We start from the raw sequence: 141,193 nt of genomic DNA, 5'->3' as shown, positions 1-141,193 counted from the left end.
ATCTTCTGTGCACAAGCGTTGTTTCCAAGCAACTGTTATTGCTATGCAGTTGTTATCTATTTTAAAAGAAATTTGGAGCTATCATTTATATGTCTGCCAGTTTAGCGCACGCGTATAGAGAACGAACAGAAATTACTATACCTTTCTCTCTCGCACAATCTTGGGGATACTTTTGTTTACCGGAAAGTATATACTATTCTCCCTCCATGTCTATATGCTCTAAGGTTCGAGCATTCATTGCAAGACAGCGTTGATGTCGCTTCATGAATGATGTCATTAGGTTATTAGTTTTGACACATAGATTCAGTTTTAATGTAGGTTAATTTATTATATTTGATTAATTCATTAATTAATTGATTAAAAGAAAGTAAAAGAAACTTGTAATTGTGTATAAAAAAAATAATTGTGTATAACACAAAAGTTAAACGTGAATAAAAATTAATACTAAAAAAATAACATGAAAAAAGGTCAGTAAGAATTTGATAACTCATAGTACAATTACAAATGCTATGAGTTATTCTCTTTATATTATTTATTATATTATTAGCTTTCATTCATTTTCTTATTTTATATCAACAATTATATATGTACTTATAAATAAATAATAGAGTGATAGTTATAAAAGAAATATAAATTGCTTTCTTGTCATGCTACCATCCTACTATTTCTTCACAAGTATATAATTGTTGATATAAAATAAGGAATTGAATAAAAGCTAATAATATAATAAATAACGTAAGGAGGAAAGTTAAATAATATGCATTTTTGATAAAGATTCAAGTTTTTATTTTATATCAACAATAATATATTTATGAAGAAGAATTAGGAAGATAGTAACGCAATAAGAAAGTAATTATTATAGTAGGATGGTACGTAACAGAAAAGTTATTATTATAAAAGAAATATAATTTATCACATATAATATGTAGTATTGCATATTACATGTATGTAATATATAGTATTGTAAAATCCTGTTATTTCTTTTAAAAATTTACAGTATGCAATACTATACTATATACATGCGATAACATATATGTATATGCGTGATTTTCTTTTATAACAACCTTTCTTGTTATGCTTCTATCATACTATTTCTTCATAAGTTTATAATTATTGATATAAAATAAGGAACTGAATAAAAGCTAATAATATATAATAAATAAAATGTAAAGAAAAAAATTATAAATAATATATACATTTTTGATAACTCAAAGCACTTATAATAGTGCTATAAGTTATCAAATTTTCAATACTTTTTTGCTTCTTTATTTTAAAATGTGTAAATAAATATATACTACAAAAAAGAATGATATCCATAAAAAAACTTATCTTTTTTTAAAAAAAAGGTAAAAAAATAGCGCTAAGTTTACGCGCCATGTGAAAAAGTACTATAAACTTGTGTTGTAAAATTAATATTTCTAAAAAAAATAATGATATCAAAAAGTTGCGCCAAATAAATAAAAATTTATATAAAAAAATTGAAAACTGAAAACTTACGCGAAAATTAAAAATTAATACAAATTATAAAAAAATAAAAAAATTTTAGATAAAAAAACTTGGCGGTGCTAAATTTCAAAATTACTGTAATGTAAAGTAACAAACAATTAATTTACTGCAATATATCTTAACATCACAAATAATTAATTTACTGCAATGTATTTATATATCTTAAAATAATTAATTTAATTTTAAAAATGCAGAAACATTTGCAATGTAAATGCACGGAGTTTGACATTAGCATAGTGTTTAATTAATTATTGCAATGTATCTTAAAGTTAAAACAAATAATTAATTCTAGATAAACCTTATACTTTAGTAACAAATAATTAATTTACTTTAAACATTACATCATAATAACTGAAATATTAATGGAACAATTAACTGGAACATAAATGTACAGAGTACGTTAACATTATTAGCATATTGTTCAATTTAGCAGCGCCAAGTTTTTTTAACTAAAATTTTTTTATTTTTTTATAATTTGTATTAATTTTTAATTTTCGTATAAGTTTCTTATTTTCAATTTTTATGTATAAATTTTTATTTATTTGGCGCAATTTTTTGATATAATTATTTTCTTTAGAAATATTAATTTTACAACACAAGTTTACAGTACTTTAAAACACAGTTTTTTTTTTAACACACTTTTTCACATGGCGCGTAAACTTGGCGCTGTTTTTATACCTTTTTTTAAAAAAGTAAGTTTTTTTATGTATAACATGCATAATGGTTTCCACATAAAAAAGTTGCAGCGCATCCGATCCCATTAAAAGCGCTGAAGGGTGGCTCGACGTGAGAGGTAGCAGGAGAGTAATCAATTTTTCCTTTATATAACGATTCTACAACGATATAATGAGTGTACCGTATTTAACTCCTACTCGAAAGATCATAAGTTTTTTTGTATGTAATGATCCTATTATCGTTTACATCTAATGCATTCTTCACTTTTCTGTTAATATAGAATTTTATTTTTTTCTCTTTTTTTCTTTTTATTATAGAGTATGTAACTGAGGATAACCTGAATTGGGTCAAAACGTTTTGCAATTTTTACGAATAAACAACATATTACAAACAACATGGACTGTAAGGAATAATTTTTTTTTATCTTGGTGAACGAGGACCGGCTCATATTAGCCATTTATTGTTATTATTAATTGTCCCCCTACAATATTTTATGAGCGTATTGTAGAGGTAAAATTAAAGTAAAACCAAAAATTCTAATACAAAAATGTTGTCTCGAAACGTTTCTTGTTTCTATGTTCCTTATTCTCGATCAATCTGTTCAAACGGTTCAAAATGAGCGGTATGCTAAAGCTTTCTAAAAATTTATATCAGTATCATTGGATATGTTTCAGTTTTTTGTATGAATCTGCGGTGAATTTAAGTTTGATGAAATATTCGTGTTCACGCGCGAGCTGTCCGTTTTTTGTTCGTCGCGGCGAATTGAGAAGAGAGAGTTTGCTGATCGCGAGAGAGAATCGAAGTCGGAAAGAGGGAATGTGATTCCGCTAAGACTGAGGAGTGAGAAGGATAGCGAATGCTATTGTGTATCAGCTTGACGGTTGAGGTTTAAAGATAACAGCGAAGCGTGATAGAGTGAGAGAGTGAGAGAGAAAGAGTGAGAGCGAAAGAGGAGATTGAGAGTTTAAGAGAAGTGCGATAATACAGGCGATCCGTTATTAGAAAAGAATGTCTTTATTTTAGTAATGTCGAAAATGCGGACGCGGTTAATACATAGATTAAATTAACTCTTGAAGTGTCTGAGCACCATTAAAGTCACGTCTCTTATAAAGAGTTCGTCTTTTTCGCACTCGCAGTCACTGAAAAATTTGCGATCGCAGTACAGAAAGTTAATCTATCGCCGTGTTCGCACTTAACTCAGATTTGTATTAGCGTATGTTTATTACTCGATTATATTTTCGATAAGAGACCCGAGACAGTCGTATCCTCGGTATTTAAACTCTTCGGGGAAACGTCTAGAAATTTCGAAGAACGGAGAAAGGGAATCCCAAGCTCCGGGTAATCGTCGAATATTTCCATGAAACGTGGAAACGGTTGTCTGTTGATTACATATGAGATATAAATACGAAGACGAGAAAACACATTGAGAACAAAGACGTTTGTTATTGAACGCGTATTTGCGGATTATCCGCTTTGTAAAGGCAGCACGGCGATAAGATTTTATTATGTTCGAGTTTTATATATAAATTTATTATTCTCGAATTTAACAGGTGTAAATTTATTATTCGCGATTTTAACATATATGAATTTATTCTTTCCGACTTTAACAATTCGTATTGGACCTTTTGTGAGCGAGCGATTGACGGAGATATAAATAGTCATAAAAACAATGTAAATAATTGATGTTGTCAGTTATACAGGATGTCTCACAATTCCCCCTCCAATATTTTATGAGTCTATTCTAGAGATGAAAAAGAGTCAAAAATTCTAATATAAAAATGTTAAGGTAAAATAATAATTTTAGAGTTAGAAGCGATGAAAGTTTGCCAATGACATCACGTAGAACTTGCGCGCTTAGGCCCGTAATTAATTACATATACACGCGTACCGATTTATAATCTGTTGATTATTTAAAGTCAGGTGATATTGAATTTTCCAGCACAGCAGATTTTATTTTTGTATTTTATGTACGTATGTATGACGCATACATCGTAGGTATATTATAGCGATAAGCTAATATTAACAAATTTTCAATCTTACGGAAACATTTAATTAAAAAAAAGTTGTGCAATAAAAATCAATATTTGCGGACTCCGCGAAGGTACGAATCATCGTTTCGCGCGATATAAACGCAGCGGTTATTGCCAGCGACGCGCGCCTGCCGAAAACGACAAATTAAAATCAGCTGTGCAATAAAAATCAATATCCGCGTATTACGCAAAGATATGAATTACCGTTCCGCGCGATTCAAACGCAGCGCTTATCAGTGATGCGCCGAAAACGGCTCTCTCTCTCTCTCTCTCTCTCTCTCTCTCTCTCTCTCTCTCTCTCTCTCTCTCTCTCTCTCTCTCTCTCTCTCTCTCTCTCTCTCTCTCTCTCTCTCTCTCTCTCTCTCTCTCTCTCTCTCTCTCTCTCTCTCTCTCTCTCTCTCTCTCTCTCTCTCTCTCTCTCTCTCTCTCTCTCTCTCTCTCTCTCTCTCTCTCTCTCTCTCTCTCTCTCTCTCTCTCTCTCTCTCTCTCTCTCTCTCTCTCTCTCTCTCTCTCTCTCTCTCTCTCTCTCTCTCTCTCTCTCTCTCTCTCTCCTCTTTCCCCTCTCCTCCCCCGCCCCTCTTTCTCGTCACATGTCACATGTCACAAGTCACAACATGTCACAAATGTGCAGGAAATCATAAAGTGAGTGAATGTACATCGACAAAGAAGAGATATGTAAATTGTATTTTTAAAATTCAAACATACAACCTGAAAATAAATGATGAACATGACGCACTTGATCATCTGCAATGTCCTACATTTAGGAGGGCGATTAGAAAAGAAAAAGAGAGTCGGCTGCTAATATTATATATAAATGCGCAAAGCTTGATAGCGCACAGAGATGAGATAAAACATTAGATTATGAAGAAAATAAATCCAGCAGTTATAGCATTATTGGAGACTAAATTGACGACTGATATTGAAGATAGTGAAGTGAACGTACAAGGTTATAGTATGGTTAGATGTGATGCTGAAAATAGAAGTGCAGGAGGGGTTATTTTATATATAAGAGACGATATTAAATATGAGACAGTTTTGATAAAAAAAATAGTGTCAAACTGCTAGTGTGCAGCAATAGAAATAAAAGATAAATTGTATAAAGGTGTGATAATGGTAATATATCACTCACCGAGTGCATCACACGATTTTGTGATATTTCTAGAAGACACATAATAGAAGAGGTAATAATTAAAGGAGACTGTATATGGTAATGGGCGACTTTTTAATATAGATTTTATGATAAATTCATTCTATACAAAGAAGTTGCAAACGATAATGCATAGCTTAGATATGAAACAATATGTTGGTAGTCCGACGAGAATTACGAGGACGATCAATCAATTATAGATTTACTTTTTGCTAACTATAAAGTACATGTATCAGTGATTCATAAGCCTAAAATAACAGACCATGCGTGGTTAAGAATTGATTTGAATGTAAGTAAATCAGAAAATAAGTATAGAGAATTTAGTGCTAGAGATTATAGTAATTTTAATATAGACGATTTTAATAAATTGTTAGAAAATAAAATAGGTCAAATACAAGGTATGGATATCAATGCAAAAGCAAATAAATTCGTCGATAATATAGTAGGCGCGCTGGATCCTACAGCACCTAGGAAAAAGTTTAGAATTCCAAAAGTATGGGAGGGGAAAAAGTGGTTTTCAGACGAAATAAGAAAAGCAGCGAATAGAAGGGCCGAAGCGTACAGTAAAGCGTTGTATAAAGACCAGATCAAAATTGGTTGCAATTTAAGAGTGAAAGAAATGCAGTGGTTAAATTAATCAGAACAAAGAAAAAAGAATATTATGAAAATATAATAGATCATAATAAAGGAAATCCTACTAAATCTATGTGGAAAGCTTTAAAAGAAATATTAAAAGGCGAGCAGATGGGTACAAAGAAAACAGAGAATATAGATTTCGAAATATTAAATAATATTGAAGAGTGCAATATAGCAAATAAATTTAATTTATATTATGTACAGAGTATTGATAACATAGTAAAATCTATAAATAGATATAAATCAGGATGTATAGGTAAGAGAGTTATTTATGTTATTGAAAGTAGTGAGATTATGGAAAATTTTGAGATGATTAAAATAGAGGATCTTGTGGAAGTTGTGATGAGTCTGCCAAAAAAGAGAGGCACAGAAGAGGGTATAACTAGTGACATACTTAAAGCAATGTTTTATGTAATAAAGGAGGATTTGTTGATGTAATAAATAGCTCATTAAGGGAGGGGTGTTGTCCGGATAGTTGGAAAATATCCACGATAATACCGATCCCAAGTAGAAAAAGCGAAAAAAACGAGTGACTATAGGCCTATTAATATGCTACCAATATTTGAAAAAATATTAGAATTAATAGTAAAAAAGCAAATTGAAATGTACTTAGAAAATAATGATATTATAACAGAACATCAGTCAGGCTTTAGGAAACAGTATTCGTGTAAAACGGCGATTCAAACAGTCATCGACGAATGGAAATTAATAGTCAGTGAAAGGGAAATGGTAGGGGTAATTTTCATGGATCTTAAACGAGCTTTTGAAACAATAGATAGAGACAGATTAATAGAGAAATTATATCAGTATGGAATTAGAGGAATGGTTTTAGAATGGTTAAAATTGTATTTAAACAATAGAACACAGCAGGTTCGATTCAAACTAATAAACTGACAAAAACTTTCTTGCTTGAGCGATGCATCTTTATCTTCGCTGATGCGAACTAATACTTCTAATATTCCCGTATATATTTCGTCTCTTGTCAATTCATGTAAACGATTTAGAAAATCAAATTAATATTTCTACAAATATTCTATCTTTGTAACATTGTATTACTTTTTTTATTAGTTTCTATACTTTGTTATTAATTTCTATAAAATTTATCTTTTCACACGAATCATTTTTGTTGTTGTCTTTTTTAGTGGAATAGGCCTACTGGGGAAATCACTTTTTAAAAAATGCATCAACAATAGTACCCCCTGGGTGATGTGGAAATCTATTGTCTCCTAATATTATATTATATGACTATATAGTTTTTTATATATAATTTTTAATATAGAGTTTTTATATAGAATTATACAGCAGACGTGTCGTCTTACAATCAATATTTATATTCATATTTCAATATATATTGCAAAAATAAATAACATATGATTTTACGTAAATTGATATATGTAATAGCACGTTAAGAACTTTAAACACAAATATTTTTAATTGTTATAGAACGTTACGTCATTAATAATAGAGTAATAATTATTTTTGTTATTAATACAAAATAAAATATTGAATACAAAATTTGAATGAAAATTTTTGCTATTAGAATTACGCTATTATATTTTTTATACGTATGTACTTACATTCCTGAGAGTAAGTATCGCGCTTCTTGGTTACGAGCGTCCGGCGACCCGTTGCTAAGGCGCGAGCAATAAGAGGGGAGCAGTAAACCCCTAGTTTCCATGCATGCGTTGCCACGCGTTATAGCGCGCATCGTTTTCGCTAGAATTATCAGTTATTATTTATTGACATTATAGCTGTCATATAATGACATGCCGAATTCAACTGAAATTAGTTGAATTCAACAAAACACAACGCGTTATCATAATGCGCGTCTAAAAGGATTAAAATTTTTAATTTTTAACGCGCTATAATGTGCCATCGCGCGCGTCAAAGAAGTACGTTTGTAATTGGTAAAACGCGTGGAAACGCGGGCTATAACGCGTGGCAACGCGTGCATGGAAACTAGGGGTTAAGCGTGAATAAAGAAATTCGGCCGAAAGTTGCAAATAAATTCCAGCACTTGTAAATGATGTCAAAGTCGGATTTATATGTCGGATTTATAAATTAAATAAGCAACTTAGAATATCATACGCATAGAGTTATCTGTATACATTCTTATGAGAAATAAAAAAAATTGTTTATATTTATAAATAATTTATCTTAAATTCAAATATTTTTGTTTATTTTAAAAATTTATTTTTTAATATCTTTTTATTTTTCTTAATATCCTAATCTTAATTATTATTTGTTTTAATATTTTTCGACATTCTAATATCAAGCAAAGTTATTAAAACTTCACTAGAATAAATCATAAAATACACTTTAAAATTTGACATGCAATAAACTATATAAAGCTGAGGCAATGAGAGCCGGGACGTTAGTTGGAGAAAGCGTCCGAATAAACTTCAAGATTTTGGTGAACTCTTTTATTGTAGACGTTTCGTTTTATTTCCTTATTTGGAACCATCTTCAGTAAACTATAGAACAATTACATTATTAGATTTATCTAAGAGTGATGTGAAATAAATACAAAGAAAAACGGATATTCACTGCGCAAATTTCGATAATCGCTGAGTGTGTCGTGTTTACCGAGGAACTTTTGTACAAATTTTTTTAAGACACAAAATGAGGCTTTTTTTTCATTTTGAGAGAGAACATAATAGACTATCAAAAAAATTCGATTGGATACTAAAAGAACAAACGGTAGTACGAAACAAGGATATTTGTTCGATTCATTATTTTTATAAGTCTAATAACTCACAACCACAAAAAACTCTACAGAGAATCCTACACACAGAAAAATACGCAAGTAAATATACTTTATGCAAGTAAATATTATTTGTTTCAAGTATTTCATAAGTTTATATATTATATATGAACTTATGAAATACTTGAAACAGTAATATTTACTTGCATAAAGTATATTTACTTGCGTATTTTTCTGTGTGTACGCTTCTCTTCTTCACAACCAGGTCCATCAAACAATTTCCCCCCATGCCATCTCCTTTAACGGCAATGATATCTCCCATTCATCCTCTATGGAGATTCCCTTTCTCTTTTTAATCGCTCCCCTTCCCGCTTTCAAAATAAATAACAAATGGTTTATTAATCTGTCCTCTTCCCCTATCTCGCAGGAGGTACTTTTATTTACCCGCTGAAAACAAAGAAAAACCCATAATAGAATAATTCAAAAATGTTGAATACAACACAGATAAGCTTCAATCCCAGTTGTATGTATGTAGGTACGTATATATAACGCGTATGTATGTACATAGGCAAAACCGTTAACAAGTTAGAAAGTTTTCTTTTTATGTACTTGTGGAGCGTCGCGACGCTCCCGTGTTGCTCGATATAGTAAGTAATTTTACTAAGATTTATTTTTATTTATTATCAATTTATATAGCGTTTCAAACTCAATCCGATATTTCGTGGCACTTCACTTAAAACGTCATAACTTCAAACTTAATTACTATTTTTGAATTTATAACTGCCACTTTATCATAATGAAATTCTCATGATGAAAAAAAATTCTCATAATTTACATAATGAAATTTCCATAATGAAATCTATAATAATGAGCAATATTAACCTTACAGAACGATATAATATTTCTATTATAGATAATATTATTTTAAAGTCTTGGCAGCGTACCAAGCAAAAATCGTGCCCCGTGCACAAGTATTTAATTCCAACGAAAAATTAAATTTCGTTGGAATCAACGCACCGAAATCCGCGTACGGCTCTTATAGCCAATTTAATTCTTAATTTATATTTAATATAAAAGAGCCTTTAAATTCTCAATATTATTTTCGTCCGCAATTCTTATTTTGTATGTGTACGTAATTTTAATATTTTATTCAAAATATTTTCAACTTTAGTAAAATCTTTCATAGTTATATAATTTGTGATATATATATATATATATATATATATATATATATGTATGTATATATATACAGATATTCTAAATTATCTGAAATAAAAACTTTATTTCAATAGAATGCCTTAAGTCAAAATGTTATAGAAATGTTATAGAATGTCTACTTAACGTGACAAGGTGAATATTATATTTGTAAAGTGTATTTTACAATAAAAAGTGTATGTACAATTTTTTCGGCAAAAGCTTTACTTTATCCGCTCGATTCGGAAAATTCACCGTTTTGGAAAAGCAGAATTGAGTTTCTCAAGAAAACCATACGAAAATTAGCGTCGCTTCTGCTAATCGCCATTCTGCTAAAGCCATTTCACGCCTTCATTGTATTCTAGTTATTATTGCGAAGGATTGAAAACGAAATAGCGTAATTTTTCTGTTTCACGATTTAAAGGAGATATAACTTATTGGGAGACCGATTATGTTATACGCGTTGGCTTGTTTTATTGATCCAGTTTTTTTTTCTTTCAAAACTTCTTTCTTCCTCAGGTTTCCTTTTATCGGTCTGTTGTTGCTATCATTGCTGCTATTGTGACTGTGCGATAGTCTTTATATATACAAAATATTTACTTTACCTTATGCATGTGAAGACACAGCATTTTCCGTCCGAAAAGATGTCCGACGAAATTTAAATTCTACACATTTCATCTCATTTAGTAGTATTGTATTTTACTCTATCCGATTAATTAACGAAACATTCAAATTTATATAATTATTTATTGCGTGATTTGAATCATAATTTTTGCCAATTTACACAAAAATAAAAAATTACTTTGCTTAAAGAGAAAAAAATAGAAATAAGATGTTGTATTAAACACTACTATATTACGCATCTACATATTATTAGTTAATATATAAAATTTACATGTACGCATAGCGCTTTATTTTAAATAAGAGTAAAAAATAAAAATATTTTTTGTACAAAGTGTCCAATAATTAATTTGTGGACCGCCTCTCGTGGGTAGGTAAAGTGAATTGAACCAAAAATGTTACAGTTGCTAAGCGCAATACATAATTAAGTTTCGTCGCATGCCTAATAACCGCGAAATATTGGGCTGTCTCTTCTCGCCGTGTGCATAGTGACCACGTAATACTGGGCTATCTCTTTTAGGCGCGCGAATTGGCCGATATTTTAAAATTAATTTCTTATTAATTATTGCAAAAATTACAAAATGATAGAGAACTTATATTCTATTCAGTTAAACGTGCTCTACATGCACTTATCTTTCAAAGTGCTGATTTTACTTTTGATTCTATTTTCATACAATTCTACTTTCAATATAACATAACATCTCTTTATTCTTCCCCTTGGGGATTAAAGGCGCTTTTTTCTGAGGAGCGCGTTCCCAAACCTCTCCCCTTCTCTCTACCATATCATACATATACAACTTATCCATTACAGTAACAATAACCAATACACATTAACCGTCTTCCGCCTCTTTTTCCTTTCCTCCATAACTCCTTGCATCCTCCTTTCCCTCCTTCTTCATCCTCCTAAGCACCTCTATTCCGATTCCTCTCCTATCATCCCTCGTCATTCGTCCCACCTCCTTTTCTCCTTTTTCCTCCTTTTCTTCTCGCTCTCCCTGTCACCTGTCACCCTTCTTTCCTCCTTCCTCCATCCCTTTAACTCATCCTGCTCACCCTCCTCTCATCGACTCCGTTTTTCCTTTTCTTCCACCAGTTCCAAGCAGGCATATGGGGTGATTAATTCGAACTGGATTCGAACCCGTGACCCACCGCATGTCAGCCAGATACTGAACATGCGGGGCCACTTTTCACCCCTTATACTTTCAATATATAATCAGAAAATTTAATAAATAATTGTATTTAAAAGTATTTATATATATATATATGTATTTAAATACAATTAGTATTTAAATATATGTTAAAACCAAAGTATTTAAATAGTATTTAAATATATATCAAAAAGTATCTTGTATCTTGTATTTAAATATTTTGTTTTGAAGTATCTGCCCAACCCTGCATACATCTAACGTTGAACACCATTCCTGCCGGTGTGTATACACACGTCAATATTACGTTTACTGAACGTATAATATTGGCATGCGAGAGCGAAAAAAAAGCAAAAACAAAATTAAATGCGTCACCGATGGTAATTTAGGAAATGCGCGAACCTTTTGTGAATCGAGGTATCGAATGCGCTGAATTTTATCATACATTGTCAACGGAATTTGATTTAATTACATGTCGTAGCAATAAACGAACAATGACGAACGCGCTGTGAATGAGGAAGGGAGGGAAGAGGTCAAAGGGGGTGAACTGATGTGTTTTGCAATTTTTCGATATCTTTCGCATTTTCAATATTTTATTTTACACATATACAGGGTGTCCTAAAATGTTGGCCGCATCTTGTCGCGCGCTTGCATTTGACAGTAAACCGGGCTAATACGGCAATTTTTAATAATTAATCATTTGTTAACTATTGCAAAAATTGAAAAATGGTAGAGGACTTTGTGACTCAGTTTAGTCCGCTCTATTTGCACACAGTTTAGTCTCAAACATTCTGGGACAACCTGTATAATTCGCGCATATTACAAAAAATTATCGAGAATCAAAAAACAATATAAACAGTTTTTATTAATGACGAAAAATGTTTTTCCCTCAAATGTTTTTCCACTTGTAATCAGGATTGCCACTTTAGTACCTCAGTCAACCCGGAGATCGATTTTTAAAAAAAAGAACGATATTCGATCGCAGTACTATAATTATGTTTCCTTGTTATTATCCTTCAGATTTCGCAACTTACATACATTATTGCCTCCCTCTCAGCGCTCGCGTGTTGACGAATTGTTGGCCGCATAACAGTAGCATAATATGTAATTCATAAAAAATCTTCGGTGTAAAAAAAATTTAGCAAACTCCAATAATCCGGAAATTTTTATCTCCTCATCAGGAGACCCGGAGATTGCTCTTTCGACCGGAGACTCCGATCCAAACCCAAAAGTACAATCTTATTTGTAACTATTCTTTCGTACGAAAAATAAATGAAAGAAAAAAATCGGCTACGTTCCTTTTGATGCTTCAGAACTGTAAGCATTATTCTGTTTACATTTCACATCAAATATCGAACAAAAATAGAGCGATGCTTTCGGTGCTGAAAGCGTCAAAAGGAACACAGCCAGACACACACCCACACACAAAATTTTCTTATTAGTTTTCCCTCTCGCGATATATATTCTTATTGATGTGCCAATGCTTCATTATGTGCGAGAAAAGTTCTCTTATTTTCTGGCTGAATGGAAGCAGTACGATTATATCGTACCTAAAATATCTCTTTAATGAAGACACGCGCGTGTCCTGAAAAAATCCTGTAAACGCGAATGATGGTATTAACTCACCAACAAATGAAACGATATTATAGAATACTGTCTGGTTGTTGGATCAATAATTCCCCCCCCCCTCTCTCTTTCTCAATCTCTTATTAATTATAAATATATATATATGATATTATTATAACAATAATTGAATACATATGTATAAGTCTGTGTATATTTGTATATATTAATATTTTTTTTACATATACTATATTAAACATTATTAAACATTATTAAATATATAGCTTTAAAAAATTTTATTTAAATTAAGGATAATGTAATGTACAATGTGTATTACTGTTATCTTCTTTTCTCTTTCTTTTCATCTCCAATATTCAATGTTTGTTTTGAAATGTTAGTATTATTGCCATAATAAGTGTATTGTTTATAAATTCGGTTTCTGGTTGAGCGATTCATTTTTCTATATTGTGTAATACAGAAAATTTGGCAACTGACGATTAATAAAAATTACCTCTTTCTTTTGTCTCGCTGAATGAAAAGGATCTGCATATAGATCACGTGCCAATACGTTAATGCGCGTTTATTCATTGTAAACGTCTTCTTGTGTTACGCATCGCAGAACCACTCGTATTTGTATTATAAATTGATGAATGAATGAGTGAACGGTTGAATAAACGTCGAGTTATAGTATATAATAATTGTAATAGTAATAGTGAAAAAGATTACATACGAATATATTTTAATTTTAGTTTAATAAGATAAGAGCTTTCACAAATCTCTCTCTCTCTATTTCACATTTAATTTAAATTTTCTTTATAGACTCTTATTAGTAGAAGTAGTAGTACTAGTAGTACTAGTAGTAGTAGTAGTAGTAGTAGTAGTAGTAGTAGTAGTAGTAGTAGTAGTAGTAGTAGTAGTAGTAGTAGTAGTAGTAATAGCAGCATATACTCTTATTATTTTTTCTTTCTTATCAATCAATGTTCTGCTTTCTTTTATTTAGAAGGGTTCTGCATAATATAAAGATGCTAAAAAAACAACTATGTATGTTTTTTTAAAGTGGATAGAAGATTATATGCACAGCAGGGCTACCGATTGAGTTGATTAAATATTTTGATTATAATAGTTTTCCACTAGAAAATTACACACACATACACACATTGTGTGTGTGTGTGTGTGTGTGTGTGTGTGTGTGTGTGTGTGTGTGTGTGTGTGTGTGTGTGTGTGTGTGCGTGCGTGCGTGCGTGCGTGAGTGCGTGCGTGTGTGCGTGCGTGCGTGCATTTGTGTGTGTGTGTGTGTGTGTGTGTGTAATTTATCTCGAAGTGTTCCCATCAAATGGCGAAATACGAAAAAAGAACCTCATGGAAAAGAGATGGCCATATTATGACGATCTAATCATTGAAGCTTTTGGTAAATTAGAAAAAAATAATTGTATAATTATTTCTATGATTATATCTACGAAATTTAAAAATTTCTAAATATATTAAAGTATAACTCTCTTTTCTTTTCAATATACCGCAAGATTGAAAAATTGTGACGCATTAAATTATGATAGATAAATATATTATTATTTATATAAATAAATGTTATGTTTATATTTGTAGGAATTCTGTTTGCCGTGAGTATTGTGTCTTATCGTATATTTGCGTTCCTGTCAGAGTTAGATTTTTTATTATCGCATTTATTATTGTATCTATTATAACGAGACAAGACATTGTATTTATTATCATGCCCTTGTTGTCGCGTGCGACGATTAATCACGTGTTCTTTTTATACATATGACAGTTGTTAAGTGTGTTGTCGGCTGATTGTTCACACATAATATGTATAGAGAATATAATTATCTCTCGAAGGTCCGGCAGACGGGGAGAGAGAGAGAGAGAGAGAGAGAGGGAGAGAGAGAGAGAGGGAGAGAGAGAGAGAGAGAGAGAGAGAGAGAGAGAGAGAGAGAGAGAGAGAGAGAGAGAGAGAGAGAGAGAGAGAGAGAGAGAGAGAGAGAGAATATATTTGCCACCCTCGGTGTCGGAGAGCCTTCGACTCTGCGCGAGCTCTTTCTCCGTCGATTCTAAGCTTTCTCGGTTACGAGACAATTCGGGAAAATCTTATAAATATGACCTTTTGCACACGCGAGACTCTATAACTCTTTAGCACTTCTACCAATTTTTTTGTCAGTCGGAATTGTACTGAGGTGGACGTTGACACAGTGCAGTGACACTAATTGTGAGTGCGATAATACTAATTGTGAATATAAGAACGCTGAGTACGGTAACGCTGAGTGTAACAGAGTTGGATGCAAATTTGGCGTTCTCTGTGAATTGACAAAGAAAGTGAGATGAGTCCTACGAAGAATCCCTCCAACTTCACGCTGCAGGTGCTCAAGACCTTGTTAAATACGGCCGGATAAAAAAATAATCTGATAAGTCGACTGATGGAGGCGGACCCTGCGGGCAATTGGCTTCACAAGTCGGACGCAGTGTTGCCAGATGATTCATCAGAGAATTTCCCCCTAGATTTAGAGTTTTTAAAAAGTTGCATTAGGGGATAAACAGAGAAAAAAATATTTCGGGTATTTATAATTAATAAATAATATTAAAACGTATAAATAATATATTAATATATTAATAACTATATAACATATATTAATTATTTACGATGTTTTTTGATTCACTGGGTAAAATGTCCTGTATTCTAACAATAAGATTGTCGTCATTTATCATGCTGTATGGGTGATTCTACAAAAATAGGAATTCTTTGACATTTTTGTCCACATCCTTTTTAATATATTTAATGGATTATAACTGGCATATGAACCTGGCATGTGAAACTAGGTATGTTATTATAGTTATAAAAGCGGCCAGTCAATAAAATATGTATTTAAAATTTTATGAGCATTTTTCCAAAACATATGGTCAGGAGACTGGGAAGATTTCCAAGGAACTAAGATGTAAATAAAAAAATTAACGAATAAGTATTTAAAAATTTATATTGAAATTAAAAACTGGTATCTTTTTTACAAAAAAAAAAATCTACAGTTGCAATCACAAAATTTCTTTCATAGGAGAATATTGAATAAGTAAGTAAAAAATAATAAAATAACTGCCAATATCTTTCAAGAAACAATACGAAACGCTCTTTAAATACAAAGATACATTCGTTTTAATATACATTTATCAATCTCCCGGTTAGTGCCTAGTCTCCTGTCATATTGTTTTCCAAGGGACTGAGAATATAGGGACTGAAAACCAGGGACAACTGAGAATTTTGAGGTTTATAAATAAAAAAAATCTCATTTGAATTATATAGAGGTTTAAAAAGATGAGGAAAACTTAAAAGTTAAACTTATATATAATTTACATTAAATAGAAGTTAATAAAAACAATAAACTTTTAACATAACACTTACCAGGGGACTGAGAAGTTGACTGACCCAACACGTATTCATTATAACAAATCACGCGAAATAAAATAAATAAAAATAAATAAATGACTGACGTACGTTAACTTTACTTCAAACTCATTCATTCGGTACAAATAGCTATTTCGCTGAGACCGTATATGACTTTACAATGCAAATAATTTTAATGTCAGGGGACTGAGAATTAAATCTTGGGACAAAGTTGAATAACGTTGTTTATCAATAAAATTAAATTAAATAACATAAATAATACAGTTGTTGATATCAGTGATTAATGTAAATTAGTTATCACCCATAAAAATTTTATATAATTCTAAAATTATTTTGTGACAATGTATTATAATTTGCATTCTGGGTTTGTGACACACCAGGGAACTGAGAATTTCTTATTTATAAGATAAGTTTTGAAAATAAAAACATTACTTTACCTCTTTTTTATTATATGTCTATATGTATTCAAGTATTGTCTTCATTTTAATTCAAAGTAAAATCCAATTTAATGTTAATTTAAGTATAAAAATGCAAGAGCCGCAAAAAATTCCTATTTTTGCAGAATCACCCGTATATTGTTTCGGAATTAAATCGTTTTAACATACCTATTGTGGGTTTGAATTCAGAGCATTCGATACCGATGGTGCAACGAACATTTAAAATTGCCTCGAGCATCTTAACTGATATTTTGTTTCATAATTTGTAATTCGTAGTTCGTGTTTCTAACAACGATATTTACGTTTGAAAATGCTCGTTCAACTGCGGCATTTGAAAAATAGGTTGGTTGAGCAGCCCGAGGACAAGCTTCGATCGATATATTTCCGTATCTTTTATTTCCTCTCGCATACGTAAATTCGTTGATCTTGGCCCAAAACGTTACCGTGCGAACAACTTCGGCAATTTCAGCCCTCTGAAGTATGTTCCACTCTTTTACAGTTGAACTAATATCATTATACAGATTGTGCTTGAACTTTGCTGCAATATTTGCGATATCAGCTTTCACCTGTAACAATGCTGATTGAGGCGAAAATGTCGATATTTGATCACGAATTTTTATATTGTCAGGAATTCACTTTTGTAATTCTGATATGCGAACGATCAAAAAATCTTTACAACGTTTTTCAACCTGCGTAACTGATTCTTGATGCATTTTGACAGTTAGGACGTTGAATTCGAATCCAAAATTTATGCACTCCAGGGGCATGCAAAAACATTTAAAATCGAATTTTGTGAGATCATAATGCGATATTTTTTTTAGTTGCGACGGAACGACGAGCATTTGAAAAAGTGAATACACAGCATCGTTCAAATCTTTAAACAATTTGACCGGGTCAACAGAATCAGATTGAAACAATCTGTTTAGTGCTATGATGCTTTGCAGTGTTGTGCTGAGAAAAATCAAATACAACTTGTTTTCGCGCGTAGAGAATATGCTGTGTAGTTGAGAAGCCGTATAGCATCGCTCCTTGTTGCTTTCAGTAATTTTAAAATGTAGCTGAAGTGCGTCCCATTGGTCAAGAATAACATTAACAGCTTGGAGCCTCACCAACCATCGAGTTCGACAGACTCACAATTTTCTTAATAGGTACTTTATCTTCGAGAGTACGATAAACTTTCGTATATTCAATTTGGCGTTTGGTACTGACGGAAAACCATGTGTGTGTTTCACGGACCATAAAATCGAGACGCCTTGGTAAGACTTTGCAAGCCTCTTCGGCTGCGAGATGTAATGAATGGCATATACATTTAATTACAATAAACTCGGGATTGATGTCTCGCAATATTGTCATTACCGAATGATGTATGCCTACGTTCACACTGGCTCCATCAACTCCTATAAGCTTTTCTATTTTTAAATTGTCGTTTTTCAATAGCTGCAAAAATGCTGTGGCAATAGCATCGGAGGTCCCTGCTGTTATCTCAATCAAACGATAAAAAGTCGTCACAATCTTTTTCTTCGATTGACTGAAATAATCGAATCATGAGGCAAAGAAGTTTCTTCGTGTCGATTATCGTAGACTTATCGATAATCAACGAATAATGGGTTTTTTCGAGATCTTCGAGAAGTTCTTGCATGATTTACGGTGATCAAATATTTTTTATCGAAGACGTGCATTTTGTTTGATGTAGCTTTATGTCTTGCAGAACTTGAGAATCTTTGTCAAGAGCCTTAATCACGCAAGCGAAATGTCAACGGCTACAATAGAAAAATGCTGCGCCATATATAAACAGCAATTTTCAACTCTGCTATTTTTTGTTTTTGTAACGGAGTCATTTTCGCAAACTTGTCAATTGTCGGTATCTGTGCAATGATGTTTCTACTTTTCAGGCTTTGCTCATGTTTTTTTGATGCAATATGTTCTATCAATTCTTTTTTGTGCGAGAATCGTGTTGCAGAAAGCACAAAACGCTTTGCAAGAATTTCCATTAGGGGATGGTTTTAACCAATATAAATCGTTAAAATACACAGATATACACTTATCATTCAAAAAACAATATAGTCAAAAATACAGCAAATTCAAAATATTATATTGACTTTAATCTATGTAATAATTATTTATTTAATTAGGTTAGATTTACCTTTGAAAGTTAATTATAACTCCCAACTTTTTACATACTTTTAGAAATATTTTTTCGTATTCTGAGTTTTTGGCATTCTGCACTTTATTGTACCTATAATCACTTAAATACTTGATCAATTAATTATTTTTAAGAAAAACAATATGGGAAACCAGAACTGAACTGTGAATTTTTTATTCGCTATTTTATATACATACTTTCCGACTTCCTAAGGTTGTAAAGATTCAAAATCCACACAACATTTCACACTTCATAGCAATCCACAATAATTGTGCGTTTAACGTGTTGTACGAACAATGGACGAGAGAGAATAGCTCTGAATCGCTTGAGGCTCGAGATAATAGTGGCGATCTGACGATCAATGTAGCGATTGATCGTCACTTATCCTTAAGACATTTGTCGACGCAAAACAATTCCGCGACGTTAAAGCACATGCGTATTGGAATTTTTATGCTACGCTCGTATTTCTTAAACACGGGGAAGATAGAAAAAAGCCGCGCAAAAAATCGCGGAATTTGGCAGCTCTGCGCCAAAACATGCAAATAAAGGAACACAAGTTCCACCAATATGAAAGAAAATAAATATATTACAGAAAGTATTGATATACAGGGTGGAGAAAAAAAGGTCGGAATCCCTAAATAACTCGGAAAATATAAATTTTCTAGAGAGAGAGAGAGAGAAAACTGTTTCAGATAAAAGTTGTAGAGTTTAAAAAGAGCTATTATATTTTATATTATTATATTATATTTTCCGAGTTATTTAGGGATTCCGATCTTTTTCCCCACCCTGTATATGCAGAGTGTAGAAAAACTAAATGCCGCATAAATTTGTGTGATGAAAAAAGGGAGCAATACAAGCATTTTATAGGAACCATAGATCCCCGAGCAGCACATAAACATTGGTCTTATATTGGATATATGTTGATTGCCCAACGTTTATTATGTCGACCCGATGTTCCGAAATAATAATAGACTGATGTTGGCGGCGTCACGCCAACCGATGGCCAATGGTTGGTGAAATGTTGAATTTTGCATTTAGTCAACATTATATTAACAATTGTAAAATGATCCTATCGCACAAAAACATTGGCCCAACATATGTCAACTGTCTAAATTCTTGATATTTGCCCAACGTTTCCAAATGATGGACCAACATTATCTGCATTACAATAAATATATAATAAGTCAACAATGTACGCTCCCTGCATTGATAAATTACAAATTCAGAAGGAGGCTATATGGAGCCACGCGTAGGGTGTAGGTACGCAAATACTAAAAATAAACTTGTTGGAATAACAAATTGATTAAATCGCGGAATCATTAAATCTAAGTAGATTTAATCAATTTGTTATTCCAACAAGTTTGTTTTTAGTATTTGCGTACCTACACCCTACGCGTGGCTCCATATAGCCTCCTTCTGAATTTGTAATTTAATAAATATATAATTTTTAGCTCAAATTAATTTCAATAACTACAGACCCCAAAAATAAAATGGATATCAATAAATTTTTACCTACAGCTATTACAATTACATACATATAAATCATATAGATTTTAATTCACAAGAATTCCTATTATATAAATAACATGTATCATGTATGTAATTACTATACAACAGCTAGAAATAAAAATATATTGACATCCATTTTATTTTTATGATTTCTGGTTACTAAAATAATATCATTTAAACTTATTGATTTGAAATTGTGGATATAATTAAAACGTCTATAATGAAAAGATTATAAGCAACGAATTAAAATAAATTAATTTCTGTAATAGAATTATGACATGTCTAAAATTCGGATATATTAGGTTGTCTTAATTATATATTACGTAACAACAGTAAACAGATGGCATATATAACAGCTGTATAATAAAAATATAACAGCTGTCATTATAATTTTTTACTCCAATGTTATGTAACTGTTATAATATGTGTTTGCTGGGTGGTGAGGTAACAACAACGGAAGTCAAAATATGTAAGGTTCTTGAGGGTTAATTATACTATCGAACATCGTCCCGGAAAAGCGATGACACATATAGACGCGCTAAGTAGAAATCCGTTGCTGGTGTGTATATCGAGTGAGTGCGAAGATAGCATAGCGTCGCGAATTCGAAAAGCTCAGCGTGAGGAGTTTACCATTTACAAGAAATAATTAGACTGGCCGAGGCGAAAAAAGGTGAGTTTTGTAATGAGAACTTTTATTTAAATTAATTAACAACAAAGAGCGAATGGTGGTTCCGCGATCGATACATTCGCAGTTTATTAGACTGGGCAAGATTATTACACGACAAGCATTTATCGGCGATTAAAACCGAACATATAGTCGCAAAAGAGTACCAAATGCAAGATTTAAAAACGAAAGTCGAAACAGTGGTCCGTAAGTAACTGCGTGCCATGCATTCTGGCCGAAAGAAAATATGGCAAGAGAGAGGGATTGTTGTATTCTATTGAGACTCCCTTAGATACGTTTCATCTCGATCACTTGGGACCGCTCTCTTTAATGCATAAAAAATACTGATATATAGTGGTTATAATAGACGCTTTCACCAAATTTGTCTGGCTTTATGCGGTTAAAAGCTAGCACTGCGAAGGTTTTGACTTGCTTAACGAGACAATCGCTTATTTTTAGGAATCCGAGGAGGATTATTTTTAACCGCGGTTCGGCGTTTACGTCCAACGATTGTTATCCACAGTCGTGCAACAATTATTCATCAGGGTAGCGATCATGTAACTTTTCCCTTAGCGTGGAACCGTGAAAAGTGAAAAGTTTCACGTGAACTCTCTGATTCCGCGCGATCATGTAACTTTCCACGAAAATGTGAAACTTTTCACTCTTTAGCCATCAAACTTGATAGAAAAAAGGCGGAAATCTAGAGAAATTAATAAATATACTTCGGAATTAGAGAATAAGTATGGTATATATTCTTGTTAGTACTGTGCATTGAACAGAAGAAAAATAATCTAAGAGTATACATAATGTTTTTCATAATATAATTATTTATAATAGTATTAAAGTTTTAAAATTATTTTAATATATTAAAATAATAAAATAATATTAAATAACATTTATAATAATAAAAATAAACTTATAATAATAACAATAAATAAGTAATATAGTTTATTAATGATATTGATTAATATTATATATATGTATAATAAATTTATTATATAAATATTTAATATAATAAATATCATAAAATATATAAAATCATAAAATAAATCATAAATAAACAATAAAATATTTAATATTATAAATAAATATATTATATCAAATATTAATTAATAAATATTATTAAATAATATTAAAATAAAAAAAATATTACTAATAATAATAATCCCTCTATATCTATAAAGTTTAGAAGCCATATTTAATGATTTCATTGTCCGCGCATCCAAACTACATACATAGCCGCTATACGCGAAAATAAATCTGGATGAACAAAAAATAAAAAGTGAAAAGTTTCACGTGAAATTACATGCTCGACCCCCAGAAGTAGAAGACATTAAACATCTCTACAAAGTAAGAATAAGTTAGTGAGCGCGCGAAAGAGAGAGAGAGAGAGAGAGAGAGAGAGAGAGAGAGAGAGAGAGAGAGAGAGAGAGAGAAATAGAGAGAGAGAGAGAGAGAGAGAGAGAGAGAGAGAGAGAGAGACCGCGTTAACAAGGCCTGCGAACGCCGTGATCACATATCTGGGTTTCGAAGCCTCTCGAAGGCTTCAAAACTCATTGTCAGACAAATAACTTTTTTTATGAAATCTGCGAGTCTCCTTTCGCCCCTGAGTATTGAAAAGTTCAGGGCGAGGGGCGAAAAATGCGAAATTTCTTCACATGGCTTTTATCCAATCTCGATAGCGATAGCAAGCGAGCAAACCCTCGATGTTGAAGGGCCTCCGATTCTGCGAGAGCTCTCTCTCGGTCGATTCTAAGCTCTCTCGGTTACGCGCGCGCGCGCGCACGCACGCACGCGCACACGCACGCGCACACACACACACACACACACACACACACATCGCGTGTAACAAACAGCTGATCGCAGCGAGCACCTCATGTAATCGCCCGCGTCGGATAATGAGTTGCGCCACTCCTGCTACCGCCCGTATTCGCGTGCCGTAATTTGCTAACTATTTCTTTTTATAATATGAAAACTAAGTTTTGGATCAAATTTTGGCAAAGGAAAAATCGTCTTAGAATTCAGTCAGGAATACATTTTAAGCACAAACGATTGTTTTCAATCACCTATATATATAGATGTATATATAGAGAGATGTATATGTAGATGTATATATAGATACTATATATATATATATATATAGATGTATATATACATATAACTGTATATATAGATATATACAATAAGTGGTGCAAAAAACTAACTCAATTTAAAGGCTTTGTGTGGAACGGCTAACAATAAGAGCGAAGCGTTTCTTTCGATATCTAAACAGTCGAGAAGATGACGATAACAATTTAATTTTACCAAAATATACTGCTTTCTCTAACATTCCGCCCGCCCCGTATACCGGGTAGGTTACGAAATACCGTTAATACAAAATAATCGATATGCGGCTTACAATTAGATATCAAAGGGATTCAAAGAGTTCTATGACAAATCATAGCTCAGCATTACATATGAGATTTATACGCTTAATACATTCATACTCAGATTAACTTAATATACATGTTGCATGGATTACAATTTTATAAAAATTTAAATTCCTATAATTCTACATACACTTCACATACAGCGCAGATAGTGAGTCACCTAATTGACAATTTAAATAAATCTAAAAACCAGTATCATCTTTTATCGGTAGTCGACAAATGTACGTGATTAGTCGTCTAAGAGTTATTTTGGCAGTACGGAGAGTGATCACGCGGATATGATTGTATGCTCTCGGATGAACTTCTGACGAGCAAGCTTCCATTTCGATAAAGGAAGGAGATTATTTTTTACTAAAACAAGTTTGTTGACTTTCAGTTCCGATTGCTCTCCCTGCCATTTACGTCGTTGTTGCAATATATGCAAATAGTCTGACGATCAAGATCACCATAAATGCTCGTGTAACGAACGCGTTTATTGCCATCTAAACAACCGATTTATATCGACATTTAACACCGATTCTCTACCGGCAGGCTTATTAACGGTCGCCCAATTAAAAAGTGATCAGGGTTAAAGCAAAAAAATCGTTTAGATCATCGTGTAAGGAGGAAATCGGTCACAAATTTAAACAAGCCTCTATTTGACACAGTAGCGTAGCGAATTCAAGCTGCGACAGCGTGCGAGAACGTGCGCCGATTACTCGTTTGAGATGATGTTAATGTCTTTTTACACCAGCTTCCCAAAGGCCGCCGAAATGCGAAATGGATGAGGGTATAAAATGCCATTTTATGTGATTGTTAAAAATCGCGTTTTGCATAGAAGGATCGGACGTGAGTTTTCGAAAAGCGGTAGATAATTCGCGATCCGCACCTTGGAAATTAGTGCTGTTGTCACTGTAAACGTCGGACGGAAGACCGCGACGACTAGTAAAGCGTTTAAAGGCGGCGAGAAAACCGTGGCATAATCGTCTACATATTTCAAATGTACGGCCTTTGTCGCGAAGCAAATAAAGATCGCGACATAATATTTCTTTGATCGCTGGCATCTGCCTACAAACGGAATTATATTTATCGATTCGGCGTAGTCGATGCCCGTGTGTGTGTGTGTGTGTAAACAGCTGACGGTGTGACGCGCGGATGGGGAAGATTCCCCATCAGTTGTTGCGAAGGGCAAGCGCGCTCGTGGGCGTATTTTACACGGATGTTTTTTCACAGTGGAACGCGCGGAAATTATCCAATAATTTTGCCGTAAAATTTGTAAAGTTAATTGAGTACCGCTGTATAACGCGATCTTGTATGAGCGCTATCAATTAATAATTCCGAAATTCTATGTTTTGGTAGAATAATTGGATGGCCGTTCCGAAAAGCTCAATGGCGAATTTTCAATCCGTCCGCCAAGGCGAATTAATTTATCTTTTCCAAAGAAAGGATGAAACGACAGCAAAGGGCTGGATTTAAGAATAAAATTATTATTATTTAACGCCCGAAGTTCGACCGGGAAATGACATCCTGTACATAACGAAACCAGAATAAAGAGGTTTCCTTCACTTCGTCAACAGACAATGATATTTTAGTCGCTGGCGACCTTGTCGTACGACATTTCAAATTGTTAATAAGACGTCTAATGTACGCGGTGATTCGAATTAAGGGGGGACATATACCCAGAGGCACCAAAAAATAGACTATATTTATGAATTTTTTTCTCAGAAAGTATTAGGATTATCAAAATGAGGTTTTTATCAGTCTGTTATATGTATCTTTAGTAATATAAGGTAAAATTTTTATTGAAAAATATTTTAAAAATTGGCAGATATTGCTACTGACATCAGATACTATTGCGTTTTGCGGTACCCAATATGCAATTTATATATGGTTCATCGGAAACAAAAAACTCGATTGATTCTTAAAATATATAGATAAATGTAGTTTTTGTTGTAACGAATTTTTAAAATTCGCAATATTTGTAAAATGAATTTATCTGAATATAAGAACAAATTTTTTATTTAAAAAAACGATCGTTGTTTGGCTATTAAAAAAACTAAAGCGTATAAAAAAAACCCTACGCCCTACAACAAAGACTAAATTTATCAGTATATTTTAAGAATCAATCAAGTTTTTTTGTTACAAATGAACCATATAGATTGCATATTTGGTACCGTAAAACGCAACAGCATCTGACGTCAGCAGCAATATCTGTCATATTTTTTAATATTTTTCAATAAGAATTTTACCTTATATTATTAAATATACATATAATTGACTGGTAAAAACCCCATTTTGATAATTCTAATATTTTTTGAGAAAAAAATTCATGAATATAGGGCTACTTTTTAGTGTCTCTTTTTAGTGTATGTTCTCCCTTAACTTTCTCCAACTGGAGACTTCGTTCGGCAGTTCCCATTTAGCATGACACACGGTAGAAACTCATAATTCAGATTCGGTAGTCTCGAGTTCGTGTCGGAGCTTGTCATAGACGTATATATATAGACCGAGCGTTTGGCCGAAACTGTGTTGACAGATTAGAAAAGAACAAATGCATATAGTACCGTAGATCTGTCTTTCTTTTGCAACCTATTGTAATCTCAAGAGTGGGGCGGATTAGGGGCGGATCAGGGGACCAATGATCGCAAGTTTTGTTCCCTTCTACTGCGTTTTTAGACAAAGATAGATCTACGGTACTGAGCATCCGTCTCTTTCTAATCTGTCGATATGGTTTCACTACGGGAGAGATAGGCGACGCTCGGTCTATATACATATAATAGCGCGTTGATTGTCATATTCTTCAATAAGCAATTGCCACGCAGTTTCGTAATTAGTGTCTGCTATTTGAATATGATTTATCAACAACGCGGTTTTGCCGGTGACGCTCGTTTTTAGATAGAGCAACTTTTGAATATTTGACAAAGAATCTTTTGAGGCGACTAATAATTCCAAGATTCTCCAAAAGTTCTCCCATTCTACGAAATTACCGGAAAATTTAAAGTAGTCGGCTTTATCTAAAACTACAGTTACATTGCCTTTATCTGCACATGTTACTATGAGATGTAGATGATTTTTTATAAAATTATTAGTGATGTTTTCCATTCTAATTATGCGAAGATCCGTTTTCGAAAGGATATTGAGAGAGGACAAGAATTTATTGATTAGATGGATATTAAAGTTCCTTATCTCCCCTGCGACTTCAAGATGAAGCTTCATAATATTTTTCTCAATGTGCTTAATGAAATCGAAGGAAACCGTGCTCTTATCTTATGACAAATTTGACAAACAAAATTAATATTTCCTAATTGTAAAAGGCCATGGATTTTATCTGGAATCACCAATATGGACAAATTTACGATTCTGGCTTGAGAGAGGAGAGTGGAGTGAGTATAGGAAAAGCAAAACAGACAGGATCGAGATTAATAGAAAAGGAAGAGAGAGAAGGACTGGGAGAAGGAAGAAGGTTTCGAAGGGGAACAGGAAAACTTTTGGTAGGTTCTAAATTCTTTTGTTTATTTTTACCTTTATATATTTCCCAAACACAAGGCCCATATACTTCAGTTAGCAGACTTTTGGATTACTATATGTCATGAGCATATTCGTGACTTGGTCGACTTTTCGATCGAGTTACCGGTTTATGTCCTTCATCCAATAGGAGGTCACACGACGCTCATGGAGATTCTTGACAAAGAATTTTCCATCTCGGTGAGATAGATTGCGTTGAAACTAGAAATTTGTAGCATCCGAATAATATATGATGTCTCCTAATCAGCGTTTTTTGCAGTATACGGATTTATAGCGTTTTCAAGCACATAATGTCTTTCAAGTAGCATTTTCCGAAGATATGTTGTTTCCTAATTTTCGTTCATCATATTGTAATGCGCGCTTGGTAATTTTTTAATTTTTCAATTTTGTAGCATTGAAAAGGACCCGAATTGGATCGAAACGTATGTGTTTTGTTAAATTTCATCAAATATAATTTAATTATACTAACAATTAGTTACGAGCGTCCGGCGACGCGTTGCTAAGACGCGAGCAGTAAGAGGATAGCAGTAGGCGTGAATCGAGAAATTCGGCCGAAAGTTGCAAATAAATTCCAGCGTTGGGTCTAATCTTTACTTGTGATAAGAAGAGAAAACCAAATAAAACAAAAATTTAATTTAATATTATTAATTAAATTTAATTATATTGTATGTAGCAAGTATTTTTGTATCGCCAGTGAAGAATAAAATTAGGAATAACTGTAGACGACCCAACTGGCTTAATTGATTTTTATTAATTCGATGTCATATAAAAATACAGACTACGTTTCGACCTTTGGTTCAGGTCCTTATCAAGTCTAAAATTAAAAGATATAAAAAATAATAATACAAATATATCAAAAAGAAAATCATTTTATGGATGTATAGCGTAAACCAAGTGAAACTAACGATTGGTATAAAGTAAATCATTTAAACATACCTTACGTAACATTTAATAAAATTTCAACAAGTTAAACTTCTCTAAATACATATGATGTGTCAACTAACGTTTCGTAGAGATGGTAAAGAAACGTAGTCTGTGTTTTTATATGACATCGAATTAATAAAAATCAATTAAGCCAGTTGGGTCGTCTACAGTTATTCCTAATTATATTGTATGTGTTCGAGTTTTGATAAATACGAAATATTCTACAGCTCGAGCGTACGAAATTATATTCGTGATTATATCCGTAATTATCGAAACTAAACAATCGATCGTTATAAATAAGATTGTTATTTCGGACGAAATACGAGACTTGACAATAATATCGCAGCGATATATATCTCTCGCAAACAAAATCAAACGGGAATTAAAATCCAAAATATACACCTCAACCGTTTAATCTCGTATTATCTTTATTGGCCACGTTTTCATGGAGAAATGAGCAAATTTCGTGAAAGGGAGATATTAATAAGAGCACAAGCTTGTCTTGCGAGGAGGCGTTATTCCGCAAATCTAGACAAGGGCGAATTAAGTTAGAAATCGCTCTCTCTTCGCATTGATTTTCTCGAAGCTCTCTAATTCTCGCCTGATCGCTCCGCTTTAAGTAGGATAACGGAGTTCGTTCGTACCTACTCGCATTGAAAACATTGTAAAATTCTCACGTGTTCGTGAGACACGAGACAAACTCTTTCCTTCCTTTGTAATTCAGCTCCTATAATTTTTATTGTTATTAATTTTTGGACTAAATACAGTGTTGTTTTTTTTCTTGAAATTTAATGTTGTATTTCTATTTCTCGTTAATATCTCGAATGACCGAATCCTATCGCTCGCGCTTCTCGTGCTCGCTCAAACATTTTGTTGGTCCTTCGAGCCGGATGTAAATTTTTTTCTCGTGTTAGTACAATTAAAGCGAATCGCGAGTGACCGAGTGATAATTCGTAAGAGTTAACACAGACAATACAACATGAGCATGGAAATGGAGAGCCTCATACTCGGGCAGATCGAGTTACAAAATCACGTCTTTCGAAGAGCTAAAGCGGTTCTGGTTTGGTGGCTGCAGACGCTGAAGGTACTGCGTTCCGACGCGAGCTTCCGCAAATTAAGCGACGGATCCCGACGCGCTCCGTCCGCGCTCACTTCATGGAAACAAGAAGCGAAGCGAGGAAGTTGCACCCTCTGTAAAGAAGATCATTTCTTGATGCTATGCGAGCAATACCAGCAGAAATCGGCCGCAGAGAGAAAGGCGCACGTCGAGGGTAATAATCTCTGCCTCAACTACTTCGGGCGATCAGGTTGGTGCTTTTCCAAAAAAAATTGTTCCGTGTGTCAGGGGCGGCATCCTCACTCCACGAGGCATGTCGTGAATGGATATTGTCCGGAGCGGTCGGCGCGTCGAATCCTACCGAGAACGATTTCGTGCGTATTCATAGGCCGATATTCATAGTCTGATCTATTTAAGATCGTCTTAAGTGTGGTCTGAGGTTGACTTAAGATCCCATTCAATTAATCAAATGGCCGCGTAGCATTTCAGGATCGGATGATGAATGAATACATGCGTATGCGACGATACCGTAACGGCGATGGTGAAGCAGCTGTGGAAGCAAAAGAGTTTACCGAACATACAAGCGTCATTGACCGAGAAGGAACAAGTTGCAAGGAGCATTGTCGTAACATCCACGACGCGGACGGCCGCTATATCGTTAAAAGAGGATGCTATCTCCCCTACCACGGGCGATTGAGAGAGACGAGCAGCTCAACGAAACCAAGAATAGTTGTCAACGGGTCATCGCGTCTTCCGGGCGAGACGCTCTACGAAAATTTGCACGCCGCGCCAGTCCGAATTTATTACCCGCATTGCACGTGTTATTGAGATAGCGACGGTACAAGTATGCAACTAGCAACAGATATCGAGAAAATGTATCGCCAAATACTCGTGCACCCCGACGACCAGGATTTGCAGCAAATCTTATGGCGCGGCAGCTCAACAAAAAAAATTCGAATCTACAAATTAAAAACCGTCACCTACGGATTGTCATGCGTTTCTGGCCATTTGCACGTTGCGACAGCTAGCCTCCGACAAGGAAACGCATTATCCATTGGGTGCCGCGGTGTTACAAAATGATATGTACCACGGGACTCTCGATTAACTACCTTGTGGATCGAGGTGTGTCACAAACGCATGCTGCATGAAGGCGTTCAGCTCATCCTCACCTACTGCGACAACGATTCTGGATACTACAAGGACGATCAACAGTCACAGAAGATTATCCATCGCTGTTTGCACTGCCTGCGATGCAGGCCTCGACGCAGCAATTAATGAGCGACCCCGCGTAACACTGTCCAGATTTCTGCACACTGGTCTGGGCTACGCGAGACCGATCATGCTAAGAACCACGAAGGTACGGAGCCATAAAAGTTACAAGAGTTTCATAGCCGTTTTCGTGTGCATGTGAATCAAAGCCGTGCATCTGAAGGCCATGTCTGATTACACGACCGACGCTTTCTTCGGCGCGTTAAGACACTTCATCTTTCGGAGAAGTATGTGATACAATCTATAGCGACTGCGATACATAGATATCGACAAGCAGGATGCAATTCGCCGCCGCTAACCAAGAAGTACGACAAATCGGTGACCTTACCCGCGTGCACATCCGCTGGCGCTTCAACTCTCAGGCTGTCCCGCACTTCGACGGATTGTGGGAGGCAGCCATCAAGACGACCAAAGGACACTTCCGCCGAGTATTGCAGGATGTCACTTTAACCTTTGAGAAGATGTCCACGCTCCTCGCTCAAATCGACGTCTGTCTCAATTCGAGACCGCTTCAGATCTTGTCCGAGGATGCTCTGAGAATGCCAGGCCATTTTTTAGTTGAAACCGCACTCAACGGTTTGGGACCATTTTTGGGACCGTCTAAGAGTACACAGAAAAAAAAAGAAGTTTCAAATCAACATTTATATACTCGTATATACAACAATATTGTTGCGTTCCTGTATTTTATCCGCTGAGCGTTTCCAAGAGATCATCATCCAGGGGGTTGTTTATTAACAACTGCCGCGTCGTTGTTTAACAGCGCCATATTGACGGAGTTGATTGATAACTGTCGAATTGAACGGTCGCGCGGTCTTCTTGTGTATTCTAATATTATTAAAGTTATCAAATTCATTTTTTAAATACACCTAATTATTTCCCGGCGTAAGTGTGATTGTGAGACGTTGCGTTGCGTGTTTCCTATACATATGTATATTTAGCAAAGTCGACCCGCGGACGCAACATTTTGGGGGCTCGTCCGGGATTGAAGCTAGACGACGAGACATTCCTTGGATTTGATCTGGATATACAACGAGTCATCGAAGATCGTCTACGAGAACGACGCTGGAAGCGATGATGCTGCGGGCGGCAGAACGTGAGATTAAGGAGCTTTTGCAAGAAACGTTCACAGCTAAGTCTTTTTAATAATAAATATCGGTTATTAAAATCGGGTATAAATATCGCGAAAATTTTAGTCCGACTATAGTGTTGCGTCCTTGAATTGCATCCCCTAGCGTTTCCGGGAGATCATCGTCAGGAGGGTTGTTTATTAATAACCGGCGCGTTGTTTAACAGCGTCATTTGACAGAGTTGATTGACAGCTGTCGGATTGAACGGTCGTGCGGTCTCACGATATACTATATTTATTAACGTGTTCTTTAATCCTGATATTATTTAAGTTATTAAAGTTTATTTATTAAATATTTTGTTGTTATTTCGCGGCGCGAGTGCGTGTGTGAGTGACGCGACTTCGAAGTCGTTTTGTGGACGTAACAATATATAAAATCTTCTTATAAGAATTTGCTAAATCTTAAATTTCAACAATTTTATAATCTTATTTTAATATTATATATTGTCATCTGAAGAATATAATAAAATATGTTATTTTTATATGAAGATAAATTATTTTCTACTCAACATTTTTCTTTTTCATTTTTCATTCAAGAAAAATTATTCTTAAATAATAAGATTAATATTTTTCTCGGTTTAACAATATAAAATGTTTTCATTCAAGCAAATTTTTGTGTATATACAAATATATAAGTTTTGATTTAATACTTTTTTTGTTGCGTATATACGAGTATATAAAAGTATTGATTTGACACATATTCTTTTTATCTGTGTATCTCCATATTCTCACAATCAGTCAGCGACCCAAGTGATGGAAGAGCAACTCGACGATCTCTGTCGGCCGCCTCTGTCTTCTGCAACAAGAGAGCCTAGATAGCAATATTAAACATTTTAAGCTTTATCCGAACAGCGGTGTCCAAGCTCGTGAGACCCGTAAATCTGCTCATTTTCCTCTCTGTCTCGAATAAGCACGAGAGAGCTATCAAAGTCAGGGAGTCGAGTTGAGCGACCAAGCACAAAAACTTTTTTTTTAATCGCCTTTTTCTTATTTTGTTAAAATTGAAAAGAAAGCGTTAATCTGTGTTCTACAATTTTGTTATAAACCACTGTTAAAAGTTTAAGTAATTCTTTCTTTTATCTTCTTTTTCTTTTTCTTGTTCTTGTTCTACATGAAAATAGTATTGAGGTAATTTCCATATATGTAAATACATGCGGAGGATACAGAATTAAAGATTGAAAAATTGAAAGAGCCGTGCGGCTTTAAATTCTTACGTTTATATTCCTCGTCACGAGTTAAAGCTCCGCGCGATATTATACTACAGCAACTATCGACCTATAACCTATAGTATAGGCTGCGCTATCTCACTTTAAGGTTGATTCACTCTATATGGCACGGACCGTCACGTTCCGGCAACGACATGTATCGACACCAGCGCGACAAAACTTTAAAACATGTGTTTTAATGAGACTGTCTACACTAATCAACACCGACTTGCACGTTCCGTCAACGGAATGTACTGGCATTGACCGACATTATCGTAAAGAATATTTTGACGATTCGTGTCGGTCCGTATCGATATGTGTCGGTGCTGGGTCTACCAATATGAATTAGATCAGGCCTGCGGTTGCATTTCGGCCAATTTTTCTTACTGCCATCTCCACTTTTTTTATTTTATAGCATCACAAAATATATAAAGAATATGAAAATGTAAATTCAATAAAAAATCTTTTTAATATAAAAAAATTCTTTTAATCTTTTTAATATAGGATGTGCAAACATTTTCGATTTTTTTTTCTTTATTTTTTTATTTCGGATTCCTCTTCATCTAAAAGTAACGCTGTAAGAGCCAATTCATCGTCGCTGAATAATTCATTCATTGTAACTGTTATAAAACTGACGGATGCTAGGATTGCCGAAGCAGTCAGAACATATGTAAAATTTGTCGCGCCGGTGCCTATACGTGCTGTTGCCAAAATAAGACGGTCCGTGGTCCGTGTCGTATTTTGTAAATTAACCTTTCGTATATTATATCAATGACATATATATATAGACGAAGCATTCCATCTGTGGAGTGAAGCCAGAAATTGGCAGAATACGACAGAGTGAGATAGTTGTTTTGACACTCTTCTTTCTCACTCTATCGTACAGAAGAGAATATGGCCGCCCTCTAGCTGTCAAAGCTGTCAAAGCTGTCAAGTATACTGTCATGACAGCCAAAAGATAGAGTGAGAAAGAGAAAGAAAATAGAGTGAGAAAGAAGAGTGTCGAAACAACTATCTCAATCTGTCGTATTCTGCCAATTTCCGGCTTTACTCGCTGCTACAGTAAAAGTATAGGAATGCTTCGTCTATATATATATATATATATATATATATATATATGTATATGTCATTGTATTATATGAAACAGGGTCCAAAAAAGAGTGAAAAAAGAAGTGACCGCGATCTCTGTCTACATGTATAACAGATGTTACGGTTCTGACTAGAAAAGGACAGATATTAGCCGCGAGTTGTTGCTGTCCTTTTTCCACATTGAGATTTAATTTCGACTTGCACAGTCCATACTATAGGTCGACGGTCCGGCGCTTCGACCCGAACGAGACGGGCGGAATGTTCGAGTTTTGATAAATACGAAATATTCTACAGCTCAAACGTGCGAAATTATATTCATGATTATCTGTGATTGTCGATGAAACCAAACAATTGATCATTATAAGCAAGGTTGTTAGTCCGGGCGAAATACGAGACCTGAGACAATAATATCCAAGGTTGAGTAGTAACTAGTTAATTAGTTAAAAATTAAATAAAATGTTAATAATTTTTAACTCAGCTTAGTTAATTTAAAATGAGTCAATTTTTAATTTAAACTAATTATTTTTAAACTTAAACTTACTAACTTTTTTCCTAAGTTACAAATTTTTTTCATCTCTGAATACCATTATTTTTTTCTATAAAATCTTAAACATTGGACAATTAAATTTTTAATAACGATTAAATTTTAATAAGAGATAATCATTCTATGATGTATGTCATTCTTACTAGAACTAAATTTGAATTAAAATTGATATAAATAAAGGTACTATTAGTTTTTATTTTTTTTTCATAATTCTAATTACAAAAAAATACATTCCTACATCAAAAAACAAAATTTTTGTTATTTCCTTATTTGTTATTTTAAATAAATTTTAAAAAATTAACAAATAAAATATTAAATTAAAAAATTTTAAAATTACGACATTTTAATTTAATACACCCCACAAACAATATTCTGTCCTTTAGCGATTTCTTCTCGATTCTAAAGGATTTTCCTCTGATATAAGAAGATATTCTACAATCTTGAGAAATATCCTATAACCAAGAGATACTGAACTTAAGATTACAATTCTTTTAATGCCAGAGCATTTCCTCTTTTTGTTAATCTAATATAGCGCAAACAAATAACAATCTTTTTCTAACAAATATATATGTACATGCCGCGAGTATCTTGCATATTCTTCTATTTCAAAAGGCTATTCATGTTACAATAGTGGAATTTCCTATAGAAGAATTTATTTTTGATCATAGCTTACACATCCATTTTTTTTATTTATATGAATATCTATGTGTCAAAGAGGAATATGCTTCCTGTAAGATTTTCTGTTTAGAGGAAATGTATAAAAGAAATTCCCTGCTTACGAATAAAAATATTTTTTTCAGTGTATAAATATTTTTAAAAAATATATATAAATATAAATATTTTAATATAAATATAAATTTAACTTTTGATTTAACTTAAGTTAACATAATCTAACTTAACTTTTAACTGACAATGAGTTAGTTTTTTGTTCATACATGCAACTTTAACATAACTAAAATAATTTTATAAGCCATTAACTTTAACTTAACTTAGTTTTAAAAAATAATTAACTTTCTCAACCTTGAGAATATCGGAGCGATAAATATCTCTCGCAAATAAAGTCAAACGGGAATTAAGTCCAAAATATACACCTCAACCGTTTAATCTCGCATTATCTCTCTCGGCCACATTTTCACGGAGAAATGATCGAATTTCGTGAAAGAGCAATATTGAAGCACAGGCTTGTTTTACGAGGAAGCGTTACTCCAACGCAAATTTAGAAAAGGGCGAGTCGAATCGAAATCGCTCTCTCTTTGCATTGATTTTTTCGAAGCTCTCTAATTCTCGCCTGATCACTCCGCTTTAAGTAAGATAACGGAGTTCGTTTATACCTACTCGCGTTGAGAACAGAGTCACTCGCTCATTGTAAAATTCGCGCGCGATCGTAACGAGACAAGCTCTCTTTCCTTTTTTTGTAATTCAGCTTCTATAAATAATTTTTATTGTAATTTTTGGACTAAATATAATGTTGTTTCTTTTCTTGAAATTTAATGTTGTATTCTTGATTCTCATACCTCGAATGATCGAATCCTATCGCTTGCGCTTTTCGTGCTCGCTCAAACGTATGCTTTCTTACGAGAGAATCCTCTTTATTTCTGTCTGTGAATACCTTAGATCAACGATTCAACACGAACGTCTTATCTCTGCTCCATCCCTGTAGAATTCTCACCAGCGAACATGATCTTTCCTCCTCCACGATTTTCTCCATGAGAACACGCGCGGATTGCCTTGCGTACGTCATTCTTCTGTGCCGACTTTCTCGCTCTCGCGCCCCTTGCGGAGGATTTGGGGAATCGATCCTATAACACTACTGCCCATTTTATATAATATCCTGACAAAATATTAAATATTATAAATTATTATTAAAAATGATCAAAATATGTTGTAATAAATCAGAAAACAATTCATGATTAAGTTTTTAGAAACCTGATAAAAAATGATTTTGGAAAATAGTTATTAAGAAAATACCGAGTAAATGTAATATTGTAATATAAAACAAAAAATAGAGTATATTATGTGATATTAATCAGATAATTCTTCTAATTGTAGTAAAATTATTTCTTAAATTGACGAATATATAAAGCGATAGTTATTCGTAGTTATCAGTCAGTCGCTTTCGAGAAAATCTGTAGCGCACATCTGAAAATTATACGTATGTATATTTATATTGATATATTTTGTGAAAAAAAAATGTTTCTTATATTTGATACATGCATTCCAGCTTTTTAAGCGGAGAATCAATTCCTTTAAAGCTTTACAAAATTGGAAATAAACACAATAACAGTACATTTTTAATTAATTCAAAAAGTTTCAAATAACTTACAAATGTTATTTATTAATAAATCAGTATCTTATATAAAAAACAGTTCGATAATTTCTTTGATGCACAAAAAATATAAATATGATCGTACTTATAACTTTATTGTACATTATTTTTTCGGAGTTTTACAATTATTGTATATAATTAATTATACATAACTTTCTTTTTTTTTACAATTGATTTTTATCACGACTATGTCGCCTTTTAATGTTAGTTTTGTAACAAAACTAATTCCACTTTCGCAAGCGCAGGATATAACTTGGTCGGGATCAAGGCTTGTGAAAAAGGCGAGACAACAGATTGTGTGTGCTTGCGTGCGCGTCCGTGCGTGCGTGTGCGTTGAGTGCAGATATTCGCTTACTAAATGCACGCGGATGTATGTGTGCGTGAGCGCATACACAGATATGTACACATATATACTGACATTCAGCAACAGGTGGAATAATATTAAATTTAATAAGAGAATAAGTAGAGAATCACTCTTTAGGAGATGATTTTACATAATAGAATAAGACAAAAATCAAGAATAATTGCAGTGAAGGCTTCGATTTTTAGTTATACTAGACCAGTGCTGTCATTTAGTTGCACATTTCGGGCTGATTTCGTTGTCGACGCCCACTGTTTCTCTCTTGCCGCGCGTGTCTTAGCACGACCCACTGGATTTTTCACATCCCAGGAACGTCTATGATGGAATTGTAATCCCCCTCCCCCATGGAAAAATATATATTCAAAAATATATTCTAAAATATATTTTATACATATATAAATATTTATTAATACATATATAAAATATATAAGTGCATATAAGAAATTAAATCATTTTTTGCCGCTTATAATATATTTATAATATATGCAAAAGTATATATGAAATATAAGTCTGCATATACAAAATTATATAATTTTTTGTTATTAAAAAATATAAATAGTATATATTTATGTATATATGCAAAAAGATATTTATACATATGCAAAAATATATTTATATATATATGTAAAAATATATTTATAATATATATGAAATATAAGTTTGCATATACAAAATTTAATCATTTTTTGCCGTTTAGGGTTATATAACAAATATAAGTAAAGAATATATATATTTGTAATATATGCAAAAATATATACATAATATAAATATAATATATATATTTGTGTATATATTATATATATAATATATATATATATATATATATATATATATAATGTAAATATAATTCTATTTATAAAGTTAATATATACCATACATATATGCAAGAATCCTATATTAATATATGTATAACTATATAAAGATTATATGTGATATATATATATGATAGAAATATATACACATATATTACACACATACATATATATATATATATATATATATATATATTTCTTTATACAGTTTAAGTGATATCACACATATATGGAAAAATCCAATTATAATAATATATACAAATTATTATTCAAAATATATAGCATATATATATATATATGCATATAATATTTATTTGTTATAGATTATATTCAAATTCAATATAATAAAACTATATTTTTACTTACATATATTTTTTAAATATATATATATAAATTATATTATGCAAATATGTATTTATATTATACATATATTTCAAAATATATAATATATTACATATATTACATATAATATATTACAAAATATATAATATTATAAAATATATAATATATTACATATATTTCTACATATATTTTTACATATATATTTTTCCATGGGGGCTAAGCGTTAAGTAATACCAAATAGTTAATTAGAGCATTCATCTTTTGAATAATTTTAGATTAATAATTTAGAATCCTTTTAATTGTAAATATATATATGTATATATAATTCTCATATTATTAATTATTATTAAGAAAAATCTTTTTTTATCGGCTCTCAGTATTTAATAACTAAAATGTGATTCTTAAAATCGGCCACAGAGCCAAGCCCGAAAATTAATTCTAATTTTTCGGTACGGTTAATAATCCTCGACTTATTACAACGGGAACATAGGCGAGAAAAATATTGGTCCGAAAAGTTGCTGAAGCGGGAATTGAATCAGCGACTTTTCGGACCAATATTTTCCTCGCCTATGTTCCCGTTGTAATAAGTCGAGGATTATTAATTTGATGGAACGTTGTAATCTCAATTCGAGATACCGTGCCGAAAAATTAGAATTAATTTTCGGGCTTGGCTCTGTGGCCGATTTTAAGAATCACATTTTAGTTATTAATTATTATATTATTAATTATGAATTACAATTCCATCATAAACGTGTGACGTTCCTGAGATGTGAAGCGTTATATATTTTGTTTATAACCCAGTGAGCATTATTGAGAGGAAGAGCTCTTTAAGAGAACTTTTTGAAAACTTCATTAATTTTTCTCAAAAATGATATTAGTAAGTTATCTTTTTGTAAGATATCTTTCAGAAGAGCTCTTTAAGAGAACTTTTAAAGACCTTATTAATTTCTCTTAAAAATGATATCTGTAAGTTATCTTTTTGTAAGATATCTTTCAGAAGAGCTGTTTATGTTGTCTATTCATAGATGTCTGTAGAGTCTCTAGCAAGCGTGCTATTTTACAAACGCCGCACATGGGCAAGCCACATATATACGTGTGTGAACTGCGTGCTCTGAGTTGAATTTCAAGGAGATAGCATTTACGTTCTTCGATATTAACGTTTAATCTTTCTTTCTTAAATTATAAATATTATTAAATATGTATTTGAGCATAAAATAGAGATTATATATTTTCATATATATTTTTGTTATTTGTTCTATGTTGCCTCTATATCCAACCAAAGAAGTTGGGTTATGTCTGCAAAAAGCACGTTGCAATCATAAAGTTTTTTTTATTCAAAGTCTATGGGCATTTTGAAACCTGTTTTAATTTTAATAAAATGTTATAAAAGAAATGTATACTAAGATTTATATTTTTTTTAAATATAAAAATATGTAAAAATATAATACTACAAATAGCAATTCTTAACGGTAACCTTTTTTTGATATTTAAAAGAAGTCAGATTGTGGAATTCTTTTAGATGTCGTTTATGTGATGTCTTTCTTTCCTCTAAAATCGACGCATTGGAGGACTTATTGATATCATAATATTATCATTTTAATGAAGTTATCGGAAGTCCGACTCTTAAACTTGAGTACTTTATGAATTTCTTTTGATAACATATTGCTCACTGGGAAGAGTCCAAAACTCGTTGCTAAGACACGCGCGGCAAGAGGGAAACAGTAGGTGTCGACAACGAAATCAGCTCGAAATGTGCAACTAAATGACAGCACTGCACTAGACAACACAAGCGCGCGCCATTGTCCGATTTTATGTAATAATTTTATATAATTTTATTTTGTACAACTGTCAAACTGTTAACCTTCGCGATGACAGCTCAATGCTATACGAATATAACGCACAATGCGAATCGACAACGAAATCAGCTCGAAATGTACAACTAAATGACAGCACTGCACTAGACAACACAAGCGCGCGCCATTGTCCGATTTTATGAAATAATTTTATATAATTTTATTTTGTACAACTGTCAAACTGTTAACCCTCGCGATGACAGCTCAATGCTATACGAATATAACGCACAATGCGAATCGAGATAGCCAATGAGCATCGCGGAAAAACGACAACAATAAACTTCGATATATGCGAGTATCGACTTTACATACCTTTTTTAGAAAAGGAAATGTTTGAAAATTGGTATGAAAGCAATCCGCCAATTTCTGGTGTGCGTATGCGTCTCAGTAGAGTATATATATATATTTATAATATTTTATAGTATATATTCACAGTGTACTTTGACGGCGACTCTATTGACGTATTATTTACGCATGCTGGAGATCAATGGATTGTCGTGTTTCAAACATCTTTTATGTGAATTTTCAAACATTTACTTTACCTCTAAAGAAGGTATGTAAAATCGATACTCGCGCAAATATCGAAGTTTATTGTTGTCGCTTAAGTTTATTGTGTCCTGGTTAACTATATAATCGACAAATTACGGGAGCATATTGTACAAGTAGAAATAAGAAAATAATGTTATATGAACTTTGAATAGAAATGCTTTTTTACAAAGTTATAAACAAATATTGAAACAAAACATGAAATGCAACAACAAATTCGACGTAACACTTGCCCCCCTCTTCGCAAGATGATTGTCGTCCCGACAATCAAATAACGGAAGTGCAAATCCAAAATAATCTTTTCAGGAATCTCTCAAAGAGGACTTCTCAAGCCTCTGCCTCGGCATAGGTCTGTGAAGTTGGCACCCCGAAATACGAATTTTTATAAAATTGATATGGCATTCAATTGTCCACAATTTGTCCACATTTGTCCATAAATAATCGTCTTTTGTCCATCTTGCAAAAAAAGATTTTTAAAAATCTGAAATCAATTTTATCATAAGCATCTCTAACAATAAGTGCATTTGTTTAAAAATTATAAATAGATTCTGTTTGTGCATTATTTGTTCACATTTATCCATAAATAATCGTTTTTATCCACTTAAAAAAAAAAAAAATTTTTTATCTTATTTCTAATAAGTAAATTTTTAATTTTTTTCACAGTGGACAAAAACGATTATCTATGGACAAATGTGGACAAATTGTGGACAATCAAATGCCATATCAATTTTATAAAAATTCGCATTTTGGGGTGCCAACTTCACAGACTTCCTCGGCATTCGCCCAAAGACCCCCGGGAAAACCCACGGATCTAAAATCGCGGAGTGAGGCAGTCTTCGTCCTTTAGATTTAACAATTCCATCTCGTCTTTATTATTTTTCTCTCTTCTTCTTTTCTTTCCCGCAAGCAATTTTATTATCTCTCACTTCATGGGAACACTCGGGGTAAGCAAGTCGCGACAATCTTTTCAAATCCGCGCCTAATGTAGCTAAATCTTCTGAATTTTTCTGTCTTCTGTTGGTAAACTATGTGTAATAAGTTTGGGCCAAATGCCCTTCCCCGAATCGTAATTCTAATTTTGATTTTAAGTCTTCAAATCTCAAATTCTCAACTTCAAATATTCCATCTAAAACTGAACGCGCTTTTCCTCTCAAGCAAGCCGCTTAAACCTATTTAGTTATTCCAACCGTTAGTCCGAGCTATCAGATCGAATTGAGTCAAAAATTCGCGCAGCTTATAACCAAATTCAGTTAAATTTGGATTTTCATTATTTCGCGATCTATTATTGAGGGGACTCAGCTGTAAAAATTGTTGTTGGAATCTCACCTGCATCCTATGAAGCTCGTCATCGCGTTCTCGCAGCTGCGAATCAATATCTCGATATCTCGAAGCGCGCCGCGACACGCAGACACTCACACACTCACTTGCGTCGGGAAATAATAAGGCGTGTATTATAAAGAACATAAATGGAACTTTAATGGAAAATAAGAACGAGAACAAACATAAATATTTAAATAGTAATCAGAATCGCCGGCTGAACATCCGCACACGACGGTTGCGGAATTCGGACTCAGATGACAGCTGCTGTTTACAAACAACTCCTTGACAACGAGATGTTCCTCAATTTCCCAAGCAGACTCAATGGATGATCACGAATTAAACCAGCAGGGGATCGATTGTGCATCTTGGATTAGTTGCTCACGAAGTGAAAATTACAAAAGTGAGGAAATTCACTAGAGTATCTACAATTTTATTTGTCGAAATCTAGTAAATTTGTTCACTTTTGTAATATTCACCTCGTGAGCAACTCACCCAAGATACACAATCGATCCCCAGAGACGTAACACGTGAGTGTCTACGTGTCGCGGCGCGCTTCGAGATATCGCAAAGCCGCTCTGCGGACGTAATAATATATATATTTACATGTTTCGTTCTTACGTTTTCAAACAAGATTAACGATGATTACAGACATAGTTAACTGGTTCTGCTTTTTTTAGCCTAAAGCTTGTCTGGATACATTCTTCCCGGCCTTCTAACCAGAAAGTTGTGTTTCTACCATGATGCAACTATATGTTTATATGAACATTCTTTATCCAGGAACACGCTCATAAATTTTTAAAACATACGTTTGACTTATCTTACACACACACACACACACACGTATTGTTTATTTATTAATTATATTGTTACATATTATTATAATTAAGCTTACTTAACCCTTAGGAACACCGCTTAATTCCGTTCACACACAGCTGGGTCTGAGAGGACCCTGTCCTCAGCATTTTCAATTATTTATACTATTATATTATACAACTTTTTTCCCCTTGACTATACAACTTCCCCCCCCCCTCATCCCGACGTCCTCCTTTGACCTGTACAAAAATGCCACGCCTTCGAAAAATGCACAAAGTCTCACAGACTCAGCGGTATTCCTGAGGGTTAACTTATAAGCTTCATTAATATTTTTTTACAGAAATCAGCTATTTAAGGCGTTTATTTACTAATTTAATTTTCATATTAATATATTTAATAATATGTTACAAAAGTAAAAGTAATATATGTTATATATAATATATGTATAATATGTAGAGATGCAACGAATATTAGGCAACTATTCGGTATTCTGTCTATTCGGCTACATTTTTACTATTCGGCCGAACACCGAATATTTAGTCTATTATTCGGCCGAATACCGAATAGTTTTAACTGTAAAACTGGAAGGTAATAAGAAATAATAAATAATTTACATTCTACTATTTTTGGATCTTCGCATTCGATAAAATATGTCCATATAGGCGATTTCTTCTTATTTATAGAAGCCATCATGTATATTTCACAAAACTAAATGAAAATAATAAAAATTAAATAATGAAAATAATAAAAACTACCTAATAAGAACCAACTAAACTAATTATAATAAGAAATAAGAACCAATACCTTTTACGTCGCGCGGTCTGAGCTAAACTAACAAGCGAATGAACTTGTCATAACATGCGTCTGTACACGGAGGTTCGCGGTCGGGAGTGCCGCGCGCTCACTCCATTGTTTTGCCTAATATTCGCCGAATATTCGGTTATTCGGCCATAATCTTATATAATATTCGGTATTCGGTATTCGGTCAAATATACTATTCGTTGCATCTCTAATAATATGTTATAATGCTTTAAACTGCTTTAATATTGTTATAGTTATCAGCTGCTTTCTGTCAAAGAATATTATTCGCGTCAAAGGTATTATATAACATATTACTATCTTAATATTTTTAATATATTATTATTTCATAATTTAATTAGCAAATTGACGCTTTATTAATATTTCTTGATAGAAATCAGTTGATTAAAGCGTTAATTTGCTAATTAAATTTTATAAAATAATAATATGTTTTAAATAATATATTATAGTTATTTAAACTCGATTAATATTTTTTGACATTTATCAGTTGATTTCTGTCACAAAATATTATTCGTGTTTGAATAACTATAATATATATTATTTAAAACATATTATTATTTTAATTTTTAAAACGTAATATTATTTTAAATTTTAATTTGCAAATTAACGATTTAATCAGTTGATTTCTGACAAAAAAGATTAATGAAGTTTAAATAAACTTTATATTATTTTTTTTTTAATATCAATCTTTTTTATATAAAAATTGAGGAATGACGCGCGCTTGTGTTGTTCTAGTATAATAAATAAATAAAATATATGGTAAATCTATACAAAAGTAGAAATGTTCCAAATAGTGAATTTTCCGGATAACTGTGGACACCGGATAATTCGACACTTTGACATTTGACTTTTTGCTACTGAGGGGGGGGGAGGGGAAGGGGTATAACCGGATAACCGCGGGCGAAGAAACTAAAAAAATGAATTTAACTGTGTTTTTTAATAAAGAAAAGATTATATTTAAAGTTATATGTACATTTGTTACTATTTCGCGCATAATTAACTATTTTATATCGATAATTTAATTAAAAATTTAATAAAAGATTAATATTTATTTAATTATTAATATTGGTGAATCATTTGAACTATACAGGGTGATTCTCATAATGGTCGCCACGTTTCCGACGGTTTAAAAAAAAGTTTTATATAGTAAAAATTAATCTGTTTTACGCTATAACATGCAATAAAAACAAATTTAAAAATAATTTTAAAAAAATCAATGTCACCTTGAATTTTTTTAATGGAACCACCATATTTTCTTTATATAAATCGAATCCTCACAATATTCTGCATAAAAAGTTATAAGGGTAAGATAGTCAAAAAGTGAACGAGAGAAAAAGTTTACGAGATATTTTATACTCTTTAATTTGACATAATCTTATATAAAGTATCTTATATAAATAATCTTATATAAATCAAAGTATAAAATATCTTGTAAACTTTTTGGCTATCCTATATTCTTATATAACTTTTTATGCAAAATATTGTGAAGATCGATTTATATAAAGAAAATATAGTGGTTCCATTAAAAAAATTCAAAGTAATTTTTTGTAAAAAATTTTTTTTTTCTAATTTGTTTTTATTACATGTTATATAGCTTGCGTAAAGCAGATTAATTTTTAGTATATAAACTTGTTTTTATTCTGTCGGAAACGTCTCAAAAATCCTGACGACCGTTACAAGAACCACCCTGTAATTAAATAATTAAATAATAAAAGTATTTATTATAGTTAAATGGCCAAAAGTTTGATAAAATATTTTGATGATCTATATTTCATCAAATGTTTGGTCAATCTAACTAAATAAACTTTTATCAATGTGCGTTTTATACGGTTTTATATGTATACGATTTTATATGTTATAAGTTATTATTCATTATATTTAAAATATTTAAATTTTCACCAGTCGGATTGTGGAATATGGCCGAATAGATTGAATAGCCGGATAGTTAGCGGATAGATTTACTATCTGGCTATCCGACCAGATTGTAAAAAAGTAGCCGGATAGGCCAGATACCGGATATTTATCGGATATTCGGCACATCCTATACAAAAGGTCACGCCTTATCGATTTAATCGCTACTTAGACATGTTGTAGGGGGGAGTGTACAGAGTAATTCCCCGCAAGAATTAATTGGCGGTCTGCATTAGTTTAAAAGGTATAACAAATTAAAGTTTGACAATTTTAAAGCGTTCCCTTAAGTATTATAAACTAATATTAGAAACAGTCATGTTTATGTACATCGTATTCTGTTTATGACCTTCTAAGTAAAAAAGTTTCTATTTACATTATTTGAAAGATAGCTACATGAGTATGGATATTTTGACAACAATCGGATTCTCACCGTTTCCTCGCAATTCGTTAGAAGCTTTCAATATGCAATTACACGAATTTCTGAGCTTTATTGAGGATAATAATAAATAATAGAGTTTTTTGATAGAACAAAAAGTTATTCATACACAAATTAAATGTAAGTAAACGATGTAAAGTAAACGTTAATTTAAATCGTGAGCCTATGCTTTTTCTGTGTTACAATGTAACATATAAACAATGTAAAAAGAAAAAAACGACAGAAAGTATGGTGCAATTTTGCAGTGAGTCCATTTCATAAGTCATGGTTTTCGCATTCACATTTTTGAATATATAAGATATATACAGATTTATAGGATATTTTTTAATGATACGTCCTCCTCGACATGTATTCCTCATGAATGAACTAAATACCGATCGTACTGTTGTCGATTGGTTACATTTCTGTCGCAAGGTATTTTTCATTATATTTTTATATATTTTTATATTTAATTATCTTTTCGTTTGTGTATTAAAAAATTCTTTTTTAGCTTTGTCTTGATAGAGCATAATACTGAAATGTTAGGTGGAGAAGGCATTTGAAATAGATCGAGCGAAAATAGGAAAAAGAAAATTTGAAAAAGGTCGATTAATTACAGGACAGTAGATATTGGCGGTTTTGAGCGGGAAACAAAAAAAATCTTTATTTAAATCTTTGTGTACCAGATCAGTCTGCATAAGTACATTGTTAACGGTTATTAAAAAATGGATCAAGCCTGGTACAACGATTATATCTGACTGTTGGAAAGCGTATAAATGTCTGGAAAATAAAGGATATAAACACTTATTGACTCTGTTAATCATTCGTACAGTTTCGTTGATTCTGGCATTAAAGCTCATACTCAGAACATTGAAAGAACTTGGAGAGATACTTGTGCTAATATTCCACGATAATACTCGGAAACAATATTATGCTGGTTATATATCGCAGAATTTATTTTCAAACGAAAATTTACATTTAAAGAACGAATAGAGGTATTTTTTTACATAATGGCAAAACATTATCCACCTTCTTTATAAAAGAAGATAAAATATATATGTTCTTACATGCAGTATTATTTTTATTTATTTCTCCGATAATAAGTGGAGCCCTCCCGTAGGGAGGGCGAAACCCCCACGTGTCCACGCATGTACTTTGCAAGATTCACTTTTTGTCTAACCCAAACCTATGACTAAGGGGTGAAGTATTACTAATAAAAATTCATTCCGTGGACATTGATTGGGTTAGGTTAGGTTAGACTTTTTTGGAGGATGAGGATGGAAGGGAAGGGCTAGCCTCTCCCCCGCCCATACATAAAGATCATAAAGAGATTTTTTTCGTCAAAAAATAACACATTATTACATCGTATACAAACTTTCGTGTCAAATTTTCATTTATCTCCTAAATCCTAAACCAATGCCGACCTCCACTTGATTCTTGCGGGGAATTACTCAGAATACTTTCCCCTACACATATCTAAGAGCGTTTAAATCGGTGAGACCGATTCAAACACAATTAGATAAATGTGTAACCTTTATACAGATTTATACAGATTTACCAACAAAACTTATAAATTATAACATTTTATACTTCAAAACAATAAAATAATAAAAATTATGATATTCAAAGGCACAAAAAGTATTCATACAGCTTGATTTTTTAATAATAAAAAATAAAATTAATATTTTGTCGAGTATCCTTTAGAGTCGATCATCATTGTCTATAGTCTTCGTGGCATCGAATTAATGAGATTTTTCGTAACAATAGGTGAAATTTCGTCTCAAAATTTTAATAAAATTTGCACGATTCGATGCTTGCCTTTTCCTCATTGCATTTTCGGGAATACTGCACAAATGCGCTCTATGGGATTTAAATCCAGTGATTGTGGAGAAGAATGCAATTGTCGGGGTAGATTATACAACAGCCAATTTTTAGTGTTATAAGCTGTATGCTTCGAATCGTTGTCTTGTTGGAAAATACATTAATTTTCGAGTCCAAGTTTTTCCGCACTGGCGGCTAGATTATTTTTAAAATGGCAATTTATGTTTCATAATTAATTATATCCTCAATAAAATTAAATAGTAACTCCTCCAGCACTCATATAGCCCTATACCTATACCATTACTGAACTACCGCCGAGTTTTATAGTGAATATCAAATTAATCGAAGTCAATTCACAATTCTTTTTCGCCACACTGTGCATCTTCCATCCGATTCAAAAATATATTAAAATTATTATAATATTATAATTATTATTCTTTAAACGTTTTTCATCGAGATCCTGCGTATATAGAAACATTAAGTTTAAATTATCAAGAATATATATTATAGATAGATATTTTAAATATTTTATGCAAAAAAATATATTGACTCAAAATGTAAAGTATATACAAAAAATAATTAAATTGAATTAATTAAATTAATTCATTTTATAAAATATTTATTTTTTATCTTATACTTTTATAGACATTTTACTGAATTAAAAAAATACTGCTTTAATTAATATAATTTTTTTATTTTTATTTATTATATATATGCATATATATATATATATATATATATATATATATATACACACACACACACACAAGAAAATATATATATAATATATACATGTATACATATACATTATATTTATGGCATATAGAGCATCAATTTTTATTTAATATATAATATATAAAAGCTGTAAAAATTCATTCAACGCATATAAAGTGAGCGCGTTGCCTTGATAAGAGAAAGATAGAAAATATATCTGTCCTTGTTTACTGGACGCGCGGCGCGCGGCTGTATCTCCACCCTATCTCCATCTCTACGATTTGGCTTGATGCGCGACTGCGCAACCTGAAATTGGTAGGTATTGACATGCTGATTATATACGGGTTTTTTACACGCGCCGACTGGATTTTTCGTATTATTAGGCGGCCCGGTGGAGGATCGTCTATACAGGAGTACTACTCGGCTTCGGCGCCGGACAACGATCCTAGACATAAGATATAAGAAATTAACCAATTATATTCGATTATTCTTCTTACATTCAACTGTAATTGGTTAATTTCTTGTCTTTCGTCTTAAATTCTTATTGTAGACATTGTCCGCTTAAGGGATTCAATTAATCAGAATCTTTCAGTTGTATCCTGGGAATAGAAATGAAGGACTCTGATTGGTTGAATTCTTTATGCATTATACGTTATGCAAAAATCTGTGCTCCGGTCTTAACGATTACAAAACAATGGGCGCTCGGCGCTTCTGCCAAATGTTCGGTGTTTTCCGGATAGCAGACTTCCGGTATTATAAAATATAAAATTAAAAAATTTTAAATAGATCTTTTTTTAATAAAAGCTGTAATTATATGACAGAGAGATTTACATTGATAATTTTTTCCTATGCATATTTTGGAAGCTTATAGTTTCTAAGGAAATATTCATAAAAGAAGATAATAAAAAAGCGACTAGACTGTAATATATCAATACAAAACTTCAGATAAGAAATGGACTAATAAGAATTATGTGTAAAAAAAAGGCGCGCAACAAACTTATCTTAAAATCTTTTTTATGTGATTTGAACTTTTCGATCTTCCTTTGAATCATTTTCAATAGATGAATTTACAAAACAAATTTATGCAAAACAAGTTGATGTACTTTTTGGCCGAACTCAAAAAAGCAAAAAATTTAATTGAAAAACGTTATCGCTATCGCTATTCGGCGATAGTTTATTTTAATCATATAAGCACTATTTTATTATAAATCATGACGTACGGATTTTTCATTCCTTGTTCCTTATCTCTTTTTCAATCGTTTTAAAGATTTATCGAAAATGTAAGATGGAAATAGAAATCAAGATGCATGAATTTTTGTCAATTAAAGATGATCCAAAAACAAATTTTTTATTAAAAATCAAGTCAAAGAATCAATGTATGTACATAGTGTCATCAGTGCACTGGAAATCAATTTATGTTGATTAAATTTTATTTTCCATTTAAATTAAGCAACTTCTTTTAATTCTTTTCTGGATCAAAATAAAAAATGACAAAATTGCTAATTTTTATTTTTTATTTATTATTTTATTTATTCGTTATTTTCATCCATTTGAATCATGTCTATATGTTATTAAGAAAATGTGGCAATTATACGTTCGATAGAGCAAAGATTCAGTTTTAAGAATCTGTTTTTTTAAATTACGATACGATTTTTAATGAAGTTATGAACAATCAAAGTCAAAATGCTCATTTTTTACTTAATCCGCGATAACTCAATAATTTAAAAAATCTTAGAAACATTTTTAAAAAAAGATTTTGTAGAAAAAACTTTAAGTTTTTACATTGAAAAGTCAAAAATTGTGGCATTTTTTTTTTGAGATAGTGACAGGTCTCAAAATAGGACAAAAATTTCTCATTTTGTTTAGCTTGTGGTTCTTTATGTAAAAATCTTGTATTCTTTATGTAAAAATTACCAAACTCAGAAGACAAAAAAATAGAAACACAAAAAAAATAATGCTCCTTTCAAAAGTAGAAATTTCAAGCTTTAAAATCCTTTTGTTAGATTTAAATTTCGTTCATTTCTACCGAACTTATAGCTGCCTGAATTTTACTTATTTTTTAATAAAAAAATATTCTCTTGATTTTTGTGATCAATGCAATTATCACAGTCATATCAATTATCCACATAAATAACTCGAAATAACTACCGAAAGTATCTCCTTTCTTAATTTCAAGGAGCTTTTAAAGAGCTTGGGGTGCTTCTACGATATAACGCAGAGATTTTATATGCGTGCGAAAGTGATATCCTGCGTTGTCCTGCGCAGGCAATGGAGATGGAGTATGGATTTGATTTCGTCGTCTGGTACTGTTCCATAAACGCCTGCACAGTAGTGATTAAGCACGTGTAGTGAAAAGTTGGTACAAGAGGGAGAAAAATAACAAGGAAAAAAATAGTAAAGTTAGAAATATTGTTGAGTTCGATTTTGAATATAATTATTAGTTTTTTTTTTACAACTTTTTGATTTTTTTCCTTTAAATGTGAGTATAATATTAAAAACTATAATTAATGTGTTGTGAAAACTGTAAATATTGTGTTTTTTATTAATATTATTATTTTACAGAATCCATTGCGTGTGGAAATAGAAACTTTTATTAAGAATGAACCTGTACTGTGGAAAAGGTTCGTTGTACGACGTATGAATAGGAAGCGTATAAGGTATCTTTGGGGGGAGAAAAAGAAGTTCCTCGGATCTAAGTATAATGATATTTTTAAGTTGAGACGCGTGTTCGAAGTGGAAAATGAATTTTGGGTTCCCGATGAAATGTGGGAAGGCTGGGAGGATACGCTGCAGGAGGAATAATGAGATAAGTGGAAGAATGTGACTAGCATATTTAAGTTTTATTTCAATTAGAACGCGAATGTACTTAGAATGTACTTACTTGTTATATGACACAGGATTCATTAATTAAAGATGCAAATTATAAAGGAATATTTTATTTTGAAAAATTTTATGAAAGAAAAAGAAAAAAGCTTTGGTTTCATAAGTTTAATAAAAATAGATATTTTATGACATTGTGTGTGTCATAAATAGAATAAGAGCAAACCATTTTAATCTTAATGAGTCACTATCTAGCTATATATAAGAAAAATTATATTGAGGATCCTAGATGTGATTACGATGGTGAAAGCGAAAATTTGAATCATGTTATATGGCAGTGCAATAAGTATGGCGAGGAAAGAATAGTAAAGGATGCAGAACTAAGAGCAAGAAAAATCTTAAGGAATATCGATATTATCAAGACTGTTAAGGACAAAGACTGGATAACATTCGAGTACATCTTCAACTTCATTAGAAAAATTAAGAAAAGAAGTATTTTATATTTAAGAAAAAAAGAAATAGAGACTCTTATGTCTACATAATAGTATCTCTATATAATCTAAAGGCGAGGTTTTGAAGGCACATCGAACTCTTCATCCGAAGGGTAACCTAAAAAAAAAGAAAAAAAATCATAAGTATATTTTATATATATAATAATATAAAATTATATTGAAATATATATACAATTCTGTATAAGTGTATGTATAATTATATATAATTTTAAATTACATATATAATTACATATATACAAATCTTAATAATATATATACAGAATTTTATATATTTCTATATAATTTTATATTATTATTACATGTATATAATTATATATAAAAAATTTGTAGCATCGAGTGTCGAGCGTCTGCGTGTAGAAAATCATTGCACAGATATCAAATATGAGATAGATTTTAGCTTCTTGCGGCTATAATAATATATATGGTGAGTCATTAATAAATACAATAAATATAATTAAAAAATTAATATAGGTGAATATTTATTAAAAATATGTTAAATTTATTATATATATTTATATTATATTAATTATATATATTTATTATTATATTCATTAATAAATTTATAAATATATAACAAAAATATATATAAATGAATATATAATTGATATCATATATTAATTTTTAATACTAATGTGTGCATATTAGAATATAATTTTTTTATCTCAATTAGTATTTGTATAACTCATCAAGAGACACGGTAGTGTCTCGCGCCTAGTTAGGGCGAAGCCGACTCTCAGAAGCGAGGCACCGTGTATCTTTACGCGAATCGGACAGTTCGAGATAGTCATAGATTCGGATGCTCAATAACGGCTGAAGCGATCGAGTTTTTACTAGGTTTAATCGATAGATTGAGGTCGAACTATATAATGAAAGTGTCTTTATTTTTGCTCTACGTGCTTTGTAAGCGGAAATATCATAATGCAAAGTCTAAATATGAAAAATTTCTTTTATTATTAACAGCAAAAAGCTAAAATCTATTTCACTTAACATGCTCTGCGCAATGAATTTCTGCGCAGTGCCCGACGCTCGATGCTACCACATTGCTTGTAGAGTGAGAGAGGCATCCTCTTGATGGAAAAAGATAGCATGAATTTACTTGTGTGTTTCTAGTGGACGTGACTTGTGACGTAATCTGCGCACCAGTATGCGCGGCTTTAATAATCTCTTTAGAAGAAGACAGACACACAAGTAAATTCATATTATCCTTTTTCGTAAAGAGGATGCCCCAACTTAAGGCTCATTCAGACAGGACGCGTCAAGCGTCAAGCAGCGAGCAGCAACCAATAAGCGAGGCAATATTTTTTACGCCATTGCTAATATTACCTCGCTTATTGGTTGTTGAATGATTGCTGCTCGCTGCTTGACGCTTGACGCGTCCTGTCTGAATGAGCCTTTAGGGCTCCACTACCTTATAAGCAGTCTTATGTTTATATGTCTATGATTAACATTATGTATTTCCACAGAAATTGGATTTTTGAACGCACCGCAACGAGAAGAAAGAAAAAGACGAAATATATGAAAATTGCCGGGATTTGGCGGCAAGGCGCGATCAGCTGATTGGCGGATGACATTTGGGCGCGAAACACTGGCGGGAGAGGCCAATGAGACGCCCCAATCGAGATAATTTTACACGTAATGTGAACGTAATCTGCGCACCAGTATGCGCGGCTTTAATAATCTCTTTAGAAGAAGACAGACACACAAGTAAATTCATATTATCCTTTTTCGTAAAGAGGATGCCCCAAATTAGGGCTCCACTACCTTATAAGCAGTCTTATGTTTATATGTCTATGATTAACATTATGTATTTCCACAGAAATTGGATTTTTGAACGCACCGCAACGAGAAGGAAGAAAAAGACGAAATATATGAAAATTGCCAGGATTTGGCGGCAAGGCGCGATCAGCTGATTGGCGGATGACGTTTGGGCGCGAAACACTGGCGGGAGAGGTCAATGAGACGCCCCAATCGATATAATTTTACCACGTAATGTGAACTTCCTTCCTGCCCTTGCCTCGCCTTCGCTGAAACTGGGAAAAAACTGGGAGCTGTCCGTCGTTGCTGGAAACTCTACGACTACCGAAATAATATACGAAATAATTGCGAACGAATATACGATGGCGTTGCACGAATCCACTAAGGAGAATGTTCGCAAGCACCTCGAGAATGTGTCGTCACACGTGAGTTATAATCGCGTATTCGTTATATATTATTTCAAGAGTACACTGCACACTGCTTTTTCCTATCCGCATCTTCTCTTTTCGTTTTTCTACAGAATCACGTTTTCCTCTTTCTACCGCATCCTATATTTCTTCTGTCAAGTTTTTTTTTGACAACACAATCAATATTGAACACGTGTCAATATGAAAGTATATATAAATCTACTGTTTATTAAATAATTCGGGGAAAAAAAATATGTTTTGAAGCAAAAAAAAAATACTATATATATTTAATAATAATATAACAATTAATAATAACAATTATATAAGAAAAACACAAGTTTATTTAATGTACAAATGCAATATTTTTAAACATCACACATACACATATACATGTACAGATACCCATGTACCTGTGTTTTGACTTTCAAGCTCAGAATTACTCAGAATATGCAGCTTTTTCATCAGAATGTTTTAGCATTAGATATATTCATGATGTTGAACTTAATGCCATCAATAACCTAGAATGAAGAGGTAGACAATTTTCTATGATCAATTTACTACAGAATTTTCTCATCGATTAGTACTTGTTTAGGTTAATATTTTTTGGTACCATATACATATATCGAAGCTCTGATTGGCACTTAACTTTGAATTTATAACAAATAAATATATTACGGTTTGCTATTCCATACAAGTACAATCCACACAATCTACAATTCTGAATGTTATTTAGTCTAGAATATAATAAGCATATCTGAATTCGATATTCAATATATTTCTTAATATGAAATCTTTTATGATTTTATTGATTATTTTATCACTGAAATGTCACATTTGCTCAGAAACAATTTGTTTCAATTAATTTCACAAAAAAAAAATATATAACATACTATTTTCTTCAAAAAATATTTAAATACAGTGTTTGAATTATGCAAAGATTTCATTGAGTTATTAGTAATTATGTGAATAATATAATAAATGATTAAAGAAATGGATATTACAATGGAAATTATTACCCCATTATTAATAATCTTTTTTTGTTAAAGAGAATTTATTTAGATTATATTATTTTATTAAGTTTAGATTAATTGTGATCTTTTTTTTTTGCAGATATCACCAAAGAAATCATATCACCAACTATATCTCAGGACCATGGATTAAAAAATGGGGTAAACATAATTTCATTACTATATATGATTTCAATATTTTTATTATATAATAAATAAATATGATTTTTTAAAACGACCAATAGAGCCAAGCACGAAAATTAATTCTAATTTTTAGAACTGTATCTCTTGGTTTGAGATTACTAAGTTCCATCAATTCATAATCCTCGAACTTTACAACGGGAAAATAGGCGAGAAAAATATAGGTCCGAAAAGTCGCTGAAAAAAAAAAAATATTTCTTAAATTTATTTTTATTATATTTTATTTTGTATTGAAATTCCATTAATTAAAATATTTATTATATATAAATTTTTATAGCTTTCCAAAACAAAAGCTGTGCGAAAGATACAACTGAAGGAAGAGTTCAGTCCGGAATTGAAACCACTACTTCAGGAAGGCCCAAATTGCTTTATAATTTTTCCCATGTAATTTCCTGATATCTGGAACATGTATAAGAAGGCTGTGGCATCCTTTTGGACCATAGAGGAAGTACCTCTTTACAAGGTAAATTATTGCGCTGTAATAAATTTTTTCTCAAAGAAACACAAATAAAGTTTAATGAATTTTGCTTTAAATTTTCTATAATTTATTAACTTTTTACAGTTGGATAAAAAATACTGGGAGGAGAAGCTTAATTCTGACGAAAGATATTTTATCTCATGTTTTGGCGTTTTTTGCTGCTTTCGATGGAATCGTTAATGAGAATCTGATTGAGAGATTCAGTCAAGAGGTGAAAATCGCGGAAGCGCGTTGTTTCTATGGCTTCCAGATAGCCACAGAGAATATTCACTTTGAGATGTATTCCTTGCTCATCGAAACTTACATTTCTGATCAGAAAGAAAAGCAAGTACTATAGTTGGCAATATTTTGTAGTTATCTCAGCACATGTACATAAATATGTATTAGTACAGTTACCTTGATATATATAATGTTGTTTTTTGACGATTTTATTTCAATTATATAAAAAGATTGCATAATTAATATTACTAACATAATTATTATATATTGTTATATACATTATTTGTTATATTTATTTATATCTACTATTTTATTATTTAAATTAACGATTTTAATTCAATTAAATGCATTAATGCCATAATTTTATTTGCAGAGATTTCTTATTTAATGCAATCGAGACGCTTCCTTGCGTGGGAAAGAAGGCTAATTGAGCATTAAACTGGATCAATCGCATTCGCGGCGGTCGAAGGTATCTTCTTCAGTGGCAGTTTCGCTGCAATCTTCTGGCTAAAGAAACGAGGAGTCATGCCAGGTCTCACCTTCAGCAATGAACTAATTTCACGAGACGAAGTTAGTAAATTAGTTGAAGTATATCTATATGTATTTAAGTATTTATATAACTTATATGTTCACACTTATTGTTCACTTTTTAGGGATTACATTGCGATTTTGCATGTTTAATGTTTAATAATAAACATATACTATCAAGGCTCTGACTATTCAAAATTAATAGATAAACGGGCTAATAAGAGCCGAGCGCGGATAGAAGCGCGACAAAAAAAGAAGAAACGAACTTAGAGTTAAAAAATTAATTTATTCAAACGTTTCGGTCCCTGATTCGGGCCATCTTCAGTAAACTGTACAAACATAAAATAAAAATAAAAATAAAAAATTGAAAAAATGGCAAAAAATTATTTAACAAAAAACGGTGAGGAGATGGTAAACAGAAATGTAGTATAATTCTAATGAAAAGGAGGACCAACTTGAGATAGAGAATAATTAAAATTAAAGATAAAATCAATACGTACATAAAAGAAAGAAGAATGATTCAAAAGATGCATAAGGATCGTGCGGCAAAAAACGGCGAAGGGCCCCGCAGCCAATGTATAATCGCAACAGCGTCACCTCTCATCGTTACCAAACGGAAAGAGAACGTTTGTAAATGCATATTGTTGCAAACCTGTGTTGATTAAGGAAAAGTTGATCGAGCTAGCAAAGAAACACGAAAGAAAGAGGCAACTTACCGATGCTAAAAAACACAGAGGCCTACGGGAACGTACATATAATCGCCCTTGTTAAACGATACATCGCGACTGGTCTTTAAATGGAAAGATGAGATCGAGACAATAATATAAACACAGAATGAGGTCGACAGGAAACAGATGATAAATGAGCGCCCGCTTCGCTTTAGATATTATACATATTTTCTATCATCGGGAAATATATATGTTGAGTATTGTATATGAGACGCGAGATAGGCCTCAGCCTGCGCGAGAATCAATTTTATATTATATTTACGCACATCAAACGACGAGTGGGGACAACCCACGAGTAGGGATTTCGGTATAATTGCGAGCGAATTCGGAAGAAGAAGAAGAAGTGATTGACAGCGTGAGAAAGCGAAATTCCTGTACAGACAGAGCAATAAATATATTTCCAAGTATTTCGAGTGAAATGTATAGTTAAAAATCAGCACCTTAAAAATTTAAAAATTGAAATTACACATATTTATGGTCCTTCGAGCCGGATCCGCGTGTGCGAGTAACTCGGTGAAACAATTTCCGATCAATAATTTATTCGTACTATGTGGATCGATTAAACTGCGTTAAATAATCACAATTTTGCATTTAAATTAAACGAATACTTGTAGTCAAAAATCTGTTAATCACGCGTCGATCAGATCAAACTTAATCAAGAACAATAGCGAACCGATATATTCGCCATTAGGCTGCGTGTTGACGTGACCTTTGCAGTTATTCTTCGAGGAATTCAAGTATTACAAGGACAGTAAATGTACACGTCGATTTCAACGGTTTTAAGTGAAATTTTGCGCGACGATTAATTAACAAGATGACCGCGGAGCAATTAAGAAGACAGAGAGGAGCAATTAAAGCAAAATTAACAGCAACAGAAAATTTTCTGAATCGCATAAAGAACGACCCAGAATCAACCACGAAGGAGGAAATCGAACTACGTTTGCATAGTTTGGAAGAAATACATGGTAAATTTCAAGCAATCGCACAGCAAATTTCAACAGTAATTTCGGAAGACGAATCCAATGAGCGAGATGTGTCGGAGGAAACGGAGTTCGATGACCGATATTTGGCAGCGAGAGCATTGTTGATAAAAATGCTCGAGGAATTGCAACCCACAGCCCAGGCTACTACCAGCGGCGGCAGTCAAACGAGTGAAAGTGTGTTGGCACGAATCTTGGAGCAGCAGATGATTCTCATGCCCCAGCTCACGGAGCAGACAAATAATACAAGTAATGATGCTCTAACACGGATACTGGAACATCAAGAACAAATGTTAGAACGATTAAGCGTACGATCAGCAGGCACACCACGAAAACCGCACGTGAAACTGCCGATCCTCAAATTACCTACATTCAACGGAGCAATCGAAGAATGGAAAAGGTATGCTGATACTTTTAAAACATTAATTCATGATAGCGATCTATCAAATGTACAAAAGCACCAGTATTTAGTCGGTTCATTAAGCGGTGCTGCAGCAAAAGTAATAGAATCAATCGAAATTTCTGATCAAAATTATATTGTCGCATGGGAGTTATTAAAAAAACGATACGAGGATGACAAGGTTATTCGCAAACGACACATTCAATGTTTATTCGAGCTGCCACGTGTACCTCGCGAGTCTGCCGGAGCCATTCGAGATCTCGTGGATCATGTACAAAAACATCTCCGAGTTTTACAATCGATGAAATCCCCGACCGAAAGCTGGGGAGAATTAATAATTTATTTAATAGAAAAGAATTTAGATCAAGCCACGAAACGACGCTGGGAAGAACATGCACAAACTCTGGAAAATCCCACGACGGATAATATAATGGACTTTTTACAACGACGGTGCCAAGTATTAGAACGAGCTTCCTTAAGCGAAGGTGTTGGAGAAATTAGGTCAAGGAATCATAACAATGATAAGGTCGACGGTAACAAAAAGCAATCATTTAATTCGAGAATTCAAGGCAAAACAACATTAGCTACTACAAATCAAGGACGCCGATGTTATTTTTGTCAAGGCCAACATTTGATTTATCACTGTAATCAATTTTTAAATTTGCCCGTAGAAAATAGAATTGAGACAGTAAAACAACTGAAGCTATGCATTAACTGCCTCCGCAACGATCATCTAGTAGCCAGGTGCAAATCGAGTTCATGTCGAAAGTGCGGAAAGGCTCACAACACATTATGTCATCTCACCAAGGAGATGGCAAATTCAAAACAAGAGGTCTCAGCTGTTTATGGATCATCAAGCGATACATCGAGCGGCCCAGCGGTTCATCACGTGCAAGGCGATACGAATCGTAAGCGTGTTCTTATGTCAACTGCTATTGTAAACGTTACCGGGCGAAATAATTATATTTATAAATTACGAGTATTATTAGATAGCGCAAGCGAAACAAATTTTAACACGTCAGCAGCGTGTAAAAAGTTAGGAATAAAACTAGATAATATTTACGAATCAGTTAACGGTCTAAACACAATGAACTGCGTAATCGAGCATGGTTGTCAGTTGCAGGTACAATCACGAACATCTGAATTTTCAGCAAAATTACATTGTCTGGTAGTGTCAAGAATAACAAAGCAATTGCCATCATGTTCGATTCAAGTCTCTCAGTTGCCGATTCCGAAGAATCTGAAGCTAGCAGATCCTTTGTTTTACAATCCAAATAATATCGATGTTTTAATAGGCAGCGAGTTATTTTTCAAATTACTAGAATCCGAAAAAATTGAACTTCGCGACGATTTATTTACCCTGCAAAATAGTAAATTCGGGTAGTTAATAGCAGGATCATTACCGGAATATTTAATTTCCGATCATATTAATAACGGTTTGTCATTTAACGGTTATACTTGTTTATCAATTCAACAAGACTCTATTAACAACACATTATTAAGATTTTGGGAATTGGAAGAATATCCGATCGATCAAAATATTATGATGTCAACCGAAGAACGCAAAGCGGAGAATCAATTTATAAACACCGTGAGTCGAAACACATCAGGAAGGTTTATTGTCAGATTACCTTTTCGAGAAAGCAAGGGGGAACTCGGTAACTCGAGAGACATAGCAATGAAACGATTCAAATATTTGGAGCGCAAATTTCAAAATAATAAATTATTTCACGAGCGATATTCTGAATTTATGCGAGAATACCTCCAATTGAATCACATGTCTAAGGTAACAGAAAATTCGAATGCGATAAGTCCGATCTATTTGCCGCATCACGGCGTGTTGCGCGAATCTAGCATTACCACAAAATTGCGCGTAGTATTTGACGGTTCGGCAAAGACAGCATCGGGCATCTCGTTAAATGAGACGCTAATGGTCGGCGCGAAATTACAGGACAATATAATAGATATAATCTTACGGTTCCGATTACACGCAATTGCAATTACCGCCGATTTAAAAAAGATGTACAGACAAATTTTAATACATAACGACGATCGGGACTATCAAAGAATATTGTGGCGATTTTCAATAGATGAGCCTATACAGGAGTTCAGACTTAATACTGTTACTTACGGATTAGCCTGTGCTCCATTTTTAGCGATACGATGCGTTAGGCATTTGGCGAGTCAAGCAAGTAAAGAATTCGAAGAAGCTTCTAAAATTTTATTAAATGATTTATACGTGGACGATATTATTACCGGAAGTGGTTGTGAGACTGAACCGATTGAATTGATTAATCAATTGAAACAATTATTAAACAGCGGTGGATTTGAATCTCACAAATGGCGTTCAAATTGTAAAAGAGTTCTAAATAATTTGCAAGCGGACGAGCGAGCGAGCGAATCACTGAATGTAACTAGCGAAGCGAACGATATAATTAATGCAAAAACGCTCGGTTTAAATTGACAGCCCGAGCAAGATATTTTTAAATTTTCTATAAAAATAACAAGAAATTTATGCGAAACAAAACGGGAAGTACTATCAAACATTTCCAAATTGTTCGATCCATTGGGTTTAATTAGTCCTATTTTAATTAGAGCAAAAATAATTATGCAAGAGACTTGGTCGGCAAATTTAGACTGGGACGATCCGTTAACAAGCGATCTTCAACAAGCATGGAACGATTATGTAAACGATTTAAAGGATATAAATTCAATCGAAATTCCGCGTAGGGTTGTCTCAGCAAATAATGTTGATCGATTTTTTCTGCACGCCTTTTGTGACGCGTCAATGAGGGCTTATGGAGCGTGCGTATACTTACAAACGGCTGAAAGCGATAACAGAGTTAGCTGCGCCTTGCTTTGCTCCAAATCACGAGTTGCGCCGACAAAAAACAAAACGACTACTTTACCTAGACTTGAGCTTTGCGGCGCCGTTGTTTTGACACGACTCGTCAAGAATGTTTTGAGAGCTCTAAGAATTAAAATTGATAAATTATTCGCGTGGAGTGATTCAACGATAGCGCTAGCGTGGATAAGCGGCGATCCATCGCGGCAAAAGACGTTCGTAGCGAATAGAACAGCGGAAATTAAATCGACGCTCCCGCAATTACACTGGCGTCATGTCAGAAGCGAAGATAATCCGGCCGATTTGATATCGCAAGGTACGAGTCTCGAAAAATTACAAAATTATAAACTCTGGTGGGAGGGTCCTGCTTGGTTGTCGAGATTCGATGATTATTTGCACAATGAATCACAATCGATAAATTTATCTCAACGCGAGATCAATATTGTTAAAACCGAATATAAATCGGAAGTGAATGCATTATTAAATGTTAATGAGTCAAAACACGTTGTTCTATATATCTTGAATAGCTACTCTTCGTTAATTAAGATCGAACGCATTCTATCAAGAGTTTTACGATTTATATTTAATTGTAGAATAAATCAAAATCAACGTAGATACGATAATATCTCAATAGACGAGATTCATAAGGCAAATCAACTATTGATTCTAGAAACTCAGAGAATTTATTTTGCAAACGAGTTATCCGATCTTAAGGCGACTAAACAAATAAGATCTACAAGTAAAATATTGCCGCTCAGTCCATTTATTGATAATGACGGACTCTTCAGAGTGGGCGGCAGAATTCAACGTTCAATTGCGACATTCGACACCAAGCATCCTGTCCTTCTGCCATCCGAGAGTAGGTTTACGCGATTGTTATTCGAGCGGGAGCATCGTCGAACATTACATGCGGGTCCGCAAATGCTGTTATATACAATTCGCGAGAAATATTGGCCGCTCAAGGGAAGAAATATTGCGAGAAAGACGGTGCATGAATGTAGGACTTGTTTTCGCAACAACCCGAAGACATTATCACAGATAATGGGACAGTTACCATCAGATCGAGTCATCCCTAAACGTCCATTTTTTGTAACAGGAATCGATTTCGCCGGACCTATCATAACGTTATTAAATCGAGGTCGCGGTAGAAAAACAACTAAGTCTTACATATCATTGTTCGTCTGTTTCGCAACGAAGGCAATACATCTCGAGGCCGTGAGCGATCTGACTTCAAGTGCATTTCTAGCGGCGCTTAGACGCTTTGTAGGACGTCGCGGATGTCCACAGCGGATTTTTTGCGATAATGCGACTAACTTTGTAGGAGCGCGAAACGAACTTTACGAAATACGATTAGCTGTCGAGAAGAATTCGAGAGATATTCACGATGAATTCCTTGCTCCAAATAACATTGAATGGAAATTTATACCGCCATCGTCGCCTCACATGGGGGGTTTGTGGGAAGCGGGTGTAAAATCTTGTAAGCACCATTTAAAACGAGTCATTGGTCAAAATCTATTAACGTTTGAAGAACTAACAACAATATTAGTACAAATCGAAGCCTGTTTGAATTCAAGGCCAATCTCTCAAATGCCGTCAACTCCCACAGACCTCTTGCCGTTAACACCGGGTCATTTCATTATTGGAGAATCATTAATAACAATCGCCGATGTAGCGGATATACCAATGAATCGGCTTGACCGTTGGCAGTTAGTACAAAAAATTACGCAAGACTTTTGGCGTCGTTGGAGCAAGGAATATTTGACTTCATTGCAAGGGAAAACTAAATGGAAGCGTGAAACAACTAACTTAAAAATCGACGACATTGTTTTAATTCAAGAAAATAATTTACCGCCATTAAAATGGAAATTAGGAAAGGTAATTGAAATTCACGCAGGTGCGGACAATAAGGTTCGCGTCGTAACGTTAAAAGTCGCCAATGGAACGTGCAAACGAGCAATCACAAAATTGTGTAAATTACCGATTACTGATCCAATGAATGATGCAATGTAATAATTAATTGACATTAATTGGTGGGCGGGATGTTGAGTATTGTATATGAGACGCGAGGTAGGCCTCAGCCTGCGCGAGAATCAATTTTATATTATATTTGCGCACATCAAACGACGAGTGGGGACAACCCACGAGTAGGGATTTCGGTATAATGGCGAGCGAATTCGGAAGAAGAAGAAGAAGTGATTGACAGCGTGAGAAAGCGAAATTCCTGTACAGACAGAGCAATAAATATATTTCCAAGTATTTCGAGTGAAATGTATAGTTAAAAATCAGCACCCTAAAAATTTAAAAATTGAAATTACACAATATATGGTCTAAACGCTCCGTGTCATTTTGTAAATTGATGCAATTTTTTTGTAATTTAATGTGAATCATTTCGGACACGAGTCTTTTCCCTAGAATCGGCTCCTCATCCAGGATCTCCACGCTGTTCCAATCAAACTCATGGTTTAGAAGTCTATGGTCTGTTATGACCGAGCGCTGCGTCGTGTTTCTATTGATGTAGTTGCGGTGTTCGCTTGTTCTCGTTTTTAGGAAACGGCGCGTTTGACCGACATAAGAAGCGTCACAATTATTGCAGGAGATCTTGTATACAACGTTCGTGTGAAGGTCTTTCGGCAAGCTATCTTTATGCACTTTAATAAACTTGTTGAGCTTATTGATACCGGTATATGATATTTTTGTATCCAAGTCTCGAATTGCACGACTAAATTGCTCGGAAATGCCAGGGACATACGGAATGTTAAAGAAAGTGGTTGGAAGCTATTCTTTTTTGCTTGTGTCATTATTACTTAGAGAAGAATTATTTTTCTCCTTAAATTTCGCGAACAGAAATTTCAATCTTTCGTTAATTGTATCAAAGATATACTGCACTGGATACCCGTTATCGAGCAAAATATTTATAACGAGTTCGAAATTCTTTCTATGGAACCTGGGATGTGACAGGAGGAAAACTCTATCTGTGAGACAGATTTAATGTTTAAACACATTGTACAGAAGTCATCATTTGAACGCGTAAAATCAATTATCATGGATGCTATAGAAATTGAAAAGGAATTCTTGACACAAGCGTTACCAGTATATTGATAGGAATGAATTGTACACTCATGTGCAACTATATCGAATTCGTCGCAGACAAATTGTTCTTCGCATTAGGATTTGAATAAGTAGTATACAAAAACCTTTTTACTATTTTAATTTGTTTATTTCTTTATATTTTGCACAATGATTGCACAATTGATGTTATGATAAAATTTTAGATTGTATTAATTCTTCTTTTTTTTATTTTATTTCATAATCATTATAAAATTTTAATTCTACTTTTGTTTGTATTTATCTAATTTATATTATAATGTGAAATGTTAGGTTTATCACTCGGAGAATCCATTCTCGTTTATGAACTTTATCTCCCTGGAAAGCAAAACAAATTTCTTCGAAGGTGGGTGAATACAAAAAATTCGGAGTCGTAGAGGAGGGTTCTCAGAAGAAAAGCAACACATCGAATGTAGTGTTTGGTGCAAATTTTTAACATGTGTAAAAGGTTTTCTTTTGAATCTTTTGATTATATAAATGTTGTAGAAATATCGTATATGTATATATATATATATATATATATATATATATATATATATATATATGTATATGTATATGTATATGTATATGTATGTATGTATATGTATGTATGTATACCTGCTCCTAGATGGAGAAAAAATGCTTGTATATTAATGATTATCTATAATTTTAAAATGACTTAAACATCTGTAATTTTGAAATAATTTGTACTAACAATAAGCCTCAAAATTATTAACAAATATTTTTTGTGACAGAAAGAAGAATTTGTAAAATATTTGTAAGATATATGTGCATAACCTGATGGCATTAATAAGAAAAGTAATGAGAATGCATTTTCTATTATAATTATAATAATTCTTAATGCTCTTTTTTTCTATAATATCAAATAAATATGACTTGCATTTACGTAATTTCACACACATATTTAATATTTTCTTCTTTTCTATTGTAACTAATTACAGAAGAAAAATTTTCATGAAGGTAAAAACTAATGCGCTAATTCTTTTAAAAAGTTGCAACTTTACGATTATAACAATACTTTTCATTAGTGTCGTCATTGTTTGACAAGCTTTTCACAGTGATATTTAAACTTATTATTAATGAATTAAAAGAAATTCTATATTATTAAAATTAATTCTATGTTACAGTACTACTGCAATATCTGTGGCACTTTTCAAAAATTTCTTTTTATGATTTGATTTATTTTATAATTGAACAAATTGATTAAAAATAATAGACATTATATACTTTATTTCTCGTTAAAATACAAGATAATTGTTTCTGTCATGATATTTTGTTACAAAGTGCTATACTTAACGATTGGATGTGTCAAAAAACAACTGTATATTTAAATTTGGATGAATAATTATATAAATTAAAATCTTTGTTACTTTAGAACTGAAATCTGGTACTTAAAACAGTATTTATATGAATAAATCTTTGTGTGAATATATAGACACTAACAATGTGTGGAAAGAAAAATAAATGTTATAAATAAATCTTTGTGTGAATATATGTAAACATTAACAATGAAAAGAAGAATAAATGTGCAAAAATTAAAACTGCAAATTTTTTCTTTATTTATACGTAATATATTGCAAGTGATATTTTACATATAGTTAATTATATTTACAGATTATCATGTTTGTTGTACAATGCAACATATATATATTTAATATTTCAGATACATTACGAAAAATATATACATATATATATACTATAAGATATAAGAGATATAATTTTATGGAAGCTCATGTAACATTAATACAAGATTCTCAAAGAGAAGATACTTCAAATCCTTTGATCTGGTATTAAGCAAACTTATATGATTGTGTGAGAAATGACGAAATATAAAAATTTATATATTTTTACATTAATTTTGAACAGTGGCTATTTTTTCAAAGTCTAAAGTTTGAATTTTATTAGTTAATGTAATCATTATAAATAATTAAATTAATTATAATAGGTATAATCGATAAATCTGCTACCGTAATAGCAATCGAATCTAGAATTAGAGATAATATATTTTTCTTATACCTTTTCTTCATAATTTGGTAAACACTCTTTGGAGTATTACTCTATTTCATCTTCATATGTGTAATCGCGTTTCTCGCGTAATTCCTTCAAAGTAGCGTCCGTACTGTAATCGAGATAATTTATCTGCAAAAATATTTCAAAAGCTACATTATATATTAATGTATATTTAGATATATTATTATAAATATTTAATATATTATTATATGTATATATATATTTTATATATATTTTTAAATATATTTTATCAGGGTTGGGAAGTAATAAGTAGTTTGAAAAATATTATGTTTCTTTTTATTAAAAAATAAATGTTTTATTAAAAAATATTTTTAATAAAAAATTTAAAGAAACAATATTTTTCAGACTTAACTTTATATTAATCAAAGTAAGAATCCCGTTCTACGCATTTCTAACAGTTTGACGTTGATCCGCTTGCCTCAACCTTTAATGCCATCAACGATAGTTTCAGGTCCACGATCGTCATTTATGATGAGGCTTTTCTTCACATTTAAATTTTTTATACTGGTGCGTTCGTTGACAGAGTTCTCGCCGAATGCAGCGTTAATATTTCGAGCGGCTACTGCAACATTATGGCTATTTTTCTACTCATACAAAAAAAAGCACGCGAAAATCACGTTTCTTCATACTAAAAAAACTGTTGAAAAAAATACATTCGAAACTAATATTAAATCAAAGAATAAAATTAGATATAAAAAAGCAAATTTTGAATTTTAAAAATGATATATATTAAGGGCCAATTTCACCAACGTCGGTTAACTTTAACCTCCGGTTAAACTATATCTTTGTCTCGTTTCAGATACGTTCATTAAAAAGAGACAAACATATAGTTTAACTGGAGGTTAAAGTTAACCGATGTTGGTGAAACTGGCTCTAAAACATATACAAATATATAAAAATTCTTATTGACAAAAAAGTTTTAAAAAGTTTACATTGCAAAATTGGACATTTTATATGGAACAACCTAACATATATCCGAATTATAAAAAAAAAAAGTAACGGAAATTGTAACGACTCGTTACGTTTGAAATGACGGTAACGCGGTATAACGAGTTACTTTTCAAAATATTAGTAACGATGAGTTAAAGCTAAAGGCTGGATTATAGAGGCCGTAAATTTTTTCCGTAACCGTAAATTTAAGGATTTAACCAATCGCGTTGTGACACGTCTGGGTGATCTTCCTTCTCTTTCTATGCCTAGGCTAGTGAGAAAACGGGCGCTCTCTATTTTTGTGAGGCAACCTGCTTACACCGGCTATACCTCTAGGACGCCGAGAGCTCGGACCGAAGTTACGGATCTAGGGAATGTTGTAGGTCACAGGAGTGGGGGTATTAGTTACTAGTTGGGAGTATCGAATCTCTTAAGGCTCATTCAGACAGGACGCGTCAAGCGTCAAGCAGCGAGCAGCAACCAATAAGCGAGGCAATATTTTTTACGCCATTGCTAATATTACCTCGCTTATTGGTTGTTGAATGGTTGCTGCTCGCTGCTTGACGCTTGACGCGTCCTGTCTGAATGAGCCTTTAACGATATCTTCGACAGAGAGAAGACTGAGAGAGCTCCGTGAACTTGGCCCCCCAATTTTGACTTTTTGAGTTTTTTTTTTTTTTAATCGTTTGTAAGTCGTTTGTAGGTGATTGTTAGATTAATTAAAACGTTTGTTAGATTAGCCTCGCGCAGCAAAATAAAAAATAAAATTGACCGTAAAGTTAGCCCCCGGTTTTTTATTTTGATCCTATTTCAGTTTTGCAGAGGCTGAATCGATGCGGAATCGTTTGTTGGTCACGAATATGCTAATTAAAACGTTTGTTAGATCGTCGTTTCTTAAATAAAAGCAAAAAATGATATTTGATAATTTTCTAGGGAAATATCCGCAAAGTTAGCCCCCGGCTTTTAATTTCGATTATTTAAGTTTTGCAGAGGCTCAATCGATGCGGAATCGTTTGTTGGTTACGAATATGCTAATTAGAACGTTTGTTAGATCATCGTTTCTTAAATAAAAGCAAAAAACGATATTTGATAATTTTCTAGGGAAATATCCCCAAAGTTAGCCCTCGGCTTTTAATTTCGATTATTTAAGTTTTGCAGAGGCTCAATCGATGCGGAATCGTTTGTTGGTCACGAATATGCTAATTAGAACGTTTGTTAGATCGTCGTTTCTTAAATAAAAGCAAAAAACGATATTTGATAATTTTCTAGGGAAATAACCGTGAAGTTAGCTCTCGGCTTTTAATTTCGATTATTTAAGTTTTGCAGAGGCTGAATCGATGCGGAATCGTTTGTTGGTTACGAATATGCTAATTAGAACGTTTGTTAGATCGTCGTTTTATAAATAAAAGCAAAAAACGATATTTGATAATTTTCTAGGGAAATAACCGTGAAGTTAGCCCTCGGCTTTTAATTTAGATTATTTAAGTTTTGCAGAGGCTTAATCGATGCGGAATCGTTTGTTGGTCACGAATATGCTAATTAGAACGTTTGTTAGATCGTCGTTTTATAAATAAAAGCAAAAAACGATATTTGATAATTTTCTAGGGAAATAACCGTGAAGTTAGCCCTTCGTCGAGCTCTATCGGAATAACTCGGTGATTGGCGATCCGCTGGTTACGCTTACGCAAGTTACGCCCCATGTGACGGCACCCTTACGCGGAAAATATCAGTCCATGTGAACGCACTCTTAGGGTCATTCCACAATAGGTTGCAAATGTTCTCCTTGCCAGTTGACAATTGTGGATTGACCAATCAGCTGATAAGTTGCTTTACCTTAGAGTGCGATCTCATGGACTGATATTTTCCGCGTACCGCGTAACCAATCAGAGCCGTAATAGAAAACGCGGAACGACTCTGATTGGTTACGCGGTACGCGTTATGGCTTCTGCAGACCAGCGCGATTAGCGACACGCGAAATATCGTTTTTTGCTTTTATTTAAGAAACGACGATCTAACAAACGTTCTAATTAGCATATTCGTGACCAACAAACGATTCCGCATCGATTGAGCCTCTGCAAAACTTAAATAATCGAAATTAAAAGCCGGGGGCTAACTTCACGGTTATTTCCCTAGAAAATTATCAAATATCGTTTTTTGCTTTTATTTATAAAATGACGATCTAACAAACGTTCTAATTAGCATATTCGTAACCAACAAACGATTCCGCATCGATTCAGCCTCTGCAAAACTTAAATAATCGAAATTAAAAGCCGAGGGCTAACTTCACGGTTATTTCCCTAGAAAATTATCAAATATCGTTTTTTGCTTTTATTTAAGAAACGATGATCTAACAAACGTTCTAATTAGCATATTCGTGACCAACAAACGATTCCGCATCGATTGAGCCTCTGCAAAACTTAAATAATCTAAATTAAAAGCCGAGGGCTAACTTCACGGTTATTTCCCTAGAAAATTATCAAATATCGTTTTTTGCTTTTATTTAAGAAACGACGATCTAACAAACGTTCTAATTAGCATATTCGTGACCAACAAACGATTCCGCATCGATTGAGCCTCTGCAAAACTTAAATAATCTAAATTAAAAGCCGAGGGCTAACTTCACGGTTATTTCCCTAGAAAATTATCAAATATCGTTTTTTGCTTTTATTTAAGAAACGACGATCTAACAAACGTTCTAATTAGCATATTCGTGACCAACAAACGATTCCGCATCGATTGAGCCTCTGCAAAACTTAAATAATCGAAATTAAAAGCCGGGGGCTAACTTTGCGGATATTTCCCTAGAAAATTATCAAATATCGTTTTTTGCTTTTATTTAAGAAACGACGATCTAACAAACATTTTAATTAGCATATTCGTGACCAACAAACGATTCCGCATCGATTCAGCCTCTGCAAAACTGAAATAGGATCAAAATAAAAAACCGGGGGCTAACTTTACGGTCAATTTTATTTTTTATTTTGCAGCGCGAGGCTAATCTAACAAACGTTTTAATTAATCTAACAATCACCTACAAACGACTTACAAACGATTAAAAAAATAAAAAACTCAAAAAGTCAAAATTGGGGGGCCAAGTTCACGGAGCTTGTAATATACTGTGGTCCGATCTTATATTTAAGATCATCTTAAGTCCGAGCTTGAGATGCTACGCAGCCATTTGATTGGTTGAATGGAATCTTAGGCCGGTATTCATAGTCCGATCTTATATTTAAGATCATCTTAAGGGCCACCGCACAAGCTTTTCCGTAAAGCCTAGTCTACAATAGAGTCGTAAGGTCGTAAACGTAAGAAATTGATCAATCACAGTTGAATTCGAGGAGAATAATCGACTGTGATTGGTCAATTTCTTACGTTTACGACCTTACGACTCTATTGTAGACTAGGCTTAACGCGTTACGTTATGTTAAAGTACTGACTTGAAACTTAAACTCGTACGTAATCTTAAACTTTAGTCAACGCACAAAGAAAATTGTAACGTAATTACGGTTTTACGGTTATGATTTTCTTTGTGCGTTGACTAAAGTTTAAGATTACGTACGAGTTTAAGTTTCAAGTCAGTACTTAACATAACGTAACGCGTTACGAAAAAGCTTGTGCGGTGGCCCTAAGTCTGGTCAGAGGTTGGCTTAAGATCCCATTCAACCAATCAAATGGCTGCGTAGCATCTCAAGCTCGGACTTAAGACGATCTTAAGCCGGGTCTACATTGGTCGTAGAATCGTAGATCGTAAAAAAATTGACCAACCGCAGTCGATTATTTCAAAAATAATCAACTGTGGTTGGTTAATTTTCTTACGATCTACGATTCTACGACCAATGTAGACCCGGCTTTAAATATAAGATCGGACTCTGAATACCGGCCTTAAGTCAACCTCTGACCAGACTTAAGATGATCTTAAATATAAGATCGGACTATGAATACCGGCCTTTGTCTCTCTTTTTAAATCATACTATCCGAGTTAATAACATTTCTCATAGGATATTTAATAATAAAAGCGATATGCAGCTTTTAGAATTGCTTTAGATTTTATTTATGAATTTAGAGTAAAATTTTTTAGTAAAATTGGAAATGGTTGTAAATTAGTTATTTTTCTTTTAATTTAATATAATATGTTTATACGTGTGAGATCAATGTTTTTGATTACGATATTAGAATGGCTCGTCGACCAATCAGCGAATCCCTGACAAAGAGGGGAGTCCGCCAAACTCTTCGTATCCTTTTCTAAAAATTCGGTCATTCCCCACCCTCTCGAAAGGACTTGCTGCTCCAGTATGTTATATGTTATAGAGTTCAATGGAAATGGGATATCGGTGCTGCCGGTGTGTGGCAAATCAACAAGCTATTAACTCTTTTCGTTTGCGCGAATTGTTGCTCCGGTCATTTGCTACGCGTCGCGTTGCATCAGTTCCACATCGGTTTATCTCGAATTTTTGCTCGGATTATCGTTCGTGGCAGTTGCCGTTATTCGTTCCATCGTTCGATGTTCCATTTTTAAGTTGAATTTTTGGCCGATAGTATCTTGTTTCTGCGAGTGTGCGTATGGAAAGTGGGTCAGTGCTTTTTGCACTGATTTGTATTTCTTGTGTTGATTCAAATATGCCTGTGATTTCGGATTACATCTCCGAATCTAATAATATGGTGAGTGTCGAATTAGTGTAGCGATTATAACCCCATTATGGCAACGCGCTCCCCGTAATTTTTGGGTTACGTGACACTGGTCATGGAGGCGTGTTGTATATGCGTATCTCGCTAGATTTTCGACTGTTTTAACGAGACACAGAAAGAAAGAAGAAAATTTCACTTTACAATCAAGATTCTCGTGCGATACGCAGAATGTATAAAACAAAAATACATTATTTTCTTCGAAAGTCAATATATTTTTTCAAAAGTTAATATTTTCAAAAAGCGATTTATGTATATATATATATATATATATATATATATATATATACATATACACACATATACATAGCGTGTTCTAAAATTAGACCGACAAACTTCAAGTATCAGGCTGTTCTTCCCTAATGAAGTGAACTGAAATGTTCACGAAACGTTGAAATCAAACAAAAAGTCTATGTGGTTCAAACCTGAAAATCAATTCTAATAAACCTCAAGTAGTCATAAACAACATCAAAATAAGTTTTGACAATAAACCCATGTCCGCAAATGAGCCGTTTTGGCATTAGAGAATCAGAGATTAAAATATTGTTTGATATATGTAGAACATTTTGTTTGATTAACAATAAGACATTGTTTGACATTGTTCAACATTATTTAAATAAGACATTGTTGATTAAGCTTAGTATTACAGCATTGTGTATTTATTCAGCATTATACTCAGCATTTATTTTATTATTTATTAGTCGAAATTCATATTTGAAATGGACAAGTTTTCTTAAACAGTTTTCTGAAAAACTGATTGATATGCATCTGATTTATAAGAAAGCTAGTTAAAGGGAATAGAAGAAAATATACTTTAAAAACCACTCTAGTGCCAAAACTTCTCATTCTCAGTCTTGATAACATATGTACATGTGTATAATTTACAATTGTTATAATAATAATATAATTATATAATAATAATAATAATAATAATAATTGACAGTTATAAATTTTAAATCTAATTTTAATAATCCAATTTTTGCAATGCTATTTATTTTTTTGATTATTTACATTATTATATTGATGATGTTAATTTATTTCAAGTCTTATAAAACTTTTGTCAGTAATTGTTTTTAATATTTGTTTTTCTTTTAAGTTGAAAAAAGCACAAAGAAGGTGGGGAACTTCTCATGTGGAAGTAATTGCCTGTGGAAGTAATTTTCCTATAATCACGCATGCAAACGGAAAGATCATATATGAAATATCAAATTAAAGATATGAAATATCATAGGCAATAAAGATAAACTTTTGATACATAATTGGAAATATTGAATCATTTTTTGTACTCGCAATTTTGAGAAATAATATTGTTTTTATTTCAATAAATACTATCACTCGCAGAATATTTTAAAAAAGATTTATAAAGTAAAGGTAAATACTATATTTTTTTAAATGCAAATTTCTTGCATAGATATCAATTAAAAAATTAATTTGCAAGGATTGAGTTAGTCTTCTTGCTCTATTTAGACAATAATATTGCACAATATTATTGGATTATATCTTAATTAATAAGAAAAATTTATATAATATTTTTATATACCTATATATATATATATACACACATATGTATATGTTAGGCTCAAAGACCGAAAACGTTCACTGAGCGAAAAAACCGATCACAACGCGTTCTGACTTCTCAAATTCAGCCACAACGCGATATTTGTGTCGTGGCACTTTCAAAAACGCTCATAACGCGTTTTGACATGTTCAAAAAGGCCACAAAGCAAAATTCGTGTTGAGGTTCTTTTGATAATCGACCAAAACGCGTTCTGGCAATGTGAAAATGCCACAACGCGTTGTGGACGTTTATTGATGTAGCCATGACGCGATGTGTCCTGCTGGTGCGTGTATATGTTCACGTTATTTGCGGAGAAAGTGATGAGAATAATGAGGGCTTCGGACACAACGTTACTTGCAAACTTTGTATAAGGAAGAACAGTATCAGCGTTGAGAGAGAATGTGCTAAATCTGGTTAAAAAAAGCTCAAAAAATGATTTCATTTTCTAATTCAAAATTTCCTGAAGTTGTTATTGGAACTAATGTTGCGGTTAAAGTGCCTGACGTTGACAGAGGATGCACAGCTCCCAGAAATGTCTTAGCTGTTGTTAGCGAAATTAATTCATCAGGACTTTATCAATTAGGTACCAAAGAAGGGCTCCTTGAACGACTTTATGCTCGCAATGAATTTACAGTTGCTGAGAGCAACTTTATTAAACTGCAAGACGTGCTCTCGACTTCACTAACTCTTCGTTCGCCTTCTATGTTGTCATCCGGAAGCAAGCAAGGTTTTATAAGCTGTCACTGTAAAAGATACTGCATTGACAAAAAATGCAAATGTCTCTCCAAAAATATAAAGTGCAATTCCAAATGTCACAATAACAGTTCTTGCAAAAATAAATAATTTATATATTTTTACAAAAACTGTGACATTCTAATATTAATGTAATAATTTTCACAAAGGGACCAAATATTAATTCTTTATGTTTATTATTAATCCTTGAAACCTACATATAAAAAAAACATAGTATATTTTAGTCAAATAAAAACATTAATTATAAAGTAATTTTTTCAATTGATTGCAAATTTGTTTTAAATAAAAGAACTCCTACAAAAAGACCAACTCTAAATAGTATTTTATATTATTCTTAGTAAAAAAAATATTAATAAAAGTTTCTCTATCAGAATTTAATTGTGTTAAATTTTATTGTAAGAGCCATAGAACTAATAAGGTTAACTGTTAATTTTCTTTATATCACATCGCGTCATGGCTACATCAATAAACGTCCACAACGCGTTGTGGCATTTTCACCTTGCCAGAACGCGTTTTGGTCGATTATCAAAAGAACCTCAACACGAATTTTGCTTTGTGGCCTTTTTGAACATGTCAAAACGCGTTATGAGCGTTTTTGAAAGTGCCACGACACAAATATCGCGTTGTGGCTGAATTTGAGAAGTCAGAACGCGTTGTGATCGGTTTTTTCGCTCAGTGAGCGTTTTCGGTCTTTGAGCCTAACATGTATATATACTTATGCATATACACATATATTATATATATATACACATATATAACATATTACATAAAACACACACACACACACACACATATATGCTTTAGAATTTTGATTAATTCGAATAAAAGTAGAATAAATTTTTTGTAAATATTAAAATAATGTTAAAATAAATTCATAACTTTCGTCATTTATGTCAAAATAAATTAATGCTTTTGTAGTTAGTTTTTTATTATTATTAAAATTTTTATTATTATTTACTTTTTTGTCACTATTTCGCATTTGATCATATATGGATTAATAAAATATATTTTTCTTTTTATTATTCTGTAAAATAGTAAAGCATGTATAAAAAGTCGAATCAAGAAAAAATGAAAGAATATGAATATACGTTCACGAACATTAGCAAATATTAGTAGAGAAGTATTATTTAATTAATTTTATAAATATTTTTTATTTTATACACAATTTTATAAAAGATTTAAAAAATTAAAGAAAGTAATAAAAAAATTAACGTCTTATCATGTTTGATCGATATTCGCATGTAACTATTTACTTTTACTTGATTTAGACTTGATTTAACACGATCTTCATATATAATTGCATCTACATTTTCAACACATTTTATAACAAAGATATATAGCTGTTTATAATGCATGGACCAAAAAAGAAGTTTTCCCAGGAGATTTTACCAATTTATACTATAGAAGTGTTGGCATAGAAAAAATTAATTTTAATTTAACATATTTTGCAAGAAAAAATTTACCTAATTTATTATAATTTTTAATGTCAATTTAATATCATTGCAGTGATAGATGAGTTTTAATGCTAACACACATTTTCTCAAAAGCTTTTGTTAAAAACTTTTCAATTGATTTTGCAATTATAATTATATATAAACAATTAAATCATTATGTATGTACAAATAAATAAATAAATTAATGCATACAAATCAAAATATATGTATATCAGAATACACATAAATATTAAAATATGTGACGTATAAAATTATAAATAGAAATCTGTCGTTTCAAAACATTGTCGGACTACTATATCTTTTTAAGAATTTATTCGTGAATCATGGTTGAGAACTCTTCTTTTTTCTCTATGTTTTGATTTTGCGATTTCTAAAATTGAATATTACACGAAATATAATGAATATTACATTTTTCTAATATAATGAATATTGAATATTACAATTTATATAATGAATATTACAAGAAAAATGTAATGTAAATGATTATATGAATATATAAATGTATTACACAGTAGGACAAAATCAATTTTTTTTTCTCTCCGAAGTACGATAGTATGTTTCTCGAAGATTTTTTCGCGCTGAATACGTGCCGTTGTCAGAATTTGCTTAGCACGTCAGGATTTTGAGTAAATTGGAATGAAAAAATGGCATTTTTGGCCACTTTTAATTTTTTTGCGGTATAAAAAAAACTGATTTCTAAATAACTTAATAGCATCTAAAAGTATAATATTCAAGAGCTTTTAAACGAATTTTGGTTCATGATTGTATGAATTTTTCATCAAGTTATGGCTGTTTTAGGCTTTTCGTATAATCTACAGTACAAGAAAGGCAAATACATACTTGTTTGCGAATAAGCTTATTTCACTTTTTGCAATGCTCAATTTTCGAAATATGTTTATATATTTAATACCTGTACCGTTTAAATCCAATGTTTTCACAAAATTGGACATTAGACCTAATTTAATGTAGAGGTGATAAAATAACTTTTTTTAAATCAACAGGATGTCTCATTAATTTTTTGTCCACCAGGATCAAACTGTCTTCTTTCTTTTTTGATCTACTCTTTGCAAGTAAATTCATATTACAATTATTTTTTTTATTTGCTGCCATATATAAGTATGTATTTATTTTTCTTGTAAATTATACAGAATGTCTAAAATTCAAACAACTATAACTTAATGAAAAAAGTCGTACGATCATGAACCAAAATTCGTTTAAAAGCTTTTAAATTATACTTGCCATTAAGTTTATTTAGAAATCAATTTTTTTTTTGCGAAAAATGTTAAAAATGACTAAAAACGTCATTTTTGGTTTAATTATTCCAATTTACTCTAAATTCTGACGTGCTAGATAAATTCAGACAACGGTATCATATGTTCAGCGCGAAAAAATCTTCGAGAAACGTATTAACGCACTTTGGAGAGAATTTTGTGTACTACTGTGTTATAGTAGTAGTCATATAATAGTCATTTATAGTGCCATATAGTAGAAGAATATAGTATATAGTGTCATATAGTAACGGAATATAAGATCGGCGGCGCGGTGTAACGCGGCGCATGTGCATTTCTGCGAGTCGATAATATATATATATACCATCGAGCCAACGCCAACATTGTTTCCGCATCGATAATTCCGATGCAAGCATCTCAAAATCGTGAAAAGCGGAGGACTCGTATGCATTTTATTTTTTTTCTTTTTCGAGCTTATAAATGGTATTACTAGATCGGTTGGTACAATTGTATATCATATTTGATATACTGTTATAAATAGGATACTGTTATAAATAGGATATATTGAAGACATTTAAATATGTCTCGGTCTTTTTATATTAATTATCTAGTATGAGAAGATTGAAATTGTCTTCTCATTTATTTCAATATTATTTGCAAAATATTTTTTTTTCACAGCTAAACTAAAATTCTGTTTTGTGTGACATAAGAACATTTCCGATTAGTTTTTAAATTTTCGTGAAAATTAAATTTCACAATTTTATAGCATTTTTTGTAATGTTACGCACTAAGCAATAATTTCAGTTGATTTTGAGAACGATTAATCTAGAAAATATTTTATTATAATATCACAATATTTAAAAAAAGCAATTATTTTTTTAACAGTTTATTCTTGTAGTGATGTGCACCCCAGATAGCCACAGTAATTTATTATGATATCATTTTGACGTTAAAATGACGTAATTTGACATCAAAATACATCATTTTGACGTCAAAATGACTACTTTTGCTATCTGGGACGTGTAAGAATTTTTGATTAGTTTTTAAACTTATTTCATATATGTATGATAAATTCGCAATTATGATATTTCGAATTAATTCAAGAAGCAATTTAATATTATTTTTTGTTTGAGAGAATATCTTTAATCTTATTTTTAATATTTCCATGTTTAACTTTTTTATAGTTATATGGTCTGTGTTGATGTATTAATAGATATAATAATTTTTATTCGTTATTTATTTATACTTATTTACTATTTATCTTAAAAAATTAATTAGCAATTTCAGTATAATTGTTTTTTTATTTACAGTTTTATATGTTACATGTTTTCTATATTATGTCTTTTTTTGGAAATGGGAATGTTAGCTTAATGCTAAATCAATATTCCCAATTGTATATTATCAATATCATTATAATTCTATATATATAATTATATGTATAGGGTGTACAATGATATGCGAAAAGTTCCGGAACGGTCTAATATTTCGGAAAGCAAGCATTTTATAAAAAAATTTTGCCAATTTTTTTCCCTCTCGAAATCCTACAACTTTTATCTGAAACATTTTATTCTAAAATGCATTTTTATTTTTTTTAACAGTTTATTCTTGTAGTGATGTGCACCCCAGATAGCCACAGTAATTTATTATGATATCATTTTGACGTTAAAATGACGTAATTTGACATCAAAATACATCATTTTGATGTTAAAATGACTACTTTTGCTATCTGGGACGATTAAGACTTTTTGATTAGTTTTTAAACTTTCAAATTTTTATTCAAAAACATTATTCGAAAGATATTTGTGTGGATCACCCCTCGTAACTTTGCAGGGAGCAATCGTAGAGATAAATGTTTCATACAAAAGTTTTTTGATTTCGAGGGGGACATAAGATGGTGTCATTGGTTTGATCTTGGATAGTCATTTGAAGATCACATAAAGGTTACCTTCAATTTCTTAAATGGTAACTCCTATTTTTCAATACATATTCTTGTAGTTCATCTCGAGAGCTTTTCAAAACACTATAATAAAGTATTTTTTTATTCAATGCTTTTCGAATTATAATGCTTCAGTTTACAGTATTTTGAAATAAATTACAAAATATCTTGTAAAACATTCAGTTTTCGGTAATCTTACCTTAATACTTTTATGCACGGAATAATGAGACCAGTCAATTGGCGTAAAAAAACAAATAATTGTTTTAAAAAATAGTATGTAATTTGCAACATGCAGCTGCGTACTTTTTCTTAAAAGCAAGTATGTGTTTTCTTTACACCAACTGATTGGTTTCATTATTCCGTGTATAAAAGTATTAAGGTAAGATTATCGAAAACTCTGAATATTTTATAAGATATTTTACATTTTATATCAAAAAATTCTTAACTTCAAGCCTTATAACTCAGAAAGTACTTAAGAGAAAAATACTTTATTATAATGTTTTGGAAAAACACTCGAAATAAGCTACAATAAGAATATGCAATGAAAAATAGTAGGTTCCATTTAAGAAATTGAAGGAAACCTTTATGTGACCTTTAAACGATTATCCAAGGTCAAACCAATAACACCATTTTATGTTCCCCTCGAAGTAAAAAAACTTTTGTATGAAATATTTTTCTCTACGATCGCTTCCTACAAAGTTATGAGAGGTGATAGATTAAAATTGGACATCCTGTATAAGTTAGTGATTCTTAACCTTTTTGAAGTCACGGAAAACTTTTGATTATAAAAAAAATTTGCGAAACATCAAAATCATTAAGAAATACGGATTTCAATTATCCATGATTTGTACTGTACATAATCTTTCATTTCTAATACAATATTGATATAAAAAAAAAAGATTTCAATATTATGCATTAACATGAAATATTTATTAATACGATATACATATACAGGGTGTTCGGTAGTTTTGAAACTCATAAAAATCATCTCATGTTTCAATTTTGACAAAAAAATTCGAAAGCAAAGCAATTTCAAATTTTAACAAAAATGACGATAACTTGAAAACAACGTATTTTCGGACCTATGTTTATATCAACTTTCTTTCTTGTTTTTGAATCCCCATTCATCTCCCGAGCGATTTACCTCGACTTACGGAACACCCTGTATATATCAATCTTAAGTGTGACGATAATAAATTGTAGAGTATTTCAGAATATTTAAAACGTGTAATGTTTATTAATGTATATATATATATATATGTATAAATATTAATATATAAATATTTATATATAAATATTTATGTTCTTATGTATTTATTTAAAAATCACGACGTTTCGACCATATGGTTGTGGTCCTTTTCAAGTGATATTAAACTGGAAGAATATAACAATAATTAACGATTGAAATCATTAAAAAAGTAAAAAGGTAAAGAGGAATAGAATACATATCCAGATAGCCAAGCGTACCTTGGGATAAGAAAGAAAATCGTTGCTTGACACAAGTTTTCATTCAGTTGTCATTATGTTGCTATCATCGAGATAATAGAATTTCGTTTAGGTTAACATAAAGGCATTATACGAACAATAGTTGCCTACACTAGTTGTTAAAATTTTAGGTGGAAATTGTTTTCGTCATGTTGCTCTGTGATTTCCAATAACTTTTTATTAAGAAAGCAATTGTTGCTCTCAAGTTGCTCACAATTGTCGATAGCAATAACAATCGACAATTTAATAGATAAAATCGGAACCCGCTTTCCTCAATATTGAAAACAACTTAATCAAAACAATTTCAAGTAAATTGATCGGCAACTTGCTATCTGGATACTTTCGTGTAGAATATAAAACTCACAAATCAATAATCATAAATGTCCATTATTAAAAGACTTAATTTGTCAAAATTGAAAGAGAGAAAACTGTCATATTGTTTCAACATATTCGTCAATACTAAGTGAAATAGACGATAAACCGGAGTTAAACGACCTTTATTATTTTGTCGTAGATATTGTTCAAATTGTCTGTGTCCTTTTGTAAATTGATAGTGTTATTGAATTTTTTAATAAAAAACATTTCAGCAATTTCTCTCTTTCTCACATGTTTTTCATTATGTAATATGTTAGGTGTTGTCCAATCGAATTCGTGTCCAGATTCTAATCTATGTTTGCTAATGACAGAATGACTCGTCGCGTGCCATTTTATGTTATTACTATGTCCTTTTATACGAGTACATAAATGCCTTTTCGTTTGGCCGATATAAGAAGCAGTACAATCTTTGCAATCTAATTTGTAAACAACATTGGTTCTAACGTCCTTAGGTAAACTATCTTTGCCTCTTTTTATGAGTGCATCTAACTTTTTAGGTATTTTGTAAACGACATTAAGGCCTCTATTGCTTAATAACCGACCGATATTTTCACTCACTTCTTTAATATATGGTAGCGAGATATAAGGAATCTTGTCACAACGTACGTTATTCACATCACAATTGTCATGATTGTCTTTATTACGACCTTTTAATTTATTAATTCTTTTATTAACGTGTCGTTTGATAATGTGTTTTGGGAAACCGTTATTAAGTAAAATATCACGTACAATGTCAATGTTCTCATGATGAAAATGGTCAGCGGATAAAAGTATAGCATGATCGACAAGACTATAAATAGTGTTAATTTTATATTTAATAGGATGCTTAGAAAAAAAGTTTATATATCTCCCGGACCATGTAGGCTTCCTATACCAATTAGTCATGAGTCTGCTGCCATTACGGATGACAGTAGTGTTTAAAAAATTAATAGAAGAATTGACTTCAACTTTGTGAGTGAAATTCAAACGTTGGTGATAACTATTAAAAGTCGTTAACATCTCATTCAATTTCGTAACAGGCATTATGGCGAAAATGTCGTCTACATATCTATCTATAATAAACAGGAACAGTAAAACTCAACGAACTTATACAATGTGTCTCTAAATCATCCATCACCATATCAGCTAAAATAGGTGATAGGGGGGAACCCATCGGACTGCCGAAGATTTGTTCATAACACTGTCCATTAAAACAAAAACTAGTAGAATTTAAGATGATTTCGACTGCATGTAAAAATTGTGGGAGGTTAAATTTTGTGTTGTTAACGATATCACTCCAACGTTTTTTAATAGCATTCATAACTAACTCTTTAGGAATATTTGTAAATAGTGAAGTGACGTCCAAAGAGATCATTACATCATCATTAATAAAAAACTGTTTAATATTTTCAACAAACGACCATCCATCTTTGATATGGGAATTAGGTTTTTTAATGGAGCTATGTAATATATTATGAATATAGTTAGAGACATTGTATAACGGACTGCCAAGTGACGATACAATAACACGTAGGGGATAACCAGTCTTATGAATCTTCGGCAATCCGTAACAACGTGGTAAATTCCCATTAGTACATCTTAGATATATGTAAGTGGTCTCTTCTATCAAGTCATTATTGTGCCAAGACTTGACTAACGAATTAATTTTGTTGATTAACTGTTTGATCGGATCTTTTTTTAATTTTTTATACGTCGAAAGGTCGTTTAATAACAAATCAATTTTTTGTAAATAGTCTTTCTTATCCATGACTATAGTAGTCTGACCTTTATCCGCTCTGGTGACAAGAATATCTTCATTATCATATATAAATTTTTTGCATAGAGAAAAAGCCTTGAGAACATATCTATCTAGATAGTCGATGTGTTTGTGCTCACAAAGGAATTTTTGCAGTAAATTTGCAACTGAACTTCTAGTTGTTTCAATGGAATCCGTAGGAATATTATGACAGTTCACTTCGACATTCTTGACAACATCAAGAATGTAATCGATACGGTCATTTTTGTCAGTTTGGTGCAAAGGTAATGCAAATTTTTCATCTAAGCTAAAAAGTCAGAAACTGTGTCAGGAATTTCTTTACTACTGATATTTACCAGCCATTTTGATTTATCTAAGTTTTTAAACGGATTCAAACCAATGTTGTGTCTAGATTTTATATTATTAAATTTCTTGATTGCGTTGTTTTTTATTCTATAATTAAACGATAAAATTTTTTGTTTATTTAATTCAAAAAATCTAACGACCAAATCGTGTGGTAGGCAATTGAAAAGTCTTTGTTCGATATTTCTAATCATTGTACGCAAATAGTTTAAATTAAAGTTTAGATCTTTAATCTCTAAATTTAATAATCTAAGTTGATTGTTTTTCATGATATTATCAAACTTACTAATAGCGCTGTTACTATGAAAAAAGAGGTTGATTTTTAAATTCTTGATATGTGGAAGTAATAGATCATATCTTCTGCAGCGAAGTAAAAAGGTTAATTGTTGGTTGGAAATACACATCCTTTTTTTACAGTTGATCCATGATTTCAAAAGAAAGGACACAGACAATTTGAACAATATGTACGACAAAATAATAAAGGTCGTTTAACTCCGGTTTATTGTCTATTTCACTTAGTATTGACGAATATGTTGAAACAATATGACAGTTTTCTCTCTTTCAATTTTGACAAATTAAGTCTTTTAATAATGGACATTTATGATTATTGATTTGTGAGTTTTATATTCTACACGAAGGTATGTATTCTATTCCTCTTTACCTTTTTACTTTTTTAATAATTTCAATCGTTAATTATTGTTATATTCTTCCAGTTTAATGTCACTTGAAAAGGACCACAACCATATGGTCGAAACGTCGTGATTTTTAAATAAATACATTTTTTGCTAGTTTGGTCGACAAATTTTCTTACCTTATATATTTTTTCTTCGACTAGCGACTCAAAAGTATTTTAATTATTATATAATTTATGTTCTTATTTTATAAACAAATGAGAAAATTAAAAGCAAGCTTATAAGATTTTTATAGGTATAGGTACGCGTCGCGCTTTCATAATTTCGCGGAATACTTAATTGTAACAATACTAATGTTCCGCGGAACACCGGTTAAGAACCACTATAAGTATAAGTTATTAAAAAATAGAATATACAAAAAATATAATAGAAATAATCTAAGACTCACAAGTTATACATAAATGACAGATTTTCTTCAAAATTAATTAATCATATTCTAAACATATTCCACATATATCTGAGGATATTTAGAATATATTTAAAAATTTTATTTTTTAACAAATATTTTTAATACAATTTCTTTTATAATTACGAAATGTAATGTGCCCTAACAGCATAACATATATCACATTCAAGATCATTCTTAGGTTGAACATATAATATACATTAAAAGAAATTATATTGAAAATATTGTTAAAAAGAAAAAAAATTTTTCTTACTTAATTATTTATTAGGCACGATAAAAAGCTAAAATGTTCTCATTGGATGCGTAATGATCACCAATTAGTCAAACTGACCACAAATATAAGAAACAGTGAGTGCTTTTCACCATCGGAAAACACAGTTATATATTGTGAGTGTTGACTTGTAGCTGGAATGCTGTTTAGATTTTTTATTGCCAGAATGCAGAACAGTCACTTTACATAGTTTTTTCAAAATTTAAATTTTAAAAATTTAAAAATTTTTAAAATTTTTTAAAATTTCTTTTAGATTTTTTAAAAGTTTACCTCCTATCGGAATATCCCCGTAAAAAAATTGATATTAAATGTACAAATGTTGATATTCATAGACTGACACAAAATGACAATATAGTCGAACATAGGGCCGGTCTCACCATCTCCGATTAACTCAATCGGCCGATTAAACTATATCTTTGTCTCTTTTCAGCTACGTTTAAAAGAGACAAGCTACTTAAAAAGAGACAAAGATATAGTTTAATCGGCCGATTGAGTTAATCGGAGATGGTGAGACCGGCCCATAGCATTTTAACTTGTTCGACTTGTGACGTAATTGAAAAGCACTGGATTATATATGAGTTTTCCAACAAGAAACACACATAAACACAATATGTCACATGATTGGTTCTTAAATAGAAAAATTTTGGGAACTTTAAAAATTTCCTATTCGATAGCCAATTGTGTAACATATGGTACCTGTATTTTCTTGGAAAGCTCTTTATATGTTACACAGTGTCGTCTGTGTACGTTGCTGGAAAGCATTTAATATAGTTGTTTATATATGTATAATAGCAAGTTATACATATATATGTTATATATAATAATATACAGTCCGATACAACGGGCAGACAGGGACGGCGTAACGCGTCACGAGACTAATGCCTTCTCCCTTCTCTAATTGTCAATATTATTGTACAATATTTGATACTGATCTTTTGAAATTTATTGAATTATTATTGCAGTATAATTTATTATTTCTGTATAATATTATACAATATTATTTATCGTCTAGGAAGGTTATAACATAACGCTTGAGAACAAATATATTCAAACGTGAGTTTTGCATAACTGACAAATAATAATTCAATAAACTTCAAAAGGTCAGTATCAAATATTGTGCAATAATATTGACTATTTAGAGAAGCGCGCGCGAGAAGGCATTAGTCTCGTGACGCGTTGCGCCGTCCCTGTCTACCCGTTGTATCGGATTCGTAATTCGCCAACTATTTTCAATTATAACTCAAAAACTAAACTTTGGATAAAATTTTGTAAAAGAAAAAATAGTCTCAGAATTCGCTCAAGAATATCATATTTCAAGGACATCAGGTTGTTCTGAATCACCCTGTATGTATAATAGCTGTTACAACTTTTATGATCAAAAATTTATCAGTCGCTGATGCCACTACGTGTATACTATTATCTTATCTTTTTCACATCATGCACACAGGGACAGGAATTTTCAAACCTATCAAGATGTGTTCAACGTGCATAAATATATAAATATTTATATATTAATATATTTTTTATGACTATTTACGACTATTTATATTTATGACTATTAATTACTGTAAACTGAAGGCAAAACAAAAAAACAAAAAATTTAGTTATAGGTACTTGAGAAATATTAATGCTGTCATAAAGTTGAATAAAATTATTCTTTAAAAATTCTTCTCTTTAAGAAATTCTTATTATTATTAATAATTACTACTAATAATTACTACTAATAATAATTGTATTGGTATTAACAAAATTTATTTATTTATTTTTTGATTATTCAATACTCTCATGATGTACAAATATCTAGCTAGAGATAAAGTATGGATGTTGAATATACGCACATATATATCGATACGCGTACAAATTCATGTGATAAAATATTTCTGTCTTCTCGTGTCCCTTATGTTAATTTTTTTATGACAAAATTCGAGATAAATATTAATGTTAAGATGTTTTTTTTCATGTTAACGTTTGACGCTCAATTTCAGCGTCAGAGAATGTCATGTAATTAAAAATAAAAAAATATGCACAAATAAATTAATATTTATTACAAATAAATGTATTCTATACTTACCTAAATAAATGAAATCCATTCTTTGTATTATTTTTGCATTTCGGAATGCAACAACTACTCGGCATCTTTCCAGAATTTTATAATTTTCAAAATTATAAATGTCGGATTGTCACGCACGGGTATCGCCGAATATCACATATGCACTAACACAAACGCACAGACTCTCATTTTGTTGTAAGATATCATATATGTACTAACACAGATTTATCGCTGCCATTTTATTGTAAGGTTTCATGGCTGAAATCGGAAATCCGGCTGGCCTCAGCTTTTTTGACAGAGTTAGCGAACTAGGTTTAGTATAGACATCTGTGGTGTGTGTGAAAATGCATTCATATTTGACCAATAAAGACAAAGAAATCTTTACCTTGATTAATTAAACGCTTTATACATTGTAATCTCGAAATTTTTGCTATAATATTGATATTAAATTATTTGATTTAATAGAAATAAGGAAACTATTTTTATTAATATTTATATCATACAAATGAGAAACACATCAATTGCTTATTATTTATTTTATTTATTATTGTTATTATTTATTTCTCATAGTCCTTGCCTTTCGGCTTACGACGAACTTCCGGTTACAAACATTTATAAACATTGTTACAACATAATTCACCTTCCAATTCCAATACACCTCCATATCCATATAAACAACATCGATTATAAACTATAAAATATAAAATAAACTAAACTAAATTATAGTACCATAAACTAAGCTAAATAAACTAATTAATCAAAATTAACAAAATAAACTGAACACTTATTACTTTTTACTTTACATTTCTCTTTTTCTATTTACATTCCCCATTTAGTGTTTCCTAATTTTGTAATTTTGTACTAAAATACCTTCCTCCCTATTTCTTATATTGCGCTTTTCCCCTTCCCTATCCTATACTATATATTACCCTGCTCTACCCTTCTTTCTCCTCCGACTCTTCCTCCTTTTTTCTCCTCTTTTCTCCTATCTCTCTGAATGCTCTCAGACCCTGTCCTTCTCCTCCTAACACCACTTCTATTTCGTCTTCTTGTCTTGTTTCTTCGCATTCTTTGATTACATGCCATAAACTCTCCTTCTCCATTTTACATACTCTGCACATCTTTTCCTCCTCTTTCCAGTATTCTCTTTCTCTTACTTCGTTGCCGCATCTGAATCTTGCTACCATCCTTCTGTCCCTCATTTTCATCCTCCTTGTTAGATATTCTGGTTTTTCATCTTTAATTATCCTCTTATATTCTTTATTATATCTGGACTCTTCTATCCTTTTCCTTCTTTCTCTTTCTTCTTTCTCCGTTATACTTCTTATTACTCCCTGTACGATGTCTTCTCCCTCTTCTCTGCACCTCTCTCTTTCTTCCTTTCCGTATCCTTCCTCTTCCATCATCCTCTTCCTTATTTTTGCCCATTTTCCTTCCTTTCCTGCTCCCCAATCTCTCTCCTTCTCCTCCAGACATTCTTCCACCAGTATCTTCTTAGATTTTCTTGCTTCCTCTTCAAATTTTACTGCTCTCTTTATTGCCTTTACTTTCATTTCCGTTACCTTGCCTTCTTCTATCAGTATATAGTTTGGTGTTGATCTCTCTAGCCCCAGGATCCACTTCATGTATTTCCTCTTGATTCCATCTAGTCTCTCCTCCTTTCTCCATCCCCATATTTCCGCTCCAAACAGTCCCACGCTTTCCACCAACGCCTCAAACATCTTCATTCTTCTTATGTAATCTTCTTTGAATATCCTCTCTCCTATGCTCCACGTTTTTTTCATTGCTATCATTGCTTTCTTTTTCCTTTCTATTATGTGTTTTTCCGCTCCTCCGTTCTTCTGTACTATGAACCCTAAATACCTTATTTCTTTGACTTCTTCCAATTTCTCTTCTTCCCACTTCCATTCCCTTTTCTTTGCCCTTCCTCTTCCTTTCTCGAAAACCTTTGTTTTTTCCGAGCTTAGCGTTAGCCTTCTTCTGTCTAAAAACTTTTTAAATCTTTTCAGCATATCCTTCAATTCTTCTTCCCTTTCTGCCATCAGTACTACGTCATCCGCGTATGTAAGTGTCCATGTCTTTCTTCTTCCTACCATCACTCCTCCTGTCTGTCCTTTTCTCATTTCCTCCTCCAGATCCGCAATGTAGATGTTGAACAGAGTCGGGTTCATTGGACATCCTTGCCTTACTCCTTTCCTTGTCCAAAACTCTTCCGTGTACCCTTCTCCTATCTTTACCACATTCTTCGTTTCCTTGTATGTCTCTATTATTCTCTCTCTTAGCTTCTTGCTTACCCCTATTGTCTGCATCCTCTTCTTCAGAATTACTCTATCCACTCTGTCGAAGGCTGCCTTTAAATCTGCGAAACAAACAAATAATTTTCCTTTCTTTTTTCCTAACTCCTTATCCGCTACATGATTTAAAACGTATACTGCGTCCATCACTCCTCTTTCCATCAATTGCTTATTATAAATTTTATATAACAATTTTGTTAGTTTGTAATATGCATGAAATTTAAACGCAGATAATTTATATTTTAATTTTTTTATTAGATTTTTATTTATATTATTTTTCATTATATTTTTATTTGTATTATATTTATGCTATTTTATAGTTTTATTATTATTATCAGTCATAACAAATTAATGTCTTGCAAAGAAATAAGATAACATATAGAATACACAAAATAGAAGCGCGATTTCATTATATAATTACAAAATTATGTTAGTATTAAAAAGTAAATTAATATTTAAAAACAAGTTTTAAAAAATAATATAATAACTATTGTTATTAAACATATATCTATATAACAGGTGTGTGTGTGTGTGTATGTGTGTGCGTGCGTGCGTGCAAGCGCGCGCGCGATGTATAGGAAAAAAATGTATATATAATTTTTTGTATCTTGGAATTTACAACAGAATAACTTAAAATATTATAATAATAATGTATATATGATTTTTTGTTGTTTCCTGGAATTTTCACAAAAGAATAACTTAAAATATAATAATAACAATAATAGTAATTAGTAATAGTTTATTTTTGTAATCTCGAAATTTTATTTTATTTTTTATTATTTTTTATTTCGATTTATTTCCACAGTATAAAGAAATAAATTAGCGCGCGTGTAACATGACATTTGTAATATTCTAGTATAGATAATAAAATACATTTTACCGATCTACATATATATGTTCATTAAACAATATATTAAAATATATTATAAATATTCTTTAATGCGATATTTTTTTGTCGGTTTAATAACATAGGCCTGCGAATTTAGGGTGTTAAAAGTTGTTTGAGATTTATAAGTGGTTTCCTACATAATTTTGGAGTAAGATTTTTAGAATTCGAAATGATTGAATCAATATGACGCGACCTTACATATAATTTTTTCCAAAATTTTATAAAATTTAAAGGACCCCGCACTAAACCACGTGAAAATGGGCCCGGCGAAAATGGCTGAATTTGAAATATGTTGTACCTTTTGGGTCACTGAACAAATGTTTCCTCAGGCAAAATGTCAAAAAATGGACAGTTTCGTCGTTTCAACCCTTCGAAAGGTCAGACCAGTAAAGATATCACTTTCGGATCAATGCGGTTATCATTATAAGGAAACAATATGAATTTTTAGTGAACAAAATAGTTAAAGAATAATTTGTTTATGACAGTATTGTTTAAACACTTTGAAAATGTTATTGTTTGCAAGAACTGATTGCTGATTTAAAGTGGGAAAAATCATAATGGATAGCGTTTTTTTAACGCATTATTTGTTTTAAAATAAGCAATAAACAAATGGCTGATAGTGAAACCTATTCCAGTAGCCTGACCCTTAGTTAAGAAAAAACAAGTACTGTTAAACAGAAACAATGATATTGAGTGTTTTTATTACACCTGCGATTAGCCTATATTATAGTTACCGGAGTCTACCACGTGGAGGTTGCAGTGTGATTTTAGACTCCTTTAGGGTGCTTTTTATCCATTTTTTGACATTTTGCCCGAGGAAACATTTGTTCAGTGACCTAAAAGGTACAACATATTTCAAATTCAGCCATTTTCGCCGGGGCCCATTTTCACGTGGTTTAGTGCGGGGTCCTTTGAGGATTCGCCGTATTTAAACTGCCAGTTATAATTTTGTAAATCTAACTTCAGATTTAAAATCAGCAATCCTCAAAACTCTGAATTCAGTTTACCTGTGCTAGTGCCCAGTTCTTTCAGCATGTTAGAACTATATTTCTATGCTTTCAAAAGTTTTTATAACTTCTAAAGCCGGCGTCACATGATGTACGTTTTTCTCTTAGAGCATATAGATATGGAGGGAGAATACTGGTCTGAAAGTGTCCACAATATCTGTGCGAGAGAGAAAGGTATAAGTTCCTATTCATCTTCTGTGCGCAAGCGTTGTTTCCAAGCAACTGTTATTGCTATGCAGTTGTTATCTATTTTGAAAGAAATTTGGAGCTATCATTTATGTCTGCCAGTTTAGCGCACGCGTATAGAGGACGAACAGGAATTATTATATCTTTCTCTCTCGCACAATCTTGGGACCACTTTTGTTTACCGGAAAGTATATACTATTCTCCCTCCATGTCTATATGCTCTAAGGTTTTTCTATGTGATTAGGTTTGTTCTTTTTAGCTGCACTGGTGCACTAGTGCACACTGGTGCAATAAGTTAAAGTGAAACAAATATATTTTGTTTCACTCTAACTTATTGCACTAGTTTATCAGTGCAGCTAAAAAGAACAAACCTATTAACTGTATGCTAGTTTGTACGCTGCTGTGCTTGCATTTGTGCATGTTAGACACTTTGATGCATTGAATGCGGAAGGCTAGTTTGTATGATTGTTATGTTTGCTACGGTGCATCATTTCGTGTTTGTTTCTTTGCATGCACCAATCAGCGTTTCGGAAATGTTTCATTCAATGCATCTTCACTGTTGATGTCAATTTTGACGTTTGTCAGAATATTAATATTTGAATAAAAATGTGACGTTTTAAATGTGTGACGTTTTTATACAACGCTCCATACAGCAAACCAAGCAACGTACAGTATACAAGTTAGCATACAAGCTATAATCATATCTTAGAGCATATAGACATATCTATATGCTCTAAGAATCATATAGAAAAACGTACATCGCGACGCCGGCTTAACGCTGGTATATCTCAGTGAAAAAAAATCGCACGTTGACAAATAAAAATTTATTTTAAAGAAGGATAGTACTATATGAAGTCATCGGTTTATATATTAGAAATAATTTGCTGTCTATAATATTTTCATGAACATAACATAACCAAAATCGTCATTTTTTGACCATTTTATCTTAAAAACCTGATGTGATAGGCAATTTCTGCAACTAGATTCGTGTTCAGCGCACAAAATTACGTAGGAAATAATCTATAAATCTCAAACAACTTTTAACACTCTAAATTCGCAGGCCTGTGTAATCATAAACACATACTCGTTTTTTTGAAGTATTTTATATATAAGTATTATAATTTTTATAATATCCTGTGTATTGTTTAGGGTTGATAATAGAAGTTTCTTGATTTACGTTCCTTGGGATGAGATTATATACAAAGAAAACAGAAGGGAGAACATCTATAGCAATGCAAGGTGCGTATAATTGCTGTTGCTATTCTAATCCTCATAGCAATCCAGCAATACCTCATATATTTCATACCTACCATATATTTCCTATCTTCTACAATACATCTCATAGCGATCCAGCAATAGCAACATTAGTTGCTTTCCATTTACATCAAAACTCAGATAATTCTCACTTGTGACGTCATAACTCAGTTGAATGCACGTCAGGGTTGCCAATTGCCGGATAATATATATCTCCAGATCAGCCATCAAAAATCGCTATAAATCTCCAGATGTTACATACTCAGGGGGTCGATTGTATATCATATTCTTGGATGAAAATTATAAAAGTGAACAAATTTACTAGATGTTGACCAATAAAATTATAAATATTTTAGTACATTTGCTCACTATTTCACAACGTTTGAATTCTACATTGGTGGGGGGATATCCCTTGTCACTAGCGCCGCGTAGTGGCGGCAATAATTTCTAATTTATTAGACAAAATGTGAACCTTCCCCCTCCAGTAAAATTAGACTTCGTGTCAAGGGGGTTGATCGTGTAACTTTTCTTTAGAGCGAAAACGTGAAAAGTGAAAAATTTTGCTCTGATTCCGCCAATCACGCATTGGTTTCCATAGTGAAATTGTTCACTTTTCACGTTTCCGCTCTAGAGAAAAGTTACATAATCGACCCCAAGAGTTTTTAGAAATCTCCAGAATTCTCTAAACCTTCATAAAAAATCGCTAGGGTTGAGACTTGTCTCTAAGTAGGTAAAAGAATCTCAATCTGGTATTCAAAATCTCCAGATATAGCTACAAAATCGCCAAATTGGCAACACTGATGCACGTTCCTTTTGAAGCTGAGAAAGTGAGATTCAACTGAGTTTCTGCACACGATCGAGACCGTGTGGTTTAGTGAGTTTAATAGACACATTAAAAGTAAGGTTATGAACCTGTATTATTGTGGCGGGCTCACTTGCGCGTTCCTTTTATTCACTGGACCAATGACGTCATATCTGAGTATAAAATACTCACATAACTGAGTGACTCAGTATCACTTGAGTGTAAAAGGAAAGCAACTATTATTACACGTGTAATGCTTATAAGCAATCGAAGCTATTGGCAAAATGTAGGCCAATGAAACTGTAGACAATTGTAAGCAAGTTATGTACGTTATCTTCATAGCGATCCAGCAATATATCTCATATATCTCATATACCTGCCATCCCAGTAAACACAAAGTAAAAGTAACATAACATTAATGTTATAATTTCCCACTCAACAATGTAACTGCAATATAACATGCCTTGTATGTAACAGTTACATTGTTGAGTGGGAAATTATAACATTGATGTTATGTTACTGTTACTTTGTGTTTACTGGGATGTACTTTCTACCTTCTACAAAACATCTCATAGCGATCCAGCAATAGCAACATTATTACATGTGTAATACTTATAGGCAATCGAAACTATTGGCAAAACGATGTAGGTCAACGAAACCGTAGATGATTGTAAACAAATTATTACATATATCTTTATAGCGATCCAGCAATACCTTATATATCTTATATCTACCTTCTACTATATATCTCATAGCGATCCAATAATACTTTATGTACTTCATATCTATCATATATGTTTACCTTCTACCGTCTAGTAGAATATACCTCATAGCGACATTATTACATGTGTAATTCTTGTAGGCAATCAAAGTTATTGGCAAAACGATGTAGGTCAACGAAACTGTAGGCGACTGTGATTGTAGGCAAATGGAATGCCCTCTTCCTCCCTCCTCCAATTTTATTCGTTGAAATTCTCGTTTTGAAAGAAACCAGATTGATTTTTTTTTATGATTATCCAGTCCATTTTCTGTCAGACAGTGATATACATTGTTTAGGAATTTGCTTCAATTTAGGCAATGTAAAATAATAAAAATAAATATAAAAATAATAATAAATTTTATTTAAATGGCAGATTTGTTTATTTTGACTATACTTACATGTGTGGGTGTGTGCGTGTGCATATGTATATGATTATATTTGCCGATAGGTTGCGTATCCTACACCTAAATCAAGCGTTCATTTTAGGCAGGAAATATTCTCAAATGAAAAAAGATCATTTTCTCAGTCAATCATAATTCTTGCGAAAACCAAATCATCACATATTTTCTATGTTTTATTAAATTATTTTATATTGTTTATTATTTTATATATTGTATTTTATCTATCGTTTATTATTTTATATTGTTTATTTAATTAGTAAATAGACAAAAAATATTTAATAAACATTATATTACAAGTGTCAGTTTTATTTCGATTACTTATTTGATTATTTAATATATTGCTATAAATTATTTAATGTAGATATATCATGCATACAATATTGCTATTAGCTATATTAACTCTCCTTTTTTACAATTAGTTTTTTAAGGTTGCTATCCTCACTTTAGCCATATATTGATGATGTCGAAAACGAGAAATTGTGTTTTTTTCTTGCGAAATACATCAATTAAATTTTTTTTAAATGCGAGCCACTCGTGTTCGATAATATGGATTAATAAATTTTTGCCGAGTACTCTCTTTTTGATTTGTGAATTAAAAATATTTGTAAATCTTGGTGATTCTTCATGAGGTGTTTGTTTTCGCTAAAAATGTGACACACGCGTAAATACATAGATTATACATGTATTTATGAATGCCTGATAACAAAAAGGGAGTTTTCGATATTATTTGACTAATCTGTTAAGCATAAATGATATATAACATTCAGAAAAAACTTATTCATTTTGATATATTGCGCAAGAAATAATTTCTCGCTTCTGAAGCAATATAATTTAGTATGACGTCAATAAAGCACCAAGAAACTTTAAGCACCAAGAACTAAAGCATTATGAGCATATAGGAAATGTTCGGTCTTTTCAACAGATACGAATTACATCAACTTCACAATGTAAAAAAATTGTTATATACCGAGTGATTCATTTTAATCTTAACAGGCAAATATCTCGAAAAATACGGGATACAAAAAAATGTTTCTATACCAAAGTTGTAGGATTTTGAGGGGGACATCTGATGGTGACCTTGACTTCGACCTTGAGGTCAAATTTGAAGGTCATTTAAAGGTCAACTTTAAAATCTTAAATGGAAACTCCCATTTTTTATTTGATATTCTTGTAGCTGACATCGAGAGCTTTCCAAAATATTATAATTAAATGTTTTTTCGTTAAGTACTTTTCGAGTTACAAGACTTGAAAGTTACAAGACTTGAAAGTTACAGTACCGCCGGCAAAATATCTTGTGAAACATTCACTTTTCGGTAATCTTACTGTAATACTTTTATGCACAGAATAATAAGACCAATCAATTGGTGTAAAGAAAACACATAGTTGCTTTAAAAAAAATATGTTGCAAATTGCATACTTTTTTTAAAAACAACTGTGTTTTCTTTACACCAATTGATTGGTCTTATTATTCTGTGCATAAAAGTATTACAATAAGATTACCGAAAAGTGAATGTTTCACAAAATATTTTATATTTTATGTTAAAATACTGTAAACTTCAAGTCTCATAACTCGAAAAGTACTTAACAAAAAAACATTTAATTATAGTGTTTTGGAAAGCTCTCGATGTCAGCTACAAGAATATCAAATAAAAAATAGGGGTTTCTATTTAAGATTTTAAAGTTAACCTTCAAATGACCTTCAAATTTGACCTCAAGGTTAAAGTCAAGGTCATCATCAGATGTCCCCCTCAAAATCCTACAATTTTTGTATGAAACATTTTTTTGTATCTCCCATATTTTTCGAGATATTTGCCTGTTAAGATTAAAATGAATCACCCCGGTATAATCAAAAGTTTATTAACTGTATGCTTTAATAAACAAATTATCTATTATCTCCATCTCCAGGTGGTATATATATTTCTATATTTATTATATATTTATTTCGAATGGAGCACGAGTTTTATAAAACTTCTTAAGCTGGTCAGTGATGGTAAAGTGACTCGGTGGGGAGTTTAAACTGTGATTCGTTCAATATCGAAAGTAATATTGACCCCAATACACAAATCGGATTCTACTTATTAGAAAAGATTTTAGGTCGCATCTATGTATCGCTCGCACGAAACCGGTTCAGGAGCATTAACAAGTATGGGATATGCTTATTTTTTTTCAGACGCGGTAGTAGACAACTTTACGAATCCTTTTATCGGCATCGAAGGTTGAATTTGGAGAGAAGAAAGGAATTTCGCTCACGGAATGCGGGAATGTTAGATAGAATCAGGACGAAATAGAAGAAAGGAAGAGCGAGAGAAAGAGAGAGAGAAAGAAACGTGAAAATACTAAGAACAAAATAAGAGAGAAGAGAGAAAGAGGGATGGGCGCTGGGATGGGTAGGAGTGGCACGAGTGGCGGTCTTCTTGAGGCACTTCCCACGGGAACTCCGTTCCATGTGGCAATGCTCGGTCTCGACAGTGCTGGAAAGACAACCGCCCTGTACAGACTCAAATTCGATCAATATCTCAATACTGTACCGACCATTGGTTTTAACTGCGAGAGAATTCGCGGCGGCATTGGAAAAGCTAAAGGTACGTTTTTTTTGCGATGTTCATTTTTTCTTATAAATTATCTACAAATTTGTGCAAAATAAGTTTTCCTACTTTTTTCCACATTTTTTTGCTTTTTCCTATTCTTTAAGTATATAACTAGTGTTAAATATAGTTAAGTATAGTTATAAAGTATCACTATACACTTAATACTAATGTTAAGTAGTTAAGTATAATCGTTAAATACACTTAATATTATAGTTAAGTATAATTATAAAAATTTAATTATACACTTAACTAATAATAGTTAATATAGTTAAGTATAATTAAAGGCATAATTATAATGTTAAATATAATTAAATGTGTAGTTATAAAGTACATAATTTAACTGTAGTAGTACTTTATAAGTACATACACTTAACTATAAATATATGTTAACTATAATGTTAAATATGGTTAAGTAGTTGTTAAATAGTTACAAAGTATCATTATACACTTAACTATAATATTAAGTAGTTAAGTATAATCGTACACTTAATACTATAGTTAAGTATAATTATAAACAGGGTAGTTAAATTAATCGACCACACTAGCCAATGAATTTGTCTAAGTTATGACTTTAGCTATTCAGACCCCCCGAAACAATACTTCTCTCTTTTTGCTTTTATATAGTTATTTGTAAATAACGCCTTATATATCCGCCGGCGTATACTAAACAGTTGGAAAATCATCTATACGGGTAGAATCCATGATTCGGAAAGCGAAAGACTCGGTTCCCGATTCAGCGACTTTCGGACCAATGTTTTTCTCACTTAAGAAAAAAATTTGTAATTAATAATTTCAAGTTATACTTTATAAAGACCACAACCATATGGTCGATAAAGTCATAACTTAGACAAATTCATTGGCTAGTGTGGTCGATTAATTTAACTACCCTGTTGATTAATTTACTAGCGATATATAAAAAATAAAAAAAAACATATAATTATAAAAATATATAATTATACACTTAACTATAATATAGTTATAAGTATAGTTAAATATACGGGTGATTCATTTTAATCTTAACAGGCAAATATCTCGAAAAATATGGGAGATACAAAAAAAATGTTTCATACAAAAGTTGTAGGATTTCGAGGGGGACATCTGATGGTGATCTTGACTTTGACCTTGAGGTCAAATCCTATAACTTTTGTATGAAACATTTTTTTGTATTTTTCGAGATATTTGCCTGTTAAGATTAAAATAAATCACCCTGTATAACTAAATATAGTTAAATATATAACTAATATTAAGTATAGTTAAATGTATAGTTGTAAGTACATAATTTAACTGTAGTTTATGTATACAGAGTGGCCCACCGAAAATGAAATAGACATGTTTTTAGGGTGACATTTTTAGGGTGAAATTAACCCCTTTTTAGGGTTGAAGTTGGGTGAACGAAAATAGCCAATTAATATGTCCTCCTTGAAAACAAAGTTGACCTGTCCGAGCGTTTTTTGAACAAGTAGTAAATGCCAAAAAATATGTCTGTTACGTTTTCGGTGGGCCAGTTTATATATACTTAACTATACATACACTTAACTATAAATATAGTTAAGTACAGTTAAGTATAATTATGTTTTATAATTACAGATGACTATAGTATTAAGTATAGTATTAAGTATGCAGTTATACTTAACATAGTTAAGTGTATAGTTATAGTTAAATATATTTAACTATAATGTATAGTTATATATTTATAATTATTAACTAGATTTAATATTATACTTAACACTAATTATATACTTAAAACTTAAAGAATAGGAAAAAATTATATGTATATAACTATACACAGAATTAATTGAAATCGCTTATTTAACATGTATATTTTGTTTAGAATTATTTGGACGCCTTACGTTATATTTGTTAAGATATATTTTTGTACATAGGTGTCAATTTCCTTGTATGGGACGTGGGTGGTCAAGAAAAGTTGCGGCCATTATGGAAATCGTATACGAGATGCACGGACGGTATCATTTTCGTCGTTGATTCCTGCGATACCGAGAGGCTCGAAGAGGCGAAAATGGAACTTACTAGGACAGCGAGGAGTCCGGACAATGCGGGCGTGCCGATTCTAATTCTCGCCAACAAACAAGATTTACCTGGTATATAACCAATAATTACTAATAACATTATACATATGTACATACACATAAAAGGCAGTGGAATAAGAAATTTTTCTAAAGGTGTACGTAAATAACACACTAAGCTCATTTCGTTGAATCATTAGAGCTTATCAAAATAAATTAGTTATTTGTTAATTATTGATAAAATATACGCAATTCCTGATTTGTAAGGATTTGTTATACAGAATGTCCGAAAAGTCCTGCAACAGTTAAATATCTTGATAACAAAGACTTTTTAGAAAAATGTTTCAAATAAAAGTTGTATTTCTTTAAATGTAGTGTAGGTAATAGGTAGTAATATTAGTGTGACTATAAATAGCATTGTTAAGGCTACGTAAAATTCACTTTGAAATATTTAAATGGAAACCACTATTTTTAATTACATATTTATGTAACTTATCTTAAGAGCTTTTCAAAACACTATAGTAAAAATTTTTTTCCGTTAAGTATTTTTCGAGGTTAAGTATTTATGAGGCTTGAAAGATATAGTTTTTGACATCCCAGTAACACAAAGTAAAAGTAACATAACATTAATGTTATAATTTCCCACTCAACAATGTAACTGCAATATAACATACCTTGTACGTAACAGTTACATTGTTGAGTGGGAAATTATAACATTGATGTTATGTTACTGTTACTTTTTGTGTTTATACTGGGATAAAATATATAAAATATAATATCTATAGAGAGATAGATAGTTTGGAAGAAGAGTGCTTAATATATAGCCAATAGGTAAACAACAATACATAATAGAACGCGTAATTTTGATTCATTTTCATTTTGTTAATAAGCTGATTTTTACGATTTAGGCGCGAAGGAAGTCGGCGAACTGGAAAAATATTTGGGAGTATTGGAACTAACTGGAATGCCTGGTAGTTCTTGCATTCGTGTACAACCAGCGTGTGCTATCACGGGCGAGGGACTCCACGAGGGCTTAGACACACTGTACCAGTTAATCTTAAAGCGGCGCAAGCTGGTCAAACTGAATCGGAAACGGGCCAGGTAGGCCAGGGCCTCGGAAGACTGCACATGCGTCTTCTGATATTGCCAATTGCGGACGGTTTCTTCTCCGATGACACTCTCACGACTTCCGCTTCATCCTTCCTTTCCAATTGTGATGGAGAAACAGCAAACAGCATACATACAGTGAAGATACTTGAAAGGAGTGAATGGTGTCAAATGGTTCTTTTGACTTTTATTCGCGGTGAAGCTAAAGGCTCATTCAGACAGGACGCGTCAAGCGTCAAGCAGCGAGCAGCAACCAATAAGCGAGGCAATATTTTTTACGCCATTGCTAATATTACCTCGCTTATTGGTTGTTGAATGGTTGCTGCTCGCTGCTTGACGCTTGACGCGTCCTGTCTGAATGAGCCTTAACGCTGTCGAAGCGTTGTAGAGCTTGCGTTGAGCTTTTGCATGTGTATGTGTATGTATGTATGTGTGTATATATAAAATATATATCAGCTGTAGAGCTGCATTTGCATCGATATAAAAAGGAGATGATAACGAGGAATTTTTAACAGCTACTGTTCTTCTTCTATATTAAATTGTTGCATATAATATATTAATTGTTTTAGTAAAAGAATTGTTACATTTAAATATATACAATGGAATTTTAATTGTTAAAATATGTTAATTGATATACTATATCTGTGAATGTTATTCTGCTAAGCCAATGAGAGGTGAGCAAAATATGAAGAAACGGTTTTTGAAACGATTTGAAATATCGTCAAACTTGTTTTATCAAATTTTTAAAATAAATTTACAAGTATGGAATAATATACTTGTATTTTGCTACATGATAATAGGAATTTTTTGGTAATAGAATATATGGAATTCAGTTTTATGCTAAGTTGAATTTATTTTGTATATGCAACAATATAATGATTATTAATCATAAATATAAATGTGTGACAATGCTAGTCGATTGAGAAAATTTTATTATTGCGATAAAGAAAAAGTTCATATGAAAGTGGTATATATAAATAAATATAAATGTAAGTAAAAAATTTGTAAATAAATTGGAAAAACTATAATTTTATGTCGACACAAATTTTAGATGCATATTAATACGAGCAACGAAGTTGGTCAATGTGGGAAAAATCTATGGTCATATAACGTCTTAAATTATCTAGCAATATTTTAGTAAATGCTATTATTATTATAATTATTATTATTGTTATATAATTCCTGTCATATTTTTCGAATATAAAACAACACGGTTATATGTCCTATTTATATATACGCGATGTTCCCGGATTAAATGGTCAAACTTAAATATAAATTTAGGACCTCAAAATAAAGAAAAATTTCTTCTGGAAGTATGCTCGCAAACGCTTCGTTCAAGAGATATTGACTTTTGAAGTTATAAAACTATAGGAATAAATAATGTCGAAATGTCTCTCTTTTTGTTTTGAGGATCGAAAATTAGTAATAAACTTGTATGTATATACATGTGCAATAAAAGTTAAAAAGAGCATTTGGATCATGTTCTATCACATGCTCAGATTTTTCGATAGCAACAAATGTTTTTGGAAAAACGAAACTGTTGAAGATAAACCATTTCGTAACAAAAAAAACACACACACACACACGGTAACGAGATTTATTAATACACACTTATGAAAAATATTATAATGACACATAAACGCAATCGAACGAATCGAAACTTGTACTGCTTCTAAAGGAAGGATTATTTTATATTCAACACGAGTACGATATTTCACAGTTGTCACATTATACACTATACATATTAATCTGCATTACTTTTTTGACAGCCACATGTACATACAATATCATATCATATTCAATGCGAATACAATGTTATATTCAATCGTATGAGGCATAATTGTATCAGTTTATTCCATGAAAACATTTAATTAACAATTATTTGGTACAAATGGACGGAACTTTGTTTACAATACAAAGCCTGTTGTATTTACACATAAGCCTGTCGATGACCTTCGATTTTCAAAGCAAAGAAAAATTTTGACATTCTTATAATTCTACAACTTTAAAAGTCAATATCTCTTGAATGAAGCGTTTGCGAGTATACTTCCAGAAGAAATTTTTCTTTGTTTTGAGGTCCTAAATTCATATTTCAAGTTTGGCCATTTAATCCGGGAACACTCTGTGTATATATATGCAAAGAATCGACTGTTTATATTTCTTAAAGTGCATATCTCTTTGTAAAGTTTTTGTTATGATCATAAATGTATAACTGTGAAAATGTATTTGTTATTAAGAAAACACGATTATCATAACAAGATACAATAAAATGCAATTTTACTAATTTAATTTCTTGTTATGTTATGTTATGTTAATATAAAAAATAAATCGCGGTGTGTATTTGAGATTAATTGGATTAAGTTGTTCATTGAAATGTCTTTATATATGTATATATATATTACAAAAAATTCCTTTCCTCTACTTTTGAATTCTTATTTAATTACTATTTTTATTAATAGTTAATTAATATTGATTTTGTGTGTGATTTGAATAATATTAATTTCTGCACTATAATACAAATTGAGAAATAATATTTATTTGTATAACACTGTTATTGTTATAATTTTTTTTTTCGATCACTGTAATGATAACGGCGTTATAAATTTTGTTTGTAACGAAAAAAGTAATTTTGTAACGAATTTAACTGTTATTTTTTTATCCTACTTAATATAATTTTTATGCCAAGAAACAATTGAGAGCATTGAAGAGCATATCAAGATCACATCAAGAACACATCAATAAAAGCATTGAAATGATTTGTATTATAAAAACTATATATGTATAGTACTATATATACTATATACAGAGTGTCCCATTTTAATCTCCCCAGGCAAACATCTCGAAAAATATGGAAGATACGGAAAAATGTTTCAGACAAAAGTTGTAGGACTTGAAGGGGGACAGATGATGAAAATATGGACTTGACCTTGAGTGACCTATTGAAGGTCAGGTCAATGTCATCGATGTTTTTTTTAAATGGAACCCCCTATTTTTTATTGCATATTCTTGTAGCCCTTATCGAGACGTTTTCAAAACACTACCTATTGATGTCTCTTACGCAAGCCGTTCCCAAGATATGAAGCTTTAAAATTGACATACCGCCGGCATTTGCATTACCCGATGTACACCTCGGGGAGGTTGTTCAGTCGAATTTGTATATCAAGTGGCAATAAAAAGGGTAGACTTTGTATGTGTGTGTGTGTGTGTGTGTGTGCGCGCGTGTGCGTGCGTGTGTGTGTGTGTGCGTGCGTGCGTGCGTGTGTGTGCTTTTTTAGTAAAATTTTTATCTCTCTTTCTCTACCATTTTCTTATCCTTTCCCTTACATTAAAATAACCAGAAAAAAAATAATTAGAGAAAAGTTTTACTAAAGAAGCACACACACCCACACACACATACACACATACAAACACAAAGTCTGCCCTTTTTAGGGCCACTTGATGTACAAATTTGACTGAACAACCTCCCCGCGGTGTACATTGGATAATACGAATGCCGATAATATGTCAACTTTGAAGCTTCGTATCTTGGGAACGGCTTGCGTAAGAGACATCAATAGGTAGTGTTTTGAAAACGTCTCGACAAGGGCTACAAGAATATGCAATAGAAAGTAGGGGGTTCCATTTAAGAAAACATCGATGATCTTGACCTGACTTTCAATAGGTCACTCAAGGTCAAGTCCATATTTTCATCATCTGTCCCCCTTCAAGTCCTACAACTTTTGTCTGAAACATTTTTCCGTATCATCCATATTTTTCGAGATATTTGCCTGAAGAGATTAAAATGGGACACCCTGTATAGTACAAAAACTGAAATCTTTTTTCAGTATCTTATTTCTATTTTGTATAAGAAACATTTAATTAGACATTAATAAGTATTTAAAATCCATAAAAGTCATTTGAAAGTTATACATGACATTTTTCTAAAAAATGTTTGATACAAAAATTTCATATTTCTTTGGCATATAATCCGAATCTGTAATAAAAAATATCATGTTCCATTTTTAAAAAAAATCACTTCCGTTCTTAATCGCTCATTTTCGGCTGAAACCGGAAATTGAAAATATTAAAATGAAAATATCATATTCGATATACAGGGTGTTCAAAAAAGATCGAAACCCCTAAATAACTCAGAATAATCGAATTCTAGGAAGAAAACACCCCAGACAAAAGTTGTAGGGTTAAAAAAAGAGGGACTTGATGGTGACCTAGAATTTGACCCTGAGGTCAAGTTTAAAGGTCATTTGAAGGTCAATTTGAATTTTTTGAATAAAAAAACCCTCATTTTTGACCCCGGATTCGGAAAGAGCGGGAAATTTTACGTTCAGAAAGGTACTTAAGTCATGGGTTAAGATGACCTTTAGGGATCATTTAGGAGTCTAATCGTATAAGATAGAAAAATCTATCAATAACTAACTTTAATTATGTTCTAGGGGGAAAACACCCCAGACAAAAGTTGTAGGGTTAAAAAAAGGGGACTTGATGGTGATCTTGAACTTGACCTTGAGATCAAGTTTAGAGGTCATTTGAAGGTCAACTCAAATTTTTTAAATGGGAATCCCTATTTTTGACCCCAGATTCGGAAAGAGCGGGAGATTTTACGTTCAGAAAAGTGCTTAAGTCATGGGTGACCTTTAGGGATCATTTAGAGGTCAAATTGTATAGAACAGAAGAATCTATTAATAATATATATATATATATATATATATATATATTGTATATATATATATATATATATATATGTATATATATAATAGTTTTTTATTTTTAAGTTGAGAATTTTTATTTGAGAATTTTTACTTGAGAAGGTTGAGTCCCTTTTTGTAGTAAATATTAATTATTAATTAATATTATTATTTAAATTTAATAATTATAATTTAATTATTTCTAAGTGCTCAGTTCGCTGTTCATCAAATAAAGATTGGACTTATAAAGATATTTCAAAAAATCAAAATTTGCGAAAAAGACCAAATACTTTACATAAATAATCCTAAGGGGTTTCTATTAATACTTGAGCATGGAATATACATATATGAAAATAATTAAAATCAATCGATCTTAATTTCAGCTCGGTTTCTTTCCTTAAAAATCATGCAACAAAAAAGGAAATATTTATAAATTAGAATAATAATAGCCATTGGTATTTCCATTGCATCAATGTTTATTGTATTTGTAACGTTGCATAATGATACCTCAAAACAATATCAATTCATTAATAACTCAACTTATTTATTAATTAATGTAATCTATTTTTCTTAGCTAGATATAATTACATTTTATTTTTGGTCATTATTATAACAGTGATTAGACATAATTCAAACTTAAAATTACATAGTTTATATGTTATCACATGTCACACATGTAAAAACGTAAATTAAAAATAATTAAATTACACATGTTTTTTACACACATTTCTTAAAAGAAGTGATAAAACTTAAACTAAGTTCGATTAATTTTAATTATTCTCAAATACATTCCACCCTTTGGAGATAATAGAAGCGTTTTAGGATTTATTACGTAGGGTATTTGCGTTTTATCACAAGTTTCGACTTTATAGTTTCGTAGTATTTTTATAAGACCAATCTTCGTCTGATAAATAGCAAATCAGGAAGCTAAAAAAATAAAAAAATAATTATTACAAAAAAAGTTTCTCGATTAAAATACTTTTTAGTGTAAGTAGTAAAACGAACAGAATTTGAAGGAAATAAATCTATACATTTCACTTTACCAATGCAAATTCTTGGTCCAGCCCCAAAAGGTAGATAATGCATCGCATGCCTGGTTTGCACTGCTTCGTCAGCAAACCTTTCTGGATCAAAAATATCTGGCTTTGGATAAATATCCGGATCTCGATGAATCGCCAAAATCGGAATCCATACCTTCTGCTCTTTTGATATATTAACTGTGGTACCATCGAAAGTATAACTTGACGTTGATAGTCTCAAAAGCATTGTCGCTGGCGGATATTTTCGTAAAGTTTCTGCATATATTAAGAACAGTGAAAGGAAGAATTATTTTTGAAGAGTTATTTTTAAAGTGTATTGTTATTTTAAAATAAATGTATATGTATTAAAAATTAATTTAGTAGCAATAAAACTATTGATATTCTAATGGCACAAAAAAAAACAACAGCAAACATTTCTTTTATTAACTTTTTTCTTCTGACGTACCTTTGAAAACTTTGTCCAAGTAATTCATTTTCTTTACGTTTTCATATATTAAATTGCTACCGTTCTTAGTGTATTCTTCATCAATTTCTTCACGTAATTTGTCTTGTATTTTCTGATTTAATGCCAATTCATAGAGCGCATGGCTTATGGTCGTCGATGAAGTTTCAAAGCCACCAGCGAAAAATACAAATGCTTGAGAAGTTAAGAGGCTTTCGGTCAACTCTGAAATGTGATATTTTCTTTTTACGAATATTTCTGTTTCTTGTCAAATATATTAAAAATTATGTAAATAATCTATCTATGTCGTTTCAGTGAATATTTTTAATAAGATGTTTATTACATTATAAGATTTAGTCTGCCGTAAAAGGTACACGTGTGATTGCACAAAGGTAAGTAACAGGAAGTAAAAGTGTGAAAAAAAAAGTATATAAAGTTAATATGGCGTCCGGATCCGGAACCCGTGTTGCCATTTAATCATGGCGGAAATAACAATCTATTTAACGATTAATATTGTATAATAAATTAAATGGGGTAACATGTGGTCTTGCGTGGAAACTGCTAGACGAAAGGTCTCAGGTTCGAATCCGGTTCGATTTTAAACATCCCATATGACTCATAAGAAGTTTTTTGAATAGGATGATAGAAAGAAGAGAAGGCGAAGAAGGCGGTAAGGAGAGGAAAGCAGGATGAGGAGAATGAAGAAAAAGGGGAGATGGAAGAGAGGAGGTAAAAGGGATTATAGTTGTTAGGTCGCTTATGGCCAGGTTAAAAGGAGTTAAAGAGATATTGTAAAAGGTTTGGTACACTCCGTGAAAAAAAACTGCTTTAGCTCTAAGGGGATCAAAATAAACATTATTATTATCACTGTTCAAGAAAAAAAAATACCGGAACGAGACTAATCGTTTCTTATAGTTTTTTAAATGCTAAACACGAATCCGGTTTCCAAATTGCTCCATTACGTCACAATTTTGAGAAATTTGCAATTAAAGTTGCAAATGAGGGCTATTTTCACTAACTTTGTCATATTATAGCTATGTTAGGCTCAAAGACCAAAAACGCTAACTGACAATGAGCAGAAAAACCGATCACAACGACTTCTCAGATTCAGCCATAACGCGAAATTTGTGTCGTGACATTTTCAAAAACGCTCATAACGCGTTTTGGCATGTTCAAAAAGGCCACAAAGCGAAATTCGTGTTGAGATTCTTTTGATAATTGACCAAAACGCGTTCTGGTAATGTGAAAATGCCACAACGCATTGTGGATGTTTTTATTTAAAGTTGGACTTTTGGAGGAGTTCTTTTATTAAAAACTTTGCAATTTACAGAATATACAGGGTGTCCTGTAAGTCGAGGTTAATCGCTCAGGTGATGAATGGGGACCCAAAAACAAGAAAAAAAGTTTATATGAACATAGGTCCAGAAACGCGTTGTTATCGCCATTCTTACGTTGAAATTTGAAATTGCTTTGCTTTCAATTTTTTTGGTCAAAATTGAAACAAGAGATGGTTTTTATGAGTTTTATAACATAATTAAAATCAAATAAAAGTTGCGGGCTGTGCTTTAGCTATCCAGCACTACCAGGGTTTGGAGTCACTAAATACCACAGGAGTGACGAACTATGGGGTCCTGATCTCTGCCAAGGGATGCTAAGCGGGCTGTACCTTGGTAGTGTTGGGTAGTGCTAAAGCAACCTGCAACTTTTATTTGACTTGAATTATGTTATAAAACTCCACAGATGTTTATACTAAACTAGATTGCTAACATGTCACTATTTGAATAGTATGGCTTGCGTCCGATATGATTTCCGATGTATGAGAAAAAATGGCGGCGATTCTATATGTGTGTGAAGCATTGCATTTGTGTGAGTCTTACTTATAGCATCGGTGTGTGTCAGCGTGGCCATGAAAATTGCTGTACTCAAATCTTGTTCTTTTTGAAATGGAGGGTTGACAAATGTCACCTTCCACATCATCTTTCTTTTTTATGATATTAATATTGTGATCTGCGTTATCAAACACAAATTGAGAAAAAGTGTTGCATTATTGATGGTTGCGGTTGTATCAACGATGATGCACCCAATAGCTTAACTTTGTCGTATGTGGCGCAAAATCCCAAAGCTAATAGAATATTCAAGAGGTCTTTAGAACCAAATTTTTGAGAAACGAAAACGCCCCAAAACCAATTTGTAAAGGTGATAAAAAAGATTTCAGCTTACATGCTGCTATAATTGCATGTGCAATCGAAATATTCTTCATGTTCTATTTCTCTTGACTTTTGCGTGTTTGATAACTCAGATCACAATGTTAATATCATAGAAAAGGAAGATGATGTGGAAGGTGACACTTGTTAACCCTCCATTTAAAAAAGAACAAGATTTGAGTAATTGAGACAAGTAGATTAAGCCTACAGGCGGGGATACTACATAAAAGAAACGCGCCAATAACTTTACCGCAAGATGATGTGGAAACGGGTTCAAAAGTACACTGCAGCCTCTGAAAAGTGAGATATGGCGAAATAAAGTCGCTAAAATCGTTTGTTGTAGAGACCCTATAATAAGAGTCGTGCCATAAGGCAATCTGGGCAAAATTCTGCGAGAGAGAAAGATATATACTTAGTAGAGTTGAATATATATCTTTCTCTCGCAGAATTTTGCCCAGATTGCCTTATGGCACGACTCTTATTATAGGGTCTCTAGTTTGTTGTAAAAAGTACCCAACTTCTCCCGCCTCTAGCGTCAAAACTATTTGTCGTAGGAAAAAACGTATATAACCTTTTTTGTAGAGAATTTAATTTCCTACAATATTATATAGAACTATTTTTAACCTAAGTCTAACAGAAACTGAGATATTCGCGAAAAACCGATTTTTCATCCCTTTCTTCCAAGATGGCAGCTGAAGCTCATCACGGGGGAGGTCGAAAACTTAATATGTTATTACTGACATCCAAACAAAGCGATTAAAATTTATTCCAACTTTGTCCTAATTATTCGATAATTGGGCCATTTTAAATGACGTGCCGATAGACTATTATTTGGTCTTCTCTTTTAAGTGGAAATCTACAAAATTAATATTTTATTTAAATTTATTTATAAATTAAGAATTAAATTGGCTATGAGAGCTGTACACGGATTTCGATGCGTTGATTCCAACAAAATTTATTTAATTTTATTTAATAAAAATTTTATTTTACAATCTATATAAAATTGCATTAACCGCTATTTATTTTTTGTGAATGCGCTTCAATGGAGCGCATTAGAATGAAAAGAAGCATGTTAGGGCATGCTTGGGGCATGCGACGCGAACAAACCTTGTATATTTATATACATATATATATTTATATACATGTTATGTACATAAAATTAATTAATTAAAACGTGACTGCTGTCTACCAACCTTGCGCATGCGTGAGAATTTAGTACATAGAGATATTGTGGATATGTATTTGACGCAAGTTAGCGGTCTAGTATATAGTATAGATGTCTGTGGTCCGAAACCCATGTTAGCAATCTAGTTTAGTATAGACATCTGTGTAAAACTCATAAAAACTATCTCTTGTTTCAATTTTGACAACAAAATTCAAAAGCAAAGCAATTTCAAATTTCAACGTAAGAATGGCGATAATTCGAAAACAACGCATTTCCGAACCTATGTTCATAACAACTTTCTTTCTTATTTTTGGGTCCCCATTCATCTCCTGAGCAATTGATCTCGACTTACGGGATACCCTGTATATAAAGTGCAGTTCCAAATAATAGTTCTTGCAAAAATAAATAATTCATTAATAATTCCCATAAAAGAATAATATATATTCTGAGCAATTTTATTATTGAAAGCAAGTTTATTATTAAAAGGATACAGATAAAAATTTTTATCACAAATTCTTCTTTGATTAAAAGAGCCATATTAAAGGCAATTGTTCATTTTTTAAAATAATTTTTAGTCAAGAGGACAATTTGTTGTCATTGTTTTATTTATGTTTGTTTATTAATCTTTGATATATCTACACATAAAAAAAGCATTTTTAGTTCAATTTTAGTTAAATGAAAAAAATTATGTGTAAGTGATTTTTTTGATTGATTGCAAATTTGTTTTAATAAAGAAAGAAACTCTTACAAAAAGAATAACTTTAAATATAGTATTTTATATTATTATTAGTAAAAAATATTGATGAATAGAAGTTTCTATCACAGAATTTAATTGTTTTAAATTTTGTTGTAAGAGCCATAGAATTAATAATGTTAATTGTTAATTTTCTCTTTATAATTTTATTTTTTTCTTTATAATTTTATTTTTATCATATCGCGTCATGGCTGCATCAATAAACATCCACAACGCGTTGTAGCATTTTTACATCGCCAGAACGCGTTTGATCGATTACCAAAAGAACCTTAATACGAATTTCGTTTTGTAGCCTTTTTGAACATGCCAAAACGCGTTTTTGAAAATGCCACGACACGAATTTCGAGTTGTGGCTAAATCTGAGAAGTCAAAATGTATTGTGGTTTTTTCGCTTAATGAGCGTTTTCGGTCTTTGAGCCTAATAGTTACAATATGTATATGACGTGCTGGAGAAGTTTCATTATAATCAAAATAAAGTATGTTGTGAGAACCCCCTAAAGAAATGTTTGGTGTCGGTTAATAAGATATCCATGATTAAATAGAGGGGAGTTAACTGTGACTTAAGTCATTGACGAGTACCAAATATCTTTCAATTATTATTTAAGTTTAAGGGTTTTCAAAACTTAAAAAAATGTCACTCAATATGGCGGATGTCATAACTTAAAAAATGTTTAGATTGCAATCTAAACATTTTTTAACATATTGAATCCATTATTTTAAATTTGACAATTTTGATATTGGATTTGTATTCAACGACTTAAAAAACCTTTAAATTTAAATAATAATTAAAAGCTATTTAGTATAAATAGTAAATGACTTAAGTCAACTAATTTCTGCATTACACCATCATATTTAACCATAGATCATAGATGTCTTATTAACCATAACCGACATCAAAAATTCTTTTTAATAATTGAAAGTCCTCACAACATACTTTATTTTAATTGCAATAAAACTTCCCCAGCAGGTCATTGTAGCTATAATATGACAAAGTTCGCGAAAATAGATATTGTTTGCAACTTTAGTTGCAAATTTCTCAAAATTGTGACGTAATGGAGCAATTTGGAAACCGGATTCATGTTTCAGCCAAAAACTATAAGAAACTACTAGTCTCGTTCCGGTGTTCGATAAAAAGTCATTTTTTGTTGAGTGTTATTATTATTATTATACATATAGTAAACTAATATATTTTGTATACGCACAAATTCGTAAATATTTCTGTTTATTTTGTACGTTGATAAAAAATATTCATAAGAACAGTCGTTACTTACCAATATCGCCCAGTTTATTTGGATATTTTTTCAATTCACGCAGTATATCAATGAAATCGTGCCTAATGACATTATTCATTTCTCTATACTTCATGGTATTTCCAACAAGGCGTGTGAAAAATGTGGTGATCTCCGATCGTGGTAGGATATAATGGAACACCTCGTAGAGCTGTGACAGCAAGTGTCTTAGTCTTATCCGTAGAACATTTTTCCAAGTTGGCGCGAAAATTAATCTCCCCATCCTGCGAAATTCGCTGTCTTCGTCCGCAAGAGCATTCATCTCGAGACCGAAAGCGCAAGTACCGATTACATCGGTCGTAAACTTGGCCGTCAATTCGCAACATTCTATCGGTTCGTTCTTGTTCGTTATTTTATCTATATATTGTTCAAGACGATCGGTGCATTCCGACATTAAAGAGAACATCTCCTTTAATTTACCGAATGTAAAAACGGGTGACAATTTTGTTCTTAAAGGTCGCCATCTTTCATGCTCCAATTCGAAAAGATTTTGCGACAATGGATCAGCCTGCAATATAATAAAAAAAAACTTATAATTATAATTGAATAAGTTTTCGAAATTTAGAACATTTTTTACTAGATTACACGAAATAATTGACTGAAAGAACTCAATTTATAACTAATGTCATGATTTTCAATAATTCCGATTATTGGAAGAAAACTATCAAAGTTATCGAAACATTTATATAATTCGAATATTTATAACATAAGTTTAAAATATTTTTGCACATACTTTTTCACTAACAGGAAGTCCTCTGTCGATGAACTTGGAAAAATCTTTGATGAGAACATCTTTAATTAAATCTGGATCTTTTAAAATAAGGATGGGTGTTTTCTTAGCAAATATTCCAATCATGGGTTCATCTTTATACTCGTTATATATAACCCTCAAGTAGTCACCAATGAACCTTTTATTGAATATAACATCTTTAAAATTACCGAAACCCGGTATCAATCGTGGACCGCGAACGCCACGTAATTTCCAAAAGTCGTAGTTCGATGTCAAGTAATAATAAACAGCCGGACATATGGCAGCAATCCTGCACAATATTTCAAAAAGTTCCATTATCCTGCGGCTGTCGATTAATTATTTCGAGCGACGTTTGCTAAAAAAGAAAAAATAATATTTTGTCAGAAAAAACTTATTTTAAGAAATTAAAAATTTAATAAAGGAAATATGTGATATATATTTAAGGCTTCTGGGCCCTCATCGCCGACTATGTTGGAATTATGACGTCAAAAGCGAGAACTTAGCACACGCGGAAAATTCTTGCATGCCATTTTTAGGTAAAAAGATATTTCAATGAAACATCACTTTAGATGGCTTTAGATGACTGTGATATCATGACAATGATTGAGAGATTGCTTAGATATATAGGCATATTTGATATAGTACAGTGTAAAATTCGAAATGCAAATTGAAATATATAAAGTCTTTTTTTCGGAAAGAATACTATTCTTTTAAAAAAGATACGAAATTATCTTTCAAAATTTTATGATTATTCGTATATGATATGTTAGAAATGTAATGTATTTACATACAGGAATGATATATTATATTGGATATAGTTTATGTCTGTCTGTTCGTTTTTTTGTTTAGTTTGAGATGTTGTTTGTCTATTCCTTCTGTGTGTGACTAACCATGATCTGAGTTTATCTTTAAAAAAATTAAAGTTTGTCTGTTCTTAAAATATAATGTGTTTATTTTCTCGTCATTAAAATCTATCATGACATACTTGAAATATATGTTTCGCAAGCCTTACGATTGGCAGCATCCAAATATGTGACGTGTACATGAATGCGATGGTAATTTTTAATTGCAGCAACTTACACATCCGCAACTATTCTAGCCGATCAATTTGCAACGATGTGACTGAAAATAATACGCTGTGATCCGAGTTGGATCAAATTATATATAAAGCGTCATCGCAAGGAGATGTCTGAGCAATGTCAGTCACGATTAAATTGTGGAAAATTATATATCTTTCAGATTTATCTTCAGAGCACAAAATGCCTTTGTAAATAATACCGAAAAAAATTAATTGATTAGATAACCTGTTTTTTTATTTAATTACACTACACGTGTACATATTATATGTGCTATATATATGCTGATACGTATAAACGCTGCAACGCAATAAGTAAAATCAACTCGTAATTATCGTGTGTTTCGATAAATATAATTTGTTGTAATAATTTTGATTGTAATATAAAATATATTATATTAGATATATATTGAATTAACAATTAATTTTTTACATTTTCTTAACTAGATTATGGGAATATCGTTTTATATAGAGATAAATTACATAGAGATATATAGATATATAGTATTAAGTATAGATAAAAGAAAGAAAACACACAGTTAATAAAAAAAAAAATTGTTGCAAATTACATACTTTTTTAAAAAACAATTATGTGTTTTCTTTACACCAATTGATTGGTCTTATTATTATTCCGTGCATAAAAGTATTAAGGTAAGATTACCGAAAACTGAATATTTTACAAGATATTTTACGTTTTATGTAAAAAAATTGTTAACTTTAAGTCTCATAACTCGGAAAGTATTTATTGAAAAATAATTCAATTAGTGTTTTGGAAAGCTCTCGAGGTAAGCTACAAGAATATATGTAATGAAAAATAGAGGGTTACATTTAAAAAATTCAAAGTGATTTTTATGTGACCTTGACGGTGCTATTCAAGGTCATACTAATATTATTATATAATGCGCTACTTAGAGCTCTACAACTTTTGTATGTAACATTTTTCACGAAAATGCATTGTTTCCTCAAAAAACTGCTGATACGGTCGCTGTGAAAAACCCTGTATAGATAAATTATAAGAAAATAATTTCAATAAGTTACATATATATATAGGTATATATATGTATATATATATATATGTATGTATATAAAATATATATAATATTTGTGTATATAAGCGAAACAGTCCACGAGCTTTTTACACTTATTTTTATTTGTCCCACTAGAGTGCGATTGAAATGAATTGTTTACGAAAGTGTATATGCTTAAACAGATAATTTATCAGTTCTTTTATTAAAGATTTACCATATGTTAGGCGTTGTATTATCGCAGAGAAGAAAACTATGTAATTGTAAGACGCAAAGATTCAAAACATTATATATATTTTTGGATATTCTAGGTATAAATACATAGAATTAGTATTTTATAAATTATAGAATGTAAAACTGTAGAATGTATAATTTAATAGATCTATTCTTTGTTTAATATAATCTTATAAATAACTTTTAGCTAATAAACATTACTATAATAAACAAATTGAACATTCTTAAAAAGCAAACTAAAACTTACAAATATTATTTTGCAACACTAAATGTTTTCGGAAGAACAATTAATACATATTATAGTATTTCAATTCAGTCACTTCAAAGGAGACCACTATTTTTTAAAATGATAAAAATCAATAAGTTTAAAAATAGATATCCCAAAGTATAAAATTGAAATATAAACAAATTATATAATAAAACGTTTTAAATAACTTGATTAATTCAAATATAACATTTAAACTTTACAAATATCTGTTTTTTTATTTTTATGTTTTTAATGTGATACAAATTATTCAAAATTACGAGATTCTTTTATATACTAATAAGCAATTTAGTCCTTGTGTAATCTAATAAATTTTACTTTTTAATTAAAAGATTTGTTACTTTTGAATTAAAACAGAATTTATATATATAAGTTTCATTAATTTTGTTTTAAGGTTGAGAATTTTTTAAATATTGAGAAGATTAAGTTTTCTTATAGTAAATATTTTTAATTTATTTTTAAGTGCTCGCTTCGCTGTTCATCAGACAAAGATAGACTTACAAAGATATTTGTGAAAAAAAACGCAAATACCTTACATAAATAATCCTAAGAGGTTTTCATTAACACTAAATCATGGAATATATTTGAAAATAATTAAAATCAATCAATCTTAATTTAAGCTTGTGGACATATCTGTGTAATTTGCATAATTTTCCAATTAATAATCATTAGAAAATAATATTTAACGGACTAAAAAAATATGTGAAGCGGCTGAATTTGGAATTAATCCTGAATTTTTCGTGTTGTAATATTTTTCTTTTCTTTTCTTTTTTCCTGCTTTTGCTCTTGATTCGAAAGTATGTATATTATTTCTCGTTGCATTTATTTTGATATTGCTATATTTGCTTTAGAACGTCAAATCGAAATCATCTGGAAGCTTAGAACGATATGTGACAAAGTTATTGCGTTGCTTGCAATAATTGGTGAAAAATTCAAGATTTTGGATTTCTTCATCCGTTGCTTTCGGCGGAAGTGACGGCGGTTTCGTCTTTACCGTGAGAGGCACTGAACGTCGACTTAATGATCGTTTCTTTTTCGTAGGCGGTTCCATGATGCGTTTCAACGCATCTAATAGCCGGTGCATTAGCTGAAACTAGATGTATAAATTATAATTAAAATAGTTATCTATGCAGGGTGTGATTCTAAATAAGTGTAAAAATTTTAGAAGATGATTCTTTGTCGAAAATTAAAGAGGGTCTTTTATATAAACATATACTTCTAAATCCTTGCCAAAAAAAAAAGAGAATTATTGAATTTGAATTCTACCTTTTTCGCAGCATTTTCCGCTTCCTTTATAGCTTTTGTTTCTTGTCTGAATCCTTCCTTTTCGCAAGCGCGGACAACTTCACGAGGTAAATTGTCCAATTGACGATTGAGGTCTTCGTGGATTTTCTCGATCCATTTCATCATCGAAAAACTATCAAGATTTGCATCGTTCGGACCCACGCAACTCTCATAAGTATCCTCCACGAAAACACGAAGATAGAGCACTTCTTCGGAGCAGACAAGACGTCGAAAAACATTTCGGAGAAGATAATTGGCATGTTCTTCGAGCTTTGCAGCTCTATCCTCGGCTTTGTTAATGGAACTCTATTAAATACTTCAACTTATATAATTGTTAAATGATAGAAATTTGATTGTTATAAGAAATTGAAAATTAAATGTTATAAGAGACTTAATATTTTTCTAGAAAATGATAATATATTTAAGGGTCCTGGACCCTCGCAGACCATGTTGGAATTGTGACGTCAGAGGCAAGAACATGCTAAAAATTCTTAGATGTCATTTCTAAATAAAAAGATGTTTCGATAAAACAGCACTTCAGATGGCTTTAGCACTCTTAAAATACTTCGAAAATTAACCTTTTCTCTTTATAATTAATCAACAGCTGTAAAATGACTGTAATATGAGGCTTAGTCCATCTAATTTTTGCACATGCACAGTCATTTCGCATGACAAAGTCTGATATCATGATCATTTAACGGTTGTTGATTGACTGTCAAAGGAAAAAAATAGTTTTCGAGGTAAAAGTATGCTAAAGCCATTTGAAGTAGTGTTTCATCGAAATATCTTTTCATTTAAAAATGACATCTAAGAATTTTCAACGTGTACTTTCTCGCCTCTAACGTCACAATCTAACATGGCCGGCGGCGAGGACCCAGGAGCCTTAAGTAGAATATTTTATGTGAAATTTAGTTGAAACATATTTTTTATTTATTTTTAAATGCTAATGATTTATACGTGAATTGAATTTGTGGATTGACATGTACTTCTAAATCATCGATAGTTGAAGTAATCTCATCGATCTCCTGCTTGATTTGGATTTCTGTTGTAGTAATAGTCATCGTCATATCCGCCATTGGTGCAGCGAGCGATTCGAGATGAGTAAGTGCATTTAAATTTTGCGTTTCCATCGCACGAAAAATACGGATTAAATCGTAAGGATCCTCGAAATAAAGCTCGGGAGGTCCAGCATCAGAAACATCCTGTTCGAATAGCTCTAACGGAAAAATAATTCACATTTTTTCTAACAAATTATTGTTGAATAAATATATTAAGGTTTCTAATCACTTTTCTTGTAATTTTACTGAATTGTAATGTCAAAAATAATAATAAATAATTCTTTAAATATTTTTTCTTGTGTTATATCTTATCATGTTAGATCTTATGATTATAGTATAATACTTTAATAGTGTATATATACGAGTATATATTTTGGAAGATAAATGGAATCGAAAATTCTAATACAAAAAATAATGATTATAATAAAGTTTAAGTTACAAGTGACCAAAGTTTGCTATATCTTAATTGACACTATATGACTGTGTTTAATAAAAAAATCTTAAAAGCTTTAATTAAAAGCTTAGTTTTATTTCTTATATTTAGGATAAGAACATTAAATATTCTATACTTTAAAATTACCTATTAATTCCTCCAATGAGGCGTCTTCAGCTGGTGCTTTATATTTCTCAAATAAATTCGTAGCGTCAATGGAGACAATACTTCTTGCTGAATCAAACTGGGAAAGCCAGTCATGTTTGATTTTCCAAGAGATAGGTGATATCCAATAAAGAAAAATTTGACACATTTTCACTGTTCTCCAATTTTCTTCCCAAAAATAAACATCCAGTCTGCGTTGACCAAATTGTTTTGAAAGTTCATTCCTTTGAGTGCTGATTATTTCCGTCAGCTTCACTTCCTGGTCCGCTTGTTTTAGCATATCCATACTTTTTTCGTGATCTTTTGACAGGAGTTCTTCAAAGCCATTTATGTATTGTTCACTATAATACTTTTGTAAAATGGTAAAATAAAACAAAATTTGTCATATAATAAATCAAAATATTATTCTCGATTACTTATATCGTATAAGATTGAAAAGTTTCTTGCACGTATATAAAATATTTGGATAAACTTCCGAAAAGGGCATACCTCCGATTTTTTTGAAACTACGTATACTTACGTATTTTGACGTGCTGATTACGAATATGATAGTGAAAATTGGCGCAACTTTCATTTTCATGGTGAAAACCATAAAAAATCGTTAAAAATTGACGTTTTTTGAATGTTACAACCCAACCCATGTCCGCAGTACTGCATGGAAGTTTCAATATATGGCCTCGCTTTGCATGGAAAGTTACAAACCCATGTGGAACCTCGCTTCGCGCGTGGAAAAGTGTATGCGTGGACACAGTGGGTTCCGCCCCCCTGTGGGGGGCTCCACTATCAAAAAACTAGACAAATAGGTTTGCGTGGAACCTCGCTTCGCGTGGAAAGTTGCAAACCCATATGGAATCGTATATGGATACGACAATAAGGAGCCAGGGGCTCCGTTCCTCCCCCTGCACCCCCACCCCACTCAAAAACTAACCCAACCCAACTCATGTCCGCAGTACTGCATAGAAGTTCCAATATATGGCCTCGCTTTGCATGGAAAGTTATACAAACCTATGTGAAATTGTAGAAACATTAGTACCCCAGTTGATACAACACCTAAAATGTTACAATGTTAATTTGCATTTTTCTCGTAAAGTACTGCTTTTACATTAATAGTGTATACAACATAAAAGTTGCGTTTTTAAAAGAAGTACAACTTTTATTTGGAACTTTTTCTACTAGGATCAATATTTATTAAGGTAATGAAAGAAAATGTACAAAAAAGTCATTTTTCTTTCATTTTGACCTTGAAGATGACCTTGTCGCCAATTTTCATTGTCATATTCGTAATCAGCGCGTCAACATACGTAAGTATACGTAGTTTCAAAAAAAATCGGAGGTATGCCCTTTTCGGAAGTACACCCAAATATTTTATCTAAATTTATCATTTTCATTGCTATTGATGATATGTATAAGAAAAATTATTGTATGAAATTATAGAATGTCATTATCTTTAAATCAGATTTTCAGAAATTCAATAGGATTTATAATATGATATATATTATATTATATATATGTATATATATACATACATATATACATATAAGGAATTTTTTATTTTATCTTTTATACCTGAATATTTTGCAGTCGACGTGATTCTTCCTCGAATTGCTGATCGATGCGAATATAATCATCTTTTTCTTGACCAATAAGATATTTCATTTTCAGTATCTCTCGTATGTTTTCAATGTATTGTTTCAATAAAAACTTTTCTTGCACAGGTCTGCCAGATAATTCTGTAAAGTATTGCGGATCTACATCCGTCATGGCAATTGTTTCATCTGGATATTTTTTTTTGTTTATCTTAACGTCTACCTGTGCAAAATTTTTGAGGAATTATAACAATGCGTGACATGCGCATTAAAAATTTTTTCTTTTGTGTGGCTTTGGAATATTTACATTCTACGTATATAAATGCTAACGATAAAAAAAGAAACAAAGTATGAGATGCAGGATGTTCGGTAATAATCGTGCTACTTCTCATGTGCAGATAAAGCAAGTTAAACCGAATAGAAAAATTCTCTGCCGTTTTGTGATCTTCGTAATAATAATTAATGAAAAATTAATAAAAAAATTAGGAACGAAGTAAAGTCGACCCAACTAGCCAAAATTATATTTATTTAAAAAACACACAACGTTTCGACCATATGGATGTGGTCCTTATCAAGTGTAATACTGAAACAATACAGTTTTAAATCATAAGTGTGAGACGGTTTGATATGTCAAAAGTTAGAGATTTTTTACATACTTCATTAGTAGAGGTGCAGCCAAATTAACGATAACGTCAACTTTTCCATAATATAGTTACAACATATTTAAATAAACATAACATAAATTCAATTTTGTCAAAACATTTAAAAGAGAGAAAAAGAGAAAACGATCCTATCGTTATGATGATTCGTCAAAAACTAAATATATAAAGCCAAAGATTATACGACCTTTATAATTTTATCATAAATGTTATTGAGATTCTCACACTTATGATTTAAAACTGTATTGTTTCAGTATTACACTTGATAAGGACCACATCCATATGGTCGAAACGTTGTGTGTTTTTTAAATAAATATAATTTTGGCTAGTTGGGTCGACTTTACTTCGTTCCTAATTTAAAAATTTTACTAGCGACTTTTTAAGTATCTAATTATTATTTTAATAAAAAAAATAGAAGAATACAATATTACACTTACTAGAGAATTTTTTCAGCTGTATTATTTTATCATTTAAATTAACAAATAAGTAGAAATTTAAAATTATGTATGTGTTCTTTAAAAATTTCAAGTTTTATTTTTACTATCTCTAATACCTAATATAATATCTATAATATTCATTATGTCTATAATATCTATATGAGAGAAATAGATCCGTTGTAAATTGTTATTTTTCTTAAAATAATTATATAGATGGTAAAGTATTGTCCTAATTGTCTTTAATATTATATAAAGGAATACATATAAACATAATTCGCGAAATAAACACAGCTTGATGTGATACACATAATTTAATATTAATTAAACTGTTGATATTATTTGTGAGAAACTTTGATATTACAAAGCGTTTAACGAACAAAAATATATAATAAAATACTTCCGTTCAATTAACTTTTCTAGAATAAAGATTGTAAAAAATGTTTATTTTACACAATAGAATTCAAAGCTGTAACTTACATGTGATTTCTGCGGAATATCAGAAAATTGTAAAATTTTATGGTTTTGTTGATCTTTAGAGATTCTTTTGCGATGTTTTCGTATTGCTTTTTTCTTTTGTGCTTTCCACCATTGAAGATGAGCTAAGGTTTGGGAACAGGATGGAAAAATAAAAGGTGACTGTTCGTGCTTTTCGGTTCTTTCGTTATCGCTGATCCAACGATGTTGCATTCTAGAATATATTTCTTACTGTATATATACATATATGAAAAATTTCTCATACAATAAACTTTATTCTCTATTTTATTTTTTTCTCTGCGTGAAAGTACTCGAATATACGTCTGTTTTATTTTAAGTAATTTTATTTAAATAAGAAAAAATGCAAATGAAAAAAATAAAAGGGTTAAGAGGCCCTATTCTGTAACTCTTAACGATGATGTTGCTATCGTTAACGTGTCGTTGCGCATATATTTTAACCTGTCAAAATAAATGCGCAATGACACGCTAACGATAGCGACATCGTCGATAAGAGTTACAGAATCATAGAAAATACCTGTCGTAATAAGTGTTGTCAAAGGTCGATCGAGTTCGAGGCGTTACATATGATTTCCTATACATCGCTGATGTGCGAATATTGCGATTGAATCCGCATATTTTGGAATTCATCTTTTGCATTCTCCTTTTTATCAATTAGAATAGGAAGTATTTATGCAAACTTACGGTAACTAAGTAAAATCTGTCGGAAGCTCCATTTTGTTTGACATGCGCTTTGTGTTCAATAGTTCAATGAGCTTTCAACATAGCCTCACAATGTACAATATATGTATATGTAGGGCGTCCCATAAAAAAAGGCTACCTCCTTTTATCTTTTAAACTAAAAGAGTTAGACCATAACAAGTATATATGAAATTAAATGGTTCAAATTGAACTCTATTGTGAACATAGTGGTTGTTTACAAAAGCTAATATTTTACATATTATAAGAATTTTATTGGTTTGAAATATCGCGGGTGATGTCTTTCCACTTTTGGTCCTGCAATACTGTTAACTTCTGACTCGTACGTTAGAAATTGACATATATGTCATGTTGTCATTTTGATCGTAATACAGCCAGAAATTGATCATAATACGAGCCAGAAGTTGGTCATATCGCAGGGCCGAAAGTGAAAACGTAGACGTCGCCCGCGATATTTCAAACCGATAAAATTTATATAATTTGTAAAATATTTACATTAAATCATACATCGTTGTATACGTTTTAAACAGTCCTACAATTTTTATTATATCGAAATATTCAATTATAATTTTTTAATGTTTTAAATAAAATAGATGGCAAAAAATTACAAGCATATAAAATATTTTATATAAAGGACCCCGCACAAACCTTATGGAAACGGGGTCTCGGCGAATTTGTCTGAAACTTTGGGAAAATGTTGTTCATGTCATCCTGATCAAAAGTTCTCATGGCAACAACTCTCGTTAAAGCAGTATTTTAGCTCCAGGAGACCTCAAAGATGGATATTTTATCACGCGATTACAGATGGTTTCACTGATTCAGCTTTCAGAATAATGATTAAAAGTGTGTGTATATATCAACAAAATATCAAATATCTCTCAACTAGGCTTATCAATGTCATTCATGATGCCGCGAACAGATTACCTCCTGAATAAAATCGTATTATTTAATACAATTCGTATTTTTTTTTTTTTTTTTTTTTTCAAGTAATAGACATTTTTCATGAATTGAGGACACAATCGATCCTTTTCAGGGCCATAGTGATGTGCAAAATCCGATCGCGCAACCTCCTCGCGATGCACATTGGGTTACGCAAATGCCGACGGTTCATACTGTTATTACTGTTACGCAGGGATCCGAACCGAAACAAAATTAGGGTTCGGTTTCGGTTACGGTTTAATAAAATATTGAATAATAACTGTTCCGGTTCCAGTTTCGGTTTTTTGATAAATAAAAAAACCGAAAACCGTTTAAATTATGATTTTTTCGGTTACGATTCCGGTTTTTTAAAATTTTTACTTTTTGTTTTTCTAATTAAATTAATTTCTAAATTATATTACTTTAAAAAATTATTATTAATTTTTATGACATAAATAAACAACACTTCATATTATACATAAAAATATATTATTTAGATATAGGTATATATAATATAGATACATATATAAATATATTTTCATATGTCATAAAAATTAATAATAATTTTTTAAAGTAATATAATTTATATATACTTTATATATATATATATATATATATATATATATATATATATATGTAAAACAGAAAATATAATATCTTCATAGCTATCATTATTGCGATAATATATACACGTTTCAGAACATTTAAAAAATAATTATAATTAAGCAATTATTGTAAACGACCCAACTGGCTTAATTGATCTTTATTAATTCGATATCATATATAAATATACAGACTACGTTTCGACCTTTGGTTCAGGTCCTTATCAAGTCTAAAATTAAAGGATAATACTATATAGAAGGAATCATTTTATAAAAGCATAGCGCAAGTTGAAAACAACAATTATTATAAAGTAAATGATTAAAACATACCTTACTTAAAATTTTTTTCTTTTTTCAACATGTTACAATTCTCTCTGTACTAAACGTTTCGTATAGATGGTAAAAAACGAACTAAGTTAGACATCCTTTATTATTCTATCATAAATAAGGTTTAAATTCTCTGTGTCTTTATGTAGGTTAATCGTGTTGTTAAATTTTTTTATATAAAACATTTCAGCTATCTCTCTTTTCCTAGTATGTGTTTCACGATGTAAAATATTAAAGGTTGTCCATTTAAAGTCATGTAAATATTCATTTCTATGTTTGCTTATAACGCTTTGGTTACACCATTAACAACTTAGTCGATCACGCTATTTTGTTATCTGATGAACATTTCCATAATAAGAACTTACATATTGTTAAGGGAATCTTGTCTAATAATTGCTAAAGCAAACATGGAATTGCTAAAACAATGGAAAGCTGTACGAGGTTGTATTGCATGTCGATCGGAATGTCTTTGCAGGTATCTCAGGTGAGAGCAACATGCATAAAATTTCACAAATTTTATGGCATTTTAGATTAGGTCATCTGAACGTCTTTGACATGAAAAGATTGATTAGTTATCAAATGGCTGACGGAATAAAGGTGAACATAAACGTTGAATCAAGATTCTGTGAGTCATGCATCATGGGAAAACAAACGCGATCGTCATTTCCAAAGAATAAAAATACACGTTCATCTCGTATTCTGGAGTTAATACACAGCGACGTATGCGGACCAATGCCAACCACAGCATACGATGGCTCAAGATATTTTGTCACGTTCGTCGACGATTTCTCGAGGGCCTCAAAGGTTTACTGCATCCGGCGCAAGAGTGAGGTATTAGAGAAATTCAAAAATTTCATCGCGATGGTTGAGGCGCTACATGGCAACAAAATTGCAAAGTTAAAGGCTGATAATGGTGGAGAATACACCTCGAACGAGTTTAAACAGTAAGAGCAAGGGTATTCAAATGATTTTCACCGTTCCTTATAATCCAGAAATGAATTCAGTGGCTGAGTGGCTGAATCGAACCTTGCAAGAAAAGGCGACGACAATGCTCTTAGCAAGTGGACTAGAGCCGAAGTTTTGGAACGAGGCAATTATCACAGCAAATTACATCAAGAATAGATCACCTACGAGTGCAGTGGAAAGCAATTAAATTACAAGACTCCAGCTGAAATTTGGTTCCAGAAAAAGCCAGATTTGTCACACCTACGAATATTTGGATCGGAGTGCTACAATCACGTTCCAGCGAATAACCGAAGTAAATTGGAAGCAAAATTAACAAGGTGCATCATGATCGGCTATACTGCGTCGATGGGATCATATCGACTTTGGGATGTAGAGCACAGTAAGGTAATTATTGGGCGAAATGTGACATTTAACGAAGTTTTAATACTAAATCGAGTAAATTTAATTGAGATATCAGATTCAGAGGCGGCAAGGACACCAAATAAAGTAACTCGTAATGACGAAACTATTGATACGTCGGCGGATGAACTGGAATCAACATATGAAGATGCTGATGACAACTTGATTGATCAAGATAAAAACAAGAAAAGTACTGACAGTAACAGGACTACGTTACGAAAAAGTGAGCGAATTCGACGAGCACCGGATAGATATGGTGAATGGGAAGCGAATGAAGTTCATTATGCACTATCAGCTGAACAGTTTGTTCAAGATGATCCGCTAACGATTGAGGAAGCAAGAAGACGAGACGATTGGCCTGAATGGAAGAAAGCAATTCAAGATGAATATCAATCGCTAATCAAAAACAACACCTGGACGTTGTGTGATCTACCCAAGGATAGAAAAGCAGTCACGAACAAGTGGGTATTTAAGCTGAAACGACAAGCTGACGGCAAGATCGACAAGTATAAGGCACGCTTAGTGGTGCGTGGTTTCTCGCAGCGAATAGGTTTCGATTACAATAAAACTTATGCATCAGTTGCAAAGTTGGTAACTCTCAGGATATTACTTGCAATTGCCAACAGAATGGATATTTATATTCATCAAATGGACGTCAAGAGTGCATTTCTAAATGGCAAATTATCGGAAGAGATCTATATGCAACAACCAGATGGCGTTGTGAATGGAACGAAAGTCTGTAAATTAAACAAAGCGCTTTATGGACTAAAGCAGGCTTCACGGGTATGGAATGATAGATTCAACGAATTCATGTTTCGAATTGGTTTCAGACGCTGTGAAGCAGATCAATGCCTGTATGCAAGAGTGAAGAAAGAAGTCACTTGTTACGTTCTGTTGTATGTTGATGACCTGCTATTGCTGTGTAAGGAAGTTAATGTGATCAACACAGTGAAGCAACTTCTCTCAAGAGAATTCGAAATGACAGACGTTGGAAAAGCAAACAAGTTCCTGGGCATGTACATCGAGCAAGATATTAAAAATGGGACGATTAGTTTAAATCAAACTCAATACTTGGAGAATGTATTAAGAAAATTTGATATGAAGGACTGCAAATCAAAAACAACTCCGATGGAAAAAGGTTTGCATTTAAAGAAGAGCGATGCAAACAATTGTTCTAAGCAACCTTATCGAGAATTAATTGGCTGTTTAACTTACGCTACAGTCATCACGAGACCTGATCTATGTGCTGCAACTGGCTATTTCAGTCGTTTTCAAAGTTGTTTTGACGAAACTCACTATACACATGCGAAACACATCCTGAGGTATATTCGTGGAACAACGGACCTGAAGCTACTATATAAAAAACGAGAGTCAGCTGAAGTATTAGTTGGCTATGCCGATGCGGATTGGGGCGGCGACAAGAATGATGGAAAGTCAATATCAGGCTATGTATTCAAGGTGTTCGGCAATACTGTAAGTTAGGCATTGCGAAAGCAAGGGATAGTCAGCCTATCATCAACGGAGGCCGAATACGTGGCATTGACGGAAGCAATCTGCGAGGCAAAATGGATACGAAGGCTGTTGATCGAACTGAGCATCAATTGCAATGGACCAATACCAATATTCGAGGACAACCAGTCATGCATCAGGATTGTCGAGGAATCGCATGAACTTAAACGAATAAAACATATCAATATTAAATATAATTTTATTCGCAAGGCAATTACAAACAATGAGATTAATATTGAGTACATAACGTCGAACGAGCAAGCTGCTGACATTATGACGAAGAGACTAGGAAGAAATCTTTTCTTAAAGCATAGAAATCACTTGAACCTAGTCCGAGATATAATTTAATGTTTCATTTAAAATTAAGAGGCGGTGACAAGTAATTTGTAGTGAAACATAAATTAATATTTGTTTAAGTTGGTATTTTCCTGTACTGTAATCGGTCGCGCTTTTTATGCCCTTGTTATTGTTAGCGCGCACGCATGTAAACACACAGTTTTTTCGTTTGTCTTCAGTCTTATTATTTCTAACAAGGTTCTTATAATCATTTGTGTGTATTGTGCATTCTGCATTAAAGGTGTTACTGTTCAAACAGCGTCTTCTGTCTGCTTTATTCTGCATGCAATAATTGAACTTGCACGCTCTGTCAAAAGTATATAACTTACAATTTTTCTCATAGCTTTAATTTTAAAATACTATTAAAGTGTTTTATTATTAAAATATTTATCTGTGTGTTTTTAAAACGTCATTATTTTATAGTGTTTTGAAAAGCTTTCGAATAGAACTACAACCATTGAAAGTTGATATGAATATTTGAAAAAAGAAAGAGAAAAGATATTTAATTTAACTTGTTTATTTAATAAATTATTAAAAATTACAAATTACAATATTTCAAATTCTGTTCAAAATTACCTTCTACAGATGCAAAATCTTGCTCTGCGTAAAAGTAATTTAACAGCTCGCTCCACCAAGATAATTTCTTATTTGTGTGTTGCCGCATCCATAATTCTGTTCACAAGTTTATTTCTATTGCGAGATTGTTCTGTATAAACTATATTAACAAAAAATGTAAACAATACCAGACTGACAGTAGATATATTCAACTCTAAATGACTTCAATAACACGCTCTTAATGTATAGACCTCGAGTCATGGGACACCCTGTATACATATAAATGTGCATACACACGTACGCATTCACGCATAAAAAATTTACATTCTTTAAATTATATGCTTTAAATAATACAGACAAGTCACTTCTTCATATTCTAATGGAAGCATTTGATAATAATAAGTGTACACAAGAGATGATACACGATAACATGATTACTATGCTAGTAGCGGTATGTAAAGTATCTTTACATATGTAAGTGTAATTGTATATAAATAAAAAAGTAAATAACATTTTTACTTATTAGGGCACCGACACAACCACTCTAATACGATAACTTTTGCAGTCTTAATGTTAGCAAATTTTCCAGTATACAAATATACATATATATATGTACAGCACCGGCAGGAATGGTGTCCGGCATTAGATGTGTGAATACGTGTATGACAGCCGAAAGTCATACGCACACATACGTAACGCGATATACGTGTCGCTTGAAGCGCGGTGGAGATCAAGGAGCAAAGGAGAAAATAGTAGGGGGTACTCCAATTTTGCATCTCTTTCATACATCGCACGATCGAGAGAGAAAGCAATGCAAGACGTGATAACCGCTAGTGGTGTCCAATAGCTGTCTCACTCACTCGACGGTCGAACGGAGGGAGTGCGAGTGAGACAGCTATACGGACACCGCGGATCGCGCTGTCTTTCGGCTGTCATACACGTATACACACATCTTAACGCCGGACACCATTCCTGCCCGTACATGTTAAATACATTCAGAAATAATTTATTTTCGTATATAAGAAACAAAGCATTGCGAATTATTAAGACTATTTCTATGATAGACAAAATACAGAAAATATTTTTTTTATCAATAATGAAAAAAATTCTCTTTCGATATATTTTATATTTTAATAAATTTTTAAAAAAGAGATACAGCCTTAACAATCTTGGTGTTGTAAAGTCATTATCATTAAATGAGCCTCAAAAGACTTTAGTCATGATTTAATTGATATTAATAAGTTTTAAATAAAATTTTATGCAAGATTTTAACGTAAATTGCTAATAAAAAACTCAATGTTAAACATACACTCGGCCAAAAAAAAGCGGTACACTTAAAAAATTATAAAAGTTTAAGAATTTATAACTCAGCTATATAATAATTATGATATCGAGGTGTTCGAAAAACAAAAATGAAGCTTGAAGTCTGTAGTTTGAAAAAATTTTAGTGCCGTTTACGTGAAATAATCAGTTTTGCAATGACAAATGACAGAGTGAGAACCTGCAAAATTGATAAATAGAAGGTCCACTTTCCAGAATTGTACGGCGTAAATCAGTTGATGTAGCTCAATGGGATAAAAAGCACGTAAAAATGCAAACTTTTCTTTTTAAAATGCGCTTTGGCGGAACTCGATACGATAGTTTTTCGCTGAGTTATCTCAATTTGAAAAAAGTCGGTTTTTTAACGACAAATTATGATTTGAAATGTGTATCTGTTGTCTTTATCAATTTGAACCGTTGCAATTTAAGAATGTTGCATTGTTGTAAATGTCGAGAGAGGTCATCATTTTTCATATTTTCAATTTTTGCCATCATGTATCTTTGTAACTAAGTCTTAAATTAAAATTCTGTTTCTCTAAAGTAAACTCTACCTGAAATTAACTGAAGAATGTGGTTTTGTTAATATTTTATTTCCACAAGGCTTGGTTTGCGAAAAACTCTTTATTTTCAATCGCTTATAACTCGAAAATTATTGGTGCCTCTGATATTTTCACAGTGAGAAAAAATCGTTTTCAAGTAAACCCAAAAATCTGCCACTAACGGGTAATCCGGTAAGTCTGGGATACTCTCTGCATAAAGACATAAAGATCATGCACTATAAATTATGTTTAATATTAAATTTTTTATTCCGTTGTGCACAAATGTCTACATTAATCTTTATCATCATTTCGATACAGAATGATATCTAATACGTAACATAATTAATGAGAGTGCATTTTTCTTACAATATATATACATACATCCTTTTCCTCTTTTAAAGGACCCACTCAAATATCTCAGAAACACTGCGTTAAATCAAAAAATGTTACCTACAAAAATTGTAGGGTTTCGAGGGGGACATAACATAGTAATATTCATATGACCTTGGGCGGCGGTCTCCAAGGTCAAGTGAAAGTGAGAATAAATTTTTCAAATGGAAACCCATATTTTTTATTATAACATCTATTTCTACTAATTAATTTGAACAACTTTTATCTGAAGCATTTTTTTATTTTCTTCAAAATTTATTCTCACCTTCACTTAAGGTTAACCTTCACTAACCTTGGAGACGCCGCCCAAGGTCAAATGAATATTACTATGTTATGTCCCCCTCGAAACCCTACAACTTTTGTAGGAAACATTTTTCGATTTAACGCAGTGTTTCTGACAATGAGATATTTGAGTGGGTCCTTTAAAATGGGACACCTGGTATATATATATATATATATATATATATATATATATATACATATACCGGGTGAGTCAGTTAAAGTGTTACAGACTTATATCTCGGAAAAAATTTAAAAAAAAAATCAATTATGTGCTTTCTTTATACCAATTGATTGGTCTCATTATTCCGTGCATAAAAGTATTAAGGTAAGATTACCGAAAACTGAATATTTTACAAGATATTTTATATTTTGTCAAAAAATTGTTACTTCAAGCCTCATAACTCGAAAAATACTTAACGGAAGAACATTTTATAATAGTGTTTTGGAAAGCTCTCGAGATAAGCTACAAGAATATGCAATAAAAAATAAGGGGTTCCATTTAGGAAATTGAAAGTAACCCTTCACGTGATCTTCAAACGACTATCCATCAAACCAATGACACAGGGGTCAAAGTTCATTAACGCGTCAGCTTATACGCTTCAAAGCACGAGTTTTTATATTAATCCGATAATTTAAAACTTGGTACTTGAGGTTTTGCTAACTACTGACAACAAATTTAAAGTCAGATTTTCAAAATTGAAATAACCGATTCAATATGGTGAACCATATAATACAATTTTTTTTTATTTCTATAAAAAATATTTATGAGTTTCTTGGGTCGCTGATTACAAATAAAAATAAAAACAATTTTAATTTTTGTTCACCATACTGTGTCGGCCATTTTTTCTGAAAACCTTTTTTTTGCCTTCAGATGTGTAATCAGCGATTCAAGAAATCTTTAGATTTTTTTATAAAAATCAAAACATTTTTTTATTATATGGTTTGCCATATTAAATCGGTTATTTTGAATTTTGAAAATCTAATTTCAAATTCGTTGTCAGCAGTCAGTAAAACTCTCAAGTACCAAGTTTTAAATTATCGGACAAACATAAAAACTTGTGCTTCGAAGCGTATAAGCTGACGCGTTAATGAACTTTGACCCTCGATATTTCTGAAACTAATTCTCGGCTTAACTAAAAAATTTTTTGTGATTGATGTCTTATCATAAGATAGATATCATTTGACATATAGTTCAGTTCCAAAATCGAGAGACCAAAAACGGACGAAAAGAACCCTGATTTTGCGGTCACTCTTTGTTTAAAAAAAAAAAAGAAACTGTATCTTATATGTATAATGTATAATATAATGTACATTTTAAAAATTATTAAAAATTAAATGTATTAAAGAAGCACAAGAAATCGTGCTTAAATTTATCGAAGTTTAATACGAACAAATTTGAAAAAATTTATTTCACATTCTAACAAGAAATATCATTTTGTAAATCAAAAACACATTTGCTCGTAGAATAGAATAAAAAAGTGTATTTTATTTGACTATTTTTAATTGCTTTATTTATAAACTAATAATCAAGTGTCGCCCGAGCCGTTGCCAGGGACGGACGTGTTTCGGTGCTGCTCCGTGAGCATAGTAAACACACTGCGATAATCGACCGTTTTGCTGTGGCGCGCGAGCGCGCGACGGGTAACAGTTCTGAGTTAATCAGTACGGCCGCGAACGCTTGTACGCTGGGCATTTCGCATAACAGAAAATTAGATAAGGTGACGGCCAAATGGCCGCCGCCACGGGTCAATCCCAAACCTTTGTACAGGTCAATGAACAAGGGCAAGTTGCTACTCAGCCTCCCAACGTCAAATGTGGAAACAACCATCTGACTTCGCTATGCATCAAACCCAAAGAAACCGCAGCTACATGCGCTCTCTGCAAAGGCAATCACCCAGCAAGCTATAAAGGCTGCATTGTCTATAAGGAAATTCAAAAAAGAAAATACCCTACACTCAAATCAAAACAACAAGAAGCAACAGTGCAAACAAACAAACAGACAACTACTAACAACACCAACAATCTTAAATCAAATACCACATTCGCTCAAGCGGTTACGGCATCAAACCAGCAAACTGCACCTAACTTACAGCTGCAACAAACAACGACTCAACAGAATTATTCCTACCTAGAACTCACGATAAGCAAACTTATGGAGCGCATGGGTACCATGCTTAACCTCCTTACTACTCTTGTCTCAAAGATAAAAGTGTGATACAAACGCTTAAAATCGCATCCTGGAACCATGATGCAAGATTTCACGCGCGACAGCCACTTCGCGACAGCCATCTTGCAGTGGAGGGGGTAGGTCGGCAGCGTAGAGCGCACCGAAAAGATGAGAACCTTTGTCCTTCGAACATAGAAGAGGACATATATATATCTTTTGTCCTTTATTTTCTTTTGATAGATATAGAGCTACGAATTTCGAGCGAATCCGGAATACTGGCGATAGCGAGTAGGCGATGCAACCCAATATGCAAAAAAAATATAAAATATAAAAAATATATTTAATATTATAAAATAATATTAATAAAATTAATATATTTTAAACATAAATTAAGTAACTTATATTTAAAATTTTAATTAAAAATAATTATTAATTAATAATAATTATAATTAATAATTATAAGTATATTTTATATATAAAAATCCACTCTTGGCCAATATATACGCCTTTCTATTAAAAAAGATTTTTTATCTTTAAAGAAATAATTGTAATAAAATAATATTTTAATTTATAAATATTGTTTAAGATTTTATTCTTTTTATTCCCTATTTATTTTGTACTAATGTACGACGTACATATTGTTTCTTCCGTCAAAAAATTTAAAATATTGTATATTGGGAAATGTCATTATTAAAAAAATATTAAAATTATAAAATAATAAAAATAAATAAATAAGTAATTAAAATAAAAAAAAATTAATAAAAAAATTAATAAAATAAATAAAAAAGAAATAAAAAGTCAATTATATATAATTAATTAATAAAAAGTGAATTGCATCCCAATATACTTCGTCATATAAATATATTATGTGTATGTGTGTATATATATATATATACATATATGTTTACATTGTATGCATATATATATATATATATATTATATATTATATACATATATGCATATAATTGTATACATATATATATATTTATTTATACAGGATGTCCGGTAATAGTCACGCCAACTATCGTGTGCAGATTCCTGGGATTTGGAGACAATTTTTTCTCAAAAATGTCGAGACACCAATAATTTTCGAGTTATAAGCGATTGAAAATAAAGGGTTTTTCACAAACTAAGCCTTGTAAAAATAAAATAATAATAAATTCACATTCTTCATTTAATTAATAAAAGTTAATTTTAGGTAGAGTTTACTTTAATAGAATTTTAATTTTAGTTACAAAGATACATGATGGCAAAAATTGAAAACATGCAAAAAATAATGACCTCCCTCGACATTTTCGCTGAGGAAAAATCGTCTCCAAATGATCCCAGGAATCTGCACACGACGGTTGGCGTGACTATTACCGGACACCCTGTATATACGTATATTTATATATATATATTTATATACACAATTTTCTTACATGCTTATAAGCATGACGTCTTTTAAATAAAATGTATTATTAATAAGACGAGGGACCAGGTATGTCGGCAACATCAGCGTCTGCAGCATGTAGCTTTAAAATATTTTTATTTTTTTTACAGCAGCAGCATATAATTTGTCCGCCGACATAAGAAACAAATGTTTTTCATTAACTTGCATGTTTATAGCTGTTTCTCCCCTCGTCTTTAATGCAGATTTAAATACACAAATAGCACATTAACAGAAGCCGACGAAAATTTATTACGTTTTTTTGTTTTTACATTATTTAAAAGAGAAAACATTCTCTCCGGATCGGCATTAGAATTTGGAAGCGATCTAATAGTATTTATAACATTTTTTAAATTAGGATATTTAGCATTATTATTGGTGTCTCGACGTTGTAAAATTTCTTTCCAAGCATTATCAAAATTTAATTTAGTGAGGCTTTGTTTTTCTTCCATTGTAAAATCTGATGCTAATGCAATCCATTCTTTTTTTAAAGCATCTTCATCAAAACCGCTAATAGTTTTAATGACGAAAGAAACGTTATTGAATGATGTTTCTCTATTATAAAATAAGCTTACAAATGGTAGAAAAACTATTAATTGTGATAAAAATGTGTCATTTATTGGTAATCTTTTACGAATTTCTTCTGCAGCAGTCACATAAAATGTTAAACAATTTTCTCGAATAATTTTAACAATGTCTACGTGACCTTCCAGTAGTAATTCGTCAAGATATTCCTCACATTCTGAACCCAAAGTAACTTCATTAAGATCTTTTTGATTCTCCTTTAGAGAAAATGCAATATTTTCAGAAAATGGTTGTAAATGCTCTTCTTTTAAAAAATTTTTGCAGATTTGGAAAAGAAATTTTTTGGATTTTGGTTGTAATAAATGAATTCTGGTTTCTAATGCTTGAAGAAATGCATTAAATGCATTAAAGAAATTTAAAGCATATTTTAAAAAAAGAAAATAAGCTTTTAGTTCTACGTTGTTCATCATAGACAGTAGATATTCTCCAGAATTTTTTTTTTCGCTTACAACCATTTCGGTAAGAAAATATTTAATTGTATCCCAAGATTCAAGAAGTCGTTCGACACATAAATAATGAGACAGCCAGCGTGTATCACATATTTTAATATTTTGCGATTTGTTTCTTAAGAACATTCACAAAATTCTCTGAAAATTGCTGTACGTTTTGGGCTGCTGTTCAAATAATTAGAAATTTTTTTTATAAATTCATTGCAATACGCAGGTATTTTATTACATGCAGTATGCACTGCTAATGCAGCGGAGTGGCAAGAGCATGTTAAAGTTAGTAACGTGGACATAGTTCTTCCAACTTTTTTTTGAACGATAAATATTTCCCTGTCATAACAGATGCGTTATCGCACGACAAGGCAACAATATTTGGAAATGGTATCTGCAGTTTCCACATTTCACATTTAAATGTCTGAAACAACTTTTCTGCGCTTGAATCTTTGGCATCAATATCGATTAATTTGACTAATTGCGAGCGAACATCTAATGTCTCCGAATCAACGTATCGGACAAGAAAAGTCATCCATTTATTATTAGATATGTCTGATGTTTCGTCAATAAAAACTGAAAACTTTGTATTTTGAATTTTATTGACGACACGATCCGTCTCAATCGGACACAAAATGTTTGTAATAATGCTTTTACATTTCGTTCGACTCATGCTCATGCTTTTCAATACGTCAGGATCTTCTCCTATTTGTTGAAAAAATGTAAGAATCTCTGTTGCATTTTGATGAGAAATGTTTTTATCAGCTGCATATCTGATTTCCGCGGATTTTTTACGCTCATTAAATGGCAAAAGAAATTTATTTTGCATATTTAAATCTTCTAAATTGGATTGATTTTTTTCTAGATATTTTTTATATATAAATTAGAAAATAGAAAGGCTATTCGAGCCATACGCGGATGTCGGTGCGTCGATTCCAACGAAAATTAATTTTTCGTTGAAATTAACTAATTGTGCACGGGGCACGAATTTTGCTTGGTACACCACCAAGACTTTTATTTGGGAATAAATCCATACTAGATTTTTAATTCCCATATTACCCTCTATCCCCCTACAGAATTATAGGCGAGAAAAATATAGATCCGAAAGTCGCTGAATCGGGAATCGAACCCGATTTTTTATATATATTTATATGTGTTTTGGATTCAGCATGACGATGGATTTGCGATAAACTACTAGCGATAGATTTATCGCAAATCAAACAAAAAAATAAACTTTCGTCATGTGGCACTTCACGCAACCAAAGTTTAAATTCTTCAATATCTAACCATTCTTTTTTAAATATTGATTTACGCGATTTTTTTATTGGTATCTCAACATCATCATTACTATTATTATCAGACGATAATGTATTCTTTTTAATATTATTTTATGATACGCGGAGTCAGCATGTCTTAATATGTATGTTGAATTGCACGAAAAAGTTTTATTGCATATACTGCAATAAAAAATAAAGACTACTATCAGATGATACTTTACGTACCCAAAATTTGTATCGGTCGTCTGTAAGCCAAGCTTCTGCAAAACTTCGCTTACGAGCTTTTCGGGGCTTCGTCATCGACTTGTAACTAAAGGAATAGCAGAGAACTACCTAAGAATCGATTCATGCCTAGACCTCTCCTCGGACCACTCTCCCATCATTGTAACACTAAGCTCACAAGTTATACAAAAACAAATGCCAACTCCACTCTGCAACAAAAACACAGACTGGGAATACTTCAAAGAACAACTAGAAAGCAAGATATCACTAAACATTCGTATAAAAACAAAAGAAGATCTGGACACAGCGATAGAACACCTAACCACCTCTATCCAAGATGCTGCCTGGAGTGCGACCCCAACTAAAAGCACATCTACAAACCCTCGGACTGCCCAATTAGTGTCAAGAAAGCGATAGCTGAAAAACGAAAAATCAGAAAAAAATGGCAACTAACCCGCGACCCAAAAATTAAAACACAATTAAACAAAAAAACTCAAAAACCTCCTCAACGAACAAAAAAACGAATCAGTACAAAACTATTTAAAAAATTTAACAGCTACTGACTACAACTTATGGAAAGCCACCAGAAACCTCAAGCAGCCAAAGCAACACGTACTACCCATACGTAGAAACGACGGCAGCTGGGCAAGAAACGACAAAGATAAGGCAGCAACATTCGCAGCACACTTAGAAAAGGTTTTCCAACCTCTTGCCGCAGAAATTAGTCTAATAGACGAAGAATTTATTCACCAATGCTTGGAACAACCAAATCAATCGACGTCTCCAATCCAACCATTCACGACGAATGAAATCATACAGGTAATCAAACACGAAGTTAATCCAAAAAAAAACCCCAGGCTATGAACTCATAAGCGGCAAAGTGATCAAACAACTGCCACCTAAAGCACTTCAACTTATCAGAATAATATTTAACGCCATATTACGGATAGAACAATTTCCCTCACAATGGAAAATCTCTCAAATAATCCTAATCCCCAAACCAGGCAAGCCAGCCGATGAAGTTACCTCCTACAGACCCATTAGTCTACTTTCAATTCTCTCGAAGGTATTCGAGAAATTGTTCTTGAAAAGATTAACACCACTGCTTGAAGAATACAACATAATTCCTGACCATCAATTTGGCTTTCGTCAACGACACGCGACAGTAGAACAAGTACACCGTATAGTAAACAAAATATACCAGGCTTTAGACGAAAAGCGCTTCTGTTCCGCAGTTTTCCTGGATATCGCGCAAGCCTTCGACAGAGTATGGCACACTGGTCTATTATACAAATTAAAACGTAAATTCCCTCCACCATTTTATTTAACTCTAAAATCGTACCTAAGTGACAGGTACTTTCAAGTTAAATTTCAAGAAGAACTAACATCCCTCTTTCCGATTAACGCCGGGGTCCCCCAAGGAAGTGTCCTCGGTCCAGTTTTATATTTACTCTACACATCCAATCTTCCGACTCTGGGAAACTGTATGGTAGCAACCTTCGCGGACGACACCGCCATCCTAGCATCGCACTCAAATGCAACAACAGCGTCTCAAAGATTGCAAGTCAACTTAAACGAGATAATGAAATGGCTCAAAACCTGGAGAATAAAGGTTAACGAAACTAAGTCAACGCACGTAACATTCACGACGCGCAGAGAAATATGTCCAATCATCACACTTAACAACTCCGTCATACCACAAGCAGAAGACGTCGAATACTTAGGAATACACCTTGACCGAAGACTAACCTGGAAGAAGCGCATTTGGATGAAACGGAAACAACTAGGGTTAAAACTTAGCAAACTATACTGGCTGATAGGTAGAAATTCACAATTAACAATGGACAACAAACTGTTAATATACAAAACCATACTCAAGCCAGTATGGTCCTATGGAATCCAACTTTGGGGATCGAGCAGCGAATCCAACATCGAAATACTCCAGCGATTCCAATCCAAGGCCCTAAGAATCGTCACCAACGCTCCGTGGTACGTCACCAACGAAGTGATCCACCAAGACCTCGGCATGTGCACAGTGAGAGAAGAAATACATAACTTTAGTAAAAAATACCACGCAAAACTAAATTCTCATCCCAATATATTTGCAAAGAATCTTCTTTCAAAAAGTGAACAGACGAAAAGACTAAAAAGATTTAAACCCATAGACCACTAACCACTCGATTTAAGCACTAACTTAATCCTATGCATACAAAAATAATTCAATACGTAATTAAGTTAAAATTAGTAGGCAGGCTGCCAATGGGCAACCTCCTCTCTGTCTAATTATGTCAAAACATTTACTCATTATCCTAGGATAGATTGTAAATAAAGCATAGGAGTTAAAAAAAAAAAAAAAAAACATGTATAAACTATTTGTTACTCTTCTTATAAGTAATTACAATTTAAATACAAAAATATATATATAAATAGTTAGGCTCGTGTAAATTCAAGAATTAAATGGAAAGAAATTTTAGGCCAAGTGGACGAGCTAAAACATTTGGGTGTTAGAAAATTAAATTTGTATATGTATTATTTAATAGTAAACGTTTCGACTGTACTCAATCTTCTTCAATACAAGAGATATAAACATCAACGATGATAAGCAAGATTTGTGATAAAATAATTATACATTTATATAAATAACGAAATGGAAGATGCTATGTCAAAATATACATTAATTAGCCGGTTGTGTCATTAGAAATTATAAATAATTTGTATATTAAAAAGAAGTTTAGATAAAAGTTAAAATAAAGTTTGGTATTGGACACATGTTTAAGCGAAAGAACTGTTAACAAAATTCGTCGTTGGTAGGCGAAGAAAATGTTGGTCAGATTTCCTTTCGTGTCAATTCTCTTGACGAGTATGCGTAGTTTAAAGTTAGCAACAGGATAAAGTGTTGGAACCTGTGATATGTGTCAAATAATTATAAAAGTTCGTCGGTTACTTATTAGTTCTTGGTGTCTTGTGTATAAAAGAGTTTCAATCTTAGCTGTTATTACTTGTTCGAAAGTCAAGGGTAAAACTGTACAAAATATACAAAAATATATATATGTTTCAGGAGAGGTTATTTTATCAAAAAATTCTGAGGTCTTTATAGAATTTATAACGATGCATCAAAACGAAAAATATTGGCCCAATTCGTTAGTATTTGACCCGGACAGATTTCTCCCTGAGAAAACAGGAACATCTTATGAATATTACATGCCGTTTAGTACGGGGAGTAGAAATTGTATAGGTAGATATAAACAATAAGGCAACAACAAAAAAGTAGCATGTATCACAATACAATTGATTTGTATGCTAAACTTTTGTAGGTATGGAATATGCTATGATCTCAATGAAAGTCATCTTAGCAACTTTAATACGAACATTTATATTCAAAATAGATAAAAGCATCTAAATAGATAAAATTAAATTAAATATAGACATGACGCTATCTACTGTTGAGCCTATAAAAGTCAAAATTGAAAAACGAGATCTATATTAAAATGAAGCAGGACTTGGTTAGAGGGCGTGTGAGTGAGCGTATGTGTGTCGTAGCGGTTAAGCAAATTAACTAATAAATTAGCGTCAAAGTAGCAGATAAATACTTAGTTATTGAAGCATTAGAAGGTAAGAGGAGATAAGAATTGATAGCATTGGAGGCAGTATAAGGAAAGAAGTAGAAAAAGCAGAAAAAGGTAAAAAGTAAGACAGGAGGTTGCGAGGTTATGGCGGACAAAGGAGTCAGAGAGAAAAAGGAGGGAAATAAAGGAATAATAAAAGGGAAGGATACTAGACAAACGAAATTAAGATTAGAGGAAGTAAAGGAAGTAAAAAAAGTTAAATTTACTCAGGAGGAAAAGTTAAGGATGGAGTGGTTGAAACAGGCTAGGCTAGAAACTAGGAAGGAAATTGAAATTCTAAGAAAAGCATGGGAGGAAAAATTTATGAATTTAGAGGAAAAGATAATTAAACTTGAAGAATACATAGAACAACAAAAAGAAGTGGAAAAGAGAAGGAAAGTGATGGAAGATAGGTGGAGAGAAAAAGAAGAGGTGGAGAATGAGGAGGGCAGCGAAGTTAGAAGTAGAGTAAGCGAGGGTAAAAGTTACAAAAGTTATAAAAGTTACAAGAGTTATGATAGCATGTCAGTTAAAAGTGGTATTACAATTGATAGCGAAGGGCTAAACGATAGAGAAATAGATAAATTAAGGAAAATGGTAATGGATAAAGAGAAAGAAGAAAGGAGAGATAATATTGTTATAAAAGGTGCGGAGACAGAGGAGAAAGATTTAAGAAAATGGATAAAAGAGTTTATAAAAGAAAAAATGGATATTGAAGTAGAAATAATAAGCTGTAGGAAAAGTGGTAGAGTATTAGTGGCAAAATTAAAAGATTGGCAGATGAAGAAAAAGGTAATGGAAAACAAAAATAAATTAAGAGGGGGCAGGATATTTATAGAAAACGACTTAACTTGGAATGAAAGAAAGACGCAGGAGAAAATTCATAAATGGGCAAAGGAAGAGAGAGAGAGAGAGGAAAGGAGATAAAAGTAGGTTATGCGAGAGTAAAAATAGGAGGTATTTGGAGAAAATGGGAGGAATTAGAAAAAGAAAGGGAAGTAAAGAGGAAAAAGAAGGAGGATGAGGAGAGGAATGAGGAAAAGGAGGAGGATAGAAGGGATTTTGTATAGGTCAAGAAGGGGAGTATGGGAAGTACAGTAGGAAGGAGGAAATGAAAGGTAGAAGGAAAATGTTATTTTGGAATATAGCAGGTCTAAATAAAGATAGAGAATGCTGGAAATTTATAGAAGGTTTTGATTTTATAAGTCTATGTGAAGCATGGGTAGAGGAGAAAGATTGGAATAGAATTAAGAATATATTACCTGGTACGCATGAATGAAAGTGCAGTTTTGCGAAGAAAGAAAAAAAGAAAGGTAGAGCTAAAGGAGGTATGATTATAGGTAAAAAAATAGATTGGGGAGAAAAAGAGAGTGTAATTGGGAAAGAAATAGAGGAAGGAATTGTAATATCTAGGATTTTGAGTGATAAAAAGAGGAGGGAGTTTATTGTGGTGTCAATTTATAATTCAGGTGACTGGGAGAAAATAGAAAAGGCAATAAAGAAAATTATGACTTCCGTTTCCGGCAAGTGTCAGAGAGTGATCGTGCGTTTTCGAGTGGGTCTTTAAGAGAGTTTTTGGGAGAGTTTATGAAGGGTGTTTGTGTATGGGTGAGTGTAGAGTGTAAGCGGGGTGCAAGAGGGTAGAGGTGGAGTGAGTGGAGTGAACGGGGGACGAGGGATAGCTGTAGAAAGAGGTCAAATTAGGAGGACAGGGAGTTGGAGCTAGATAGTAGGGTGTACTGTGTAGCGAAGGACGGTCCGTAA

The 141,193-nt window shown here is 32.0% G+C and overlaps 7 protein-coding genes across 9 annotated transcripts; 5 read left to right on the top strand and 2 right to left on the bottom strand.

The window, feature by feature from the left end:
• Positions 1–51,448: 51,448 nt before the first annotated feature.
• Positions 51,449–56,426, top strand: LOC145945264 (uncharacterized). Of its 2 annotated transcripts, XM_083054150.1 has the most exons (9): positions 51,449–51,851; positions 51,963–52,001; positions 53,020–53,097; positions 53,373–53,613; positions 53,726–54,089; positions 55,182–55,240; positions 55,557–55,742; positions 55,842–56,081; positions 56,350–56,426. In XM_083054150.1, exons 1-3 carry the CDS (start codon positions 51,637–51,639, stop codon positions 53,033–53,035), a joined length of 270 nt encoding a protein of 89 aa, XP_082910276.1. In that variant the 5' UTR covers positions 51,449–51,636; the 3' UTR covers positions 53,036–53,097; positions 53,373–53,613; positions 53,726–54,089; positions 55,182–55,240; positions 55,557–55,742; positions 55,842–56,081; positions 56,350–56,426. The 2 variants fall into 2 exon arrangements, with proteins under 2 accessions (XP_082910276.1, XP_082910275.1); XM_083054149.1 differs by lacking the exons at positions 51,963–52,001; positions 53,020–53,097.
• A 3-nt stretch (positions 56,427–56,429) lies between these two features.
• On the top strand, positions 56,430–60,056 carry LOC145945263 (uncharacterized). The gene is made up of 2 exons (XM_083054148.1): positions 56,430–56,546; positions 56,630–60,056. The coding sequence occupies exon 2, from the start codon at positions 58,047–58,049 to the stop codon at positions 59,994–59,996; it is 1,950 nt and encodes a 649-aa protein (XP_082910274.1). The 5' UTR covers positions 56,430–56,546; positions 56,630–58,046; the 3' UTR covers positions 59,997–60,056.
• Positions 60,057–60,158: 102 nt separating this feature from the next.
• On the top strand, positions 60,159–61,076 carry LOC145945627 (uncharacterized). Its single transcript, XM_083054683.1, has one exon. The coding sequence runs from the start codon at positions 60,159–60,161 to the stop codon at positions 61,074–61,076; it is 918 nt and encodes a 305-aa protein (XP_082910809.1).
• Positions 61,077–61,220: 144 nt separating this feature from the next.
• On the top strand, positions 61,221–63,467 carry LOC145945626 (uncharacterized). The gene has a single exon (XM_083054682.1). The coding sequence runs from the start codon at positions 61,221–61,223 to the stop codon at positions 63,465–63,467; it is 2,247 nt and encodes a 748-aa protein (XP_082910808.1).
• Positions 63,468–71,819: 8,352 nt separating this feature from the next.
• Positions 71,820–101,446, top strand: Arl4 (ADP ribosylation factor-like 4). 2 transcript variants are annotated; one of them, XM_083053785.1, is made up of 5 exons: positions 71,820–72,182; positions 92,039–92,128; positions 96,277–96,688; positions 98,578–98,793; positions 99,627–101,446. In XM_083053785.1, exons 3-5 carry the CDS (start codon positions 96,478–96,480, stop codon positions 99,821–99,823), a joined length of 624 nt encoding a protein of 207 aa, XP_082909911.1. In that variant the 5' UTR covers positions 71,820–72,182; positions 92,039–92,128; positions 96,277–96,477; the 3' UTR covers positions 99,824–101,446. The 2 variants fall into 2 exon arrangements, with proteins under 2 accessions (XP_082909911.1, XP_082909912.1); XM_083053786.1 differs by lacking the exon at positions 92,039–92,128.
• A 3,667-nt stretch (positions 101,447–105,113) lies between these two features.
• Positions 105,114–113,456, bottom strand: LOC145945020 (cytochrome P450 6k1-like). Its single transcript, XM_083053784.1, has 6 exons — positions 113,233–113,456; positions 112,135–112,507; positions 111,384–111,909; positions 105,993–106,214; positions 105,551–105,802; positions 105,114–105,434 (listed from the first exon to the last, which is right to left on the bottom strand). Exons 2-6 carry the CDS (start codon positions 112,465–112,467, stop codon positions 105,427–105,429), a joined length of 1,341 nt encoding a protein of 446 aa, XP_082909910.1. The 5' UTR covers positions 112,468–112,507; positions 113,233–113,456; the 3' UTR covers positions 105,114–105,426.
• A 1,977-nt stretch (positions 113,457–115,433) lies between these two features.
• LOC145945625 (cilia- and flagella-associated protein 100) lies at positions 115,434–121,508 on the bottom strand. The gene is given in 7 exon segments (XM_083054681.1): positions 115,434–115,844; positions 116,018–116,341; positions 117,022–117,251; positions 117,674–118,040; positions 119,258–119,500; positions 120,851–121,061; positions 121,383–121,508. Coding segments are annotated over 7 exon segments (1,908 nt in total). The 5' UTR covers positions 121,505–121,508.
• Positions 121,509–141,193: the final 19,685 nt, after the last annotated feature.

This window comes from Prenolepis imparis, unplaced genomic scaffold (genome assembly GCF_030444845.1).
Source record: "Prenolepis imparis isolate NDT839.2.m4 unplaced genomic scaffold, iyPreImpa1.0 SCAF_14, whole genome shotgun sequence".
Classification (NCBI taxonomy): domain Eukaryota; kingdom Metazoa; phylum Arthropoda; class Insecta; order Hymenoptera; family Formicidae; genus Prenolepis; species Prenolepis imparis.
Note: the sequence above shows the minus strand (reverse complement) of the source record. Positions and strands in the feature narration are given on the sequence as shown.

What these genes read in the sequence shown, in the direction of transcription:
- LOC145945264 (XM_083054149.1), top strand. Translation starts at nt 51,637, where the DNA reads ATGAGTCACTATCTAGCTATATATAAGAAAAATTATATTGAGGATCCT. An exon ending in AAAGACTGGATAACATTCGA is followed by an intron (nt 51,852 to 53,372) that starts GTACATCTTCAA and finishes GTATTTCCACAG; the next exon opens with AAATTGGATTTTTGAACGCA.
- LOC145945263 (XM_083054148.1), top strand. Translation starts at nt 58,047, where the DNA reads ATGACCGCGGAGCAATTAAGAAGACAGAGAGGAGCAATTAAAGCAAAA.
- LOC145945627 (XM_083054683.1), top strand. Translation starts at nt 60,159, where the DNA reads ATGTCAACCGAAGAACGCAAAGCGGAGAATCAATTTATAAACACCGTG.
- LOC145945626 (XM_083054682.1), top strand. Translation starts at nt 61,221, where the DNA reads ATGCAAGAGACTTGGTCGGCAAATTTAGACTGGGACGATCCGTTAACA.
- Arl4 (XM_083053786.1), top strand. Translation starts at nt 96,478, where the DNA reads ATGGGCGCTGGGATGGGTAGGAGTGGCACGAGTGGCGGTCTTCTTGAG. An exon ending in CGGCATTGGAAAAGCTAAAG is followed by an intron (nt 96,689 to 98,577) that starts GTACGTTTTTTT and finishes TTTTGTACATAG; the next exon opens with GTGTCAATTTCCTTGTATGG. An exon ending in CAACAAACAAGATTTACCTG is followed by an intron (nt 98,794 to 99,626) that starts GTATATAACCAA and finishes TTTACGATTTAG; the next exon opens with GCGCGAAGGAAGTCGGCGAA.
- LOC145945020 (XM_083053784.1), bottom strand. Translation starts at nt 112,467, where the DNA reads ATGGAACTTTTTGAAATATTGTGCAGGATTGCTGCCATATGTCCGGCT. An exon ending in GACTTCCTGTTAGTGAAAAA is followed by an intron (nt 111,910 to 112,134) that starts GTATGTGCAAAA and finishes ATTATATTGCAG; the next exon opens with GCTGATCCATTGTCGCAAAA. An exon ending in AAATAAACTGGGCGATATTG is followed by an intron (nt 106,215 to 111,383) that starts GTAAGTAACGAC and finishes ATCACATTTCAG; the next exon opens with AGTTGACCGAAAGCCTCTTA.